Source organism: Diadema antillarum, unplaced genomic scaffold, assembly GCF_040938485.1.
Source record: "Diadema antillarum isolate AM-2024a unplaced genomic scaffold, OU_Dant_1.0 seq00000278_RagTag, whole genome shotgun sequence".
Taxonomy (NCBI): Eukaryota; Metazoa; Echinodermata; class Echinoidea; order Diadematoida; family Diadematidae; genus Diadema; species Diadema antillarum.
The window spans coordinates 12,970-157,148 of NW_027271309.1; the positions used below are offsets into that span (position 1 = coordinate 12,970).

The 144,179-nt window shown below is 38.4% G+C and overlaps 5 protein-coding genes across 5 annotated transcripts; 2 read left to right on the forward strand and 3 right to left on the reverse strand.

Moving 5' to 3' along the window:
* Nucleotides 1-2,992: 2,992 nt before the first annotated feature.
* Nucleotides 2,993-57,867, forward strand: LOC139729971 (neurexin-1-like). The gene is made up of 12 exons (XM_071640886.1): nucleotides 2,993-3,225; nucleotides 30,025-30,264; nucleotides 31,489-31,739; nucleotides 32,808-32,929; nucleotides 39,694-40,020; nucleotides 45,667-46,431; nucleotides 46,932-47,051; nucleotides 48,377-48,555; nucleotides 50,481-50,652; nucleotides 51,519-51,886; nucleotides 52,868-52,991; nucleotides 55,734-57,867. The coding sequence occupies exons 1-12, from the start codon at nucleotides 3,073-3,075 to the stop codon at nucleotides 56,309-56,311; spliced, it is 3,399 nt and encodes a 1,132-aa protein (XP_071496987.1). The 5' UTR covers nucleotides 2,993-3,072; the 3' UTR covers nucleotides 56,312-57,867.
* An 8,161-nt stretch (nucleotides 57,868-66,028) lies between these two features.
* LOC139729969 (transmembrane protein 35B-like) lies at nucleotides 66,029-66,466 on the reverse strand. Its single transcript, XM_071640885.1, has one exon. It carries the CDS (start codon nucleotides 66,464-66,466, stop codon nucleotides 66,029-66,031), a length of 438 nt encoding a protein of 145 aa, XP_071496986.1.
* Nucleotides 66,467-72,984: 6,518 nt separating this feature from the next.
* LOC139729965 (transmembrane protein 35B-like) lies at nucleotides 72,985-74,335 on the reverse strand. Its single transcript, XM_071640881.1, has one exon. It carries the CDS (start codon nucleotides 74,039-74,041, stop codon nucleotides 73,601-73,603), a length of 441 nt encoding a protein of 146 aa, XP_071496982.1. The 5' UTR covers nucleotides 74,042-74,335; the 3' UTR covers nucleotides 72,985-73,600.
* An 11,383-nt stretch (nucleotides 74,336-85,718) lies between these two features.
* On the reverse strand, nucleotides 85,719-93,434 carry LOC139729973 (molecular chaperone MKKS-like). The gene is made up of 6 exons (XM_071640891.1): nucleotides 93,231-93,434; nucleotides 91,589-92,421; nucleotides 90,361-90,569; nucleotides 89,430-89,608; nucleotides 87,736-87,846; nucleotides 85,719-86,483 (listed from the first exon to the last, which is right to left on the reverse strand). The coding sequence occupies exons 2-6, from the start codon at nucleotides 92,419-92,421 to the stop codon at nucleotides 85,836-85,838; spliced, it is 1,980 nt and encodes a 659-aa protein (XP_071496992.1). The 5' UTR covers nucleotides 93,231-93,434; the 3' UTR covers nucleotides 85,719-85,835.
* Nucleotides 93,435-97,241: 3,807 nt separating this feature from the next.
* LOC139729966 (mitochondrial import inner membrane translocase subunit TIM50-like) lies at nucleotides 97,242-108,270 on the forward strand. The gene is made up of 9 exons (XM_071640882.1): nucleotides 97,242-97,641; nucleotides 99,439-99,470; nucleotides 99,610-99,690; nucleotides 100,349-100,468; nucleotides 101,505-101,612; nucleotides 103,367-103,465; nucleotides 105,574-105,730; nucleotides 106,763-106,866; nucleotides 108,169-108,270. The coding sequence occupies exons 1-9, from the start codon at nucleotides 97,242-97,244 to the stop codon at nucleotides 108,268-108,270; spliced, it is 1,203 nt and encodes a 400-aa protein (XP_071496983.1).
* Nucleotides 108,271-144,179: the final 35,909 nt, after the last annotated feature.

Below are 144,179 nucleotides of genomic sequence, written 5' to 3' on the forward strand. Positions count from 1 at the left end.
GTGTAACTCTGCCTAAAGTGATATTTTCCAAACATTTGTTGCTTCCCTCACGTTGTCACTTTACAATTATGTAGCATTATGGTTTCACAATTTCCAGAAGTCATCGCACATCAAGCATTCATATCCAGTCCCATTTACTTCTTTTTGTGTTAGGCAGTGATTTCTCAGGGATGTGTGTGTTTCAGAGTAGCTCATATGCTTGCACTGTACCGGTGAAGTGGGTCCCCTTCCATAGCCAGTGTGAACACAGTGAAGATATGCGCTTACAAGATGCAATGGTACTCCAGTCTCGTGTCTGATGGAGTGTCGGCTGTCACCATACCGTCTCCTCAAGCCCTGGCAATGCATCGAGCCTGTGAAAACACTGTCAACAGCCTGCCATGTCCGACTGGGCCGGCGTAAAGCCAGAAAATTTGATGCGCAGCCCCGGCCAGGGCCCGTGGGGCACACACCTCCAAAATAATATTCACTCTCCCAGCAAACGATGGCGCATTCGTAATCAATACTGTCAACCCTTTCTATTGCGCTAATCTTGCCTTGTCCCTTTTTTTTTTCCTTCTTCTTCTAACGCTCAAAGAAAGAAGAGAAGTGGGGATCTGTTCTAGTAGCTGTTCAATGTGCTCCTTTTTTTCCCCATCTGCTATGTTTTTATTTGAAATAGAACACATCTGATCAATAAAAGTGCGTTTGAGGGGAAGATATGGCAGAGGCAGGCTTGAGAGGGGTACCATAGAAGCAATATTAGCAGCCTCCTCCTCCTCCTCCTAGCAGAGATTGCGTGTTTCAAGGTGTGATGGTGCACTCTCTCCATCTCGCCTCCCTCTCACTCTCCCTCTGTCTCTCTTGTTCCTTCTCCTTGTATTTGAAGGGGTGGATGACACTCCAGTCCTCCATTCATGGTGATGAGTTGCCATGGTGATGAGAGAATGAAAGAAGCGTGTGTTGCAACTGAGATGAAGGGTGATATAGGCATTACACATGTTTGTGTCAAATCTGGCAAGTGTACATAAAGGCATTGAACATTGGAAGGTATATGCTCTACTGCATTGCAATGCCTTTGATGAAGGGGCTTTGAGAACGAACAGCAGTCATGGATCTTCTTGAAAACCATTTTTTTTTACACAGTTCTGTAGGAACATGACTCCAACAATATCCTTTCTCAGTGTACCTTGCTCTTTTTGCATCATCTTCCAAAGATCAATCAGAGGATAGTTTCTTGGAAAATTGTCCAGCAAAGCGCTGACCTCAATCACTGGTGTTAGAAATGGGTGAGCTTTAAATGTTGATGCTACAAACACACTTTGCTTACCATACTGTCTGTCAACAGACTATCGTATTGTGCTTTGGAGATAAATGTTTAGGAAACAGATCTGAGATGGGATCTCCTCCGTGGAAAACAAAATAAGCTTTCTTCCCTTGGAAAATAGAGGGGGAAAATTCAAAAATAAAGCATTACCCCCAGCACACTTTTGCCTGCAGTCTTGTACACCATCCTATCAACAGTGGAATGGTCTATAGTCTAGTATTGCAGAGCTAGTGACAGTTTTGGGGGCACCAGTGTGTTTACTGACACTGTAGTAGACTAAACAATGGATGAATTTTTTTGATGAGGGACTATAAAAGCAGAAAGTCATGGTGACCCAGATTTATGTCAGGTAGTTATTTTTATCATGACGAGATGAGGAACATACGGTGCATACTGGTACATTTATTTCCTTCTACTGTAATCATTTGCTCCTGAAAGAAATAAAAGTCTGCCATCAGCTCTCATTATTAACCACCTGCTTAAGATGGCAGACTCCTGCATTTTTTCCTCTCACTCAAACTGAAAATAATTGTGTTGTAGACTTCTTCAATGTCTTTGTATCTGTTCAAATACTGTAAAAATCATCATGATCATTACACTTTGACTACATGCATTGTTAGTTCATGTGTAATTTTCATGCAGAAATACAGAAATTTAATCCAACCGAAACTGAAAACAACAACAAAAAAGCATCCATACCACTTCAAGGGACACAGCTCTTTGACAGAGTCTTGATTGATGGCATTTTAAGTGAGAATTGTTTGGTCCTGATATATATTTGAGGGGATTCCAAAGAAGATTCCAAAAATTGATGCTAGTGGTATTGCCCAGATACTGATTTAGTGACTGCTTAAGAGTGTCAAGTGCAATGATGGTTTCTGCACCTTTTGTATGTTTGTTGAAAAATGTCAAATTTTCACAATGCCCTCTTGCTTTTTTATCTTTTAAAATGTGTGTGCTTGTTGCTTCATGAGGTTGCATGTACAATTTTCTGGAGGTTCCCTGCAGTATGGAGATGTTAACCAACATTTAGGCCCATACTCTATTTAGAGGCACTTTATGAGAAGAACGAAAGATAAACCTCCACTCTCATGTCATTCCTAAATGGATAAATCCCTACAGCGCTGGTGAATACCCCAATATCATTTCATTAATTTCTTATGTGATTTGTCGCAAGGAATGCATCGTCGCTTGCCCGGAAGAAGGGAACGAGCGCGCGAATACGCGTAAAAATAGATTTCGAGAAAATCGCAATTTAAAGTTTCAATTGACTATATCTTTGATATTTGAACATCAATACTGCTGAAAATTCACAAGTGAACAGATAATATTCCAATTTGGTACTAGCTAAAGTGGCTATAATGAATAATCTACAAATTTTATGATATTGCTTATGATCTTACCTCATGCAGGTCTTTTCTCGAAATCTATTTTTACGCGTATTCGCGCGCTCGTTCCCTTCTTCCGGGCAAGCGACGTGCTGATGTGTGCTGCAGTCCTTCATTTGATAGTTCGTCATCTTCTGCAGATGATTATGTACTTTAATGAAAGCTAAGATGACACAGCCTCCCAGGTTAGACAATGGAAATAGCTGTCTTGCGCGTTTGCAGAACACCAATTTTTGCCTAGTTAGCGTCGTCTTGGCGTTTGCATCACAGATCTAAAGCTCGCTAATAGCCCTCTAAAAAACATTGATTTGATCTTCTTCATCACTTAATATCCCTGTAACTTCTCTCATCCAGGTGATATACAACGGAGAGGATTTCATGTTGGAGCTGCTTGACCTGGCCTGCGACAGGGATCCATTCGTCCAGATAAGTGGCAATGTGATCTTTGCCATTGAAGATGTGGACGCCATAGATCCAATCACGTTTCTCACCGAAGACTCATACCTCCTGCTCCCAAAGTGGAACGCTAAGGTAGGAATTTTCTTCTCTTTCTTCTCCTTTTGGCTTTATATATGCTCCACCGTTGATCTGCATGCTGAGGGGATAAGTAATGTTCGTTTTCAGTGTCCTCCCCCCCCCCCCCCCATAATCTACCGACTTGCATGTGCAACTGTATGTTTGCATGAGGCCTTTTTGCACAAAAGCTCTGCAGCATTGTCAGCATAGATGCAGAAGGTGATAGGTAGCATACAACTCAGTGGCTTTCTGCTTCTTAGCTGACAATATTGGAGGGGGAAAAATGATTTCATTTCTATTAATTGTCTCTCAAACTTGTTCGCTCGTGTTGAAATGCATGTGCAGCTGTCTGGATTAATCGTGCGTCTTGCTGCTGAGGGACTTTTAAAAGTCCATGGAGGAATGTCAGCTTTCGCCATGTTTTTCTGATGATTTAGAGGCATGCTTGTGAGAAGAATGCACCATCTTTTACCCCCTCCTGCTAGAAGGAAGCATTCTGGCCCGACTTTAATGGAAAGGTCCAGAATGCTTTGCCGTCCAAGACAGTGTCAGAGTGTCATGAGGTGAATATCCCTTTAGTCAGCAGCCTCACACGAATCTAAGACGGAATGAGAGAGGGTAGAGAGAGGATGATGGGGAAAAAAAAATCAATCAGGGCATGATGAGGAACGGTGAGAATTGTGGAAGAGCTGGGGGGCATTTCATGAAGCATTTTGTCTGACAACTTTGTCGGACAAATTGGCTGTCACCCAATCAGATGCAAGGATTTCGATAGCTTATAACAGTTTGTCAGACGAAATATCTGACAAGACGCTTCATGAAATGCCCCCCAGAAATGGAAAAAGGAGGAAGAAAAGAACAACATGCCAAGAGTGATATATGGAGAAAGGAATGGAGGAAGGGATGATTGTGAGAAAGAGATAAGGAGATCTAATGTGAAATGGAATGAGAAACAATCTAGAGAGAAAAGAAAGGAAGAACTGACCCCCTTTATAATGATATAATCTTTTTTTTTCTTTCCAACTTTTAAAAGTGAAATGATACAACGCTTGAGAAATCTGTTTTTTCATTCGTTCAGTTTATTTCCTCTTTCTGTTAGAATTCAACAATTTTTCAAAAAGATAGAATTGTTGCAGATTTCCTCTAAATGTCTCCCAAATGATCTTACAAAGAAATACTTCATACCCCGAATATTTTGCGAGGTTTTTATTTTCGCGAATTTCACGAGTCAGGTGCTATTCGTGAAATTAAAGACATGTGAAAATATTGACTCCGAACCCCAATGTGAATGTGACGTACACATGTACAATTCTCTGTTCAGTACAGGACTCCACGATTGCAAATTTAGCTACTCACAAAATTGTCAGGAATTCTCGATTCGCGAAAACTTAAGACTCGCAAAATATATGGCGTATACAGTATATCAATGATATTATGTATGTTATTGAAATTAAAACCTTAATATCCTAATAGATTATCATTGGTACTACCTGATTTTATATATATTTCCCCCTTTTTTCTGAGTTTTTTTTTTATTCAGATGAAACGTTTGTGCATGAAATTCCTTTAAACTCATAGATTTTTGATGCAGACTGTATAAGTTGTCTGTATGAAATATCCTTTCCCTTGTACAATTGCTTTTGATTTGTTTTTGTGCAATTTGGCCAAAGAACTGAAAAATATAGTCATGATTCAGTTTATTTTATTGTGTCTGGAAATAAAAACTAATGGGGGGGGGGGAGTAATTTAAGTATTATGCGTGAATCCTCTTGCATTATTACTATCATCAGGGTGTGATGCAGCAGATTCTACCCCCACAAGATGCCTTAGGGTCAATGGCACTGAACTTTAAACATGCGACTCCAGTGTTAGTGTTTGTAGGAGCGGTGTGGGCTGTTGATTTGGTTAGCAGATCTGGGCAATCTGTTATAGCCGTGTCAAACAGTAGGCCGGCCAGGGAGTGATTACTGTAGCCTTGTCGCGGATTTCGTTACATTCGAGTTGGGGCTGCTCACTTGCACTCCCATCTGTGTGTGTGTGTGTGTGTGTGTGTGTGTGTGTGTGTGTGTGTGTGTGTGTGTGTGTGTCTTAGGCCCAAAAAAAGGGAAGAGAGCAAATGTCTGTTTGATGCACTCTGTCCTACTTTTTACTGAAAGATTGATGGTCTGTGCCCAGATGAAGAAAGACTAGAGGGTTGGGGTAAAGTCTGAGTCCATCTAAGATATTTATACAGGACCCAGTGTTGCCATTCTCATTACCACAAACACTATGGAGAGAGATAGAGAAAAGGGACCAGAATGTGTTTGCAAATGTAATATTCAGCTACTATGGGAGGCTTTGTAATGTCATCCATTCTAAAGGTCAAAGGTTACCCTCAGCCACGAGAGCACACACTCGGCTCTTCTGAAAATGTAAGGTGGGATTTGCTTGATGGAATTCCCTTAGTTGGTGTGTCTACATTGAAATGTAATGCTTACATGCCATTGCCCTATCACTCATCAAGGCATGAAAGATCTAGCATCTTTCAACATGAGAAGCGTGGTTTGTGCAGGTTTTTTTTTCCCTCCCTTCAATTTCTCTTTGTGTTTTTGTCTGTCAAACCACTAATGACAGTAGCCCTTACAGCTGGAATGCAAATTGGCAATGTCACAAGAGTGGCAACCGATGTGAAGAGTTTCTGGAAATGAAGGAATACGTAGTACTGATAGCAGATGAGCCATTAAGCAGGGTGTATGCAAACTATTTTAAGATGAGGCAAAATGCTGGCCTTCGCCGCCGTGCTCTTAGGCCCCCCTCTTACAAGACTCGGATCTCAAGAGCTCATGCAGCTTTCAACAGCACGTCAAACCTCCTCTTTGGGTTTAAGGGCAAGTCGAAAGGGAAAGCGCACAGAGGGGACAAGAAGTGGGAGAGAGTGATCTCAAAATTATGATGACGTACAGACTAATGCAGCAAGGAAAGCATCTCTGCCTCAACAAAATGATTCAGAAAAAGAATGAATTTGTGAGCTGTTCAAGTTTCTCACAAGTGGAATTAAGTAGCAGTTTGATTTCCCCAAAAAATAAAAGACTGCATTTGACAGCAGTAAAGAAAAAGAAAGATAGAGATGGAAAGAAAGAAAGAGTAGATGTATGCATAATGATGGAATATATGAATATATATGAATATAATCAACACCTGTCTCTATTCATAAATCATAATTCAATCCATGTCAACGTCCATTGTACTATTCCAGAGAAAAAGTAATCAACACTTTTTCAATAGAATGATGATGCAATGGTGCACAGATGTTTGCATTGCTATGAAGATACACCAAGTGACAGTAGATATCTGTGAGTTGTTTTCATGGGAACAGCACCCCATAAAGTCTTCCAAGTGCTCAATTCTCACACTCTATCTTTTGAAGGAATGAATGCATGGGTGTATGCAAGGGGGGGGGGGGGGGGGTCGGGAGGGTCGTACGACCCCCCCAAATTTTCAAGAGGTCCATTTTTTGTAAAAGACTTTTTTTTTTAGGGCTTTTTACTCTATATAGGCCTACAACAGGAAAAAAAAGTGACCAGGTGGTGTTCCAGCAAATTGTCAAAAACCTCGTAAATTTCGTAACTTAGTTTTAGTATGCCATAATTTACCTTATTTCTAAGCTGCACTGCCATGCCGAAAAAGTCACTTTTGTATGCACCAAATTGCCCCATTTTAAGATATAGAATTCAAAAACTCCCTACCGTGGAAGGGGGGACACCCCCCTCCCACACCCTCCCCCCGCTCGGTCGCTCCGCTCCCTCGCAAAGGTAAAGGTCCAAAAATTTTGGTTACGACCCCCCCCAGAAAAAATCCTGGATACACCCCTGGAATGAATAGATTAACTCCTTTTCCTGAAGAAGTCCAGTATTTTCTAATTCTCAACAGTCGTATTGTGCATAAATAGAATACAGGTGAAATTTACAATTCTTTGAAAATGAGAGAGAGAGAGAAAGACAGCAGATTTGATACAGAAAGAATTGAAAGTGAATGAATGAGGAAAAAGCAGAGACTGAAACCTAGCAAACAAGAATGTAAGAGCTTTAAGGGAGGAGGTTGAGTAAGCTAATTATTCTGAAAAGATTTTGTTACCCCGGTGTAAGATTCACAGGGTGGTGGGACCTCAACTTTGTGAATTAGAGAAAAAGACAGAGAGAGAGAGAAGGAGAGATAACACCAAGGGTCCTTGTGATGGGAGCTAATGTTATGAATAATTGAAAGGTGATATCAGCAACATTGTGGCCCTGCAAGGCACAGCGAGGGGGGTGTGAAGCGGAGCAACATGGGGGGCTTAGATTTGAGAGGCTGGTGTGGAGAGATTTGGAGCGGGATGGATGAGTGTTCCTTCCAAAGAACAATGACAGGAAAAATGTTACACAGATTGACAGACACGGGCTTATCACGGCCGCCCTCCTTCCCCCAAAACGGAGACGTCCCGAGGAAGCGCAAATTTCAACGGGTATTACGGGGTCCATTTGCCTGATTTCCGTCAATCGCCGCGGCAGCGCTCCCCGAGCTTTCGTTTCCATGGCAACATCATGGCTGAAAGGGTGCTGCGAGTTTGGCTTACCTTGGCGGAGGAGCATGTGCTTTGCATGAGCAACCATCTTGGCTTGTCCATGGCCCTAACCTGTCACTCCGTGTGCCCTCTGATTACTCTCACACACGGTGTGTGCATGAGTCTTTGAGTAACTTTTGTTTGCTAGTATATATATGTTCCAGCGGGCCAGTCGTTTAGTTTATTAGCTAATCCCACTCCTTCCACTGTAGATACGTGTCCATCACAGCCATCATCCTTTGCTTACATGTTGCAAACAATAAAAAAGAGAGTACTCCTCACGTGTTTGCCAGTGCATGCTGTTTACGTACAGTGACCATCCCACATCAATTTTGCGCCCCATATTTTGCAGTGAGATAAATGCTTGAATATGCAAACTAATGATTGTCTTAGACTGTTTGATTGCTTTTCAGTATAGACGCAGTAAATGTAGACGCTTTAGGGTAAGTCTTCAACTGAAGGTTATTCATGTAAATTTTCGTCACCTTCAAATTTTTTGCTCCATATTTTTCTTCAATTTGTTTCTTTATAGCTAACAGTTTTTTTTTCTTTAAGGTTTGATTGGAGCAAGCAACTTGTTTATGACCAGTCACTTATCTCTCTTACAATCTACTCTTTTTTATGCACTTACATTTTTAAGATGCTTTTTATGATAATTACTGCATTTTCTTATTATTCACATCTGAATGAAACAATTTTTTTCAAAGATTTTTCGTATGCACTTATTCTTCAGAATGTCAGCATGCATCTGAACGCAAGTTTCTGAAATTGACTGAAATAAGTCTTATCTCATTTGTTTTTCTTATCTTATGGACTATCTGCCTGAACAAGCCAGTTTGTAATTAACTCAAGTGCATGACCTTTTTCTCAGTTGGTTAGGCACCTCACTCCTTTCCAAAGCGACGTAATGCATAAGTTTGCCTGATGTAGCAAGTTAAGGAATTCATGTTCAAACAAACAATGAGCATGCATATTCCAGGTAACAAGAATGGCCCCTCAATTAACACTCTCGAAAAAAAAAAAATCCATCTAACATTTTGCATTGAATGCATAAAAAACTTCCTCCGTTTTCATTGCCAAATACTAGACTTTAATAGACTCTTTTTGCTGTCATGTGGATGTTCTAGAGAACCATTTAGAAGGATTACATGAACAATCATTACATTACAGTGAATTTAAAAACCAATACACCTCTTATCATAAATGACCCTTTACTACCGATGTGCAAAGTGGAACTACAAATTGGCTTATTCAAAATTTTATTTTTATTTCAAGTTTCCAATCATTTACACAACGCCATTATGACTCTTCTCTGTAAAATGATTATATTGAATATAATCATTCAAATTTCTCGTTTAATGACCTTCTACTTATATTTGCTGGTATGCCAGAAGAATGGAAAACTTCTGTACATCTGTCACCAGATTAGACTCCCAACCCCAGCTGTTGCATTGTTTACAAGTGGGAGGGATCACTGGGAATTAGGAATGCTGTGTGTATACCAGACTGGATTTGAGGTCACTATAATTGTTGGGAGCTTGCTGAATGGGAATAGGGGCATGGGGGAATTAAGAGAAGAGTAAAAATAATGAATGACAGATGGCATTATTCCTGTATGGGAAGGCTTATCATCCAACTCATTACAGCTGTGGCATGATGGCATTTCTCATGTGTGAAGTACGATGGTGTTTTTTCATAATAGACTCGCACCAGTCGTATTTGTATAGTGAGTCAGCACAAAACTTTAAATTCGGAGATTTTAAAGTGAGAAACTACAATTCTGTTGACATTTTGTCATATCATTTGAGATGATTAAGAACATTAAATTCATTATCAAAACAAAATATCTTTATTCTATTGATTTACAAAGGCACGATTGGTTTTACTGAGATCAAATTATAAATGTGGCATTTCTTAACGTGTTACCCAATTACAGGTATAGATTATGAAAACCAAAAACCAACAAGAAACTAGTCTAAGCTTAGCTCCTTCTACATCTACTGCTGAAAGTTGTCATTACCCAGACATCAATCATCAAGCAAAAACACATAAAATGTGTGCAATTGGTAGGAAATTTTAGATCTTGTATGCACTGAAAGTGCAATGTTATAATTGACTGAGATAATGAGAACAAACAAACAAACTGGTAGACGTTTTGTTCAAACTAGATGTAAAATATAAAAGGTGGGAAACTTGAAAATGTGTACAAAATAGTGAAATTTATTTGCAACCACATGAGAGGAAGAAATGAGTCATCAGTTCACAATGTAGTTTAATTTAATTTAGTTTTTGCTAGAAAATGTTATAAATAACATGTTTCAGGTTGATAATAGAGTACCAAAGTGTGATGTCATAGCCATTCATCGCCATGGAATCTGGTTCTAAGCAACCTCACCTGGCCTGAGTGTGTATGTTTGCTCGTAGTTTCAACCCAAGCAAGAACGAAACACTGTAACTTCATCACTTTGGTACTCTATTTGGTAGCTACTACAACCTTTTTTCCATTACAGTTGTTGTGTCTAGATTATTGCAAAACTACAATGATCTTAAGTGGAAGGCTCCGTCCTGTGAAATTATAATTTAAGGTGGTGCTGGAAAATTTACATCAGCAAGTTTTCAATCGGGCATTGAGAGTGGAAAAGCTCATAATTCATAGACTTTCTGATAATAATAATAATAAACTATATAAACTCCAAATTGTATTGTCCAAGACTGGAAATTCATTTTGCCCAATTGATCGTGGGCCCGGCAGCCACTGAGCAGAGCCAGATCGACGTTGCTCTAACCTTTTCAACTGTTGAACGGCAAACAAGGTAGCAGCAACTCCCATCTTTTAACATCTTTTGGTATGACGTGGCAGGGGTTTGAACCCACGACCTCCCGATTGTGAGGGCAGCCGCTCTACTCACTGAGCCAACACATCGATAGATTAAATGATAGATTAAAATGATTCCCATAATACTGTAGGCTTATGCCATCCTGCATGGTGACATAGCCTGTGTTGTAAAGCTAGGGGAACACTCTATTGATTTTGGCTGTCCTCTCCCTTCTTCCACACTTTGATGTGCCGACATCATGAAAGAAATAAACAACGACTTAATGCACCTGACAGTCAATGAATGTGTTGATACCCATTACTGACTAATAAGCCATGGATTGAACGCACACAGAGGATCAATGTATGTGAAGAGGTCGATGACTGGTACCATTCCCTCCCAGTCAGTGCTCTGTGATCTGCAGAATTTTGTGGTGTGGATCTGGTATTGGCACTGGTAATATTTATTTGTCGATAAATAAAGCTATACAGTGCACTCCCGGTCAACGAACATGGTTATACCGAAATTCTGGTTATAGCGAAGTAAAAATTTGGGCTGCAACATTATCCACTGTATGTATTTTTATTGTTTATTTGTTAGGTTATAATGAAATTTCGATATAACGAAAGAAAACTGCTGGTCCCGAGGACTTTGTTATAATGGGAATCCAGTACCCTGTTAATATCTGGAGAAGAATGCAACAAAAATTACAGCAATGAATGGGCAAATTTCTCTTCAACATTTGACAGATGACAAAGATTTGTGATTATGTGATTTTGTTTGAGTTTTTTGTGGTTGGGTAAAAAAATTCTCATTAGTGGGTATTGTGTACCTCAGGTTAACCTCCAAATGACCATATATAATGTAGCTATGCATTGCTGATCTTCTGCAGAATATGCAACCCCTGCATCTTTACACGTGTATGTTTTTCACTGAGTTGCTGTATCTACAGATTCATTATGAATGATAATGGTAACTTTTTATGTTTTCTACTAAACTCCTTCCCTTTGAGCCACTGAGCTTACAGTCCTATTTAAAAGAATGAATCCGTATATTTCCAGGCGTATAAATGCTGCATGACATGATTTTGTTGTCGGAGGCCATCCAATACATCTGCGGACATGAAAGCCTGTCACAATTGAGTCAACAGTGATTTCTAAGGACATATAGACGTGACTATTGAGAAAAAGACTGTGGCATAATGATGCAATATTTGCCTGCCCTCACAAGCAATCAGAACCGATTCTACCCCGAGTCGGCTATTCCCCGGATACCTGTTTGTGTGCACAAAATAGCTCGCCCATGACCGTACCATAACATGCAAACAAGAGGTCATATGTGGACTGATTGTTACAATTAGGTTGGACTCCAATTTATTGCAAGCAACTGTCATGATGTGAACACATGCTATTTGTCTGGAGATGTCATTTAAATGAGGCCCCCGGGAGATAGAGAGATAGAGAGAGATAGAGAGATGAAAATGTGGCAGCATCATATGCTTAGGAAAAGCCTGCATCTAAGATACACATCCATCAGTTTATTCTACATCTTATGATATTTATCAACATCTTTATAGCAAGATACGTTATTATTATATACATTATTATTATTGTTGTTATTATTATTATTATTATTATTATCATCATTATTATTATTATTATTACTATTATTATTATTATTATTATTATTATTATTATTATTATTATTATTATTATTATTATTATTATTATTATTATTATTATTATTATCATTATTATTATTATATAGGCCAAGGTTCAGTTAGAAGGAACTATCTAAATGCATGTGTACTCAAAATTCATATCATTATCTCCAAACTGCCTTTTGTCCAGATTATCACTGCGTAATTTCGTGATGAAGGTATAACATACTTTAACACATGTTTCCCTCTTGTTTCTTGTATCATTTTACTCCTTCCAATAGTTCAGTAAAGGTCTGTCTGGGAAAAAAAAAAGAAATCAGGACATGTTAGGGAAAGCTGTACACTATTTTCTGGGCTCTGAAATCACAAAGACATAGTTTACTTTTCTTAGATGTGTTCTGAAACATGTCTCTTTTTGTTCCCAAGTATATGTACTTTTTCTGCCACAGTTATACCTAATGGACTAATAAGTAGATAGCAGATTGAATAATTTCTATCAAGTAGAATCTCTCCTTTCGATGGATCTCTGCTTGCAAGCATGACATGATACTCTGTACAACACCTAAAAGATTCTTGCTATCTGATTGGTCAATTGCTCATCACATAACATAGTTAAAAGTACCACGTCTGCTGTTATGTCCTGCAATTTTGTTGGAGCAGAAATGGATAGCGCTCAACTGACGTCACCACTTTACATTGAGTCCAGTGTTAAGCTCATGATCAACTTGTAGTTTTTGCACAGTTGCATGCCTGTGCTGTCAAAATAAACATACCCTTTTTTGTGCAAAATCAGTTACAAGCACGTATTCAGTCAACAACTTAAACTGATCATTTTTTTATGACTGGACTGTGCCACCCATTTGCCTTTCATAAAAAAATGGTTGTCATTTTTGTACTAGGTTCAAGAATTAGTGTGGACCACATCTGTTGACATCTGAGGTGTTGTATAAAACAAATAGTGCATGGTCTTTACTCGCACTTGTGACAATTCACTATTTGTATAATGGACAGATTTGTCATCATGTGCAAAGCATTACAATTAATGATGTGATACTCATTATACTGATGCAACATCTCTACTGCTAAAAATGTCCTATCGTCTTGTTTATTTGTCAGATGAATAGTGAGGCGGATGTTGCCCCAGGCCAGGGACAGGTAAAAACCATTTTGATTCAGAGTATGTTCTCCATTTCGTCGTGTGAATGTTCAGCCTGGATTCCCCCTTATCCCCCTTTTCAACAGTTTGTTGCTGTTTGACATATTTGGAAATAGATTAACATGATATTAACCTGTCTGTCTGTTGATGGCATCTTCACACTTTTTTTTGAGAGATGGCCCTTCCATATCTGCTTGGATGGAGCAAGCTAGTGGTATGGTGTCACTGGTAGGGAGTCACATCACTTTCAATGTGTGGGACCATGGATGTATCACCGACTAACACAGCAATGCATGGAATTTGTGGATGGCATGTCACAGTTGGATCCTTGGCTTTAGAGCTCTTCAACAAGATGTTTCGAGATATTTTGTTGTGGATAAGTTCTTTTATACTCTAAATTAGGCAATTTGCAAGATGAAGGAGTATGATTGAATGAAAACATCAAGTAATTGTGCATTTCTGCAAGTGCTGTTACCGTGCCAAGTTGGACATTCTATTGGATGAAATACACTCATTATGCCTTAAGCACTGCAGAAGAAGTATTTGTGCTTCATTATGTGGAATTGAGTTAATGTCTGCTTGTTCAAGCCAAAAATTGGGTCAGTTGATAACGCAAATATACAATGTCTTATACCGTGTAATTGCCAGATGAGCACTGCTCCTATTGAGAAAACAGTAGTGCTACAATCTTCAACCAACTTCTCCACCAGTACTCGGAGGACTCTATCATCCTTTGACATAAATCATATTTCGATTTCAGATGACATGTCTGAATTATTTCAGCAAAGTGCTAATTTTCGCAAACTTGTTATCATAGTAGAGAATAAAATGTTTGAGCATTCTACTGTGGACATCACTTCACCCACGTGTTGTGCTGTATATGATAGTGATTTCCAAACCATTCTTGCTGTGCAGAAATGAAACAGCATGACAATTCGCTCTACCCTGGAGACATTCATTCTGCATCAATTGCTTCCATAGTTGATTAAGGAGAAAGTGTAAAATGTATTTCTGTACTGATATTACACCCTCCATTTCTAATTGATACACGCTCCCCCCTTGGGGTAAGAGTATGAGAATTTCATCTTGTGTGACCACACCCTTTGTTTTTCAAGTGTTTTACCAGTTGGATTTAAAGTAGCATGATGTTCCGGGCATCATTACTGTCATTTTCATCTCTCACAGCTTGATTGTGTCACAATTTGTTTTATGACTACCATTGTTATGAAAAAATATATATATTAAAGGGATCGTATAGTTTCGGTTGAGACCTAATTTCAGGTTTCTAACATTTTTTGGTGAGATAATGAGAAACCTCGTATGAAATATGAAAGAGCATGTTATTCTATGAGGAATTCAATGTTTATTTGATGAATTTTTTTTTTGAAATGGCTGAGATATCCAAAAAAGAGCAATTCTAACAAAGTGTGGGACCCACACTTTATTACGATCGCTTTGTTTTACTTTGTTTTTGGATGTTTCAGTCATTCCAAACCCGATTTTCATCAAATAAACTTTGAATTCCTCTTAAAATGGTATGTTCTGTACTATATCATAAGTGTTTTCTTGGTGTCTCGCAAAAAGTTAAAAGCCCAATTCTCATCTCCACCAATACTGTACTATTCCTTTAATGTGCAACACCTTCTTCTAGACTATCTATCTAAACACCTACATAAGAAATGACACTATTGCATGAGAATGTACTGAATATTAGATTCACAGATTTGACTTTGTGGTATGGACAAAAATGACAGAGCTTAGTGTTCTCACTGATGTTATTAACTTGGCATGCCACATAATAACTATATTTAATCTAACTTTATAGAAATATGATCTTTCAGCTAACCATAATGTTTTGTATAGCATTCTTTTTGAGGGCAATTACCAAGTCATCATTTGGGTGTGAATATCATATAATATCACAAGTCCTAAAATGGAGGGATGAAAAATTCCAAGAGTAAGGCAAGAAATACTGGAAATGTCTTTCCGAATTACGATGTACTAGGTGAGGAATGCTTACTGTTTACATCAAAATATTTATCAGATTTTTTAATTAATCACAGTGTAAGCAGAAGGCAGTAACCATGTCAGAAAACACTACGTGAATCATAATATTATGTCATTACAGGTTGTTTGGGGGTTTTTTATGTCAAGTCCCTGTGAAATTAAATGCCTGTTTAGGAGAAACTTTTACCCACTGTTAATCTTAACAGACAATGTTGTGCATTGATTTTTTTTTTTGTGACTTGGCCTTTGTACAAAGGTTTTGTTGGCAAATCCAAGGGTATGATGCTTTGCCTATCAGGAAGGGAACCATTACACCTTTAAGAACTTTGCTCTTGACATACATCCCCTCCTCCTCCTCCATCCCTACTCCCATGGGCATCCAGTGGTAGATCTCGGTAGGCGGGGTGGTCTCTAAATCCCAGTATGAGCCCTAGCTGCATGCTCCAATACAGAACCCGGGGGCCATGAATGATGGTTTGTAATTTTACACATCGCTGCACAGTGCACTCACGTGGCTGCAGCCCCTACCTCCCCTCAAGTTTTGCCGCGATACGTCATTAATGGTGCAGATGAAGAGGGTAGAAAAGAAAAGCTGAAGACTGATACACTCCGTTCCTTGAGGGGCCATTTTGCCCCTCCTCGAAGGCAAGAGAGTCTTCTAGTGCCAAATCTGCATCCACCACAAAATGTACATAAATACATTCTCTTCTTTTACCTGATCACCCCCTTCTCCCCTTCATCCTCTTCTGCTTTCTGCCACCATCCATGATATACCGATTCATCTTCCACCTCCTCCTCATTATCTTTTATTAGATGGATTTGTTCCATCATATTGAGGCTTATCCCACTCTGTCTCCCCCCCCCCCCCCCCCACCCCCTGTAGCTCATCAGTCAAAAAAAAAAGTTGGGAAAAGTGTAGAGATGGTCTACATTTGCAGGCATATTTGTGTGTTTGTCATTGTTATTATTTGTTGCGAAGATTTTAAGTACATTCCCAATGCAAGGACAATCAACTGACAGCGACTGTCCATGTCTCATCTTACTCTTGGCAAAGTAACCTCATAACTTATTTAAGATTATCTTCATCTCTTTTCCATTGCCATATTTTGTTTGAATAATCATACTGCACATGATGCAGGTTTGTATGACAGCCTGTAGGCCTGTTCATCAGTGTCGGTTGAAGTTCCACACAATCATCTCACACATCTGGCATGCAATAGAATTGTTGTCCTCTCAATCAAAGAAATGAAAAATAAAACATTGAGGACACACACAAATAATAATTTTGCTCATCTAGTTTCTTTCATCTCCCATACCTCTTTATACTGGTATTGGCACCATCCCTTGTATAGTCTGCTGAACTTCTCATTTACAGCCAGACTAGTTCCACTTCCTACCTTGGCAGACATGTGACTTCAACCATGTGGCAGCCAATATCATCCCTCTGCCAAGTGACGAGTGCAATAATGCCACTACATTATTGCTAGTCTGATGTTTAAGATCCCTAAGGAGCTTATTACCTCATGTAAAAATTCTGAGGCAGGATATTTGTCCAGGGCGTGAACCAAGACTCTAAGCTTTTCATCACTGTCAAAATGTGATGATGCAATGCAATTAATGAGATACGCACATCAAAAGATTAAGCCTCCATATCATTGTACTCATCATACTATGTATTGCATCAACACAATTAAAGAATAAAGTAAGGATAGTAAAGAATGCCATAAAGTTCTACATGTTTCTCTCTTCTTTTTTTTCATACTACTCCTTATCTGCCTCCCCTCACAAGTTCAAAATACTTTTGATTTTTTTTTTTTTTTTTTTGTAAAGCTGCTTCACCTCTGGAATCCTGTCTGTGCTTGATCCTCAAATTGGCAACGTATCAAATGTCTTCCGGGGATGAGTGATGACATGTGACAGGAGAGGGTTGGGTGGGAGATTCATTTCACATGGTCATGGTGTGAGTCTTACTGTCCCCCCGTGATTCATGTTTCCATCTAGGTATGAAAGGGAGATTTGATGAATTCAGCGAGCCGCAAACACAAGTTTTATTGGTGTGGGCTTTACCCTGGTTTGAGGATTTTCAAACAGGGGGAGATTGGAGACGAGATCACGTTGCAAAATTCACAGAATATGAAATGAGTGTGATGAAACTTTATTGGAAAGGACAGATACACTAATGCATGAGAAACATATAGTGTAATCAGATTTGAAACAAACTGTAGACTTCTTTGGGGGATATATCAAGTCTATAAACGGCTCACTTCTATTCCAAATCCTAATCAAAGAACTGTCCAAGGAGAGAGAGAGAAAGAAAGACGAATGTAGTAGCATACGATGGAAGAAACATGAAGATAATAGATAGAGTGAGATGATCAGAAAATTGCAGGCAGTTCATGTACTCTGTCCCCTATCATAATTTGTACCACGGGAGATGAGGTCCAGTGGATCTCATTATTCATAGTCCCGCATGTGATGGAAAATGTATGTTCTTTGCTACTCTCCTATGAGGTCAATGCAAGATGTGTGAAAAAATGGACACAATAGTCAATCTTGTCATTTTTTATCTCATTTCATCTATATATTTTTCTCCTTTTTTTCAGGGGGGGGGGGGGGGGGGAGGGGAGAGAAAGGGATTTACGTGTGTACATAAAGAATATATTCCAGAAGAAACATGCTGCCGTAACACCACCAACCACAAAAAAAGGCAGGCTATTGCGGACCGTTTAATACCAACTGATGAAAGTTTGATGGGAGGTATCCATAATTTATAAGTCACGTAAACGACAGTAAAGCTTCCCTCCGCCATCAATTTTTCAAGCTGATGGACTTGCGGGCCAAATCTCTTGCCCCTTTCAGGGATCTCTCTGATTTGTCAAGAAGCGCTATCATCACAGGTGAAGCTATTGACGAGCTCACAAACGCTTTAGTAGAACCACAGAACCTCATAGAAACAAGGCAGATAGGAACCTCTGGACCCCCGATGACTCGCATGGTGTCAACCAAGTTTAATGTGATCGCTATCTTGCATTAGCGCATTTTACAACATGAGAGTTTACCCAATTGAGGTATGATTGGGGAAACCCTGAGAAACCTATGCCTCTTTATTGGCTGATTATATGATTATATGATTTATTCATTATGTAATTTGAGAACTTGCTACAAAAGAAAATGTCGGTCATATTGTACGGGAGCAGTAAGGCCTGAAAGGAGGCAGAGCAGTAAAGCTCTTCAGTGAAATTTGATAGATAATGGCAAATTTATGACTTTTTTATGTCAGAGATTTTATCCCAGTTTTATATCCATTGGGTATTTTACAAGTATTCATCCTGATCAGAGATCATGAAATTACTTGAACATCTCTCCCCATTCTTCAAATTACATCCACTTTACTTTCTTCTAAGTTTATAAAGAAAATGTATCTTTTAAAAATGGCAGTGTTCATGCTTAACCTGTCAGTGTTAATTTCATACCACTTACATGAGCAACTCTAAAAAGGATCATTATACATGTGACGCTGCATCACAAAACCAACAAAAAGTCACCAGATATCGATTTTGAGATGAGGGCAATTTCTGAAAGACCAGACTCTAAGCTTTAAAATGATGTGTAACTCAATACAAATAGACGTTCCTAACCTATCTAAATAATTGACAGGAAATACACACTCTGGAAAAATGTTTACTGACAAAAGAGGCCTTGAAGTTTAAGTTTTATTCAAATGCTTAATCTCATCAAGCTGTGCTGTTCTATAAAAACCATGAAAAACACAGTTTATGATTCATTTCATGATCCAAAATTTGGAATCATGTAGAAGAAGGATTGCTCTTTGAGATGATATAGACAGTGAAGATTGACTTAGTGGACCCATTTCACTTGTTTTTGATCCTCACATAAAAATTGGGGCATGTGACTTTGCGATTGGTTTTGTGATGCACGGTCACATATTGAGTCTCGTGTTCATAGGGGAAAAGAATAATGGCTGTTACAACTTCATGTTTGATTTTCAGATACATTATTTATGTCTGAAAGGAGTCATGTAAAGTTCATAATGGCTAGGTGAAGGGAGTAGACTTGACATTTAAGAGCTCACTTGTCTCTCGGTCAAGTTCAAATTCAGTGCCATACATTCAAAGGTAATCTTTTTCAGGATCAGTGCATTATACACTGAAGGAGATTGTTGTATACATTAAGCACTACCATTACCTGTAACCATCAAAAGAGTGCTTTCTCCAACGTGCGCTATTCTTTCTCAAAGACACAAGAAACCTAAATCATGTTTGATATGACCGGAAAACTCTACTGCTGTGGAATATCAATCTCCATTATTGGCAAAAAAATCCCAATTTTTTTCTAATCAACGACAGATTTGATTATTCACCGCATGTAATGTCTGGTATACCATGACTTGCGACTGAAATTGCTTATTCATCGCAGAACTTCCTGTCAAATTGTTTGGAACATTAATGTTATATGTCACCCTACAAAAAAGAAAAAAAAATACCAATGGCATATTTTGAAAAGGTCAGTGAATTAGATTTACCTAGTGGAGTAGAATATAACTGGACTAAATGGCATAGATATCATGTGCCTAAGGGCTAATCAAGGTATTATGTACCAGTTTGCCGTAATTGTTCGGTGAGCCAAACCTTAATATCGGCCTATCTCGATACAGCCAGGAATCTCTTCTTAGAATTCTCAGCAGGCAGGAAGCTGTTTTTCGTCAGATAAATATAAAAATATGCCTTTCATAATTCAGCTATGGTACAGTAGGTTGGGAAGATAAAGGTGATACATATATTTTCAATTCTCTAAACTTGGAATTGTGTGATTGCCGGTGGACCTGCACAGATTGAAAAAAAAAAATACAGCATTTGTTTAAGTGAAATCATCAATCTATTTTGATTGTTAATCTTATTCTGATTATTGAATAGTTATTACTGATTTATTTTCATCAAATTATTAAAGCATATCACATAATAAGAGATGGTTAGGTTCTTAAATCCACCACGTGACCAAGGTCCGACATGAAACCATACTCCATGCAGAATTGCAATGTTTTTCTTTTGTTTTATTATGTGCATTAATGGTTGTCACCCTCGGAATCTTACTAAATGTGACAGAGTTAGATACTAATACAAGATAATATGACTTCTTAGAGAGACAAACTGATTGCTCTTGAGCTGTTTCTTCTGTAAGTGTGCTATATTCATTGTGATTATCACCAGCCTTAGTAGTAGTGTCTGCAATATTTCTAGTGTAAATGTCATGATCATGTTGATGTTAGATGAATTTTTCATTTTATCATTATCATTATAATTAGTGTATTTCTTATCATTGTTATCATCATTATCATTTTTTGACACTGATATTATCATCATTGATAAATCAAACATAACTCATGTGCTAAAGTCATCAATTACTCATGCAATTTTTATTTTGTAGTGATTAACTTTTAAACTTTCAAAAAAATAGTAGATGAATAATGTTATTTCTGTGCACTCATCTGTTGACAGTCACACCCAAGTCTACCTCATTCTCACATATTATTAGGGCTTGATATTCTTATTACTATAATATTCATAATACCCAACTGACATTTGAAGTTGTGAAATATTTTGTCACAAGAAGAATGAAAAAAAAATTCAATTTCGCCCATGACCTTGTGCCATTGATCCTCGAAAGTTTTCCTAAGCAGATTTAATATCAGTGTCCTGTGTGAAGCTCTGTGGCTCATCCAGAGTAGATATGAAGCTAGCCATGAATGAAACATCGCAGCTTGTCTAGTCGAGCATGATTTATATTTCATAGGGGACTGACCAGTGACACTGCCCATGACATTAAAGATTCAGGCGTTATTCCTTCTGTGACTCTTTGGTTTGGGAGTGGGTGGTTGGTGGTGGGGGGAGGAGGGAGGGGGGGGGGACTTCCACCAAGAGTCCCGTGGTCCCCAATCTTAACCAACAGGTACAGCAGAGGTCAGCTCACCATGTGTGACTCAATCAATCATGAGGATGCTGCCTGAACTGGCTGATGATGTGTAATAGTGGTAAGCAGCTGAGGAAGGATATAGTTTTGGCTACATGTCAGGAGTTTAAAAAAAATGAGGCTTGCCTTGCACAGTGGCTTTTTAGTGCCATCTGTATAAAGTGTATGGCACAGAGTGAAAATTTTGGATTAGACTTCAGTAGCTTCCCAGGAAAGTGCAAATGCAGGCTCATAAGCTATCAATTTCCTTTCTCACAGGATTAATAAAAGCACAGTGAAGGAGTCCATTTAATAGTCACAAAGACAAGAAAAGTATTGGTGGGCTTAGAGAAGCTGATAGAGGAATGTATAGATTGAGCTAGAACAAAAAAAAATGGCCAGAGACTTGGGTAAGAAAAGCCCAATGATGGCAGAGGATGGCTTTTGGTGATTGATTTTAACCTTAAGATTCAGCAGTTTGACAAGGATTGGGAATAGTGTACCCACAAAATTTACATGATCGCTGTTTCACTTTTGTTATTCTTTTTGCAATATTTCTATCGTACAGCTTGACCATGGTAGAGTTCAATGGAGCACATTGAGATGGCCTTACAAGGAGTAAATTTGAAATTTGAGATAAGCTTTGGCATCAAACAGCAGCACAAGAATGGACAAATCATTTTAAAGGGAGGGAAAGGTTTGGTGTAAAAAAATGTGTGAGCAAGGTGAAGTGTTTGTAAAAGAAGATTGCTTTGATGTGAACATATATATAATGTATATGATCATATATATTTATATATTTGTATATGTACATATTCATATACAGTGCTTGAATATTTGTATGTAATGTGTGTTTATGTTTGCCTGTGTCAATTGGGATTGAAAAAAAAAAGTCAGTCTGCATAATAAGTATTTGGTTATAGAGATGAGATGAATTCAGGCTTAGATATATATCTAATCTTAATAATCATTGATGGAAAAATAAGACAGAAGGCAAAGGAAATGGGAGAACAGAACAGAGACAGATAAATCCACTCACCAAAGTTGACTCTTAGGTACAATTTAAACCTGTATCTTGTGTCATTACATTTGAAAAGCGTGCAGTCTGTATGTTGTGAGACATTGCCTGGGACTCCGACAGCCGGAGTGCCTGGAGTCTCTGCAGGAAAATTGATTAACAAATAAGACATGATGGTGCAATATATCAAAATTTAGCCCAGGTGATTCTGCGATGGGTAGAGAAGTAGCGCAGAAGTAGCCAGACACTGCAAACTACGGAGCAGCTCAAAAAGCTTTGTGAGATAGAGAGGGAGAAATCTCCCCCCCCCCCCCCCCACAAGCTTTCTCTTTCTTAATACAGTGGATAGACATTAAGTGGCAATGGAGTTGGAGCTGAAGTTTGAGTGATGCTGTTCTGAATTACACAACCACTTTGCATTAATGATGCCAGACTTGGTTTCCATCCACCCGACTGTGCTTGAAAAGCATGGCTGAGTGTGCCATCGTTTGTCCTCACGGTAGCTGACAAACATCTGTCCAAACCCGGGCTGAAAGTTGTGTTGCCTGGACAGGAAAGGAGAGGGAGATGTGTGTTTCTGCAGAAGCCATGTTTGAGTCAGCTTTCCAATCATGCACCGTCACCAGATGATCTTGGTTTGTTTTTTGGTGATTGTTTTTTTTTTTTTTGGGGGGGGTACTGTTTTATAGTGGCAAACTTTAGCTATTTTTTTTTATCACCATCACCTCAGCATCAACATTTCACATTCTGTCAGAGTTAAATATTTGTTGGTATTGTCTGTTCAACAAATTTTGTGCTTATTTATTTCTTGAAGACATTCCTGCTCAAATTAGCAACAAACTTTGGGTTTGCAAATAGGAATGCCTTACCCAGCAATTACTCATTAATCCAGAGTTGTTGTTGTTGTTTTTTTTCATCTGATGAGTGATCCTTCAGATAAGGCCACAGCAATCCTCTTGTTATCATTTGCATTGCATCTCCAAGTTATCTCTCACAGCATTAGAGAGCTTACTCATTTATGTCTCTGAGGAATATATATGAGTATTAATTATGAGTACTATTAGCTATAAGGAAAACTTTTTACCATCATAAAATTTCATTAAAGACCTAATAGATCAGTCTTGGGCTCATGTATGAATGGAAAAGTTAGGAAATGATCTTTTCTGCAAGTGACTGTCATTTACTGGCACTCGTTGGAGTGTGCTGCCACCTCTTTGCCAGTTATTCATAGTTCTAGGAATTAGACAGCAAAAGAAATACTGCAATGTTGTTAGTCACTTGCAGAGTAAGTTGTTACTGCAACTTACTCTGCAAGTGACTAGCAACATTTTATTGTCATGTTGGCATGATGAATGTACTGCAAGATGATGCAAGAAAAAAATATGGCGATCAAGTATTGATGTCATTGAAACACTGATATTCAGTAGCACCACAGCCTCTTCCTGGTATTAACCCCTTCTGAGCTAATGAGTCCAATGTGCATAAATCTCACATACGTACCTATGGACAAATTATTCAACTGGCAGACAGAGAGTTAAGGTTGTGTCTGTTACAAGGTCTGTCTTTGAAATTTACAAATGAAAGGTCATTGGGTGCAGTAGTCCGTGTTCTCATTCTGTCTCGTGGAACATTTTATTGCATCTGATGTTGATATTTTGCGGTGAAGGGACCTGCCATTCTGTGGACATTATCTGTTCATTCATTTCCCGGGCTCATTTCATTTGTGTGCATTTGTGCATGCATGTGTGCACGTGTGTGTGTCTGTTTGTTTGTCTGTGTGTTAGATGACAGGGCCCTTACAAGCCACAATGTCCATGTCATGACATTATCAGGCCAGTCTCACAATATTTGCCCTGACACTCGCGAGATTAAGGCTTTTTTCCCCAGGAGAATAACGACATCACTGAAATATGCTCTGTGTCTGTTAGCTGCATGACGTTGAGATTTCAGAGTAAAATTTTCTTTAGATAATATTTTAGATTATGTCATCTGGCCCAGGGGCAGCAGATGTTTTTATTGGTGAATTTTGGTATTGGTAAATTCTAAATCAAGCTGGAATTTGCCATGTGAAAATGAGGCCCATTTACACTTGCTTGGAAAAATCGTGATTTTTCTAAAATCGCGACATTTGGGTGTAAGTTGCTAAGCAACTACACCCAAACGCCCTCGAAACATCGCCAGAAAAATCGCCAGCCGGAGTGCAATTTTTTGAAACATCGCGAAGTTGGAGGCGAAGTTAGCGAGTGTAAACCCAAGCTGCAGAAATATCGCGATTTTTCATCATGTGACGTTCGGTATCGGATTGCACCGGGAGTTTACGCGCGCTCCTGATCCCTCTTTGGAACGTGTAGAAAGTACGTCGGTCACTGGCCAGAGTACTAGTACACTGTATAGACAGCTGTGTACAGGTGTAAACGGCAGATCCTCGATCGGCTCGTGGTCTCTCACCTCCCTCTCCCTGATGAAACTAGTACGTGAAAACTACTACTAGTAGCAAACCTGAAGTTCTCCAACCACGTATCATCACCCCAAGACGACTTAACAAAATAATGTTCTCCCAGAAATGCGTTGATTCAGATTGTGGGAGTGCCCGTACTGCTCTCGACATACGCTGTTTGTGGAATACTAGTACAAGAGTATGTAACAAGTGTGAGTTCTTGCTGTCGCCTGATAAAATACCAGTCCTAACTTCCAAGTCCTACTTCTCACTTTCGTCATATCGGCGAAATTTCATGATCCTAATGAATGCTGCTGTAGGTGAAGTTTTACACACCTACTATGTATGTGATCTAATATAGCAAGCTATATAGTTTTACCGTAAGTATAACCATGGACCTAGCCATGGTATAACAGTCTCGAGAAGCACAAATTTATGTGTGCATTGTACTGATAAAAAGCCCTGGCTCAACGTTCCAACCAGCTAGCTGTGATCAAAATATACTGCACTGCAGTGAAAACGAACAGAATATAGCGCGCGCTTCCACTCAGCTACCGTGCGTTGAAAAGAGGTAACTTACGCATGCGCACTACCGACCAAAAATCGCGATGTTTCGTGAAGCTCAAACTTCGCATGCTTTTGCGCAAGTGTAAATGGTGGAACCAAAATATCGCGATTTTAAAAATCGCGATGTTAGTAAGTGTACATGCGGCTATGGATTTTGTTTCATAAGGTAATCAGTGAACAAATGATGAAAGTATTTTGCCTGCACACACAGCCACGCAAGCAAGAAATCATATTTCGGATCTGTCTTGTGCCATTGGACATTCTCACAAGCAGCAGACAGTGTGAACAGAACTAGAAGCTGCCATTGTGGGAGTTGTGAGATGTAGATTGAGCTATGAAAGCAGGCCGATGGGATGGTGGTGTTGGTGGGGGGGGGGGCACAAATGGATCGGCTTTCTCATGAATTGTGATGCCCCTCTCACTTGTGATTGCAACTCTCATCAGGTTTGGTTGGAAGGGATCTGAGATTTGCTGGCAAGTATCAGGAGCCATCAGTAATGCAGAGCTAGGAAGGAGGGACCTTGATTTAAGAGAAATATGCTCATTTGAACAAGAAGTGATGGTTTCTCGGGTTACCGGTACCACTGCATTCAATTCCCGTTGTGAAGTGACATTTGCATCTGAATTTCATGTTTGTTTGTTTGTTTGTTTGTTCATTTCCATCTGAGAAGATGGCTGGATAGCCCATATTCAGCTATGCTAAGCTGGTCTTCCATGGGGTCCAGTTGGATGTGAGGTGGGACCACTTCACCGGGTTAAACACCCTGCTCTTTGCGATGAAAGAATGAAGCGAGATCTTTTACGTGCATGAGTTGTTACTCTCTCATACACAGGACCTTCATTTTATGTCCTATCCGAGGGACAGAGTGTTTTGCCTCTTGCTAGAGGGGACGGTATGATTACACGCAACATTGCTCAGTCCAGACTCGGGTGTCTGTGGTGTGTCTGTGGTGTGGGATATCTTGCCATGTGGCAAAACAGCAACAACAACAACAACAACAACAAAACACACACATGATATATGTTTGTTTTGTTGTTGTTTTCTTTGCTACACAATGTCTCAAGCCAGTCACTGATTCTGAGGTTTAAACTTCAACACTAACTTGGAGTGCACCAATAATATAGTAAGCAGACATGCATTACAAATATAGGTGCAAGCTGTATACAGAAATCACTGCAGATAAGCTTGAAAACTGAAAATGCAACACAAATATGGGTGCAAGCTGAATACAGAACTCACTGGAGATAAACTTGAAACTGAAATATTACAGTTCCAAAGCAAGCATTTGAAATAGTCACCAGACGTACAGGAGATAATATTAATTTCTTCAATAATAATGGTGAACCCCCTCAAAATATGTTTTTGATGAAATCAATGCAGTTGAAGCTTCAGCTGTATGATCTTTATGAATTTGCAAGTATGAACAGTATATTTGTTTCAATATGCCATAAGCACTGCAAAAAATAATGCAGTTGGAAAATGTAGGGTACATTGTAGGGTTAGGGTACAAAACATTAAGGTATCAAAATGACCACCATTTATTGGCTGATTTTCACTGATCTCCTTTAATTAGCAATGAAATCCTGTGCCTGTTTCCCAGTAATACTGTTTTATAGTGTGTCTGGAAGGGTGATTACGTATCTTTATTTCAAAAGGCATTATTTCCCTGAGCTGGAAGAGAGTTGAGGTTATGAAGGGATGGTAGAGCGGGCAAAGAGGCGGGGCAAACCGGGCCAGATTCGCACAAAATGTCTTCACTCAGGCTCAAGATGATGTCACCTGTGGGCATGCAACAATTTTCAGGATCTCATTACTTGCTCTGGGCTTGTTGACTGGTAACCGATGAAGCAGACATTATATACTTCAATCTCTTAGCTCTTCGGTCCCTGTCTCTTTTGCTATGGAGATTAATGGTGATTTGTGGGTGTGCATTCTATTCATCTCTCATTTTTTTCTCCCCCTCCCCCATCTCTCTCTCTCTCTATCTATCTATCTATCTATCTGTTTATCTATCTATCTCTATATAAGAATTAGTGTATATGTGGAAGAAATTAGGCTTGTTACATGCGTATGGTGCACAACATAATTCTGTTTACAAGATAATGTTAGATGATTATAATATTTTTCTGTGTAGAAGTATTATAATTTGTGTAAAGCTAAAATTTCAGAAGAATTATTACTCATTTTTATATCAGTGTAGAATCATATAATATTTTACTGTATGATATAGCAGTTATATCATGGTACATCATGCCATTCAGACCAGGGAGGCGCCACCTTGCTTTTTAGACTCTTGTCGTATGTTCATTTGTTAGATCATGATGATGGCTATGTACAGGTCGAAAGTTTGATGATTAAAGTTAGCATATGAGGGCAGTGTCCATCTCAAACCTAATTTCTTCCATTACATGTATGTATCTTGCAACAGTAACATTTTCCTCACAGCAATAGGAAAATTAATTTGAGAAAATCACACATCATTGTTGTTAGTATTTTCAAGATGATAGTATGGCAGTTTCTTCCAAGCAAACAGATTGTGTTTCATATGTCAGCATTTTTGTCCAAGCCTTGTATTTTAAAGTCGGATGAACTTGAAACCCTCACACACGTGTGCAGGCCACTGCATCAGGTTCAGAGGATCTGAACGGTCTGATGAGAAATACAGAGAGTGTTGCCAATTTAGTGGAGTCTGGGTTAGAGAGCGCATGCTGCTTGCGTGTCGAACATGGAGATCACATGACTTGTTGAGCATGCATGCTCCCGTCAGTAAATTCATTACTTGTCCAGACATCCCATGAAAGCAACCTAGGGACAGAAAAAGACGAAGCAACCCAAAAAAAAAAAGTAGCGATAATGAGAATAAAAGAGGAAAAAATGCTGTGGGAAGATGAGGACCTATCTGTTTTCCCTGCTCCATGTACCACATGGCGTGCCAAAGTTATTGAGCACGTTACGCAGCGATCCCAGATTGCAAAGTCAGATGTTGAAATGGTGCGTAGCAGTGCATGGAAAGCCGCCAGAAGCTTCAAATCTTGAAGACACATTTACCCAGCATGCGTAACTTGCATACATTTTAACACTTCTCAATATCTGACTAACCTATTTTTTCTTTATGACACAGAGAGGTCTTTGCGTGATATAACTCATGTGTACATACGTACATACATGCATCACACATTACACATACATACATACAAACATCATACATACATACATGCATTAATACATACATACACACATATATTCCTCTGTACTAATGTAATACAATTCATTTGAAAAGGTCTTATATGACGTCAAGTGTATCCAAACTGGGAATATAACATCCGTTTATATCACTGTCTCCTATGGAAATGTCGACTTCATTGATGACAATGATTGAACCAGAAAGCAATGCCGTCATCATATTTTCTACCTGTGCAAAAAAATGTTTTTTTTTTTCTTTTGATTGATTTCTTCTAATCATTTCTGTCTCCCACAGAACATTCATCATTTATTTCACAATCTGACGTATCTCTGCCGCAACACAGTCATATTTTCAGAAATATTTGAATATCAACATTTTAGTTTTTATTTGAAATGTGATATATTTTCTCAACAGCATGGCTCATTTGTAATAATTCTCTTGCCACAAAATACTAGCATCTCTGGATGAAACTACTTCTTCATGTTTTCAGAAATTATTCCATAAAACCTTTTGCAATTTGAATATGGCATGTTTTTTCTATGATGCATTCAATTTTTTTTTTTGCTGAGATTTACTCATTTTCACTTCACATTGTTTATCTTCTTTATAGTTGATCAGTTGTTGTTTTTTTAAGATTGCATGATAACTTCATCTTGAATATTAACATTTTGTCTTTATTCCTTCTTATAGTTAAGGAAGAGAAGGGTCTGACTTGCTGTCATAAAGCCCTTTTGGTTCTCAGTTGACAACAATTGTGAATATGTAATCAGTGTATTTATGCTTCGTTGTGTGCACATAAAGTCATCAGCACTTAAATCCGTACTGGGTTGAGTGATGATATGGTAACTCTGCAGCATGGCAGGTGAATTTTAGCAATGGAGTGATTCATCTTTGGGTCTACTGACTTTCATTGCACTAGACACATAGGTCAAGAGGTCAAAGTTCAGAGAAGTCATAGAGAGTTGTCATGCCCAGGGAAGTCTGTAGTGAGGTCACCAACAGCTTCATTTGTTTTCGGCCTTCGTGTAGGTCTGTTTTGCATCATTTTATGTGATTATAGGTATTCCACCAGAAGAACTGTTGACTTTGTCTCCCCTCCCCCAGCATGCTACATTTTTTTTTCAAGAATGTGACACTTTCAACAGTATTTGCCACAGAAATTGTGGAGTGGCATTGTTAATTGCAGCAAGAATCGTATCTGAAATATGTGTGCATGATGTCGTGCATTTAAATCGAATGTCAAGTTTGAATGGAGCATTTTCGTTATCACGCAGAAATGGGGTTGATTTAACTCTCTGCATACACCTTTTTACTGCATTGAACAGTTAATATAGATGTACATATGCTGATGGATGGCCATTTGGTTTTTTTTATCTTTCTTTCCAAATATGGCCCCACCCTTTCCATAATTCCCGTGCACAGACCGAGGGCACCCTCTCCTTCAGCTTCCGAACCAACGAGCCGTCGGGCGTCATCATGTACAACCGAGGGGCGGACCACATCACCGACTTCTTTGCTCTGGAGTTGATGGACGGCTACCTCTACATGGTGCTGGACCTGGGATCGGGGTCCATCCGGTACAAGGCCCCTACCCCACCGCTGAATGACGGTCTCTGGCACTACGTCTTCATTGACAGGCACCACACTCGTGGCACAGTCCAGGTTTGGGTTCTTTTTCTTTTCATGTCGCTGCAGTGAGAGTCTGTCCACATTGGAATTAAAGTGTAATGTTTGTTTTGATGTTTGCAGTGCAGGACTTAAAGGGACGCAGTCCTCATGAAATTAAAAAAAATATGTTGTTGTTGGTACCTCAAATGAACTACTTTCATCAAAAACAAACTTTCAAATCACCAAATAAGCTCGTACATTTCGGTTAAAAAAGTGTGACTCTGCAAATGAGCAAGTCTTGGCGGAGAGTCATACGTCATCGATGCACAACTCTTTCCAGCGGTGTTCTGCTCGTCATGCGTACGCTCCCTAGTTATTTATAAATACATGTTTACTATTTATTTTTATATTAATTGTATATATAAATAAGCTTGAAATATTTTGTTTGAAATTATAAAACCACATATTGTCACATTTTATGAAAAAATCAGATATGATCATTTTGAACACTTAAATTGGTTTTCTGAGGCACGGCTGTCAACTTGAGAGTAGGGCATCAATGACGTTGCACCTTTTGGCAGGCTCTTACATGATCGCTTGCAGGAATTATTTTTTTAAAATCGCGTACGGAGACAATTTTTGATGTCCACGCGTATAAATTGGTGAAAGGTTATATTTTTTACTCTTCTTAATTATCAGTACAGTGAAAATCTCAGGACTGCTTCCCTTTAAGAAGACTGTGTCCTACAAATTGATATCTATTTACTTTTACTTTCCAGGTGCATTTTGTATGCCAGTTTTATCACAGTTTGTGTGCTTGAGTGCAAATTCACAGATAAATTCACTGAGATAATTGAATCCCTGAGCAGAATTCTGCTGGCTATGATGATATCAAACCTATCAAGTGAATGAATGAATTGAAACCTGAAGGTACAGTGACATTGCTTGGCAATGTACTATCAAGCATCTGAAGTTTGTCATTGAATTCTTTCTGAATTCAAGCACCTTTCCTTGGGCATTTGTTACAAAAAGTTATGAGAATTTGAAGTTTGTGATGGAACTGATTCTTCTGCCAATAAACATAATGGAATGCTTACTAAAATATCAGCAATTTCTAGTCACCAGAAATGGTATGTCAATTTTCGCAAGTTCCACCCTTTCTGATCACATGTGCTTGCTCATGAGTTCACTAGGGTGTGTGATCTGAAGTCTATCAGGCAAGTGAGGTAATGTTAGTTTGGTTAAACATAACTCGTCATGATCTCGTATCGCATTCAGGTTGATAACCAGGAGGTGGGCAAATTTGCCGTGGGAGGAACGAGTCGCCACCTCAACCTCCAGGACCACTTGGTGGTGGGCGGCATCGACTTCGAGACGGACGGCGCCTTCCTGCCCATCGACCTGTTCTCGGGAGTGCTGCGTAAAGGTTACGTGGGTTGCCTCAAGAACCTGGTCCTACAGGGAGATACTATTGACCTACCCGAGTTTGCTGTGGAGCAGGACAACAGCGATGTCAGACCTTTCTGCAGGTGAGAATTGATCATGAGTAGGGGGCCCGGTTGCCTCATCATGGCTCAAGTTTCTGTAGATGCCATATATTAATTGAGCCTAATTTTTTGCAAATGAGCACTTCCTGACAATTTCGCAAGTGGTTAAAAGCTGTGATCATGAAGTACAGCAATGGATGGAGAAATGTGTGTTTTCACATTGCATTTATGCCAAGATCTGAATTTATATTTTACGTGTTTTGAAATTGGCAAATAACCACCTGACTCACAAGATTTACAAAAACAAACTCCCCACAAAGTATATGGCATCTACAGTTTCCCTTCAAGTCGCAGAGGAGGAAACACGGTGTAAATCTTAATATTCCACCCCAGCCGTACAAAGTTTGAAGAGGGTATATAGGAGTCAGGATGTGGTCTGACTTTCATGCAGTTGGTATGTTGCCAAAATTTTTGATCAGACTTTACTTCTCCAATTTTCAAGTGATCCAAATGAAATTTCACACTCATGTTGAGCCCAATGTAAAGTTGTGCAAAAGCACATTTGTCACGGCTTTGCAGATTAATCTATATTTTCCAGTTTATCAATGATTCACACAAAAAAAAAATGGCTCATGGGGTTATTGTGATATAAATTTGTGCATATGTTTTGTGAGTAGCAAAAAGTATGTTGCCATGATAACAGCACTCTATAGTTACTGTTACTCCTTCTCGGCAGTGTTCCAGTATAAAAGTGATCGAGGCAGGGGTATTAACCATCCTCAGTGATATTTCTAGTTTGTATTGATCAACTGCGAAGGAAGATGACACTCAATATGAATATTGGTTAGTATTGATCAATTGTTATTAAAGAGGGATCCCAGTGTAAATCTTAATTTGTATCATTAATGATCAAGGAAGATAACAGTCAAGATGAAATTTGACTTGTATTAATCAGTTGTTAGGTAAAACGGACCACGGTGAAAATCTGGATTTGTATTGATTAATGATTAAAGAAGACAGTTATCATGATGAATCTTGATTTCTATCGATAAGTTGTCGGGGGAAGAAGGACCATAGTGTAAATCTTGCTCTGAAATGGTCAATAATCAGGGAAGAGGAACCACAGTGCGCGTCGGAGCCGTGCCAACATGGAGGGCTGTGCATGGAGGGATGGAACAGGTTTGTCTGTGACTGCCGCATCACTGGCTATACGGGAAAGACATGTGAAGAAGGTAACATGCACCAGTCTCAGCAGATACCTATGATACTAACATATTTCTGTTTCGTGTCCTATGTGCACAGAAATTAGTACACGGCTAACTACTATTTAGCATTTTCCATCTCTCGCCATCTATCTCTTTTTTTCTCATCCCATGCCTGATTGACTATTTCCCTGTCAAGTTTGGCATTCTGAGAAAATTATCACGGGGTGCCTTCCAAGAATGAGTTCAATACTCACAAGCAATTCAAAGGCAGAAGAGGCGAGCTGATTTGCTTCTCTTGTGTGTATATATCCAATTCATCTCTGACATGGGATCTCGTAAGAAAGAACATAAAACATGATTCAATTCAATTCAGCTCAATTCAATTCTAGTGTCAGTTTAATCTCATGTAATCAATTCCCAACACTCTTTTCTAATAGTCTACCCGATAGGCAGTTAAAAAGGCTGTTAATCATGTTCATACAAAGCTTTGATAAGATTTTCAAGTATTTGACTTTGTCCATTGAGATCCTTTGGCCATATTTCATTCATTTGAAAGCCTTCAGACTTTGGTATGAGTTTTGTTTTCTTCCTGAGAAATACATTTTCAAAATATGTGTTTACAACAATCTTGGAAGTCATACCTTTCTTCTCAGGATGAAAATGCCACTCTTCTCTTGGTGATATAACAAAACTATCACAAACAAGAATGTCTGTTTGTTTGTTTGTGTGTGTCACTGATTAAAACTCAAAATGTACTTTTTACGCTAACTCTGAATCAAAGCATGGGGAGAAAATGTTGCTGTGTCACAATTTTCTGTGAATGTGAATGCGCTGAAATCCATATCCCACATCTTTGCCTCACCACCTTGCCCGGTATGCGCAGAGGGAAATATTTAGTGCACATTGGACTCTACTTGCTTTCTATGGACATATTGGAACAAGGTGTATTTATTCTTCTTCGTTTTTTGTACATGCCTTTCATTGCATTTTAGTGAGTTTATTTTAGATGACAGATTCTCAATCTCACGAATCAGCAGCCTGATTTTGGGATGGGCAAGTACAATTGCAAATAGCCCTGATGTTATCATTACATTAGTAAAGACAAAATTAACTCACATTTCCATGTGAATTGAACTCTCAGCAACATCATGGAACCTTGTACAGGTTCTTATTCTCATTATTATGCTTTTATTTGTTGTTGTTTTTTTCATCTGAGTTGTTTAAATGAAGTCAGTGTGCACTGAATAATTTTCTCCCTTTTTTATTTCAAGCTGTATGAAGCTATCAATCAGAATTCACTGAGATGCTAGATATTAGCTGGATTTGGCATGCATCAATCCATAGCTAGGAAGATAGAAATCTGCATCAATCTTGCATTCTTTCATCAGATATGCTTTATTGCCAGCACTTTACTTCGTAAGGCACTGTCATATTGCTTAAATACTTATACCTCCTTTCCAGCATATTTGAGCCCTGAATGCTACTGATACAATGGGCAGACCAGGGCTGGTTGGAACTTTGAAGCTTTGCTGCTCCTGTTTTGCTTGTTCTCTCAATCCAACTTTCTCTTTATGAATAACTACTAATAAACCTTTCCCTTAGAAAAATTTATGGAAATGAAGAAGATGATATCAAGGCACAAGATCAACAAAGGTTTCAGTAAAATCTAACACTCATTCAGACATACATTGTATCTACCTGTCTGAATTTTCATCTAATAGTAGTCATCTCACTTTAGTGAAGTGTTAAGACAAGGTAATCCCCATCGTCATTTAACAAGAAGGCATTATCTAGCACTGTCGTGACTGCCAGTCAGTCCTTGATTTTTTTTTAATGAAAATATAAATTTTAAGAATTTTGTTTATCCATATAGAATTTAAGAATTGGCATTTGAAATTGCCACTCTTGTTCTGGACTGTCTCTATTGAATTTTGTCATCAAATATCTAGCAATAGCTTTAGAGTGAGCACTTACACTTGGCACAACCCATTTAACCTTGCAAGAAAGTGGAAAAACAAAACAAAACAGACAAGCAAAAAAGAAATTTCAATTTCTGTCCTTACAAACTTGGCTGGTTGTTCATCACAATGCAATGCTTTCTGGCAGGGATTCACTACAGTAATGTGCCCACTGCAATGGCAAGATTTGCACAGTGCACAGCACACACACGACAGCACCCAGACCTACATGTAGACGTTGTTGCCTGCAGTAGTGATCAAGCTTTATCCCATGAAAATTACTGCACCCGATATCATTCACAAAACAAAAGACTGAAAAATGCATATTCTGCTGATCCCGACGACCTGGGGGCACAATACATCTTGGCTCCGTCGTCGTCGACTGCATGATTTATTTCAAGGGGCAAAGAGAAAAAAGCAATGTAAATTTGCAATATTGCCTTTATTTTCATTTGTGGTGTGTCTCAAGCAACAAATCTGCCACAGAAATTTATGGGCCAAGTGCTGCTGAGTCAAGTTGCTCAATATGCCATTTTGTTACAGTGCCATTAATCTGAAAGGATCGTTGACAATCCAATGTCCACAGGCGGTGTTAAATACATATTTTACGGAGATGCATTGTATTAACTGCGCATTTCTATAGTCTCCGTTTTCCTCTGTGTTTTTAGCCAAAGTGACCAAGTTATTTCAAACCCTTTTTCATAATTGCATTACACATTATTCAGGAAGATGTTGAAAAAAAGAGAAGTGCAGAATATAAGCTGTGAGGATTCAGTTATTGTCTGCTCATTTTTTTTTCTCCAACTGCAATTTGATCCAAGTAGATTAGATTACTCTTCTAACTGCATTGTCACTGTCCCAAAAAGTATATCCCAGCATATACCTGGAGACACGTTTTTTGACAGTTTAAAAAAAAAAAAGAAGAAAAAGAAAAGTCGAGCATTCCAACAATCCAGTGCTTGTTTCTTGTTGTTGGGTTTTTTGGTTTTTTTTTTAATAGTTAAACATCAAAGCCTGCATGGAAATTTATGGCATAATCTTGTTAGGTCTAATGCGATCATTACCTTGTAATCACCAAAAGTGCATATTTTTCCAAAGGCATAAATGCTCAAAGGGCAAGCGATGATAGTGTTATAGAAAATGAAATTCTGAATTTTCCTTTCTCTGGGCAAGGCTGTATGACAAGTTTTCTGTGACACACTTGTCTCTTGTTTGTGTGACTGTGCATAGAATATTAGTCCTCTGTTCTGACTAACAATTATATATCTTCTCATTGACTCTTCTCTTTATACAGTAATCCTTCTATTTTTTTCATGTTATAAAAATATCCAAAACAAAGACACGAATAATCAAAAAGAAACATGCTGATAAAGATCTGGAAAAGATGGATTTTAAGACTGTTCAATGGATTTTTGTGGTTAGAGCTAGTAATTCTTTACATAAACTCTTCTAAATTTGGCCCAGAACTGATATACAACCAAAGTCCGATAAACAGCCAAAATGTGATATACAGCCAATTCATACAGGGGGACATCATCAATACCTTCTGGCGCCCTCTTTAGGGCAGAATCAACTCTCTTTGTAGTTGGGCTTTGGAAAAATAGTGTTAGCATGCTTTGGTGAAGACATAATATCCTTTCTGTGTTCTGAGTACATCCAATGATTCTGATATGTTTGTTGGGTGGTCAACAACATAATGTATGTTGTAATTTGTGCAGCAAATTATTTAATTTGAAGAGTCAATGAAGTGCTTTCCCCTGCCTTTGACTAACATCTTTTGTGCAACAAAATGAATGGTTTGTTCATGTCATTGTTTTCATTTGCCACTGATGTAATTCCCCCTGTTCAGACCCAGCCTTCCAATACTAACATCTGTTTATATTCGGTTGTAGACAGTAACTAGAAGATTTTTCAGTATACTTTCTCTCAGTACCTTTTTCTCTCGCTCTCTTTCTCGTATTTCTCACCATTCATCATGGTTTCTTGGGAAAATCTCAGATAAAACATTGCTATACAAACAACAGGAATGTGTTTCCTTGTTCTCAAAAGATGTTATGTGCTCGAACATTCAATGTTGTCATGCATCTTGAATACTTATGTGTGCAAAAAGCGTTCCGATTACTAATGAGCATTTCAACATGCTTTCGTAGACAATATGTGGTCGTTGTGGCGAGATCACGACTATGAGTTTCTGATCAGTATCAAACTCCTTCACGAGGTCTTTCCCAAGAAACGGTGGTGAAAGTTTAACATATCTCCCACCCATTCTGCCATTACTAACAACAGCTGCTAACACTACTAACAATCTCTGGCTTCCATTGTCGATACCTCTCTCTCTCTAATCCTTCCCATTTTCCTCTGAAAAAAACAAAAAAAACAAACTCAATCCACCTTCTCGCTACCTATCCGCACCCCTCGCTGCATTACTGCCAAACGAAATACCCTTCTTGCTCTAATGCTCTGTCTGCCTAACACGCGCACTCCAGTGTTCACGGAAGAAGGTGAGTTGGTAACCACGGAGACATCATATCACATGACCTTCTCTGCCAAAACAAGCCATGGGGGGTAGTAAATGGAATGGTCAGGATGAGGAAACCTCCGCACTGCTCGAGTTCATTCTGACCAGTGAAAGTGACCAGTAGTAGGTCCATAGAATGTGGTTGTATAGGACATTACTTCTTCACTGACCGGTCAGATCACTCAATATTGGCAGTGAGGCCTCTAAAGCTCATTTTGGCAGGGAAGGGTCTACAAATATGCAGTCCTCTTTTGACAGGTGTTTTTGTTGTATGTGTAAGATGAGAGCATGCAGCCGTAAATGATCTCTTGTTGGCCTTGTTACAAAGTCAAAACTACGTAACAACCCAAAGTTGTGGGAGTAAGTCATATTGTACATTTTACAAAATACCACGAGAGGAAATATTGAGCTGTGCAAATGAATTGTAATGCTGCAAGTGTGTATACTGTATGTACTTGTATGTCTCATGAAAGGAATGGCTGTTCTACAAATGACGTAAAAAGTTTCTATGCAGCATTTCAAATGTGTTATTTTTTATGTTTGTATCGTATCTTGTATATGTTACATAAGTACATATTTACACACCCACATAGATACACAGATGCTTGCATGCATACACATTCACATACAGATGGACATTTGTGCACTGATTCAAAAAATGATATATACATATGTATAAGAATATTCATACATATGTACATATATCCATTGATACATGTATATTAACGTGGTGTATATGTTTTGCTGTTCGTGGAAAGGAAATGAAATATATACTGTCTTTCCAAATAATGACTACATGTTTTCTTTTCATTGATAATGTTCCTTTCTTTACACACAAACTTTCCATAAATTCAGCACAGTAATTGTTGTTTGCATCCTATCACTATTTCTTTTTTGTCTTGCCCCATCTGTTATTAAGCTTCATGGGATTTTGGTGTCATTTTCACTCTTGTTTTACACACATTTCTTTGTATTTTCCATGATCTCTATCATTTTTTTTTTCATTCAAATTAATAAATTTTTTGGGAGAACCTGTTAATAATAATGGTTCAAATCTTTCCGCGCAAAATATTCTCATGTATATATATTTCTTTCACAGTATTTGCGAGCAGTTCATCTTAATATCTTTCTCATAATTGGTAGTGATAACACTATGTCTTCCTCGTTTGTCATCCACAGTAGCTTCATACTATGTTTTTCAAAGTCATTATTTCTTCTCTCTCTCTGTCTATCTTTCTGTCTATCTATCTATCTATCTATCTATCTGTCTGTCTATCTATCTATCTATCTATCTGTCTATCTATCTATCTATCTGTCTATCCATCTATCTATCTATCAGTCTATCTATCTATCTATCTGTCTATATATCTATCTATCTGTCTGTCTATCTATCTATCTATCTATCTATCTATCTATCTAGCTGTCTATCTGTCTATCTATCTGTCTATCTATCTATCTATCTATCTATCTGTCTGTCTGTTTATCTATCTATCTATCTATCTATCTATCTATCTATCTATCAATCTACCTATTCATTCTGTACTCATTATTTTTTTCATTACATTTTTATTTCCTTGGTTAAATATCTCTACCTAATACTACAAAAGAATGACGCCTTTGAACATAGAAAAGTTTGGAAAGCATCACTGAAATAATCTTTTACAAATACCTCGAGTGATCTGTTGACCCAATCATAATCACAACATTTATCCACAAGATCAGAGAGGTCTTAGCTGGGTTATGAATAATCTCATTTAAGTCTGGTTAGTACATGGCTCAAAAGAGTGAGAGATGAGGCCATCGTGGGCAGTTGAAAAAAAAAGGAATGTTATTGGGAATTTCTAGGCTCCAGTGTAGTTAACTGTTCAAAGTTGATGGGCAAGCTGTCAGGAGTTGTTGCAGTGTCATCCTCTCAAGCTATTATCATATACTCAGTTGCTTGCCTCACGAGTTTTATATTTTCAAAGAATAAAGATCTAGAAGCAAGTGAATGTGGAGCACAGGGTTATGATTTGATGTAGAATGATTGCACATACCTCAGTGACTTTTCAATTCAATTTAATTCAATTCAGCTGATTACTTATCAAACAAAAGGAAATACGTAGTGCAAATTATGCAAGCAAAAAGTTAACCCAGCACTGAGAGTATAATGTTCTTTTTCTTTTTCTAGATTTATTAACATGGAAGTCAAACTATTATGTGTTTTCTAGATGCATCATGGCTTCAGGTTTTTGTTCTTTTGCACTCATGATTTTTCTCATCCTTTTTATTTCCCTCTTTCACGTCCCTGAAAAATCTACGACTGGATGATGCAGAAGTTGCACGACTGTCGTTCAATGGTAACCAGTACATGCGCATCACAGTGCCGACCAACTCGCGCAGCAAGGTGGAGGACATTTTCCTGCGCTTCCGCACCCGCTTCCCGGACGGCCTCCTCGTGGCCACGTCCTCCGACAGCGTCATCGACGTGCTCATGGTGGAGCTCTCGCAGGGCGAGATCCGCGTGCTCACCAACTACGGCATGGGCCAGACGACCATTACCGCTGGACACAGCCTGGATGACAACAAGTGGCATGCAGTCCATGTCCAGCGGCAAGACGATCATCTCATGGTGACCGTCGACAACGTTGATAGAGCAGAAGGTAAAGACCTTGTGACATGGCGAGGCGACACGCATTGTATCTCTCTTTCACCAGAGGTCATAACTGACCTTCTGCTTCTGATGGTCTGATATTGTGTGCTCGTTTCACAGACGAGAGTACCATCTACAAGCCTTCTCAAACTATCTTGTCTTTATTACATTGCAACTTTTTCTCTCCTCTCTCAAGAGTTCTTTCCTGTCTGATGTAGACTTGCCTTCCTCACTCAATCACAATTGGATCCGTCTCCAGTTTCTGTGTCATCTGTCCCTTTATTCTTCATAAGTCTATCCAATGTAGATCTGAAAGTCTTTCCAGCTATCGATCTGTTTGCCTATCTTTCAATTAATCTCAGCTCTTGAATAATCTGGTATTCTCCATCACCTTGATCTTTGCCTACAGTTTGTGTCATGTTTCATTATTTCTTCTTTGGAGTCATCAATCAATACTTTGCCATTCCCCCACACCTCTTCCTCTTCCCAAAAGTAATAAAACTTTATTTTTCATACAATCTGATGCCTGGATGTATTTCAACAACTTAATATATATCATGTCTTTACCCCCTTTTTTTTTCTTTCTTTCAGCTTGCCTTGCCCCTTTTTTTGCAGAAAAGGCAAACAACTCAGTCTTTTGTGCAATGCTTGTTGAGTCTAGAATTATGATTTTTGTATTAAAAAGAGTAACATTGAGAATGAACGAAATGAAGATCTCGAAATACTTGAAACCCAACCTTGACTCAAACAAAAATGTTGAAAATGTAGTGACTTTTTGTCCTTATGTAGAGCTATGTTGACTCTTCATCATAAATGATAATATGGGTGTTAGATACACTCCAGTGATTAGTTATACCAGGTATAAGGATATGAAGATTTTTTTTTAAAGAAGTTTCATTACCCTGCTTTTATTCCTTCCAATAAACCCAAAACAAAAAAGAGATTTTGCTTTGACTTTTTATACTTATGCAGAGTTATGTTTACTCTTCATCATAAATGATAAATGGGATCTTAGATACACTTGAGTGATTAGTTGCACCCTGTATATAAGGAAATAAGGAGTATTTTAAGAATTTCATTACCCTGCTTTTATCCCCTCCTATAAACCAAAAACAGCAACAAAAGGATTTTTTTTTTTCATAAGCAATCTCAGTCACTCTCTCTTCATGACTTTTTACTTTGTGTGAATTGTTAACCACTGATTTCTTTCTGTCAGACAAACTCTCTATATACATGCCGTCAACATTCTTGGGACTATGTCGTTTATTTTGTAAATGATGCCATATTACTTCCCGCCCCCTTGTTGGTTTCATTTCTGTATTTCCATGTACTCTCTGTGAACTATGATATTCTCCATCTATTCATTGAATTTATTTCCTGCATCTTGCAAAATGTAGCAATGCGTAGAACCCTGCAGTCTGCCCCCCGTTCATTTTTGCTCTAAACTGTGCCAGTCGTTGGTACTTATCTGTTGACCTCCTCTGAACATCTCTTTTGAAATACATCTGTCCTGATATTTCAGCAAAGTATTGTCAGGAATTCTACTTGTTTGCTGTTACATCATAAATACCAGATGTGATACAATGTATTGGGCAAACATGCCTGTTGTGAACTGTGATAGAATTGCTCTGCAGATCTGCAGTCAGCCTTATGAATAAAAAAAAGAAACAAAACAAAATTGTGTTAATCATCCAGGTCTTGATGATAGAAAAGTCACCAGCACATAAACCCTCTGTTTGGAACCTTCTAAGTGTAGGTTATGGACTACTATTGTGGTAATGAAGTAAATTAATATAAATTGAGATATTTGACATGAGTAGAAGGATTTGGTGAAACCATTTACATGTTGAGACCAAAATCATGTCTTCATACCAGAGGAGCTTTAAAGAAAATGCTATAAATGCTGACTCTTTAAGAATAAGACCACACAAAATGAAAAAAAAAATCCTTAGGGTATTGATAAGTTAATTATATTTTGTAGTGACATCCAGCTCCACAATATTTACAAATATAGTCAGACCTAATTCCAGGTAGAATATTTTTACATGACCCGTTTGTAATCAAGTCATCGACGTACTGCAATGTGTGCTGTTTCTTTGAAGATTTTCATCATGGTTATGTTTTCAGTCTCTTTTAAGAGGTGTGTGTTGTTTATATATATACATTTATATATAGTTTCATATGTATTCATCTACAGTATATGTGTACTAACATTTATTCCATTGAAGAAACAAACTCTGTATGGTCTACTAACACTCTGCTAGTATTAGGAATCCCACTTTGATACCCTGCGAGTAATCACATTTCAAAGCTTCTTGCACTAAAATGAATTTGTCCATTCATGGATCGCAATGTTCAGTCGAACAGCCTCGTCACTAGTGATTTGATTGTTATAATCTATTGAGATATTTTTCGTGGTATGGTGTTGCTCATGGTATCAGAGTGGGAGTTCAAGTATGTTTATTCCATGAATATAAAATAGCTTTCTATGTATGATGTTTATTATTTTTTGTCATTTCTTTTATCACTTTAAATAATCAGTAACAGTGCCTCATGCGACAAATTCAACTCCCCATGATGAGGTGGAAAGGAGAAATTCACAAATAGGTTTCCAATTCCCTTTTTTTCCTCCTGTCTTTGGATACTTATGAATGGAACTTACATTCTTTTGTTATACCTTTACTAATGAGGCATGTCTTCTGACGATTTTTATCAAGTCAGACCTTGCGTTTCTTTCAGTTCGGTTGATTCATGAATGGAGACCTTGTCGGGTCCGAGAAATGCAAATGGCGCGCCTATTTATGTTTTGCCTTGGCGACTATAGTCCGACTTAGCGGTCGGACGTGTGGTACGAATGAAGTGTAGAGATATACACACACACTTTTAACTAGCACTCTTCATCATAACACTGTACATGAGGTAACACCGTTAAGAGCACATTCGGCATGTCACTTGCATGGTGCATGTACGTGAACGGTTCATGCTCTGATTTCAAGCGCCCTATTTTCGATAATTTTGTTTTGCCGAGTTTTGCGCCATATATATCGCTTTGCATGCATCCTCCTCCCACTGCTCTGTTTTTTCTCCTTGACTTCTGATTTTCTGTGTGATTCATTAATCTTATTTTTTGGAAGTGCAAATGGTTTATTCGAGTCGTCCTCATTCCGTATTACGATGACATGGCATGAGGCATGAGACACACGATAAAACTTTGTATGGCTACTAACACTACTAACACTGCTTGGAATTAATATTCAGAGTCATATCTGTGTGGTGTGCATTTATTCAAATTGTCAATCTTACCGGCATGCTGAATCAAATCTCACATTTGTTGTGATATCTCGTCTTTTACAGGCATATTTCCAAAAGTATGCATAGATATTGTTTTGACTGTCAAAAAAAAACAACAAAGCATCAAAGTTGTAGTCAGGATTCTGGCAATAGATATTCAGTTTGATGTGGGCGTTTGGTGGGCTATGTATGATCCAATACCTAGTCTTGATATTATAGTATCATATCACATCACGTGCATTCTATGCTGGCATTGAAATTGGTGTAGACTATCCAAATATTCTGAGCATAATATGATGTCTGACTTTTACAATGTCCTCTTTTTTTTGTAAGAAATGCCAAAGTTCATTGATAGGATGATGCTGGGGAGAAAATAAAAATTGATAAAACCTTCATTTTCTACACATTTCACTTTCCATCAATCATTTCCCATTCTTTTCATTAAACCAAATGGATGCTGCCCTCCTTTCATAAAGAAAAGTTGAATAGATAAAGGAATCAAAAGCTGCTCCTTTCTTTTCTATAACTCCCTCAAACAAAATAGCAAAAGAAGAAAAAAGTTTCGTCACTGTGGCTTGTGCCAATGCTCTGAAGTTTCTCTTTTTTCTCTGATTTAATAATTAGCCAAACAAACCACAAGCTATGCTAGAAGTTCATTATTTCTGATTCATGCAAGAGTTCCTTGTATTAGAAAAGAAAAGAAAAACGAAATCAGTCTCCTTTTTACAGCCGGGTGTGAACATGTTACTTTCTGAATGAAAATTCTGACTGAAATTAAAATTGAATGAATTAAAGGTGGCTCATTTTTCTAATACAAGGAACTCTGTCTTTACACCTACTTTTTCTCTCTCTTTCTCTCTTGTTTTTGCACTCAAATATGTCTTTCTTCCACACCATGCTCCTGCCTGCCATTCATCATGACCTTACTCGACCTCTACTCTCCGGCCATTTTTCCTCTCTCTCTCTTTTCAACAACTCCTTCTCTTCTCTTCTTTCTAATGACAAACTACTATCAAAACACAACCACATAAAAAAAATACACATCTTGCCCTGAAATGGGTATGATGATCCACTCTTCAATTTTCACACTTCTTTTCCGACCTTTGAACTCTGACCTTCTTGTCACTCTTTAACCTCTCTCTCTATCTCTGTCATGTGTGTCACGGGGGCAACCTTCTTCTCTCCCAGCTTTTAACATATCTTATAGAGGTGAGTATGCGTTGCCTGCCTGACTACCATCAAATTTTAGTCTCCACCTTTTCCCCCAAGAGCCTGCCTCTTACTTCATTCTTTTCCAGAGCAAAACATAGATTACAATGTACATTCTGTTCTTCTCTATCTATCTATCTATCTATCCACCTATCTATCTCTCTATGAATGTATCTGTCTCTCAGTCTGTCTATCTATCTACCTAAATACCTGTGTGTAAGTCTATCAATGCGCGTATCTCTCTATCAATCGATGAACATCATCTTTGGAAGTATGTATTGATCTCGTTTTCTATCTATCAATCTTTCTTCAAATATAAGTCTTCTACTTGTCCATCAATCTTTGAACCTGTCTATCTGTCTACCAGTCTTTCAATCTATCTATCTGTTGATCTATCTACCTGTCAACCTGTTTGTCTATCAATCTATTTATCTATTTTTACCCCTTCCGCCTCCGAATGAATTTTCTCTTGTTTTTTTCAATCTATTGATGAAGCAAACTATTAAGACTACAATACTGGATTCAGGTTGTTCTCACATATTTTCCAGCATGGCACATCAGCTTCCTTCTTTGCCCTATTACGTGAACTACAATTTCCTTCATAATTTAAGAAGAAGAAGCACTACATAGTAGTGTTTTGATGCCGAGAGTATTTTAGATCATTTAGTGTCTCTCATCTATTCTGCATTTCAGCTCAAGTGACATCAATCTTATCTTTGCTGTTTCTCATTTCAAACATCTTACTAATTTTTGATAACACGTCTTACACATTTTGATTGTAGTCATATTGCCAATTTGCTATTTACTTGTATGCACCAAACTACACTTTACTTTAATTTCGACAGCACTCTAAAATTGTTTTTTTCTCCTTCTGTGTCATTTTCTCAAACTTACCAAAACATTTTGCATGCTTAACTACATTCCATTAATAGTTCAGCTGGCTAATGTGGCAAGCAAAACAGCAGTTTTGTTTGTGCTTGTTCCATGATATAACAATACTTCCGTCAATACTTTCAATCAAAGCACATTCACTCTCCACAAAAGCACTGCATGATAGGAAACAGAGTGATGATAGTGAATTGAGTTTTTCTATGCCGACACACAGATATGTGTGTCGGAGGTCTCCAGTGAACATCTGACCATTTCATCCTTACAGTGAGAGAAAACTTCCAGAGTGGTGTGCTGGACTACCATTACATTGAGGTGGGTGGCTTAACCAACAGGGACAGCATGTCCAACCCTCCCATCAACTTTGTGGGACACATGGAGCAATTCCTGTACAACAACCAGCCCTATTTCGACATGGCCCGCGCCCGACCGCTGGACAACGTCAGGCTCAACGCCACGTTCGGGGAGCGCATGAGCCAGCGAGAGGTCATCAACCCCTTCACATTCCGGACAAAGGAGGTCTTCTGTCAGCTAGAGACACCCGATTCTTACCCCGCCCTTTCGCTCTTCTTCCACTTCAAGACGACAGAGCCGAATGGCCTCCTGCTCTACAGCGAGGGCGACGACACAGATTTTGTCTCCGTGGGACTTGTTGGCGGCCAGATCCAGTACGCCTTCAACATGGGGGCGGGGTCTGTCAAGATGCACGTGACGACCGCGCACAAGCTGAACGACAACAAGTGGCACGAGGTCTCAATCTCGAGAGACAGCAGGGAGCGGCATGTCCTGCAGGTGGACGACTCGACCAGCATCGCCGGTCCGTCCGCCATCGCAAGGCATCTGGACCTGACTGAGAACCTGTACGTGGGCGGGGTGGAGTCTGAGAACTACGACCTCCTGCCCGAGGGGGTAGAGGCCCGGGTTGGTTACCAGGGGTGTTTTGCATCCCTAGAAATCAACGGCAGGAGGAAGGATCTGTTTGATACAGCCATTAGCATTGAGGACAAGGAGGATCTAGTGAAGGGGTGTGAAGGTAAGACATTTTAAGTGACCCCCATGTGAGTCCATATTCTTGACCATTATTGATGGGAGTCTGCTGGCAGCAGTAGTTTGTGCCTCTGAGTAAGGCACTTTATTTCCAATGCCTAGTCAGTTGGATTGGACTGAAAGCCATTGTCCCATTGTTACTTGCTTTCAAGCCATCATTGATTCCTTTAATAGTGGCAACATTAATCAAACACTAGTTCACTTTTGTTACTTACCTATATACTCACTTTGGGCTTGGTTCATTCTCGCCCACCTTCAAAAAAAAAAAAATTAAAGAAGTTTTACCGAGAATATTTTTCAAAAAAGCTTTCATAACCTATCAAAATGATAGAAAGAAAGTACACACTCTGGAGAATTGAGCAGACAGTCCTACATGGTCACTCACCATTCGTTACAGGATATCTGTGCTGATTGACACTAAATACGTTCCATTCAGGTTAGTGTTTTTCATACCTTGATGTACACACCTTCATTTTCATGTCATAGATAATGGAGACATGTGCCGAACGGACGTGTGTGCCAACGGAGGTCAGTGTATCCCAGGCTGGAATGGCTACAGCTGCGACTGTCGGACGACAAGCTTTACAGGGACCAACTGTTCTGAAGGTTTGTGGATTAAAACTTTGGCAGGATTGTACAAGGAAGGGATGTGTTCTTCACACTTTTCTATCCCACCCCTGATGTGTGACAAAATATTAACTTAAGCAGTGTTTTGATTTGAATGAGTGAATGACTCTATTTTGAATAAGCAAGCAAACCTCAAACCTTTAATTCTGTCATTGCTGTTTTAAGTATGTGGGGTCCAAGGAATGTTATTTGTGACCAGCTACAACAAAAGGATCCGAAAGTCGGGGGAGGACAACTTTCTGAAAATGGCATGACATTATTTCCTTGCTCTTCTACTTTAATTTCGTACATAACACAACTCATAAAAGTACTTGGTTGCGGAGATATCGATGATTTCATTAGAGCATGTCAAGTGGTTGAGGAAGTCAGAGTTTCGAGAAAAACGCCTTCAAAGTTTTCCTTCCGACGCTATCATAAATCAAGGGGAGGCGAGACAGTTTTCACCGCTTGACAATAGAAGGCATGCTCCTAGTGACCTCCACATTGTTCATTCAAGCTTAGCACCAACGGTCTATGCACGGCCAATCAGTGATCAGGATGCCACGTACTGACCAATAAGATTACTTCCTTTGTTGGTAGGAGCGGAGTCTAGCTGCGGCGCTAAATCCAAATCTTCGGATACTTTTCGGTTACGTTGAAAGTCAGAAAATCATGGCCCAGAAAAACGCTGATTGTTTGCCTTTCCTTTAATCACTTAGGTTTGAAATTTCGGCGGATGATAGACAAAACATTAGACTACCAAATTATGCCAAAACAGAAATCTGATTGTTTTGACCAATTTTGATGCTGTGACTTCAAACTTGATTTTCTCGGCTCAGCCGTCAGTGACTTTAGGATCTTTTGTTGTAGCGGGTCACATTTATTAGTATAGGGGAGAACTGACCATCTGGGCAGGGTTCTGCGTGAAGGGTCAAGGATCAAAGCTACACTTGTGGTTTATCCTTTTTTACCAGCAGTGGCAATGGCAAACAGGATCAACCTGGGCACACATCGCCATATAAATAGATTAATGAATAAATGAGTGATATGCCATTGATAATCAAAGACATATAAGTACATAGGCTACTTTCAAACAGAGGTCCCCGAGTTTGATGCCTGCCAAGCTGTCTGACTTTGGACAAGATGATTTTTGTGTAACATGCGATGTTCCTTCTTGACCCAGGTGTACATATGGGGTACCCACTGGTAATGAGATAATCACAGTGTCCTCTGAAACTATAGAGCAGAACTAATACTGAAGAGTCTCTACCGTGGAAGGTAAAAACCATATAATACTGTTATCATTATTACTTTCTTTGCTGCAGTGAGTACTTCATTTATGTTTGGCAGCGGAGGAGGTCTCATCTCTCTTCAGCTCCCAGAGAGCCAGTGGCTGCGGACAGATCACGACGACCTGAGTCTGGGCGTGTCCACGAGGTCAGCCACGGCCATCATCGCTCGCATAGACAGCGCAACATCCGATGACTACATAGAGATGGAACTGGTATGCTGCAGTATTTTTGCATGGCAGTAGCTCAATTGTTGGCTCAGTAGATGGATAGATTCGTAATTCTATCGTAATATGCGCCTATTTTGTGGGAGATAGTTTCTGCTTCAACCTCATAGGATGGAAATTAAATAGAATATATCCAAGTACACTTGGGTTTATTCGATTTGGTCCATGCTAGTACAATGTAACCATCAGTTTATCGATGTGATCGTAATATATTACTGAGCTATGATTGCGATTTGTCTTTAATATGTGTATATCCTTAAATGAATATGGAGAGTAAAGCTCTTAACAATGAAACAACTCACTGCATGCTACATTGGTTTTGTGAATATGTGTCTATCTTTTTACTTTCATGGTCAGAGATGTGTATACATTGATTCATTGTGATAGTTGAACCTCTATGCTCCTTTTCTACACTTTGCCATATTAAGACTGGTGGAGCAAACATCTTAATTTTCAATCAATCAATGAGTAGTGTAGGTTTGTTTTCCATTCATATTTCCCATATTTAGATTGATTTTCATGGTGCAGTTTTCCCTCAGTAGAGCTCCAAATGCATTTTGAAACTAGAGAGGGGCCGTCAAAGGCGGCAGACCCACGCCTTGTACAAAGTCGGGGTAAACATACTGTGCATTCGGTCATCTACCAGAATTCGGTCACTTAATTGCCAGTGTCCTTTATCACCAGCCAGTGCGTTCTACCAAAGATCGTACACTGAAGTGTACGATCTTTGGTTCTACAGTCACATCACACGCAAATCACATCATTTCACATACGGTAACACTCATTCACCACAGGAAAGTCCTTTAGTCTCCTCCAAAAATCCATCGAAAATCCCAAATTCCACCGTCAAAAGTGCAGATTCGGAACTTTTCCAAGCGCGCGCGAATTAAGTCCAGTTTTAAGAGTATTGTCTACGCGACGGGTCGCCGAAAAAGCGCTAAAAATCGAGAAATACGCCGTTTTCTTGCGGGATATTCTGCTTATAGCAAGCCGAGAGTGTGTTGATATCAAAGGTCGTATGAGTGTACGATCTTTGATGGTATCCACAAAAGCGCAAAAGAAAAACAAAATTTACGTACCCCCTAGGCAATTACCCCTATGATTAGTGTCTACGGGAATTATTCAATGCAAGGGTTAAATGCAAATGTCTACTGCACCAGTATTCGGTCACCAACGAGCGCCGCAACGTCCCCGATGCTATTTTGCACCAACAGGGTAGAGCGCGATGCATTTTCAGCGGCCTTGCACACGCATTGACATTGAGCGCGCATATCGTGCAGTGTGACTGCGACCGAGCAAATGCTCCTCCAACGAAAAAACACAATCAATTTTAATTTGAAAAATCATCAAAATACGGGCCAGTTTGTGACGACGGAGAACGAACTTTCATAAATCCAGAAGGACATAGTCCTTCAAATAGGCCTAAACGTAAATTTCGGAATTCTTACGAACATTTGAGCAGCGAAGTCCGATCGTTTGGGAGTTTATGTTTTCGTATGGTAGCGGAAAATCGCAAAGTGAGAAACGGGAAATTTTTGGAGTGGTCACTATACCATGGGGTCAAAACTTAAAGGTCGCACAGAATTTGCAAGGGTCAACCGATTATCACCAAAATCTAATCGATTCTTTCCTGTCATTATCCAGACATCCCCTGAACATTTCGTGCAAATCCGTTTACCCGTTCTCTTGTTATCTTGTACACAAACAAACAAACAAAAAAACAAACAAACAAACAAACACACAAACAAACAAACAAACAAAAACAAACAAACAAACAAACAAACAAACAAACATACGGAACCCTTTACATAACCCCCTGCCGATTTTCATCGGCGTGGGTAATTATGCACTTTGAAAGAAGGTCCATACAGCTGTAAATTGGATGTTGTTGTCGTTTTTCTTTTTCCTATCAGGTTAATGGCTACCTGTGGATAGTATACAACTTTGGCTCTGGAGACCACACCATCAGCGATGGCAGGAATAGGATTAATGATGGCGTTTATCACGTCATCCACTTCTCTCGGACAGGAGCAAACGCCACACTGCAGGTGGATCAGTATGCACAGATCACCAAGATTCCCAGAGGTAAAGATGAGGGGGGTTTCCCCCCCCCCCTCTCTCTCTCTCTCTCCCATCCATCCTACCCTGTGAATAAACTTGCTGATGCTCTAGATACCAGACTTGCACAATGTGTCTTGGGATAGCAACTTTAAAGGGGAGGTTGACCTCTGAGGCATAGGTACTCTGGTGTTTCTTTCTTGGAATTTGGTTTACTGGTTTGAGACTGGTAGGTGGTAGTGTTAGTTGAGTGATCTTTTTTTGTTTGTAATGGGTGAATGGTATTCTTCAGATGTGAAGGTGTTTGTCAGTGTAAAAGGTTTCGTCCATTAGGTGTAAGTTTCTCTTTTTTAAAAATCCTGATATGTTACATGCAATTTATCACCACAAAAGCCTGATCAACTTGTGAAACACTGATTTTTTCTTTGTTATTATTGAATTTCCTAGACTTAATGTTTCCATTGAATTTGTACTACTTAATTTCCAAACCTACAGGAGACACAGTAAATAGGCTGTCCACCAGATAAACACAGTTCAGACAATGGGTTTGAATTTGGGATGTTCTCAAGTGGTCATAAAATAGATATCTAAGGGCAATGAACAAATTCAAAGTGCCACAGGATTATGCTATATGTTGACAAAGTTTTTCAGTCTTCAAAATATGCTTTGATTAAATTCAGTCAGGAGTCAGAATAGTTATCAAATTTTTCTTGAATGAATATCAAACTTCTTATTTTGCAGCCATGTAATCTCATTTTACAAATTCCTGAGCTTTGATGTCTGCAACTAGATCAGGGCAAGAGGGTAAAAGTCACTTGGTATTATCATTCACTGGTAGTAGACTAGAATGCATCACATTTAGGTTGTCTTGTTTCTTTTATTAATATCTCCAGGCAAGCAGTCTACTTTCTTTGATGACCAGGCAGTGGTCAGTCTTGGTGGGCGGAGCGGTAGCGCTAGGCGGAGACGACGGCGGCGATCGGTGCCTTCTCCGCCCTTTGAGGGCATGATGTCCGGCCTCTCCTACAACGACATGCGCATCCTAGACATTGCTGCGTCAGACGACGCCCGCATCCAGATGGACGGGAACGTCATACGGGTGGAAGATCCGGCGAGCATCATCTACAGCACACCCCTTCCAACCACCGGAGGGGGAGGAGGAGGAGCTGTCAGCACCACTACCACCAGGAGAACACCGGTCCTGCCCCCTGTCAGGGAACCAGAGAGTACCCCAAACACTGATCACACCTCACCCACAAAGGTTGGCAGACAGTGGGGTTTATTAAAGACATTCAGATTTGTATTTAGAAAAATTCTTGGCAAATCTATTCTGATGTGCAACTATCATTTAACATGATCTCTGCTTAACTCTAACAGTTTTGTTTCAAAGTATTCCATTTTGAGTTAAGTGGCAACTGCAGATTAAAGTTAACAAACTTTGGGCCACCACCCTTTAAGATACCACTGACTTTCCTCCAGAGAAATTAAAAGTAGAGTACAAAACACCCATTCTCTGGTGTTGCTGGGTTTGTTTGCTTTTTGTTATCACCATGCTGAGACAAGAGTCCTTAAATCAGATGTTCTCGTCTGCCTCACTGACAACTGTGTTATGTTCAAGAGTTCTTAAAGAGTTTCATGATAAAGAAACTAAACATACTCTACCTTTTTCTTTCAGGCTTCAAGGCTGTATATGTTACAACAGATGATAATCAACTGAATGATCAAGCAGCATTAAGATTTCAGCTGTCATAATCATCAGGCTCAAAACTTTTGTCTCTTTGCAGTAATTAGTAGAAACAACCAGGACCTGTCATATTGAAAACCAGCAACATATGGCCATGATAACATTAGACCTTACAAACAGGCAGTGAGACTGAAGTATTCCTTCTTGGAGGGGATCTCAATTGACCTGATACACAGAGGCAAAATTTGATGATGAGTGTTAGGATGGATACAAAAACAAGACTGTAATATTGGTGTTAATTTTCATCAGTTCAGCCATGAGCCATCTTGATATGTAGGATTTGTATTTGATGATCATATGTCTATGTATATGGAAGAGTCGAAGCTGCTCAAATCCACAAATATTTTCATATAAGTTTGTCAAAGAAACACTTCTCGGTGATTTCCTTAAATTGCTTACATGCCTGTGTTTTAGATGTAGGTTTGTCCCATGATTTAGGATTGATAGAGCAACACAAACACAGTCTGTAATCCAAGTTTTATATACCCCACTCACCAGATCACAATGTCTATAGCCCCGACATCCGATGGAGAGTACCAGACTGATAATTCAGACATCATCTTTGTACCTGGGTCAGGATGCCTATCAGAGGATGATGAAGACTGTACAAGTCAGAACAGAGGTGAGTGTTAATGGTTGAGAAAAGAGTTTTTAGGTATATTATATCTTTATGAGATCTTTGTTCTTCTTTATCCTTTTAACTCATACTTGAAAAAATGAAAGTTTTCATGTTCAAGCTTTGTAAAATTTAAAAGAAAGGAATATAAAAAAGTAAACGAGGACTTTCATCAGAAACATCAGTGGCGGATCCAGAGAGGTGCGCACAGGGCGCTCGCCCCCTCTTTATTTTTGGTTAAAACAAAAGAAATAAAAAGACAAAAATGGGGTGTGTGTGTGCCCCCCCCCCCTTTAATTTTGCAAAGGCGCCTATCCTGTACAGAATTCCTGGATCTGCCCCTGAACATAATTCAGTGTGTTGGAAGAGCAGTGAAATGCTTTTTATGAGAAGCAAAAGTTATTAAAATAGGTTTGCATGTCGAATTGTGATACTGGGGTATCATAGTTTACCATGATTTTTGCATATACCATACTCGCCATGCTGGTCTGCATTGAAGGATGTTAAATGCATTTGTGGCTGCAGCTATCAAATGAACATGCATCATGCTCCAAAAGTGTGCACCATAGCATGCGCAACACAAGAACATCAAGAATGTCTTCAGAGTAGACTGAATAAAAAGAGTCTTGGACAGAGAATAATTGGGAAAAGTGGCTACAAGTAGCAAATGCATGTTCACTTGCATCCTCAATCATGATAAAGTAATGATTTCTCAAACGAACAGCTTAGTTTCTCCCCTGAAACTGGTCGTTTTATTGGTAATTCCCATGTTGGCTAGTTCTTATTACTCATATAGATATATGTAGATATTCATATTGATAGAAACTTGGCCCCAAAGACAGTCAGTGGCTTCCCTACAGCCTTCTTCGATAACTTGAGACAGCCATCTTGTTTAAAAGATTGATGTAAAAATGTGTTATTGTTTTTTTCTTTCTTTTGTTGGAGTATGTAGAGCATTTTTAGAAGCCATTGATTTGAAGTATTCCTTTTGCCACAAATGAAATGTTGCAATTGATAGTCATCAAGTTTATGCCATAGTTTTCTCCCTCAAAACCCTATTTCTCCCCCTAGACCCTTTACATCATGTATATTGCTTTGCAATCAATGATATTTACCACTTTGTGTATATGAGTTTTTAGAAAGGTGATTTATGCAAAAAAAAAAAAAAAACTCATGGATATCGGTCCATGCCACTGCATTTTGTGATCAATGTTATCATATGGTTTTAATTCCCCTTTTGTCTGCTGTACCGGTAATCTTATGACTTTTCAGTTACCACTAGAGGTAAAGTTACCTGCCATTCATATTTGAATTTTGTATTTTTGTTTCAATAGATATTGTGGCCAGTGTTTCTGTAAAGTGTTTCTTTAACATGAGTTCTTAGTGCTAACAGCATGGGTGGAGAACAGATTAGGAATCTACTCTTTCTTTGTCTCTGTTGTGAACACAGTGTTGGTGAATCTTTTCCTTCAATACAAAGACCAGTAGTCTGTCTTTCTCTTTAGGGGGGTAGCTGGGAGTTACCCGTAGAGTATTGGAGTAATTCCACTTCTTGGAGATAAAATCAGAGAACTTGTTGTGTAGATCTAGTTACATGATGTTTCAGAAAGAATATGAATAGTAAAAATTGCTGCTGGTATCTGTGTGTCAGTATTCTTTGCCTTCAATTTCATCTTGCTGTGTTACATCAATGTGACTTGCCATGTCTAAAACATTGTAAGTTTAACATGTGAAGAATGTTTCACACATTGTGGTATATTTTCTGAATTCATGGTTTTTGGTTACTGTATATTTTCCATGTATTTTTAGTGAGTGTAATTTTTCCAGATCAGGACTTCCTGATAATTTTTGCGAGTGGCTGAATTTGCAGTCTTGGAGTACTGCATTGAACAGAGGAATGTGCATGTGCACGTCCCATTCAAGGCAGGATCAGAATTAATATTATTGTGTGTTTTAAAATTCATGAAGAGCACCCGACTCACAAAATTTGTAAAAATAAAAAATATATGGCATATACAGTATTTCATTGTATAGGCCATGCCAGTGTCAAGAGACAAAAGAGTGTTGTAAATTCTTGTGCATGCTTCTGAATTGATATGGTGCCACTTCTGTACACTGACTTTTGTACTGACATCACGTATGACCCACTTGTGCTCATTCAAATCTTCTTGTGAATGCTTCATAAATGTGTCATTCATAACATTCATTGCTACGACATCTGTCGCTTGTTTCATTTTACACTAGAGCTTTGACATCACATCCAGGCAGTGTGCATGTCCTTTACTGATGAAGTGGTAGTGGACTATGGGTATATTTTCTTTAGTTCTTAGCCATGATATAATCACATCTGTCCCCAAGATGAGAACTAGACAGATAGATATAGTGAAGTTTGAAAATTTCACTCTAAGAAGAATTGAAGTTAACCAGTAGATATGTGTCAAATATCTTGTTTCAGTTAAGTTCCTTTATTCCACAAGTAGATTATAATATGTCGTAAAAAAATAGGAAAAGTGCAAAAGACAGATATGTGTCAAAATAGTGATATGAGTGTAAATATTTGTCATCCACGATGCTGTTCAGTTCAAAAGGGAGCCAATGGATTGAAAACTGATATAACAAGATGCAGAGTAAGAAGGATGAAGCAAAGAGTTTATCTAAGCCCGGAAATCCAGCAATGTGCCCTTCTTTATTTTCTTACCACTCAGTCACAAAAATATTGATTTACTTCCATTCTTCATCTCACGATAGATGACGACATCTTTGGTCCCGAGATAACAGCCGGCACGTCCTCGCCCGTCAAGCCTTCCCCTACCACGCCCGACTCGGGATCATCCATCTCAGTGAACCCCCTGCCCCCGTCCAGCACCGAGCAGGGATCGGGCGTGGCCAGCTGCAACGACGACGACGAGGACTGTATGACTGCCTCGGGGGCCGACCCAGCCAGCCCCAGACCGACAAAGGAGTTCACTTTCACCACAGTCAAGACCAAGGGTGGAACCACAGGCGACGAAAATTCCATCAGTGTTGGAGTAACGCCAAGGCAAGAGACGACCAAGAACAACAATGGTTTTGACTTTCTTGGCGAGGCTGGACTGGTCGTCGGCTCGGTTGCGGGCGCAGCCATCATCTTTGTCCTAATCATCCTCGCCATTTACAAGTTCAAGAATCAGAACGAGGGCTCTTACCAGATCAATGAGAGCCGCAACTACGACTACGAAGCGACACGCACCGCGCTATTACCACAAACTGCCACGAACGGTACGCTACCCACGAAACCAAAACCTTCATTACCCCCAGAGTATGCAACAAAAGAATGGTATGTCTAGCAGTAGGTGTATGTAGATGGTAATGATATAGATAGATCTCCTATGGTTTAATTGTTTTATTACATTTAGCTGCAGTCTTCTTTTTGTATATTTGATGAGAGAGAGAAAAAAAAAGGACTGAAACACCATAGTTATGATGAGGTATTGAAATCCAAACTACATGTACTCAGCCAGTGTGTGTGTGCGTGTGTGTGTGTGTAAGGGACATCGGCCTCCTAATTTTTATATACTGATATGTAACTTGTGTACCAGGTTATGGCAACGACGCTGTTCCTTGCACGAACAACCAGTATGTGTATAAAATTAATTTTACCAATCTTGCCAGTGTATTTGTGTATTGCAAACATTTCCTATGGTGAGCCTACAGGTAATGAATAAGTTCCCCCAATTGTAATTTCCCTTCAGCTGTGATTTCAATTATGTAATTGGTGAGTGATTTGATGCCTGCAGAAGAATGATGAATGCACCAACGACGTACCTGTATATTCCCTCTGTGAATAGGTTGTGCTTAAGAAGTATGTTATTTCTTATGCTAGTGATTACGAGTTCTAGTTTGATACGATCATGAGTTCCTTTGACCTGATATTGGGCGAGATGGTCCAGAAGACCTTTTGTCTTTAATACCTCGTGTGTGGTACATATTCCAGATTGTTTACGTCCAAGGGACTTCGATAAGGAGGGCTTTCAACCCCAACCCATCAGGGGATAAACCCAGAACACTAGACAACTTTTTTGTTTAAAGTTGATGTGCTGTGATGAGAAGATTCTTCACGCCTGTAGTAGTACAAATAACGTGCTGTGCGAAATCCATTCAAATCACATGACTGTTTTTGTATTGTGTCTGAATGAAACAGAAGGGTGTAGAAATACATGGACGCTTTGACTAGGGGAAGCAGCATGCATATCGTAAGCTACATGCTTGCCTTGCAATGACAATGTTCACAGCTCAAGTACTGTATGCCTGCGCGTGTATTTAATATGTCAAACATGTGAGCATTGTCACTGGTCTGTTAATTACCGTGTGCATCTCATTCTGCACACCAAGCAAAAGACTTACATAGTAGCTGTTGCAAGTTTGACAGAATATCATCAGGTCTGTGTAAAATCTTTGCATGGGCTAATCGTGTCTGATGAGTGTTAGAAGTGTACTCTACTAATCCTGTCTAAGGGGAAAACTTTGAAACTACAGCTATGAGTATTTCTATTCTTTTTCTCTTTTTTTGCAGCATTGTTGCTAGTCCTGGGTCTTGACCAAGAATTCGTATCAGTTTTCTTTGAATTTGTGTTCATCTGAGAAAGAAAAGTAAGAGTCCATGGAATAGACATCACTCTAACAGTTGTAGTTTCATGTAATTCGTGTATTTGAACAAATAGCACAATGATAAGTCGTGTACTCAACAGTTCTTGAAGGTATCAGTGTTTGGCCAATTAATGAAGAATAATAGTGTTTGGTTGTTTGTGTTTGGTTGCAAAGAGTTCTTAAGATGCATGCTGTACACAAAAAAAAGTGTGTGCCCATTTTTTCTGTTTTTAATGTGAATGTGTGTATGTGTATGTGTGTGTGTGCATATGATAGTGTCTTCTTCTGCAGTAAGCAGGTATGTCATTTGTAACATTTGTCTTTAAACAAGCAGTTCATCAGATGATGACATAATGATGTGGACATTGATGACAAATAAAACTGAACACGGATTGGCCCACTGGAATGGGAAATGATGAAAACAGTACAGTAGGCACCCTACACATATTCAGGGGCTCGACTCTAGCAGTGGTCTTACGGCCCGTTAAAAATTGATGTCCGGCCAACAGATATCCAAAAAGGTTTATCTTTTGGTGGCTTGATCAACTTCAGATTTGAAATGGATTGTTTTGGTTCCTTTTTATTTCTGGTCAATTCATTTTCTTCTCCTTTTTATTACAGGCCACCAAAATTTGAAATTTAAAGATATTAATGGCCTGAATGGGCCACCAGAGGGGGAAAAAAAGTTGGTGTCAACCCCTGCATATATGTGTGAGTAATGTACAACCATTTGTATCTACTATCATTTGTGAGACTATTTCTGGAATATTAATAAGTCTCAAGTGTTTGTCAATCCCTACGTACTGTCTCAAGAGAAAGACGCTGTGCGTTTGGGGACGTACAGTAGGTCCAAGGAGACTTGGTCATGTGACCAGAGTCCTGTTGCACTTCAAAAGCTCCGTGTGGGCGTGACCGACTAGTACATCCACTGTCTACTTGTTCTGTTCAGGGTTTCCCGCAATTAAATTAGAAAATTATTACGGCAGATTGTGTACATAGAATAGCTATATATGTCTTGTTGATGGCTTTCTCTGGTGCTACAAGATGTTTGACTTCAATTCTCCTTCACGCTCTTTTGCTCCTATGTAATGTGAGCTTAAGTGATTAATGTGAGCTTAAGTATCACCTCCCATTCAACAACAACAACAAAAGTCACTTATGAAGCACCATTTGTAGATAGTAGGTTAAAATCATGTGCATCTCTGAGTGTATTGTCCCAATTTTCAATTCCAATTTTCTGTTAGGTCATTACTATCCTCTGATCTGACATCGACTGGTGAAAATGGTGTATTTGCATTTACCTTAAGCCATTGGATGTTTTTCCTTCTGCCACTTGTGGAAAGAATCCAGATAGTTTGCAAGATGTACCAGAATTTATTCTAAATTATCAAATTTGATAAGTGGACAATGATATAACCATTTAGTTAATCAATTGACAGGAAGAAAGGCACAAACATCAAGGCACACTCTTTTCTTTTTCTTTTTTAAGACAATGCTATAATAACTTCAGAATGCATGTGAAATAGAGCTCCATTGTCTAGTATATCTGACTTCCAAAAACCAAATTATTCAGAAAGTTAAATTCTGGATGTGTTTTGTTTTTTATTGGTTTCCTAGGCTACAATATTACTAGTGGGCACAGCTAGGCATGAACTGACATTTTTTCCAGATGTAACAACTTTTGTAGACTGTGCATTTTCTACTTTTCAGCCATTTATGACAAGTTCCCTGACTTTACCTTTTGTGCTTTGCTGTTATCCAATATTCATGTCTACTTTGTAAATGCATAGTATATGCATGATAAAAAAAAGAAGAAAAAAGAAACGAGTATCTTTCACAGCTTATGAATTTGTTAAAGTGTATGATAGAATATGCAGTATTTTGTTCATTACTTTCAGTCGTCTGTTTGTGTCCAATTCTCTCAGCATGCTTATCAAAAGTAACTAATTAGTTCAAGGCTCAGACAATCTAAATTGCCGGGTGCAATTTAAAAAAAATGAAATTGAATTTGCTGTTGTTCCAGCTGTTTATTACAAGACGCGATTATTCAAGATTATGTTGTTCTATTTTGTAAAGAAAAAAAATACTTATTGTGTAAATTGGACCTCTAAAGCATTCCGTTATAAATATCAGTTATATGACATGTTCCGTAGAGATAGAAGACTTAGCTTGAGTATTAGAAGCAGCAGGATTTATATTGGATCTGCTATGAAAAATAAACCGACTTATGTAATGTACATACAGATATGTATTTAGTATTGTGAAATATATTAGCCGAAGAATATATCACCGGACAGGGAGACAGAGGTATCTATATTTGACAGAAAGTGTAAAGTATTGTTTTGTGGGATTGACTGTGACTTATTTTGTGTTCCAACTTTCATACTTTAACTTTTTTCTTTTGTTATAAATTAAACTCTGTTTCATGAATGCAAAAAGACTAAGACAGTTTAGGGCCTCCTTTTCTTAAAGGTACTGATCAAAGTATGTTTCTTCTATAAAGGTGTCTTTCCTCCATGGGACTGAACAGAGAAGATTTATATTATCACAAAAGCATTCATTTTTGTTTGAATTGAAAGACTTGTGAAAGTAGGACTAGGACATATAGACGCATGTATGTCATGATAAAAGAATGGCAATTTCTCCTCATTTGTAATTACAGTGTGCATGTCCCATCTTATGTGTAGGCATGAATCCAAATCAGATGGCAACAGATAGTCATCATATTTATCAAGAAAAAGGTTGGTTAATGTTCTTATACAACTGTAATATATTTCAGGTTCTATTAACTGCATATAACAAAAAATATGACATTCGTATTGTCTGTCCACCATGGGACATAAAAACTTCATGAAGGATGGCACTTTCAAATTACTTTGGAGAAGATTCTATCAGGTTGCAATGAAGCATAATGATAAACGAAAACGAAGGGAAACTGACGAGAAATTAATATAATTTATTAGTGAAAAATTGAGCAAAAAATGGGATTCTATCATTAAATATGATGATACCAAAAAGTTCCGTCAAATTCAAACATTAAATCTTTTGACTGCAGTTCCTATGATATGCAGATTCTTCCTGATCTTTCTGAATGTAGATACAAACAGAAGCTTTTAGTGCAATCCCTTTTAAAACTTCTTGCAAAGATACAAAATTACATACTATTAGAATAAATCTTTCCCCCGGCCACATTACCTGTGGCTATAGCGAGTAGATCCAAAAGAGGGGTGTCAGAATTTAAAGCTTTCCAACTTTACACTTTGCCTTTGGTAAGTCTACTTGACTTAGAATGTTTCTGTAATGTAGAAGATGTCACCACATAGAATGAAGCACCAATTTTGCGGCATGTTTCGATGGAATACTGGCAAAACGTCACAAATGCTTTTCACGTGTGAACCATATACACTGCTGTACTGTTCAGTTCGTGTACTTTGAGTGTGTGTTAAAGACATCCTTTTTGTAGTATCTCGTGGAAGTACAGCTGTAGGAACGAAAAGTACCGAATGTCTGCAGTTTTTGACACGAAAAATGTTATGTTGTCTTTCATGTACCAAATATGATATTTGTGTTTCAAAATTTGATTAATCACTGGAAGACGTGGAAAGCAAAAACTGTGATAAAATATTTGTGTGTACATGAATACAAGTTTGCTTCCACAGACTATGTTAAGTGATTTCTTATTGCAATTTGAAAAGAGGTTAAATTTGGATAGCATATTTCCGTCGAAGGTGAAATAGTTTTACCGAAGTTTGTATCATGTATTGTTTGAAGAGTTTTATTTACTTTTTTTTTTTCGTTTGTAGAATCTTATTTTGATATCATCTTTATTCGGCCTCCCAACATTTTCATTATGCAAGTGTAGCAATAAATGTGAATTTGAAAGGAAATGCAAAATCATGTGTCAGACTCTTGCCATTTTTTTTTTCCTGAGTACATTATTCATTGCATGGAGAAACAAGTTACAACCTTCTATTTCCATTCAGCACTTTCCTACACTACATTAACTTAGTCTATCAGTGATCAAAGTTGATGCTTTTTATGCACATATTACTTATTGTATGCATAAGTATATATATTATACATACATATATAATATATATATATATATATATATATGCATATTATATTTCATTGTTTTCATTTGAGTAATTCACACACACACATACACACACGCATACACACACACACACACACGCACGCACACACGCACACACGCACACACACACACACACACACACACAAATCTTAAGATGGTTTTTCCCGTGATCTCCAAGCTCAGACAGACGATACGGGACATTCTGTAAATTGTGTAGTTTTGACTCTACTTTGACTTTGTCAGTTTCTCCAATTGAAAATATAAGACATAGGCCCGTACAATGTAGGAGAAATGTGGCAATATCAAATCACTAGTTACCATTACTTTGAATTACACACTCTTTTCAATAAAGAATTATTCCCTGATGTATGTATAGGTAAGGTCTGCTACATGAAAGCAAGATTGAGCTCCATAACTTGTAAATAGAGTGAGTCTGCTTGTCACTGGAGAGCCGCAGTTATTCACGAGTCTCTCTAATTAATAGACCGTTTACTGACATATTTAAATTTATGGACATTTCTTGTGTTCTGACGTAGTAAGGAGCCATTCCATTAATCTATACTAGTATACTAGTTTTTGAGATATATATACGTCAAAAACACTTTTCAGTACTTGGAATCCAGTTTGCATACATTCACAAACACTACCTTGGGCAGACATCGGGGAAGCTTTTAGGTTGTTGAGAAGAGACATTGTCTGGAAGGCAAGCATAAAATTTGAATCTGTTAGTAAACCGGTCTATTACGACATAGTTACATAGATATTACATCTAGACAATAATAGCATTGAACCCCGGGATTGAACCACCGTATAGGAATTTCTACCACGCACCATATACCAATTTGTTTTGGTCATATCAGTACATCAGTTTACCATTTTTTTACGATATAAATTCAGTCACAATATTCGTGTGATTAAAAAGTCTGAATAAAATCATACTTGTAATACGTTACTGCAGAGAAGTAGAAATCGACAAACTCGTACTCTCTATTTTAAACTGCCTTCAAATAAACTTTCATTTAAACCAAGGAGGTTCAAGAGATGAGTGATTATTAAAACAGCTGTCAGTTTTCTATGGATGGACGAAAGAATTCCACAGATGTAGTTGTGCCTTTAATGACCGAAGTTCGATGTCGCCGTCTTTCTGAGCAATCTGAAGATTCATTTTAAACGCGAACATAATATCGGCTACATTTTGCTAGTTTATATATTAAATGAAATGAAATGAAATTTCATTTAATGATAAAGCACATGAAATAAAATTAATCCCGTCCAGAAATATGTGCAAAAGTATAGATATTAGCTGCATGTTGTGAAATTATTTGAAACTGTGTAATACCTTCACTGGAAAGCCGATTTGATAATTTTTTCCGATCACTTCCGACAAATGAAACTGATATGGGATAATCCATAAATATAGTTCTTTATTCATCTATGTGTCAGATTAGTGTAAAGAATGCAAAGCCAATTGATTAAACCGCCAATTAAACTTTCCATTAAATTGTGACGCAATGTCAATGTCTACTCAACTGGTGTTATCAAATGATGTAATGTTTTCCGTCTCCCTTCACTTTTCATATCAAATGCACCACCACATTGATTGATGACAAACGACAGAATATAAGTGACGTGAAACAAACAAACAAAAAACAAACGTCATGACACGTCGCGAAAGAACATGACACGACACGACACGACATGACACGACACACTCCACGGCGTTGAATTGGCCCGCTGTTTGGTTTGATCTGATCAAGAAAGTTAGATAGAGTTACAACGCATCAGCCACACATTCAACAGCATTGGTGATTTGGCTCAGTCGGTAGCGCTTCTGCTTGCCAAATGATGACCCGGGTTCGATTCCCGGGTCTAAAATTTACTGAGCAATGTTGAGTGTAATACAGTTCCATGTGGTTAGAGGCAAAACACTCAGCATTGCTCAGTCCTTCGAATAGGACATAAAATGGACGTCCCATGCAAGTGAAAGATTATTTATATAATTTATTGATTTATCGCAAAGAGCAGGCTGCATAACCAGGTGAAGTGGTCCGCCTCACATCCGAATGGATCCCATGGAAGACCAGATAGTGCAGCTGAATATGGGTTATCCAGACATCTTCTCAGATGGAAAATGAAACAAACAAACACAATTGAAGATTCTTATACATGTACCTGAAATTTGATATTTGAAATTTTTATTAACAATTTTGCAAAATATTCCACTTTCATAAACTTTGTACACAATGAAGACATACACGCAGATCAAGAGGTGACAGATACCACGATCTAGTTCCTGAATATCAATTCTTCCTACTTGAATGATTGAGAAATTTGCAAACATCCCACCCCAAATGTGCACTAGATCGTTAAATTTCAGTGTTAGAATGAAAAATTCCCTATAGCGTGGCAGTTGGATTTTATACCTCGTCCCACACGCCCTCTCCTAGTTCGGTCGCTGCACTCCCTCGCTTGCATGCCCCCTGCCCCCCCCCCCCCCCTTTCCCGGGGAAAAGAAATTCTCGTTTATACTAAGAATGTACATGTAATACATCTTAGGGTGTTATCTTCCCGCGCGAGGGTGTAATTATTTCACCTTCGGTGTTTCCGTCCCCCACTCGTTACATGAAATCGCAGCCACTGCCCCCCCCCCCCCCCCCCCAAAAAAAAAAAGCGGTTATTACTCTGGCATATCCATGATCTGAAACACAACATTTCATACTGAAAAAAAAAATTACACACATTAAAGTGGGACACAGATTTTTATCACACATCAGCAACCCTCATATATACGATTCGCCATCATGGCCCTGATATCAACAAAAAAGCGCTGTGTATATCTCAAAGATTGTAAAAGTCAGTGCCCATGCATAGCTATACAATGTATATTCTCTCAATCTCTGCAATAAAGGTTCGGCACACATGTATCATTCTCCCTATTCAAAATAAGAGTTCCGTGTGTACCCTTTGGTCATCCCAACATTCATTTACAAATTACTGCACACGAGTACATTTCACAAAATTGCGTTTCTAATGATGACAAGGTGTGCTTATTTAGTGCTGGTCTTAGCAGGGTTGATGTTATATACAATCATTCTTACTATGGGAATAGGATTTTGGCGTTCGCGAGGAATTTGTAAGACCTGTGCTTGCTACTTTAGATAGTTCAAGTGGCGGAAACGTGTGGAAAATGAAGTCTTGCCCACACAGTCTATCAATACAGTAAATTCGTTGATGCTTGGTAGGAATACACTACGAAGAAACAAACGAAGTATTCACAGATATGTTGTCAAAGTAGGCCTATACAATTGAAATAGTTTTCGATTTTTTTTCTTTCATAACAAAATCAATGTCTTTATCAAATTCAAATAAGCCTAATTACCAATCAGTTAATGCAATGTTTGTCTGTGCATATTCTGTTGCACGGCATAGGAAACTATGACTACGAAATGCGGTCTCTGATAATGTACGGATATGTCAATTATCAATTACTGGATCATTTAAATTGTACCGTCCTACGTGTGAAACTGAGAGTTGATTCAACTATAAAACCCGATCTTTGTACCGACGGATTGTAAACATCCGGGCCTGTTTACCACATCACTGTTTATCTGAGTTCAAATTTACATCACACTTCATGACATCTGTAACAAAACGTGTTTAGCGGGCAGAAGCCACGGCAGTTGCATATTCAATCTCTCCTGAAGAATCTTTCAGCGTATACGAGTAAATCTGAGATTGATATGGATGAAGCATTCTTTCATAGCTTTTCTATTTCGACTATGAATGTAACAATGTTAATCATTAATCGGCGTTTGTAAGTCTATAGTAATCAGACGAAATCCCTGAACGAAATCTAAAAAAAAAAAAAAAAAAAGTGTAAAATCAACAGCACTTAAAATCGAGGCATACAAGGATGGTTTATTTCTCCCACCTATAGATATAAACCACGTCGGTCCCCATCAGGTTTTTTTTTGTTTGTTTTTATAAAAAAAAAACAGATAATGTGTAAAATGACATCAAGTGGAAGCTCATGAAACGACTTGAGGAGTTTAGCTATCAGTATTTTGCATAAATCGTGACTATTTCATGTTTTGACCGTAATTATATGTCGGTACATATGAATCGTGATTTATCATGAGCCTGTTCTAATATTTTTCCGTGGATTATATCAAGTGCCGTCTTGCTGGAGCCTGTTAAAGTTATGAAAACTTAATTTTCATGAATGACTGGACAATCTTTTTGTAATTTTTTACTCGCACTCGTGGTGATTATACTTATGATCTTATAGGATACTCAGTACGAGTTGGCTATAACGTTTGAATCAGCTACTCTTGGATTTTACGTAAGCAGTGCTTCCAAGACTTCGTCGATTTAGCAAGATGTAGACCATCGCTGTTCCAAAAACGACCGAAGGTATGCATAGTGGCAGTGGCTCGCCTATCATTCGCAGGGTGTAGAAGGCGCCGATCATGATGCCCAAGAGAGGAACGGCGGCGGCAACCCGGGCTCCAGGGCGCCCAAAAGCCAGAAGGGTGCCCAGAGTAAGTTCCGCTACTCCCACGAGAGATATATACATCGCTGGAGTCTTAATGCCCAAAGCATCTCTGAGCGGTAGAACGGTGATGAACTGTTGAAACTGCTTGCTCATCTCCGGGTGGCCATGCCCCTGCTGGCTAGGGTCAAGGGGAAGCAGCTTGACCAGTCCAGCGAGCATAAAGAGGACGCCAAAAATGAGCGCGACGTAGTGACTTGCTGCCATGGCTGGTTGGTCCGACCACAGTTCCGTATGAAAAAGTCAGTTCCAAAGATCTGTAATTTGAAGTGAGTGTATCAGTGGAATTAAAACAGACTGATGGCATGCAAAACAATGGTAATCGAAATATGGTAATTTGTGCACTTTTGAAACATAATACGGTTATTAAATGTGCAAGTTCCCTCGCGAATCTAAGGACGTCCCTTAATTGGAGCGTGATTGTAGCGTTATCCTAGAGCTGCAGTCTGCCAACATGCCTGTACAGAACAAATAGAGACAAGAGAGTCACATCGATAAGATCACCTCGTCGGTGTAACAGGCCCTTAGATTTGGCACTCTTTGGAAAGCACGTAAAGCACAGAGTCATGTAAATAATTCTCCATTGCGCTTATATAGTTTGCAGGTACTCACGTTCAAAATAAAGATCAAAGAAATTATGTAAAATACAGAAGTTGCATGTACGGCGGGTTTTTGTTTTTGTTTTTGTTTTTGTTTTCTTTTTTCGTGATTCATCTTGTTAGAACATGAATGCAATTCAGTTCTGACATTTGCAAGGGGTTGGGTTTACACTCAATATCGTGTTCAGAGGTCCTCCTAAAGACAAATAGGGTGTCATCACTTAAAAACAACAACCTCAACAACACATGTTTTTGTTTTCACGATGGAGGAGGGGCAAAACTTGAAAAATAATATGCGAGCGGGTGGAGGGTGTTGGAGGGGGTATCCCCCCCCCACACACACACACAACACAACACACGCACACACACACACACATACACGAGAGATTATGCAGTTTCACACCTGAAATTCAGCAATCTGGTGAAATTTTGTTTTTTGTTTTCCTGTCAAGAAAATTAAGAAAAATAATTTTTCACAGCAATGTGAATGACTAAATTACGGTATCTGCGCTCTTTTTGCACGTGTTTGTCCACTGTACATGTTTATATAAGTGTATGGGAGTTTACGAGTATATAGGGTTGGTTGGTTGGAAGGGGTATCCCCCTCCAACGCGACTGAGCTTTTTGCACTTTTAGAATGGAAATAGAACGATCTGCATGATGCACACTTTTTGTGGGAGACAAGGTATTTGGAAAATTGTCAATCCCAAAAGTGAATACCGAGTCTATATGGAGGGGGACTGAGCAAGGGTTGGGTCGGAGGGGGTGGAAAGCTTTTGCGTTTTTAAAATTGAAATTTAACGATCTGGCACACGCTTTTGGTGGAATACGTATCAGAAAAAGGAAGTAAGTATGTCATCTAAGGAGGGATACCAAGCGGGGGAAGGATGTTGGAGGAAGTATCCCTCTCCCACATAAGGGAGGTTTTGCAGTTTTAAGTTTGCAATGCAACGATGGTGCACATATTTGGTGGAATATTTGGAAAATTGTAGATCCCAAAGCGTATATAGCCAAAATCAAACCACATGGAGGGAGGCTATGTAGCAGGGGGTGGTGTGTAAGGGGGTATCCCCCAACACCTCCCATACGAGGGCGCTTTTACATTTGAAAAAAAAAAAAACTGAAATGAAACTATCTCGCATACACAATCATGAAGAATATTTGGGAAATTGTCAATCAAAGAAGCGTACTAATTCACTTATATGGACATAGGAACAGAACGGGGGAAGGGTCAATTGACAGAGCATATGCCCTCCCACATGAGAGACTTTTTGAATATGATGGAATTGAGGTAACGGATCTGGTGCACATTTTTAATAAAATATTCGGAAAATTTCAAAAATTTCAAAAATTTCAAAAGTGTACTTAGGGCCTACGTGTATGGAAGGGGACCTAATTGGGCCCCCGCGAGTGAGATTTTGCATTTTTGGAACACTACAATACCTTGTTAAAGATGACTTTTGTAAACAGAGCAAGATCAATGTTCAAAATGGCAGAATATTTGTAAAATCAAACATTTTCACAAAGCTAAGGAATATCAGTTTTCTACTCAAGTTTTATTGGTCTCCAGAGGCCTACATGCTTGTTATTGATTAAGCAATATAACTGGCTCCCTATACGCTAATCTTCCATTGAATTAAATTAAATACTCTGAAATCACTATTTCATTTCTTCTTCCATTTTGCAACAGCAGCAGCAACAACAAACATCTTCCTATCACCAAAGCCAATTATTGCTATTTTCACGTTTGACTAATCTCCGATTAAATGCGAAGGAAACCATTAATCCATTTGATTTTATTTTTTTAAATGCCATGATAAAGTTGATTAAAACGCATGTTTAGACAGAGGCGACATTACCACCTCCCTTAGTGCCATTATGTGTGAGTTTCATCAACATAAACGTTTGGTGAAAACACGCTATAGACTTCATCTTTCAAATTCAAAAGCTCCTCCTATTCTTATGAACACCGAATTTTGCTGAAATGTCCACAATTTCTTTGATTTCACTCGAACAATCGAAAGTCAACTGAAACAGAGTTCATTTGACTTTGAACACCTACGATTTTAGACGATCATTATACCAAATTATAAATGTAGTAAGTCTAAAGTCATTGTTCTTGATACACTCTCATACAAAATGTATACACATGCATGCAATAGTGGTATATACAATAAAATCATACCTGCTTGTTCGACGCATAAATGGATACAATATATAGGTACATGTAACTGCGTTGTGCGAAGCTATGACGTAGACATCAATTCCCGCAAAATTGAGAGTGGATCTTGCTCACTTTAAAATCTACTGCGTTTTTTCCAACTAAGACAAGTTTTCATGCGCTGGAATGATAAATTATCTTGAAAGAAGGTACGTGATCATGGGTTGCAAACTAGTAATGTTTACCTAACCAAAGACACCTTTCTGCATGGCGGAGAGCTTGAGCTCTAACTTTAGCTTCAAAATAGTTGTGGTTCGAACCTGTTCACCATTACTAATATACTCTCGGTCAAACCTACAGTCTGATATATTTAGTTCAGGACTTTTCAATAAAGAGAAAATCGCAAACAAAAGACCCAAACCATCCCCAGGTAACAACTGACCCTGAATACCGACAGGCATTGTGATCTGCGTATTGTCAAAAGACCTCTCTTTTATAAAATAACTACCAAATCCTGAAATGGCCTCTTCATACTATTTTCCCCATTTGTATGATGAAGTGCGGGGGGACTTGTGTGTTTCACTCTTTCGTTTGTGCATCCATATGCGTCAATGCGTAATACAGGTTTTGCCGTAGTGTATACTAGACTATCTGGGAGATCAACAGTAACTTACCTGTCGGAAAAGAATTTCTCGTCAACGCAGTTCGGCAGAGATACATGTAAATGAATTGTTGGAGACTTGGTAATACAGTGTATTGTGGAGAAGTCTCGTCACTAAAGTAAGATATGTATAATACAGGCCTACAAGCCATGCATCTCGTTTGGCAAAACACATTGTGTCCTTTTAAGCTTGAGGATGGACCTTGGGCATTGGAAGGAGCATTCATGCAGATTTAAAGGCAAGTCCACCTTCATAATATTATACATGTGGATTGAGTAAACGCAGCAATATTAGTAGAGCACATCAGTGAAAGTTTTGGAAAAATTGTAAAATCCGTTCAAAAGTTATGATTTTTTTTTTTAATTATCTGCGCAGTCACTTCTGGATGAGAAGACTACTATAGTGTACGATGTCACATGCGAAGAACAGTATAAGGGAAATATAAAGAGAATTTCACAAAATGTTATTTTTTGAAAAAAGTGCACATTTCGTCGACTTGTCACTGACATACGTTAAGGGTAATATTATTCCCCCCTGCCTTCTGAAAAAGGCAAGTCAGGTGTTATTTTATTCTGCCAAAAAAGTGAAGAAATGTTGATTGTTCTGTTTATTTTCTTTATATCGTTGTACACATATGACATCATACACTGTAGTAGTCTTCTCATCCAGCAGTGACTGAGCAGAAACTTAAAAATTCATAACTTTTGAACGCATTGCCCGATTTTTCTCAAACTCTCATTGATGTGTTCTACTAATACTGTTGCATTAACTCAAACCACATGATTGTGAAGGTGGACTTGTCCTTAAAACACTAATAGTCCATGAAATAACTGGAACACACAAGCACGGAAGGCACACTAATACAATCCAGGAGCAATCCACACGTATTTAATAATCAAGAGTAAGTTGGTATTCGTTTTTGTCGAAAAGCAGTGTCTTCAGACTTTTTATTTATTTTCTAACACACAAACATGAATATATCAAGCATTATATCTGAATATATACCACTAATTAATGTATGTGTTCCCTTCCCGTTTTCTATCCACCATTAAGAGCAAGAACTAATCAAGACATAATATTTGGAAAACTTTCTTATTTTGTAAGGATTTACCAACTATTTGTCATCTAATGCAAAGAAAGTAATGTACTCTTGTTATCAGTGCTTCCTTATTTGAATGTATGAAACAGGGGCGAAAATCGTAGTCGCGCAGTGAGCTTTTCGCATTCCTGCAAACTAGTGTAGCAATCGTAATCTCACCAAGAAAATATCATGTCATTACATTTTATATCACACTAAGGATACATGTACAGTAGGGGAGAGCGGGGTGAGTTGGGACGCGGGTCAAGTGGGACACGTTCTCTGAATTAAAAACTATTCAACCAATCAGCGATTGGCTTATATCTACAATAAGCCCCCAACAACCATACATCACACTAAGAAAGCCATGCAGTTCGGCAAATTCTAAGTATGTATAAAATGCTATTGAAAATTTTCCCCAAAATATGATATTTTTTTGAAATCAGGTTAATTAACCTGTTGTCTTTGTATTCATGATTTCAAGGGCACAATTGAAGCTGGTGGTGAGCCTTATTGATATGCAACTAATATAACTTGTTTTTGACAAATGCCTGCATGGTTACTGAGCAGTCGTACATATTTATGTATATGCCACGTGAGGGACAATTGGGACAACGTGTCCCATTTGTCCCTCATAATAGCATTACATGTAAAAAAAAAGTTGAGATTTTCAAACATGTCGTTCAACTTGTTTTGTTAAAACAGAGATAATTTGAAAGCATGTTTGACTGTTTTCATTACCAATGTTTCATTACGCCTTCCAACTTTGACATTTCCGACATTTCTATAGGATGTCACACTTTACCAACACCGTCCCATTTCTCCCTTGCCGTTGTCCCAATTTACCCACGGGTGGGTCAACTTCTCCCCCAAAATAAGGTTTTTTCTTTTCATTAACTGCAGAAAATTGAGAACAGTGCCACCCCCAGTTTATAGCTCTTTATGTAACCTACCATATGAACCTTCATGCAAGCCCAAAAGGAAATGTAATCATCTCTTCTATAAAAAGATATAAGAAGAAAATTGGCGAACTTGAAATAATGTCCCACTTCTCCCCGCTCTCCCCTATATAGAAAATAGGATGACCTGATTTTGTACAAAGCACCACCGCACCACATACATTCGATACAAAGGAACTGCCCGGTGATATGAAAACTGTACAAAATATATTATATCTGCGTCAGAATCGAGTGAAGTTTAAACTCATCGACCATTGTATAGAGTATGACAGTGAATATATGTGAAATGCCACGTAGGCCTACATGCAAGTCATCAAATAACAATATGTTTGAATGCAAAAAGTTTCACTACTTTTAACATCAAAATTTGTTGTTGTTTTTTTTTTCTTCGACAAATCAGTGGATAATGACATGTCGGTTCTGACAGCATCTCGACAGAGCCAAAGAGACGGGAGAGAATCAGTGTCGACACCACGCAACTGATACTATCAAGACCGTTTCCATAACTACATCTAAAGTCCACGTAGCGGGACAATAAAGAATATTGTAAGTGGTCGGGCAAGTATTGGTTCACTCTTCCAAACTGATGTTCTGTCTCAATTGTGGAGATATGAAGAAGAGGATAATTCTGAAGTCTACTTTGATAATAACATTCTTTGATGACAGCTCTTGGAGCGAGTTGCGGCAAACTTGACGACGCTGTCATGACCTTATAGGTATAAACAATAGACCTGTTGTTGACAGTACTGGAGGTGTTTTGAATTGAATGTAACCTGTCTATGATCACCAGGATCATGTCTGAAATCATCAGATTGCCATGCACACCATTTAAATGACGATTTGCTGTATAGTCTGAAATCCCACACAAGCATCTTTCACGTTTCAACACTATGTATACTCATCGACAAACATACTGTATCGTAAAATAGAATATATTATACTTCATACATTCAAGTCATCCAAAGCAGCATCTTCGTATTGTCTTGCCTTAATAATTGGCTGGCAATCATAATACAGGTATACAGGAGTAGTATAGGCTACGTGACACGTCGTCCAATGCACCACTGTAAAAATAGATATTTTCGCGTGAGTAATTTTTTGCACTCGGCTGGGTAAGATGAGTATCGCGTGTTTATAATTCTGCGGAATCAAGACACCAACTACATAGATACTGGAACATAGTTGCAAGCAAAAGTATTCGCGTGCTTTTATTTTCGCGCTAGTTTTCTGGTTGCGCGAAATGAGCGAAAATTTCAACACCGCGAATATTTCCACTTTTACAGCACCTTCGTAGATCTCGCCTGGCAATCACATACACATCATCCAATGCACCATCTTCGTTAGATCTCACCTAACAGTAATCACGGGGTAAAAGATACATGTATTTAAAAGAAAAAATAACACGAGAAAGACAGCTTTTCGGTCAATTCCCGACATACCCAAAACAAATCCTTAGTGTATACACACACACACATAATGGAGCAATACATTACAGTGTTTACAGTGTAGGCACCTACAAGCAGTATACGCCGAGTACAAACTACTACAGTAGTACATTGTACATGTATTATCATCACTCAGAACGACGTGCATTTTGTTACGTGTGGGGAATACCCTTTATATCTTGCTTGGTGACCCATATACCATCGTGCTCATAAGCATTCGTCGCGTCCTGTTAAGACGCATCTGAAATTGGATGTTTAAAACATGCCTGAAATCCTGCACTAAAATATCAATGTTCCAAGACGCAGTGATACCCTTTCTAAACGGTGTCACCTTTCCACAAACCGTCATTCGATCTGTTGATGGAACGTTGTGTCCATTAGTGTAAAAATTCTCTCTTTATGTTCTTGCACTGCACTATACTTTTTATGACGTAAGCTCAGTCCACCTTTGTCTTCGAGCTACTGTAGTTTGTGCTCAGTCCGCGTCGGTTAACGAGGATGAAGAGGAGGAATATGGCGAGAATGAGAGGCGGAGACGCCATGGCCATTGGGTCCCCGACTTTCACGTGTGTAGCAACAGCCCCGATCATGATGACGAGAAGGTAGAAAGCTCCGAACACCCGCCAAAACGTCCGCCCAAAAGCCAGCATGCTGCCCAAGATGGTCTCTGCCAGGCCGACGGCGGAGCGGTAGAGCGTCGTTGTGATCGTGACACCGAATATGTGGGTGATGGGCAGGACGGACACATACTTCCTAAACATGGCTTTCATTTCTGCCTGTGTAAAGCCTGGACCTAGGTCCACGGGCATTAACTTCAGGAATCCAGTGAAGATGAAGATGAATCCAAGGAGAACTGCTACGTAGTGTACGAGTCCCATTTCGACAGGATGATCCCGTATCAAGATTAACAGCAAGAATCCTTCAGTAGAAGTAGTAGGTACTAGGCGAATGTTCACTAATGAGACAGTGACGCCACAACATTAATGTGTTCATTCCGAAATGATAGGCACTCTTGCTATACCAATACGGCGAGTATGGTTTTTTGAAATTTGATTAGAAACAGACAGATCGATTATTAGCACTCCTGCTCACCACACTTAATGGGAAGATGCAGGCTTCAATTTCGAAGGGCAGCGGCAGACACCATAGCCTGATGTATTCACGTTTGCTGTTCGTTGATGTGGGACGTGCAATGCTCCATATCATAATTATACGCTGTCTACACACATAGGCACGGGAACGTCGTGTCTCTCGCGCTCGCTACGAGACGAGTTGAAAGGTCGCAATCGAGGTATAACGAAATACGGAACAAAGAGCGATCGCACAAAGGACCCATCGCGATAATTTAGCATCTGGCCAGAGCTGAAAAGCTGTCTGTGGTAACGGCCTGTAGGCCTATTACAGACGCTATTAAAAGTGCTATATTCCAAGCTTTAAGCTTCAGCTACACTCTGATAAGGTGACGTTGTAAGTTAAATTTTGTAAACTTGCTTGCGTGATGAATCTTTCAAACGGTTATCTATCAATACTTGTTTGAAAATCATAACTGCTGTGCTGAGCCTTTAAAACTCACGTAGAATTGAGGGATGGAGTATATAGGATATACATGTAGTTATCTTTTCGGTATTTTTACAATTCTAATGTAAATTGTTTTGATATATCAATACACCTGAATATCTTGGTTATCAAAACAAATACACAAAATATAAAATATCAGGTCAAAGAATGCAAAATTGAAAACTGAAAAAAGATGATCTCTTATAAAACTCCGACCTCAAGTCTATATTGTGTGACCCGAATGAATCATCAGATGAATGAAATACAGTATTCCTTTTCGAAGATGATGGAGAGCAATGAACATACTAGAATATACAAGGCAACTGTTCATAAAAACAAAAAAGAAAATGTATATCTCCTTTCCATTAATGTGTCATTAAATTCCTTTTTCTGTGAAAGGCCGCCTCTGCAACCTTCCTTCTCTTCTTACCCCCCCCCCCCTTTTTTTAAATAATCATTTCCTACTCCCTTGAACTGGTCTAATCTTTTGATTAAGTGATCGGAAGTGCAAAAGGACGCAGAATCACAATCACACACACACACACACACACACACACACACACACACACACATGCCCTGTGTAAGTAACCAACAAGAGAATAGGCGAACGATGAAAATGCATTTCATAATCGCGTTTATAGATACCTCTATACCGGAAGTGCGCTTTAACCGGGCTCTGTATAATACATTACTTCTCCCATTACATGTACATACCATGTGCGTGTGTGTGTGTATTTGCTTGCGTTGTGTTATGCATTATTATAAGGGATGTACTTGAAACAAGCAGCTTTTTTAATCGTTATTTTTATACATTAAACGTACATGTCACAGAATAGTATAGTTGCTTATACGTATATATACATAATCAATGCTGCGTATAGAAACCCTATTTAAGATACTATCGCCAACCCGCAAGTGACTGAGAAAGTATTACTAATCTTTCATAAGACATTGTTGCTCTTTTAAACGCGGGTCAGTCGGGAACCTACGACTGCAAGTAGAATCTCTAACTTCATGAAAGATTTTACGAAAAGCTATACATTTCACTTTGACATGACAATGTCTTTCTCCTAATTTGACGAGATAGATATTCAGATCTTTTTTCTTACACCTGTATGCCTACTCGTGTATAATAGATCTGAACACGAGGGCACACTATTAACCCGTCTTTTGTTAAGGATTGAACATAATATTCACGGAAAATTCAAATGTCTCTCTTCCCCAGTTTATGATCATCTCCTTACTGGAAGGTTTACACGCATGCAAAATTTTGAATGCATTATACTTGGTCTAAAATCTAAGAGGGAACTTACCCCAAGTAGGCTACGTGTAATAATATGGCTCACTGACGAAAGCAGAATACCAATTAGCAGAACACATCCAAGTGAAGTTTGGTAAAACTCGGGAAATCCATTCAGAAGTCATATATTGTTAAACCATGTGACTTCATCGTCGGATAAGAAGGCTACACAAATATATGAGTTTCCAGTAGAGGAACAATAAAAGAAAATATGAAAACAAAAATGCCACACGTTTTCATTTTTCTAGGTTCATGAAAGACTCAATCTCCGCACATGCACCCTAGATATAATTATAACAAGTTGAGACAATGCATAGGTCTACTTTTCAGACGAAATACAATTTAGTGGAATTCTTTCAATTTTCTTTACCCATCTTTCCCTCTGATATCACGGTCTGTTGTGGCCTTCTTACATCCAGCGATGATGGTATATATACACGGATTCAAGCAAAACGTTAAACATTATCATCTTTTTAATAACGGATTTCCCGATTTTCCTCAAACTGTATTGGAGTGTCCTAATATTTCTACATTCACTGAAACCATGATTTATAATGTTTAGGGTGAGTAACCTGGTTTTCTTGCTATATTATGTGGGTGAAACGTTCACTTTTTCCAAAAATGACCGTATATATACCTCTTTTGGAAACTGATGAAATACAAACGGCTCACGCTCATGAGATGTCCCCACAATTCCCGCGCGCACAGTCGAGTCTTGCACGACGTTTTCCCCGCTTCTTCCCAGGACATCGATTGATCGTTCACATTGTATATCGTATATTTCAATATGTTAGTATTCGGCACACTGTCGTCTGTAGACGAAGGAGGGATCTACACAGAACCAGACGGTATGATTTGGGGCTATTTATAGATAATATATGCGACGATCTATCGCACAAAACCATCATTACTCAAGGGAATATGCAAAAGAAAATGACAAGAAATGCAATTATATATACTGTACCTGTTGAAGATGGCTTTCCCGGTGCCCGAGCTGACGTATAGTATCTATGGACATGTACGAAATATGTGTGAGATATCCCTGGACTCGGGAATTTAAGGTCGTTGTTATCTGTATTGATGCGTGCGCTTATCTTCAAACGGCATGCAGGCTTACACATAGGTGCCGGCAGCATTATATAGGCCTACTCACTAATCTCTATAGAACCTGTAGGGATCAGTGAGGGCGAAACTGTATGGCAGAGCTTTTATTACTCACTGCTCAATGACACACGTGAGTGCGTTGTTCGATTTTTTTTTCCTTAGGGGTCCTACGTGCATAATATCATAATGAATACAGATACCTGTAACAGCTCTGCAGCCCCCTGGGAGCCGGGGGTGCTGGGGGTGCTGCAACACCCCTGACTTTTTGAGCAGGGGGGCATAGCACCCCTGTGAAAAAGTTGTGAAAAAGTTGGGGGTGCTTCTGCACCCCCAACTTTTATCTTTTTACAGGGAAAATTGCTTGTTTTTTTGAAAGAAAATTGTCTACATATCCCACCCAAAGTGTGCATCAGATTACTGAGTTTCGCTTCTGAAAATGCGAAATCTCCATAGCGTATGGGAGGGGTATCCCCCTCCCACACAGAACAAGCTTATAAGTGCAGACAGCACTAGTAAAGCATTCCCATTGTCCCTGGATATTTTACTTTTCCTACTGTTCTATTGATTTCTTTAAAAATATGCTACCGGAAGGGCTCACTAGATTGCTGAATTTCAATTCTCAAAATGCAGAAGTTACCTCATTTAGGGGGAGGGAACCCCCTTCAGGAGATCAGAGCGTCGATGGAGGGGGCAGCATATCATTTTGGCCCCCCCCCCCCCGTAATTTCCAAGATGTTGATTTTTTTTTTATTCAACACTTTCCCTCTTTCACACAAAGTGTGCACCAGTCAATTCTGAAATGCGAAATCTCCCTCGTATTGGAGGGAAATACCCCCTCTCATGATATTTTCCTTTCTAGAGTAATGCAAAAGCTTCCTCATATGCAGGGGTGCGGGGCAGTTGCCATGATATTACCCCCCCCCCCCCCTCCCCCGATGATTTTTAGGATGTCGGAGATTTTCTTGCTTTTTTTATGGAAAGGCTGTTCAAATATTTTACTTACACTGTTCAAGGCATATTGTTGCAGTTCAATTCTGAAAATATGATGGGTTTATACCCCTTCCACATCCGCCCCCTTTGGTCCTTTCCCATGATATTGACATATCTCCGAATGATTCTTTCATCTAAAAATCTGTCATTTCAGTTCGAAAAATGCAAAAGTTCCCTCTTGTGGGAATAATATCCTCCTTTAATTCAGGCCCTAACCATTTCCACTGCTTATGCTTAGTTCCCCTCCATAGACGTACGTGTAGTATATATAGTAGTACACTTCGTGGATTGATAATTTCCCAAATTCCACCAAAATGTGTTTGCGAGATAATGACAATTGGATTCTAAAAATGCCACAGTTTTTACCTCTGCCATTTTTACCCCTGCCATTTTTACCTCTGCCATTTTTACCTCTGCCATTTTTACCCCTGCCATTTTTACCCCTGCCATATTTACCTCTGCCATTTTTACCTCTGCCATTTTTACCTGTGCCATTTTTACCTCTGTAATTTTTACCCCTGCCATTTTTACCCCTGCCACTTTTACCTCTGCCATTTTTACATCGAACCTCCCCATCCCCCCCCAAAAAAAAAAAAAATCCCCACGATGCAGAACATTTTCTTGCTTTTTTTTTAAATAGAACCTGTCCAGATATTTCACAAAAAGTGCACAAGATCGTTTAATTTCAATTCTGAGAATGGAAAATGCCCCTAGTGTGGGAGGGATACACCCTCCCCCATTAGTAGACTTTTGAGATCGACACTTTCTGAATATTTCATTAAAGAGTGCGCACCAGATCTGTCACTTCAACTAAACAAATCCAAAAGTTCCATAATGTGGGAAGGGGATACTCTTTCAGTTTACCTTTACTCCCCCACTACATTTAGTAGGCTTATGCTTCTTTGTTTGACAGTTGGTTTTTTTTTTCAAATACTCCCATCATAAGTGACTATAATTGTGTAGAAACAATATATTTTCATTCCTGTATTAGCTGTATTAGACTCCACCCCTTGCATTGATTATGGCTACATTACATTACATTTAAATCAAAAGTGTGCGCCAGAAATTCCACATTTTTTAATCAAAACCATAAAGATGCAAAAGCTCTCTCATGCAGGAGGGGGATACATCCTCCCACATCCTTCCCCCGCTTGGTCTCCCTCCATAGATCACTTACTACACTTGTCTGATACAGATACCAAGATATTCCACCTAGATGTTGTATCAGATCGTTGTACATTGTATTTCAATTCTAAAAATGCAAAAGCTCTGTCGTGTGGGAGGGGGCTACCCCTCAAAACCCCGCCTCCTCAACTTCCGTGCATTTATCACACAGTGATGATGCACATGCAGAACAAGAGCTGATTATATCCCGACTTAATGGTCATTAACATTTTTGTGAATATTTGTTTTTCATACTTGTTTAAAAATTTCACCAAAAGAGTGCACCAGATCACTGAATTTCAGGTATGAAAATTCAAAATCTCTCCAGTGTGGGAGAGGGGATACCCCCTCACAGTGATGACGCACGCACGGAACAAAAGTTGATTGTAACCCGATTTAATGGTAAGTTACATTTCTGTGAATATTTCTTTTTAATACTTTTTAAGAAATTTCACTAAAAGTGTGCACCAGATCACTAAATTTCAGGTATGAAAATTCAAAATTTCTCCAGTGTGGGAGGGGAATACCCCTCCCACACCCTCCCCCCGTAGGTCCCCTTCCATGGACTTATACAAAGTGAAGATCCACACACGCATGAAGAGATAACAGATGCATCGTTCAACAACATTTCATCCATGAACATAGTCCACGAGCATTCACTTTTTTTTTTTTTTGATTGAAGAATTTCAAAATCTACCACATAAAGTGTGTTGAATTTCACTAAAAATGCAAAAGTTTCCTTGTGTGGTAGAGGGCTTTCTCACCCTCGTTTCGATGTCCCCATCCCCTCCCTTCACTTCCCCCTGTCCCACCCCCCCCCCCCCCCCCATAGATACTGAAACGCTGCTAATATGGATGGTCCGGCAATCGAACGAGTGGGTCGGAGGTGCAGCACCCCTGTGAAAAAAAAGTTGCTCACAGGGGCCTGCAGCTCTGGGGCCGCAGAACGTCGAACGTGATTAACCTCTTTCAGAAAGCAGGGGGAATGACATTACCCTTTACATACATGTCAGTAACAAGTTGATGGAATGTGTTTCATGAAAAATTAAATTTTGTAGAATTCTTCTTTCATTTTCTTTATATCGTTGTCCACACATGACGTCATCAAACTCAAGTAGTCTCCTTATCCAGCCATTCTTGTGCATCGATTGTCCAATTTTCCTCAAACTTTCACTGATGTGTTCTACTTATTTTGCTGCTTTCACTCAATCCACATAGCTCTTTGGGTTTTGGTTTCCTTTAACCCTAATCCCGCCGGGTTTTTTGAGGGACTTGAAACCACCGGGGGGGGGGGGGGGGGGGGGGGGCCTTTTTGCCCCCCCCCCCCCCCCCCTTCAGATCTCGGTCGTGGATCGCGCGATCCTTGCGAAAATTTGCAGTAAGGTAGAGGCCAATGTAATCTGTAAACCGTATAGTTAGATTTTTCAAATTTTAATTTATGTATTTTATATTAATTAATTATGCTAATTCATGTATTTTTTTTTGCCTATAAATAAAAAAAATGAAGCTCCAAGACTTCTAATTTTTGGTGAACATATTCTTTTCAATATCCTCAACAATAATATTGAAGCAAAAATTCGGCTTCATAGTTATTTCATATGTATTTTCTTGTTTATTGAATTTCTTATGTATTTCTGTTTTTTACTTTTTGTTTTTGTTTTTCTTTTCATCAAAATTTGTCGCAGAAACATTTTAAAGCATAATCAGGCTAAACAAATCATTATCAGCCATTGAAAGTAGAAATATTTATTTTTATATGAATTAATTGCAAAAACACAATTTACATTGGATTTGTACACAAAATCATGTTTTTGAGCAATTTTTGGGTCGACAAATTTTTTTCAAAGGGGCGTGGCTTCAAAATGGTATGCCCGGGAGTGACAAATTTAGTCTCAAAAGTTGCGTGATACTTGAAAGAAAAAAGTCATAAAATGTCGCGGCAAGAGCATTACGGGTTGCAGAATAATCACGCGAAACGTCAAGAAGGGGGGGGGGGGGCAAAATGCCCCCCCCCCCCCCCCCCGGTGGGAATAGGGTTAAAGTGTTGCGGTGTGTTGGTAATGGTGGTGGCGGTGGTGGTGGTGGTGTGTGTGTGTGGGGGGGGGGCATGGTTGCATGCCAGTGGGTGTTGGGGTTGGGTGGCTGGAGAAGTCAACCCCCCCCCCCCATGTAATCTCCAGTGGAGACATGGGTTTTGCTGTGATTTTTTTTTTCAAAGGGCAAAACAACAAACAAACAAACAAAAACCAATCAAATTTAAAATATGGGAAGGGACTGATGCTTTCCAATTCCATCAACACTCCCCCCCCCCCCCCCCCCCCCCCCCCCCGTGTTTCCCCTGCATAGGTCCTACAATCTGTATAATGTGCAAGCAATCTCATGCTAACAGAAGAATATGGTACACTGTAGCATAATTTCATTGGTGCATACACTGGGCACCTTGACAAACTTAGGGGGGGGGGGGGCACATGTACCCTCTCCAATTTTTTCTTCATTTTCTCTTCATTTCTTTTGTTTAAACAAAAAATAAAGGGGGTGCCCCCGTGCACCCCGTCTAGATCCGCCACTGCATAGTGTATTAGTTCTCCTCTCTCTCTCTCTCTCTCTCTCTCTTGGTGCTCAAAGAGGGTTTTTGCACTGTGAATGGATTTTTGCATAACTTGAAACATATCCCACACCATGTTGAAATGGGTTTCACGAATCAAGTAAAATCAGATGAACAAAATGGGAGAGGTTTCTTAAGAGTTGGACCTAAAATTTACCAAAAAAATGAAGAGTCCTGTAATTTACAGAAATTTTCCTAATTTTTTTAATTTAGTGATTATAACAAAATAGATGAAGGGCATGCTAATGTTGGAGTCTAATGAAGATGGTCTGGATAATTCTTCTTCTTCTTCCATGAGAGTGACCACAATCAACTTACTGATTATTCTGTCATTTTCCAAGATGTCTAAGTTGCATAAATCTTTAAAGGGTTCAAGTAGTTGCAGAAATAATCATTATTCGAATAAGCGATTTGTTTCTTCCTTCTTGCAAATTAGCTTCTTTGATATGTCACAATGTAAAGGAAACAATCAGAGCAATTAGAGAAGCACAATTTCTTTCCTTCATTTTCAATTAGCTCCCACTTTTTTTCTTCATCAACATCATCATGATGATCATGAGATTAAGAAGTACATGTGTATAACGATAGTAGTAGCAGTGGTAAGTAATGTAATGATAGGTCCAAGTGCATTCTGTCAGAATAATCAAACACCAGTAATAGTAAAGCACAAGTACGGTTCAAAAATTTAATGTCATGTAGCTTATCACATTTCATCTGTTACGTTGAAGGGGCTTTCACATTCCTCCAAATGCATGTTTCACTACTATCATTGCATATCTTAATTTTTTTTTCATTCACAGTGAAAACTCCTCTAAACAGCATATGCATCACACAGAATTCATTTTCGGGAAAACTTAATGTCACAAGAGTCAATTGCATCAATATTTGAGATTATTCAAAACAAACTAAACTCCCTAAATAAATGTTCTTACATCATCAATGTAGATTACACAGGCTCGTAACTTGGTGTGTGTGTGTGTGTGTGTGTGTGTGTGTGTGTGTGTGTGTGTGTGTGTGTTTGTGTGTGTTTGTGTTTGTGTTTGTTGGGGGGGGGGGGTCTGGCTGGCAGGTAGGGTTTGCCCCCTCTGCAGAATTTTCCCTCTCTCCCCCCTCCCCCCCTTTTTTTTAGACTCAGATATTAGATTTTCACACAATTTGACCAGTTACTGATAACTTGCACAGCCATAACAGCATTTAGTTTGTGTATGTTTTGTGCAACTGAATGAGACAAATAATGAACGTATTGGTACACTGCCAAGAATAACAAACAATAACTTATATGATGTTATTATGGCAACATACTTTACTATTGAAAACACTGTCAAGCACAACTTTACATCACATTTGCCACATTCTATGCCAAATTTCTTCTGAATCGCTTACAAACTGAAGACACTCAATCTGCAAAAAACCTTTCTCCAATTTTTTTTTTTCAGGAGTCTGATAAATCAGAGAAGTAATGTAATCTGCAAGGTTTTATCTAATATTGGGGCCATAGTGTGCACTGAAATGGCAACACACAAGCATCCTACCTGATTTCCAGCCCTTAACATAATATATTATCATGCCATAGTACCATATTATGTTACCAAGATAAGAAACTTTCAGCTACTGCTGAAGAAATGTGTCTTGCACAACTCTGCACTGAGCTCAACCAGCTACTGCTGAAGAAATGTGTCTTGCACAACTCTGCACTGAGCTCAACATGTTTGTCAAATTTTGTTTGAAAACTTGAGAAAAAGTTTGATATGATTATGAAACATTTCAAACAGATCAATTGCCAGATTGCCCACCCAACCACAAGCTGAATCCTATACATATACCCTTTTCAAACTTTATTTGGCTATGTATAATGAGAATGACAGAGCCAATGTTGCACTTATATTCCAGCTTTTTTCCTCTTTTACTCTTTTCCTCAAAATGTTACTTCTGTTAAATTATCAATGTGAAAGATGTCAGAGACGTATGTCATTATTCACTGATATTGTATCAAATGTAGAAAATTAGTGAAGAATTTTGTATGGTTTTAAGGGAGAGAACTTGCAAGGAGATAACATCAACTTTTCCACTTTGATGAGACTGAATTCCATAATTTTATCTTCAAGACCAAATTTTCATGAAACCTCTGCTTGTACAGTGCACTCATGTTATAACGAACACGGTTATAACAAAATTTCCGACACAATGAAGTAAACGTCAGGGCCCAAAATTAGCATCTAGATATCTTTATACAGTGCTCTCCCATTTTAATGAATATAGTTATACAAAATTCCAGTTACAACAAAGTAAAAATTCAGGTCGCAACATTATCCGCTCTATGTTTTTTAATAGTTAATTTGTTTGGTAAAAAATAATATAACGAAAGAAAAATGCCAGTCCCGAGGACTTCACTATAAGGAGAGTCCACAGTACACTCCATTTGTTGGAATATAACAAAATTTTGATATAATGAAAGAAAACTGCCAGTCCAAAGGACTTCATTATAACAGGAGTTTTGTGGGTTTTTTAATCAAGAAAAATTTGAACAAGGCGTTGAATTGCACTTTTTTCACAATTGCACAATTTTCACTGAAAAGGGATATTGAATTAAATATAGGGTGCTGGGTTAGATGGGTTTTCCTTACTTCATTGTATATTCAATTTCATGCTTCATCCTGGTTCTCCTCAAAGATATCATGACAAAAATGTGTAAGATACAATTGCATATTGCTGTTGACATTTTCCTAGATATGAAATTTGAATCGTAAATACATATTAAGTGATTTGATAGAATAGAGAAATTATACTAAAATAGTGTTGTTTGTTAATTTGTTGTTAACATTTTATTCAACACTACAAAAATGGCTGGGCAAAGGAAAGAAATATATTAATAATGCAGCTTACATCACACACTCACTTCACAACTACAGTGTACCGCAGTATTGACAGAACTCATACATCATGATCTTACATCCAAAGAAAATTGTGACCACGGGATATGAACTCTTGTACATTACACAGCAATAAATCACTCCACAGGCTACATAGTAGCGCATAATCTTTAAATGTGATACGCTTTCAAGAAGCGTGTTGAGTGTGTGGATGTTTCTGGTCTTGGCAACATCTTAGAGCTAACTTATTTGCAAATATGGTTTGAATTGTATGTGGAAGAACACTCATGCCACTCCCTTGAGCTACAGTCAACCTTGTTCAAGTCAACCTTGCATAAGTGGAATAATCGCCCAAGTCGAAGGTCTTTTAAAGTCCTCTTCTCTTTATATTCAATTGATTTAATCCCAAATAAGTCAAATTTTCCCTTAAGTCGAAGTTATTTCTTCAGTCCAAATAGATTCGACTTAGGCAAGGTTGACTGTATATCAAAGTCTTTCAACCGACAAAGCAAACATTGTGACAACATACTGTAGCAATTGACTTATCTCATCTTGGGAGTTGGACCTGGGATATACCATCTAATCAGATCTCAATTACATGTAGCAACACATCGTGGTCCACAGCAGAGTACTCAATACTGATGGCTTGCGATTCATTCTGCATTCAAGGATAGAATGCTGAATAGAGAAACATATCAAACACAAAGTACACTTCCATGTGTGCTCAGTGCATGCACAAAGTCCGATCAAAGTCAAATCACACCATCCATACAATCTCCTGTTTAATTGAGCTAGCATTAGCATTATCAAAAATCTGTTCATATGTCATCGCACTATCTAAATAACAAGATCTTGATTGCCTACATAGATGTAACGGGAGCCTGACTAAACAAATCGTCAGGTACACTTTGGACAACAGTACAGAAAGAAGAAAAATTACGCAAATTAAAGTCAATGGCCCCTTTCAGATGAAAAGTCTGCAAACGAAGAAAACACAAGTCAAGATAAAGCCACACCTGAGAGACTTGAAGAAATGTCTTACGATCTCAGCTCTCATAAGAATAAAGAAACATCAAATGCACTCAGTTTATGTCTTCTATTGTATGTCCAATCCTCAGCACCATGTTTGCTGTCTCCACGGCAACACGGAATGCATTGCACTTCACTGCAAAAGAGTCTAGGATGAGGTTTCTCCCGCACAGGGATGCAGTACTGTTTCCACCGTCTGTATTCATGGTACCACAGGTGTCACCGTCACTACCAGGCATCCATATCTCTGTGCACTTGTCTGATTTGGAGTTGGGCTTCAGCTTTGCCTTCTTGTTGACAGTTTTCTTACGAGAGTTTGAAACAGGGCTACTGTGATCATATCTATCCCCTTCAGTTTTGCTTTGTTTCAAATGTGTACCATCTTCCTTGATACCACTCCTGTGAGCCCCACCCTGCAAACCACCAACGAGGCTCCACTCTCTCCCCTCCGCATGCTCCTCAGCTGTCTTTAAACCACAGGCACAACTCACTTTCCCTTGAAGCCAGGCGGTGTCTTCTCCTCCATCTGATGGGAGGAGCCACCTGTGATGTGAAGCAACGTCTGTGATGTGCTGCTCCCCTCTTTTGTTGATTGCCATGGCAACCGCTTCCAGACAAGTCGCAAAAGTTTCCGCAAGCCGGAGGAACTGGGCTTTGGTGCAGCCAATGTCTTGCCATAGACTGTCACCTAATTCTTTAACCTATTCCAAAAAGAGAGTAAGATGAGGATAATAAAACTAAATTTCATGGTGTCAGATCTCTTCATGTTGAAGAGCATTAAGCAGAATCTAACTTCTTTGCAAGTTTATTTACAAAATATGAGATTTAGTACAGAGCATCTCCTCAGCAAGTCAGTTGGCTTTTGTGGCTGACTCATATAGTGTCTGTAAGCACTTCACTTCTTTCTGAAATTTTTCATCTTTGTGATCCACGCTGCAGATCTTTCAAAGTTGATACTACTACTGTAAAAGTGGTTTCCTTCGCGTACAGATACTTTCGCGGTTTCCATTGGTGCCGACTTTTTCGCGTGTGATTAAATTCGTGGTTGGCAAAATCTGTGAATTCACAGTCGGCAAAAACTGCTTCATTTTGCACATGAAAACTCAAACTATAATTCAATTATTCTTTTATTTATTCAATAGAAATCAAAATTAAATCTGGGCTTTTCTAAAATTCTGACTCTTGAGTACTTTATGACATGCTTGTACCTACATTGCGCGGTATCGCTGTGTGTATGTTGACCATCAATACACTCAATGCGCAGAATCTTCGTGTGTGCATGTGAGCAATAGCGTTGTAACAAGCGGCGAGTTCAAAACATTTTCGCATGATGTTAAATTCGCGGTCCAACCTCAAAGCGCGAAAAGCGCGAAAATAAACCACCGTGAAAGAAACCACTTTTACAGTAACCCCATGAATATCTCTTTAAATTTTGATTTTCAGCATAAATTGCTAGGGAATGGGACAATTATTTCAAAATAAAGAAATATGAAAAGAAGAGGAAATGAGAAGAAGAAGAAGAAAGAAGAAAAGCATTATCTGATGACTAACTTACAGTTTGATCAAATCGCTTGTAAGAGCTGGGAGCCTTGATGAAAGCTAAATTGGCCCTCCTTACAAAGCTCATAAACAGTTTATAAACAGATATTTGTAAAACAAAACATCTTGCTACAATACCATTTCCTTTTGATATTGAACAAAAAGAGAGAGGGCTTGCTGAAAGAGGCTACTAGCTTTACAAATACTGAATGAGTATAGGAGGAAAGTAGTATTAAATTGGCAAAATGTATATTAAAAGGGTGTGATTATGAGTAATTTATCTAGATGTCAATTATGTACAATATTAAATGATTTATGTATATCAATACCTAAAGTAAAAGATGAAATCAATTAAAAGTGAGGTCCTCTCATTAGCATGCACAGAAGAGCTGATGACAAGATACCGGACCCTACCTGCCTCCTGATATGATGAGCAAGGATGAATTCCAGGCATCCCGCCCCAGGGAGGGCCCACGGGTCCTTCAGGGCCAGGGTCAGGGTGTGGAGGGCTACTTGGCAGACATGCTGTAAGATGAGAAATTGTGGGAACACAGTTATATCAAGTTATCAGTACATGTATTCAAATACAATCAACCTTGCCTAAGTCGAATCTTTTTGGACTGAAGTACTTGCTTTGACTTAAGAGAAAATTTGATTTATGAGAGGTTAAAATTAACAGAATATAAAAGAGACAAGACAAGGACTTAAAAAGACCTTACTCTTAGGCAATTATTCGACTTATGCGAGGTCAACTTAACGGTTGACTGTACTAATCATGTTACTGTCTGTAGTAAACAGACATGTGCTATGCACGATGTCATGCACACTTTAACCTGATGAAGACGAGTCCTGAGTATCCTCGGGCAAGTGTCTATGGGAAATGCGTGTTGTAGCAAAATCAGCTCCTTCTCAATGGGTTAATAAACTGCCATATTGTGTTGATTTTCAAGTGAGCTAGATACTCAGTTCTAAAAAGTTTTTACTCTGAAGCAGTCAAGCAGTTTTTTTACATTGACCATCATCTCCATCCAATCTTGTATGTATGCAAGTTAATCAGGAGCTGAACATCATCCTAGACATTTACAAGGCATTTATTGAAAACCAAGCTTTGCTTTTTCAAGGAAACGATTGGGTGAACAAAACATAATAAGAATAGAAAATTCAGAACTTGCTTCTGAGTTTGTTGTTCATGTTTTTATTTATCTATTTATTCATTTATGTATTATGTACATTTTTACATATCTATATATCAATAAATTGATTAACTGATCATTTATTTATTCATTTATTTTTAACTGATCATCTATTTATTCATTTATTACATCTACTACATCATAAACACTTCTTGTCTTTCTTTCTCTCTCAGGACAAATTATGCATTTTATCTGTGTGCCAAGTGATATTGTTAATAAATCTACAGAAGATTGAGCAAAGGTGAAAATTCATCTCATATTCTATTGTTGTAATTCTCCAGACAATGATAGGATCACTAGTATGTAGGCATCATGGGGTTTCAAGTAGAAAGGGAACAGAGTGTACTCTATAAGCAGTAGAAATGATACGTAAATATGACAACACATAAGTCCTGGCATTTTAGGGACCCCGGGGATAACAAATATTTTGGTTCATCTGTTATGCTTTCAAAACAATATGCAAATAAAATATCCATAACATGGCCATGATTTCTGTGAAGTTGAAACTAGAAATAACTCGTGGCATTTACGCACATTATCAAGTATGTAAATTCTGCGTGCAACGGCAGCCTTTCCCCCTACAATTTTGCATAACTTTGGCTCTAGAAAAGTCCCTGTGTAAAAACTATCTGCAGATGCTAAAGCACTATCACAGGAAACGTTTCATTCTCTGATGCAAATGAGGAGTCAGATTGATTGTAGCCATGTCTCTCGCTGTTCTGACACGAATTGACAGCAACAGGTGCAAACTGGGGAAATTTGAAAGGCTCACAAAGGAGTTATACATTCTTTTAGCAAATTTCATATGAGTACACTATTCTACAGCTTTAAAAAAGAAAGAAAGAAAGAAAGAAAGACTAAAAAAACATGTCCAGATAAGAGATTAAAAAAAAAAAAAAAAAAAATTAACCTTACCTTTAGTTCTTCCAGTGCTTGTTCTGTGTAATGGCACAATACAAGGCAACACTGTGGTGATGCTGTATTGATGAGATGGAGGTAACTCTTCTTGAACATCACATGGTGTCTGATATCTGTCAGGTGACCAAGTGAAGATGCTGGCACATTGGTATCCAGAGAGCTTAGGATCTCTGCATCTGTAGAATTCATTTGGTCAGAGCTCAGCTTATAGAAACATTGTGGAAATAGCATTACATGATGCACTTTTGCTTAAGTGAAGTATTTGAAATTATATAAATACAGCAACAAGACTTCATCAAGGTGAATTGTGATTTGCTAAGTCACATAAATAGCCACTATTTTCACAGTATATTCAAATCCACTGCATTATGTCAGTATGTCAAAACAAAAGTTGCACCACAATTAATCCTTTTTCTCTCTCATTGACCTTTCTTTATCTTCTGCTGGACTAAAATGTTTCAAAATGTTGTATTATCTTCTTCTTTTTTTCTATTTCACACATGACATATTTTCCACATCTCATCACTCCATTCTCAAAAACATTCCTACAGACACTTATGAGATACAGGCCTCTTTGTACATTATATAAGTCGGTACGACCATTCTTAAATACAGTTGTTGTATCACCCCACTGGCTACATTCTTCAATCTATTTCTAACTACTATAAATGTCTAGATACTCGAAATGACACCATGCTATTGATAAACTGAGCATTAAATTAAAAGCCTTTGATTGTCTCCCACATTTGATATTATTGTTTTCTCTTTCATTATCTTTTTCAACATTTTTTCCACCTTTGTCTCTTGTAAATGATTCCTCATCTAATAATTTTGTATCTTTGTCTGTTTTTATCCAACGTAAAGTAAATGAAGTGTAGTTGAATTGGATGAATTGAGTGATTGGAATTAGAAAAGAGTGATTTCATACCAGTGATCCGTTGCACCTCCCTGATGTGAAGCAGAGAGAGGCGATCCAAAGCCTGCACTCCCCTCGCCCTGAGGTACCCCTTCACCGAGGGGTGAATGACCCTCTGACATGCGACCAGCCCCACCCCATGAGCCACAAGGTGATCAACCAGGTCCTTCATGGCAGCCAGGGTGGCATCCTCAGCATGCAGTCCAGGGGACAGCTCATACCTGTTTAAATGACAAAGAGATCCACCATGGCAGACATGAATACATATAAAGGCATGTGGATTTGTAGGAACAATTTCTTTGCATATTTGCATGGGACAAAATAAATATGAAACTACAGGAAAATATGATCCATGAACCGGACTACTGTATACTGTAAAAGTGGCTATTTTCGCGCAAGTAATTTTTCGTGCTCCACCAGGTAAGATGACTTTCACATTTTTAATTCCGCGGAATGAGGACATTAACTTCTGGAACATATGGCATGCAAAAATATTCATGTGCTTTCATTTTTGCGCTAGCTCCTGGTTGCACCAAATGTGCAAATAATTACACTCTGCGAAAATTTCTGCTTTTACCATAAGTTGAAATTTTTGCACAATTAACATTTTGCTCTCGGTCAGGTAAGATGAATTTTTTATTTTTTATTTCATGGACGGTCAGAAAAATTGAGCAAACACTTCAAACAGCTCACCACTGCAATGGTGGACAAGGGCAAATTGCTCAAGTAAATGGTAACTGGCCTGCATTACGACAGCAAATTTGTTCATGCTACAGGACTGGAGAATATGAATATACAGTATTATATATATGATTATATATTATGAATATGAAAGTATAAATAACATGAAGCCAAACAAATGGCAAGAACATTTGTGTGCTTTAACTCATGTACCAGTTTCATGTCACACAAAAGGCACACAAATGTTCACTTTTATAGTACATTACAGCTACCAAACACATATCCATAATGTTTTTGCAGTCACTGATGTAGATTTTCTTAATTACAAGCATGATGTAGTGAAGCAAATGTCTACCAGGTATTCCCTGTACAAGAAACACTGGTACCTTACTGGACATTGTACTACAGCCCACTTCACTAACAATACTTGACAATTGAATACACGGCAAAAATCATACATCTACACTGCAGTTCCAAAACGAGTCATGAATGATAGCTCTTGTCTGGTTACATACAGTACTGGGAAAGCACCATATGAACAGAAGATGTATCGATTTACCTGACATCAATGAACTCTTCACTGTCGCCAGCCAGAGATATGTCATACAGTGCCACTCTGATACCACCTCCTTCTGGTCCTGTGTGGACACCAGGTGTTCCCAGGTCTCTCTTGAAAGAGGTTGGAATATCTGGAGCGGCCATCAAGACTCCCTGCACGAAGTGTGACCCCGAGATTGGCCAAGACTCGACGCCTACGATTTGGACTTGTGGCAAGGTGAGCACCTGCTGGCTGTTTGGACTGGGGATAGATGAGACAAAAGCCTGCATCACAAGGCTAGAGATGAAGGTCACTTGACCCGTGTCCATGCCACACCCAGGCTTGCTCCCGATGACTGGCCTCACCAATGACAACATGGCGTCCATTGATGCTAGGTCAATTGGTATGCGCAAGCCATCTTGTTGATTCAATGTTTGCAGACAAAGGTCTTGCAGAATCTCATTGACACTCACACACAACACCGGGTGGAGTCCACTCTCCCAACATTCTTCAATCAAGGCACAAGTCAGTAGAGCCGTGTACAACCCTCCGTCTGACCAAATTTTCAGGTGCCCCTCCACAGCTGCGGCAATGAGCTTCAGGATCGGCTTAGTGAGTGACATGGACTGCAGCAGCCGCTGGCTGGACGAGGTCAGAGTGAGGTGACCGCCAGACTGATTTTGAATCATCTTGAGAAATCCCGAGGGACCAAAGCTGGAGCTAAGAATGGAGCGGAAGACACGGAGAGCTCTTACATTAGCTGGATGTTGCTGTTGGTAGGATGAGATATGAGACTGTTCCCTAGGTGTGGCAGACACTTGGGAATTACATGATCCTGGTGAAAAGGCACTCATCTAAAAGGAGAGCATAAAGGAAGAGAGAAAAGATATTACTGATATGAAGTGACTTTATCCAAACAAATGACGAAGTAGCAACAGTAAGATAAATGATTCACTGCTTAGCGTTTATATAGTAATGGTTTCAAAGGAAAGTTGTCTCTCAATGAAAGGGTAAAATTACTTTGTTTGGTATACAGTGCACTCCCGATATAACGAACACGGTTATAGCGAAATTCTGGTTACAACAAAGTGAAAATTCAGGCCGCAACATTATCCACTCTTTTTATTTTTATTGTTTATTTGTTCGGTTATAACGAAATTTCGATATAACGGAAGAAAACAGCCGGTCCCGAGGACTTCATTATATCAGGTGTCCACTGTATTACTTTAAGGGCAGTCATTAAGACATTTATTACAGCACATCTCATTCCAGCCTGCATAGCATGAGTTCATCGAGTGCCTGTGTTTTCCCTGGTTGGGCAGCCATGTCATAGTGTACATAAAGTTACCTCATATCCAAGCCAGTAATCCACAAAGCCAACTAGACCAAGCTTTGTGATATGTTTGGGTTTCTCACTTCAAGATATCATATTGACGGTATTCTATATTCAAGTCTCAGAAGTGAGATAAATTTCATAGATGGTGACCTGACATAAATGTTTGGTGGTCTTGAAACTTGCTTCCTAGTTACCTCAAACAAAATGGTCGAAGAATCCAGTGCATGAAATAAAAGGTGTTTCTTCTTCTTCTTTTTTTTTATAAGTTTCCCTTTTTTGGAAGAAAGGCCTGCCTGCACAATTTCTCACATGGAACATTTCACTCACTTTGCTTGCCTCTGGAGCTTTCACTTATTTGTCATCTGCACGTATAACCAGAGATGCATCTATCTTTTCTTCTGGTTCAGTCACAGAAGCTTTGGCCAGTTTCTGGATATTGTAGATGGTCAAGTGAATAGCAACCAGAGTGACCCCCACAGTCAGTATCTTGTGCTCCATTATTAGCTTCCGAAGACCCATTGTTGGAGATAAGTGAATGTCCAACCAACTACACACTGCAGATCACTCCTCAGTCCAGGCGATGATTGAAAAATGAGTTAACTGATAAAAACCTGAAACATGAAGAACATTTTTTTTTTCATTATAATATTAGCTTCTTATTTTCAGTGCGCATGTCTCATATATTTTATATGATCTCTGTTAAGTTACATGGTACTGTATTTATCTCAGGCATTCAGTAAAAAAAAAGGTCACAATACTGCTCCGAACTTGAATAATCTTTTCACACAAGTTCAGGTCAAATTAAACAAACTAAAATTAGGGAGAGTGCACACTTCATTATCACCATCTACGAAATCCCCTGACAAATGTTTTTTTCTCAGATTGTAATGACATCACTCAGTGTAACTTTTTGGCTAATACCTCACATTTTCATCATTGCCCAATTGATATGACATCACAGCATTATTTCACACATTTCTTATGCACACAATGTATGCCTGTGTGTCGATTCTAGAGCAAAAATCGACAGCTTCTGCAACCATAAGGAAACTATGTGTTACCTTTAACAAGTGACTAAAAGTCAACAGATAGAGGGAGAAAGAGAGGTGAGAGGTACTCACAAGCTAGTTGGACTTCTCAGCAGATGCTTTGGTGGCCTGTGATTTGATGTAAGCAGGTATTCGATCCAATTTCTTCTTCCCAGCTGATTCCGTGTTAAAGACGGGATCATTGGCTATGTAGAACCACCCCAAATGGACAAATGTGAGACCGATCACGCCGACAAACAGAACTTTATTGCGTACAAAGAAGTTTTTCCTCGGAACATGCGGGTTCATGATGACTTTGATTCCAGTGAAATATCTTGAGATGAAGGATCATTGGTGGCAGGAAAATCTAAAAGAAGAAAGAACAATTTCATTGGCTTAATCTCACCATGTTTTATCAGCTTTGGAACTGACTGATAACATCAGCTTGTAACAATGCAAAGACAAAGTTAGAATAGATCTCAGTATTGCAAGCTGCTAGCTGCACTGCACACTTTTTGAAGTAATCATTCAGGAGGATGTAAATTTATAGAGTGTGTCGGTGTGTTTAGCGGAATACAGTTGTATTACCAAATATGTTGTACCTGCTGTGAACTGGCTCACCGCCGCATACTGCCGCAATTACTCTATTTTCCAAATTGCCATTTTGCCTACTTGAAATAGATTAATCATTTCATATGTCACATTAGAGCTTAGAGGATTGAACAGCAGCCTGAATTATCTGAATTAATTTACCTACGATCATTCGATTACTGAAAGTTGAAAACTTGGGTACTTGCGAGGCGAGGGCCATTCAAAGCCAAAGGATTCAATCCTGAGCCTGAGGAGATAATAAAACATAACTAGTAGAATCTAATCTAGTGAGATATCAGTTCGAAATGTCACGCACAAAAGGCCTACACTAGTCACTAGACTCTAATCTAGGACTTAGGAGTTGGCCTAGACCTAGTAGAATTTGCATTAGCAGGCTGGGACAACTGTGCTCTGGAAATTGATCCCAGCGGGAGTCACACATATCGCAATAGGTGGGACTGTACTTACCAACAAACATCTCGTCAGAAGTAGGTTTTACTACACAAATTATATCTTCATTATGCTTGCATTCTACATCAGTGAGATATTACATATTGTACCGTCACTCTATACTGTCACTCCCAAGCATATGACTGAAAGAAATTGCTAATGTACGTAAAGAATGGCAAATCTGACTTACCGAAATATCGACGGCCAGTGTAGACACGTGAAACACCTGTGATGTAATCAAATTCTATACAACGCAATATCTTGACGTAACTTTGTAGCTACTGTATGTAATCGAACGACTGACGCCAGTGTACAGATGGGGAACAGACTTAAAAACGAACAAACAAACAAACAAACAAACAAACAAAAACTGAGTTGGATCATGCAAAAAGCCCATTTGCCTGAATATATGTATATATAAATATATATATGATATATATATATATATATATATATATATATATATATATATGTATATATTCCCCCATATCTATTATTCTACATCAGACATTCATCTGTGCACGAAATACATTGTAATATTTCAAATAACATCGTAATATTTCAAATGCAATACTTTGAAAACAAAACAACCAATAAAAATATCGTGACTCATGCCATCATATAATACATATCAAGAAAACTGGTGTCTTAACAGACACCATTTTTCTGAAACACTTTTGCAACTTATGATTATTTCTTGCAATTAATTTTTCTTTATCATGATAATATTATGATATTATTATGACATGTTATCGAAGATAGTATAAGGGAATATTATTCCCTTATACTATCTTTACATAAATCAAAACGAGGTATTATTTTTTTCTATTTTACAAACATAAATTTCATATCTCACAAGCATAGTAATACAATTCATTGCCGTATTGTTAATACCCAAAAAACCAAATAATTTATTTTCCATCATAAATGTTATTTCTAACCATGCGTTAACATTAATCCATTCTCTTACTTCAACCGACAATCTACCAACATATTGACACTCACTCAAAAAATTTATTAAAATCTCAACATACACATTACAAAAGGAACTCTTTTTTTTTTTGGTATATAACGAACTGTTTTATATATATAACGAACATTTGAATAAATACTTATGGGAACTAAATCGAAATAGAATGAAGTACTATAGTAAAAAAAAAAAAAAAAAAAACAGGCACGCTGATCCATTAGGGGGGCATTTCCAATCAAAAGAGACCCCCCCCCCCCCTGCGAAGATCTAACTGTTACAGGTGGTGGGTCGGATCCTTGTGAAAGGTTCACTTGTATAAACATTTCAAAATTTCCATAGAATGAAAATCAGGAGGGACATTGTGAAGTTAAAATTCAGAATTCGCTTTCATTTCTTTCTTTTCCTTGTTCATTTCTGTTGACGGATTGTTGTAGACTTTTCTTATGAAATAAAAGACAGATGACAAGACAGTGATTGTAATTTCCTGCTAGATTTCAAGAACCAGAGTCCGCACAAAATGGACATAGAAATAGGGCCTAATAAAGAAAATGCAGATAAATAGATGGATAAACATATACCCTGATTATAAAGAAAGAAAGAAAAAAAGAAAGAAAAAGAAGGAGTTTAATTGATACTTGATGAGATGATAACCTTTGTCGCTTATAGCCTAGTAGTATTATATTGGGGTGCCATAGGTCAATACGGGAGTGCCACGAGTTGGTATGGTACAATCAAGCAAAAAAATACAGTAAAATTTACCCCTTTGGTGGGATTATAGCAACAATTTGAGTTCGGTACTATGTTGGGCCCATGGAAATTATACATGAGGCAGAACAACCTCCTGAAGGACTAACCTTGATTCCTGTAGTGTATATTCAGGAAAGTGGTTAAAGATCATCACTGTTCTTACAAAGTACGAGAATTTGTATGCATTTTAGTGTTGCAGTCTTGCAGAGAAAGTGTCCTTGGTGGTATGTTGCTGGAGTGATGGTGAGAAAACTATCTGATGATAATAGATTCCGTGGAAGCAAGTGGTCGAGTTTAATTTACCATGTGCAAAATGTGTTTATGAATGAATCATTAGACAAGTTTACAAGAATAAGTGAAACAAAAGTAAATGATATTAGCTTGTTAATGTTATTTATAAATAACCTTTACAAGTATAGACGCGCATTCTGTACGATGAAAATTACTACAAGTATTTCATCATCTTGACGACATGATCTACCGGACTCATTTCGGAAATGTCGCCCTCTCCCGTTTCATCTCAGGCACACACATCCACATTGGGCAAACAACATGGCAGCGCTCTGTGGTACATGTGTAGTGAGGCACGGCCTGCGAGTCCTTGGATCGAACGCTTGCAGGACGACGAGGAGATCAAATCATGTTTTCTCAAGAACTATACCAGGATCTTACGTAAACAGAGTAAATAGAACCAGTCTTGGCTTCTCCGTCTCAGCATCGCTAAGGAATGAAGATAAATTGTCTGCTTCGAGTCGGGATGGCGAAACTGCATCAACCTTGCCTCTTGCTGCAATGTTACGTGAGGCTGAGGAGAAGGCGAGAAACGAAACGGAGGATGACAAGAAGCGAAAAGAGGAGAGGAAAAAACGGACGGCACGGATACAAAAATGGGCAATGCGTATCACGGGAGGGATGCTTGCCGGAGCTTCTCTACTAAGCATTTATGAATTAGGTAGAGTTTCTGTAGATTCTATGTAATATTATCCAAGGCCTCTCAAGCATTGCCGGAATTGCCATTAGTCTATCATTTTGGTTAGGGCCTAAATCTGAGCCATTCTGTTGGCGTTGCTTTAAAGTAAACTACACAGAAGCACTCTGGGCTGAGACGAGACCGCAGACCTCTGCTAGGCATGCAGCTCATTTCCACCACTGATCTTGTTCTTCCATAGTCATAGAGATCAGTGATTTCCACCCATACCATATGTCTGCGTGCTGAAAGTTGTCAGATTTCCCGAAGCCTTTTGTTACGTCATGAACTTCCAGCTGCGCAACATGGCTTTAGCCTTAGCAGAAACTAGATACTACTAGAGCATGCACTCAAGTGCTCGCATGCAAACCTCAAATATGCGCAGCCTGAACTCCCAAGTTCGTGGACCCTACCTGCCAAAATATAAAAAATCCTTCATAAATTCCAATATCACAACCAAACTTCAATCATCTGTTACTTGTGTCATTCTCGACCTCTTCTATAAGTTTCATCCAAATTTAGTTATTTTGCACATAGACAAACAAACAATCCGACAAACCAGCGGTAATGAAAACATAACCTCCTCCCTTGGAGGTAATAAAAGGCTGCAATCAAACTGGAGTAAACTTAAACCTATCATGATTGAGTAATCAAAGACTATAATGTTTGATTTTCTGACTTCTACTTGATCACAACTTATGTTATGTGTGTGCCTCAACAAGTACCAGTAGAATCTATTTCAAGTTGACTTTGCTAATGCACATATCACACTCATCATTACTGTCCTGCAATTGAGCGAAGGTGGACACATGATGAAGAAGGAAAAAATTGAAATTCAGCTCTGATTGTATCATTCAAACTATAAACACCTCATTGGGTCATCAGTGAGGTTCAGCCTTGTTGAGCAGCCACTTCATGAGTGGTGGCAATATTTAGCAAGCAAAACAGACAACAAAAGACAATAAAACAAAACAAACTAAAACAATAATAGAATATCTGATAATTGACATTTTAATACTACTAGATTGTACTGTAGAATCCTCTTAAAGAGTTTAGGATACTTGAAGAGCAACAACAACAAAAACATAAAAACAAGAGTCACAGTTTGTAGACTGACAAAGAAGTGTAGGACAATTGCAGTTTGCCCTTAGAAGAACGAGGAAGTACGACTATTGTCTTAACCCGTTGAGGACGAGTCCCGCGTATACTCGGGCAAGTGTCTATGGGAAATGCATGTTGTAGCAAAATCAGCCCGTTCTAAACGGGTTAATTGAGTATTACTTGGCTGTAGTTGTGCAACCATATAGTCTAGTATGATCTAGGATTTCTACTTTTCATACCACAATTACTACCAATTTCTAACTGCAGATGCTACTGAGTTACAGGTGAACCAAGATATTGCTAATATTCTTACTATGTCACTGTGTGTAAGAGCAGGCACATCGTGTTTGTTTATTTTCCTGATGTGTTAGTGCTATGCTGGATGCCTATTATTATGATTTAGTGCATGAATCACAACATAAATCTTTTTATGGAAAGGTTGATCACTTACAAGCCCGTTTAGCAGCTTTCCCAGCTTTAATGTGTAGAAGCATGTAACAGCCTTCATTTCTGTATTGTGCTCTGCTCTTTGATTAGCTTGTCATTACACATCCTGGTGCAACAAATGTTTGAATCTGTTTTGATCTGAACCTCAGAATAAAAGATGAATGTAGTGTGCATATTAGAATAAAATGTCTACATTTCTTTGATTGGTTTTTAATGTGTTTTTCAATTTTTCAGGTCAACCTCAACTCGATGAACATGGCAAAGAAGTGAGTATACTTATGTTGACTGTTCATGTTTTGAAGACTGTGTTAAAGATAATGGTTATTGTGTCAACAGGTGTGAACATTATTATCTATTTGATACTGTGTATATCAACTAACTTCATACTTTCTTTTCATATTCTAGATAGAAGACGAATTTCATAAAGACTTCATAGTGTGGGCATATCTTCAGAGAGCATACACAGAAGTGAAGAATTACAGGACGGTACGTTGCACACACATAATATATATGTATTTATTTTCTTCTTTCTTGACGGTCTAACTTTGATGCTCACACTTAATCCAATTCATGTGGCATTGTGATGATATGCCTCTGATATAGATTCTCACAGGAATATGGATTATCATTTCAGATCATCTGATATAAACCTTATAATGCATCTCCCTTGTGTCATGTTGTGAGATGTCTAAAGTTCTTGCACCTTTCAAACTTGTTAGAAAACTTCAACTTTATATATGAGGGAATTGATATATCATCCTTATGAATTAACAAGAAGGTTCACTCCATTGTCATAATAATGTCAGTTTTGCTTGTACATCTTTATTCAGTAAACAGTTCATTGTAGGATAAAGAAATAAATGTCACATATAATATATCATGTGGAATTCCACTCTGTGATGAGAGAAGTAACCAAGCTCCAGTGCAAATATGTGACTACATGACAACTAGCAAGTACACTTGGAATAGCAAATGAAATACAGTTGTATGATCTTGTAAAAGTTTGTTTTGCTCCAGCATAAGTGTGACTGTGAAGCTTATACTAGTGTTCTCATTCCAAGGTGTGAAATTGGTACTATGTGTAGATGTGTTGTGCTAACTCAATCACTAACTTATTCTCACTTCCTTGATGTGCTTGTATCAGATGATAGTTGAACCGTCGGCTGAGAAACTTCTACCAGACCCTCTGACGGAACCGTACTACCAGCCTCCCTACACTCTGGTCCTTGAGATGAAGGATGTCTTGGTCCATCCAGAGTGGACAGTGAGTGTTTCAGTTCTTTTCTTGACATCTTAGAACCTTTGAGTAGTATGACCCACTAGAGTTGATCACTCATTCTGATTAAAGGGATCATATAGTTTTGGTTGAAACCTAATTTCAGATTTCTAACATTTTTTTTTTTTTTTTTTGGGTGAGATAATGAGAAACCTCTTATGAAATAAATGAAAGAGCATGTAATTTTATGAGGAATTCAACATTTATTTGCTGAAAATTGGTTTTGAAATGGCTGAGATATCCAAAATAAGAGCGATTCTAATAAAGTGTGGGACCCACACTTTATTACGATCGCTTTGTTTTACTTTGTTTTTGGATGTTTCACTCATTCCAAACCCGATTTTCATCAAATAAACTTTGAATTCCTCTTAAAATGGTATGCTCTGTACTATATCATAAGTGTTTTCTTGGTATCTAGCAAAAAGTTAAAAGCCCAATTCTCATCTCCACCAATACCTTACCATCCCTTTAACCCTTTGTGTGTCAATGAGACAAATGTCCACAAGTTTCACACAAATACCTATGTGCAAGAAATTAATGCAGCACACCGAGGATTAATTAGAATCGTCCTTTTGTTCCTTGATATTCAGTGGTGGGGTTTTATTCTTATGGCTTCAGCCAGAGGTTATTATATTTGCCATCACCCATGTGCCTATTTCACCCAGTTTGAACTAGGACAAAGAGTCCCAGTTCTATTTCACTGTTAACATTCATTTGGATATTCAAGCCGCAATGAACTGAGACTGCACAAAAAATCATGATTAATGTATTACTCAATACAAAATTTTGTGTTAGGTGATTAAAACTTTATTCTGTCTCTTCTGAATATATGTGAAAAACATTTATTTCCCGGGAAGAAACTAAGCCCACCAACATTATTCTGTTTATTTGTTTTCACTTTGATTTTCTAACATTCCATAATACGGTTGTTGTGCTTTTGACATGCCTTGTAGTAGTTTCTTGTAAATAGAGATTAAGCTTGTTTATCATAATCTGTGATGTATTTCTCAAATTTTCTCTGCAGTACGCCAATGGCTGGCGATTCAAGAAACGCCCGGGTGTAGAATACTTCCTACAGCAAGTTGGGCCACCACTTTTTGAAATCGTTATTTACACCTCAGAGCAAGGATTTGTGAGTTTTCATTTTCACTATACCTTTCTGTTCTTTTGCAAGCAAGAAATTGGGTCTGATGTAGTGAGCACATATATAAAGTGTATGTCTGTGCAAGGCAAATTCACCATCAGTGTGTAGGAGTGGTTGGAATATGCAGAAAAGAACTGTGAACATTGAAATGAGTTGTCCACATTGAAGCTACCGACTTCAAACTTAAAAAAATTGTTCGTGAATGCATGATTTGTAATCTTTCCGGGCAGGAAGTTTAAAGGGGCAACAGCATCTTTGATGTAAATCATGTTTTGTTTTTATGTCACATCGAACTTTCAGGACAAGGACTAATCAGAAGAGTTTTTTAGATCAACATTGCAAAATTTTGATTTCATATATGAAAGCAACCCTTTGATGACATAGAGGTGATTCCATGTCTCCCATAAGAACAAAGTCCTGGGACCTGCAGTTTTCTTTCATTTCAAAATTTTGTAATAACAGAACAAATAAAGTATGTAAAAGATAAATAATAGTTTGGGGGACCTGAATTTTACTTTGTTGTAATGAAATTTTGCTCTAACTCGTTTCGTTTTAACGGAAGTGAACTAAGATATTTTATATGATGTACTTATTTATAAATCCATTTGCTTTATGTACATGTAGAATGCAAAATGATAGTTACGAACTGCATTATTTCCCAGTGCAGTTGTTTGAATGCATGTACATTGGGACTGAGTTTGTTTAATCTAATATGTAGAATGCTGAAGTTATTACCACAAAGAAACATTGTTGTAGCTGGTAGAGCTACACTATCCACAATGGATACTATAGTGTAGCGCTACCATTTGCTTTCCAGTGATCAAAAACATTTTTTCAAGTATCTCTGTGAGAAAAGCCTGATGTGAAATCATGTATGGTTTGATGGTCTTGCTTTTGATACTTGAAGAGGTGAGAGGTTCATGTCTTCTTTCACCTGTACCTGCTGTGCTTTCTGTATTGCTGTGAGGCATACATATAAGCCCTGAATCAATTTCCACCTTCGGTGATGTCACCCAGTGAATTTCAGCTGCCGAATAAACATCTTTATTGGGGCTCACTTTAAAGGGGTCTAGGGCAATTACCCCCTGGGCAATTACCCCGCACCCTTCCCCTGGCCCTAATCCTAATCCTAATCCTGAACCTAATCCTATCCCTAACACAAACTCCTAACCCTAACCCTAACCCTAACCCTAATCGTTACTCTAAGCTTACCACTAACCAGTATTTAGCCGGGGGGTAATTGCCCTCTCGGGGTAATTGCCCGGATACGCTTTAAAGAGATAGTATAGTATTGGTTGAGGTGAGGAAAAGCTTTTAACGTTTTGCAAGATGTTTAGAAACCACTTTATAAAATGTTAAAGAGCATACAATTATAAGAGGAACTGAAAGTTTATTTGATGAAAATCAGTTTTGAAATGACTGAGATATTCAAAAACATGGTAAAACAAAGAGATTCTGATAAAAGTTGTGGCTTTTTGCGTTTTATTAGGATCGCATTTTTATATATCTCAGCCATTTCAAGACCAATTTTCATCAAACAAACTGTGAATTCTTCTAAGCATTACATGTTCTTTCATATTCAGTGAGAGGTTTCTCATTATCTCACAAACCCACACTCAAAGTTGGAAACCTGCAGCCTCATCTAAACCAAAACTGTACCATCCCTTTAAATGTCGAAAGAGAGAGAAAGAGAACGATACTACATGTAGCTGACATTTGAGTCTTGTGTCCTCTTTTCTCAGACTGCCTTCCCTCTGCTTGATAGTCTTGACCCCAAGGGATACATCATGTACAGACTTTTCAGGGATGCCACCAAGTACGTCAATGGACACCATGTCAAGGTCAGCTGAAATGGACCGAAGCCACTCTGTTCGTTTAGAGCCAAAACATAGTTCTCATATGCCTGCAAAACTGTCAATTTTGCTCTAGAATGTATACCTGTGCATTAAGAAATGTGTCGAATAACGCTGTAGTAACAAGATTTCAGTTAGGTAGTGGCAAAAATGCAAAATATTAGCCAAAAAGGCTCGCCTGAAGTACAACAGTCTCAGAGCATACCAAGTCATGGTTGCTACTTATTTTCTTTTAATCGATTATTGATAATTGACTCATCAGCCCACAGCAGTGTCCACCGATCTTCTGCGCTGGCCAGAGTGAATTGTGTGAATTGCTTGTATTGCTTGTTTGAAATTGTGATTGCTAAGGCACTACTGAACATCATGTGACATGCTCCTACCCACGGGTACTACTGAATGGGGAGGGCATTTCAGGTATAAAAGCCATATGCATATGATCAAAATTATTCCACAATTTTGATCTCAAAATACTGCAAGACAGCCCATTATCCTAGCAAACACCGTCAGCCAGACAAGTTTTGTGGTAGACCCTTTTGATGTATACCAAGTAAATTTGGTGGGAGTTGAAATTTAAGCCCTGCAGAGAACTATGTTTTGGCTTTGATATGGTTTTAGATGTCTATTAGGAAGAAAGGGATGTCATTTGGGAATTGAAAGTGATAATTTGTGTATCATGATGCATAGATATGATGAAAGAGTTCCTCATATTCCTAAATTGTAATTTGTTATACCCCAAGATGAGCACATTCTATGCAATTTCTAACCACACAGTAAAATGAATACTTGTAGTACAGGTGAGTCTTGGCTGGCTGAACAAAATCATTGTAACTGTAGTGCAATTTTTCATTGGGCAGGGGTTGTTTACGAGAAAAATGAACTCTGCTGGTATCTTGTTTGTGACGAGGTAAAGGTCTTTACTCACAGCCATACAACACACAAGCATCCTAGAAGAGCATATGGTAGAGTACTATGTTAGCAATGCAGCCACAGAACAGGCAATGTATGGCTTTATGAAGTAATTCTGTTTGTGTCCATGTGCCGTACCGCCAATTACTTGGCACAGGAGAACATGCATACCTTGAAGTTGGCACTGACTCTTGGAATAATCATACAAACAAATGATGCCATTTGACTGCATGTTTAAAAGTGTTACTTGTATATGTGCTGTTCTATGCAAAATTATTCAGGGTTTCCTCAAAACTAATTCCCAAAGAAGCTCTAGGTTATAGTGTGCATGTAAAATCTTCAGTTGTTAAACTGTTTTTCAGTGCTAAGGTACAATTTTATCTTATAAACATGATTCAACCAGCATGCTAATTGTTGGTATAAATGTAATTAATCTCACTAAATTTGTACTGTAAGACAGTGATAGTATATTTCCATTAAAACAGTCACTACCATTGGGTAGCTGCACATTACGCTGCTTCAAAGGCAATGTGAATAGTTTCCATCACATAAGCATTATCCTTTTCAGTTTTATACTCGTACTTGCTGTTTTAATGTTTGCAATGTGTTTGTGCTGTACTGGGCCCCGTTTCACAAAGCTGTTAGTAAAGTTACGAACAACTTACGAACGACTGGTGATCAGTTCTGATGTGCTACACTTATCAGAATTTCAGTAATTCAGCTTAAGAACTGATCACCAGTTGTTCGTAACTTTACGAACAGCTTTATGAAACACCCCCCTGGTCCTCTAACTTTTAGGGAAGCCTGATGTGAGATGGCTGTGTCCATACATTGTTCCTAAACTGCACAGGAACAGCCCTGGAAATTGCAGCAAAAATAATGGCATAGTGCCTTCACATGGTTGATTCACACATCTGCCTCATTCACTTACCTTTTCTAGTTTCTGTAGGTATCTTAACAAGAACATAAAAATTTTTATTCATTTTAACCCGTTGAGGACGAGTTCCGAGTATACTCGGGCAAGTGTCTATGGGAAATGCGTGTTGTAGCAAAATCAGCCCATCTTCAACAGGTTATTGTGATTGAATTGTTGCATGTTAAGCAAATGTTATGGCCATTACTTTAGGCCATTTGTATTTTACTTGTGAAATTACTTTTTTTTTTCATTATATATTTCATGTTTTTAGGATCTATCTAGCCTCAACCGTGATCTGTCCAAAGTAATCATCGTTGACTGCAATGCCAAGTCTTACCAGCTGCAGCCCAAGAATGCCGTGGGCCTCAAGAAGTGGGAGGGGAATGACGATGACAGGACCCTCTTTGAATTGGCAGCCTTCCTCAGAAGTGAGTCTCCTTGTTACATGTCCTACCACATTATGGCTGATTAGTAGCATTGCCATGGAATCATTACTTTTCCAAAAGCCTTTGCCATGCAATCAGATGTATAGAAAGTTTCCGTCTGTTAATTTCTCTCCGCTGGATAGTGTGGAGCATTTATTTTAGAATGCATGTTTTGGGTCCGAACATGGAATTCAGATGACATGAATTTTAGAAGCGGATATGTGACGGTAGCCCAATCCCTCACTGTATTTTTGTCTTCATGAAGGAAATGGCTTTGAAGATACCTTTTCTTGGTAATTTCCTTCTCTAATTCCGTGACAGTTTATGTTATCGCGAACATTGAATTGGTTAGTGGCTGCACCAGATCTAGCAGTCTGAGCAGAAAATTTGATTGTTTTTTCCCCAAGCTGTATAAATTTTGATAAGGTTTGAAGTGATGAGGCAAAGAAAAAGCAAGGCAAAGAGGATATTCTAGATAAAGCAAACTAGGATTTGTTAACCATGCTTTCTTCACATTTTAGGTCTTGTAATGATTGCATGTCAGTGTAATTATGTAAATTACTGTGAAGTGTTTCGAGATACGTGTGGATTATCAATGCTTGATGACAAATATTTACCTGAAAGTGAATATCATATGAAAGTCATGAAACCATAGAATATAGTGCTTGTTTGTAAGATTGGATATTGCATAATGTTTTCAGTCATTTTGTAGGTTATCAGCTGCAGCTGTAGTCACCAGCATCTTTGCAACAAACAGATTAGGAGCGTAGGATTATAATATCTAGTGCTTTACAGCAGTGTGCAGGCATTATGACAGTGCTTTGTAAAATGATGATTGTCAAGACATAATGATTACTAGCCTAATTCATCTCATCTGAATTCCATGTTCAGGTCAAAGATAAAATGCGTACACTTGTACAAATCAGAATATCACCAGCATCATTCAGAAGATTTTGGAGTAGCATTGCTTTCTAGCATGTTTTGCCCATCAATTAAACAGTGATGCTTTGTCCTGCATTCTTACCTTCCAACCAGCTATTGCCGTGAGCAACGTGGATGATGTGAGGACGGTTTTGGAGTTCTACCAACAGTACGACGACCCCATGGAAGCCTTCAGACTCAATCAGGCCAGGTTACAGGTGAAAACTGAGGAGCATTTCATCAAGTGTTTTGTCAGTAATTTTCACTGACAGATTTTTCTCTCAGCCAATCAGATGCAAGGATTTCGGTAGCTTAAAACACTTGTCAGTCATTAAAGGGTGTGTACAGTTCTGGTCGAGGTGTAGATTTAGCTTTTAACATTTTGCAAGATATTCAGAAACCACTCTATGAGATGTCAAAGAGCATGCAGTTCTAAGGGGTATCAAAAGTTTATTCGATGAAAATCGGTTTTGAAATGGCTGAGATATCCAAAAACAAGGTGAAACAAAGAGATCCTAATAAAGTTGGGGCATGTCGCCTTTTATTATTAGCACTTTTTTGGATATCTCAGCCATTTGAAAACCAATTTTCATCAAATAAACGTTGAATCCTTCTTAAAATTACATGCTCTTTCATATTTCATAAGAGGCTTTTCATTATCTCACTTAGGAATGTTCAAAACGTGAATCCCTACCTCAACCAGTACTGTACAGTCCCTTTAACTGACAAGTTTCATGAAATGCTGTCCTGAACCAACTTGGATGTCCAAAGCCAATTACCCTGTTCCTAAAGCTCTCTCTACTCAGCTGGGTGACACTATGCACTCAGAAGAGCTTAAAAAGATGGAAGCATTCTGTCCAGTGTTCTGTAATCTAATACCAGCCACTCATTCGTAAAAACAGTTGAACAACATTTGTTGCTTGGCAACACTTACATAATATATGAATTCTTTTTAGGGGGTGGTATTCCAACAACAACACTGATGATAAAATCTAGTAATCTTTTGGTTGTTTACGGAAGATTTTTGTGGATATCAGATCATGAAGGCTTGTAATTTCTTGAACATTTCTTCAGCCTGACTGAGGGAGGAAAAGAAACTTACTCTTGGCCATTAGGTTTGTGTTTCATTCCCAGTTAGCAATTATACAGCCGGCTGCTCTCCCCCAAACATAATACACTGACAGCCGTGTTGGAATGGTGTCAGAAGAAGAGCTCTGAATGTGCAATTCATCGCTGTTTGGAGGGACGAGAGGGAACTTCTAGAAGAAAGTGGACATTGCTTGCCTTTGAAATTTAGTTATCGCAACCATAGATAAGTACTAATAACTTGAAAAGAAAAAATGGTGGCTGCAAATTGATCCTTTCTCAGTTGTTACAGTGTATGTGTCATGCTGCACTTGGTAGATTTCTACTCATGCTTCCTCTTATACAGTTTGTGAATGTTGCATGAAATATCAACTACTCAGCTCTTAGTTCTAAGCTATGTCATTCAGTGAAATTCTGGGCAATTTTCTCTGCAGAAAGAACAGGAGGAGGAGTTACAAAGACAGGCCGCAGCCAAGGAGAAGAAGGGATCCTCCCTCGTCGGAAACTGGTCCCGCGGAATGATGGGAAGGAGATGAAACACACCCTACCTACAGCTCAGAGGTTGGAGGTCGGAGGTCAGAGCTCCGGGAGGAGACTCTGGTACAATTTCTTGTTTCTCGGTCAGACGCTTTGAAGGCCATCACCTCGTTCTTGAGGTCAAGAACCAAACTCACATGATGGACTTTCCTGGTTCTCCCTTCAAAATGGTGGACGTGAGCTAATCTCTCTATCAGCATTGGATTATTCAGTTCTTCCTGGTATCAGGTTCTATTATACCCTCTCTGCTCTTATCGTATGTGTCCAAATATTTTTATTAGCTCTTGTTTATGAATTATACCCACAGTAGTATTTCCCTTGGTTTAGAGAGAACTGTAATTCCAAGATTGATATCAAATTCTTATCAAATTTTAGCCGCCTGCAAGAGCACATATCAAACAGACTGTGATCTGAGAGATATATAAGTGTGGACTTCAAGTCATACTTTTTTATTTCTGCGAGGTGATGTTGAAAAGAAATGGCAGATGAAATGTAAAATGAGTTTACTCCTGTATTACAGAATGTTCAATGAAATGATGTAATAGAATGTAACATTGTCACACTGTATGCACGCCACATGCATATTTCCATCGCAAAGATTACCCTCACAACCCAAAAGCTTTTCAAAGGCCTGCCCAGTCTAGAATTGATGAATGAGTTCCTTATACGTCCTGATATATTTATGTGAGAGTCACCTGGCATATTACCCAAGATTTCGTCCGCAAGATCTTCAAATGCACCTGGATGAAATGTGCAAAGCTTGAAAGGGGCAATAGATTGTTCCCTTTAGGCAGGATGTTGAAGGGGAAGCAGTATTTGGAGTGGAGAGATGGGGTGGACTGGATGTACCTCTTTGGCGCAGATATCAGATATTCTGGCCTGTTGTTCCATGCATGCAAATGTAGGATAACTTTAAGATTTGGGAAAGACTTTGCAACTCAAAAGTAGTCTCACTATTGCAGGTTCGCTTCAATGCTTTTTTTCAATACTTCTGAGAGAGCAGGTGAAGTCTTGGGCCTTATGTGAGAGCAATCTACATTTGTATGAGTTAAGCAGTTATTTGTTGAAAGACACCGTGCAAGGCTATATGATTGAAGAGGCAGGCTGTACTTCATTCAAAACAATGGAGAGAAATATGCCTTTGTGAAATTGCCATCACCAGCACTTGACATTCTAAAAACATCCTTCAAACCTGCACAGTGACCCTGCGCTTGTTTGCATCAGCACTTGTAAACTGTAGCCTGTGCCAGTTACCATGCCTTATTACTTTGTTCAGTTTTCCAGCTAATATTTGCAAGTGGCTAATATTTATTCCTGCAAGTGGCACCAGGTGACTAGTATTTCTCTTTGCTGAACTTCATTACAATTCTACATGGCATTCTGTGTACTTTTGGTGCTGTCTTATCTGGGTTGCTACTCTCACTTCTCAGTGATGGAAAAGTGATGGGTATTCTAAGAACACCCAACATGTTTAATGCTTGTGACGAGACATGAAAAGTCAAGAGGTTGAGCAAAAAGAACACATTACCTCCTTCAACGTCTTGTCTTATATATCTTATCAAAGTCTTCTCATTAGTCCCATTCAGACACATAAAATTCTTGGTGTTTTGAGGCCAGTTTTGCAACATGATACACAAACCATTAATTTGAATAAGAAAAAAAAAAAATCATTAAGTATTTTGCTCCGCATTGCACTGCCAAGATCAGTCCTTATTTTTTTTTCCTTTTTTGAAACACTCGTAAAAACCTTTATAATAGAGCTGCACACTACGGTGTCAGGTGGGTCATTTCTTAGCAAGCAAACTTTGGACATTTAAAATGGTTCACTTTATATCCACATGAGTTTTTTGAAGGTGACATGTAATACACAAGTTGTCTTCTGAAGGAAAGGCACTCAGCAGGAATGCATCACAGAGCTCTCTGCAAGAGTCATGTCAATTGAAACACTGCATCACGGTGGTATGAATGTGAGATGTCAGAAGTTGTGTTATGACACAAGTTGCGTCTATACACTGTGAGAATGTTTTTTGAAGGAGAGAATGTAATGCTGTAATATTATACAAATATTGACTGCTCATGAGGATGATGGTGGAAATTATCATTCCCGAGGTGCTTTTCATACCGACCCTTCTATCACCCCGAGGCGTTAGCCGAGGGGTGATGGAAGGGTCGGTATGAAAAGCACCGAGGGAGTGATAATTTCCTCCACCATCCGAATACAGACCAGTTAATATTTGTTTTATATACCTCATCGTTTAAGACTTAACCAAGATCTAGGGCTAGACAAATGCGAAGTACATTCTAACTGTTGGGCCTATTAAAACGTTAGCCCTAAAATCAGGCCACAGCCTGCGCTTGCTTGCATGGTTTTCGTGCATTTCGTAGACTACCCAGTACGCACGGTACATTGTACTCACTCACACGGCCTTCGGCGAGCTCCTGCATAAAATCGTGGCAGAAGATTACAGTATACATCCAGTTTCCCGTCGCTCGGGTTTTAATTTGATATTTCCAACATGCTGAGATTTGTCTCTGCTTCGGGATCCTAAGAAATCGTAATTGCAAAGTGTACGATCTTTGATCCAGCTCACTTCAAATCACGGAGGAGCGCTCGATCACCATGCCACGTTGAAACATGCTTGCTGTATGTGCGCTATGTGCGATGATTTTGCATGTGTTTATACGATGCGCGTAGTGAACGTCTTAGGGTGGAGGGGTTGCGGACACCGCGCGCGAAGTCTAGTGTACTTAAATGTGCACAAAAGTCGCGGAGGGTTTACGAATTCTATCACGAGGGTTTTGCCTTTCTATCACGAGGGTTTTGCCTTTCTATCACTTACATGAAAGCCCTAAGGCAAGATAGACGGGACTACACCTTGTCACGTGATATACTTTTGACCAATCAGTGATACGAATCTCACTTATGAGGTATATAACACCGTCTATCTTTTTTGTTTAAATCTCGGGTTGACATTCATGCTTTGGTGCCTTTGTGTCTTCCTTCCTATTAACCCATTGAGGACAGGCTGATATTGCTACAACATGCATTTCCCATTGACACCTGCCCGAGTATACTTGGGACTCATCTTCAATGGGTTAAGTAACAGTGTACATAAAGACCCGGTAGCTTGTGGATGCCATGGAGTGGGAAGGCATGCCCGGCTCGAATATATTCGAGAATCCCCGGACCGAATTGTGTACAGCTTTATCACTGATCTCTATGTAACTACACACAGAGAAGAACCTCAACTTGAGCCAACCGCTACCAATGAGTATACGCTTTCATGCACATATTCGCTGACCGGATCAATTCATGGTTTTAAAATCTACCCTGGTGGGCAGCGAATGAATCAAGCCACCCAAGATTCATGCTACTGTGTCTTTTAAACGCTGCCATGTTGCACTAAATGCAGAGTTTTTGTGTAGAATGAGTGAAAGTGGAATGACCCCTCGTCTGTACTCTTGATGGTGTCTTTGCCAAACAATCCCACAATGTTGTACAACTTGGTTGAAATGGAAGTGGCGGTGGTTGTTTTTGTTTTTGTTTTTGTTTTTAATCTGCTAGACTATCGTGGGAATTAACAGAGTAGTCTCCAAAGCTGTTCAGGCTTACTCTTGTGAGCATGTGGATCTTATGTGGACATAGACCAGGTTCATTTCCCATGAACAGTGATCAGACATATAATGTTTTATACAGTCCCCTTATTTCTGGCTTTTGTAACAGAAAAAATAATAAACAATGAGGATACATGCTGTTGCACTGGCACCCATTGATAGGGGTCATTTTAACTCACACCTACCAGTACTAAGTATTGAGTTTTTACTCCCATTTTCCACTAATGAATTTGTAAGATGTGCTGACACAGCATCTGGGGGGTGTTTCATAAAGCTGTTCGTAAAGTTACGAATAACATACGAGCGACTGGTGATCAGTTCTTTTGCTGAATTATGGAAATTCTGATACGTATAGCACATCAGAACTGATCACCAGTCGCTCGTAAGTTGTTTGTAACTTTACGAACAGCTTTGTGTAATGAGAGTGGCAGTGGTTTCCTCATGTAGAGCATCATGCATTTCAGCTCTGTGCCATTCACAGCCACTACATTTCTCAGACTTTCAAAGAAATAACAACAACAACAAAATATGCTGATAGGTACAAAAATGCACAAAGAGATAGACATTTGTAGACGTAAAAAGAGCTTTGGCAATATGTGGTATATGAGGTATGAGGAATATGTTTGTGGCACTACGTGAGAATCCTGATGGATACGCCAGTGAATATACAAGTGAATCTTGTAATGAGGTAGTTGAGACCATGCAAGTTTTCTTGTTATTCTACATATTGTTAAAACAGACACCAAATACACACACACATAAAGGACTACAGACTGCCGTGACTTCATGTGAGAAAGTCGTCTTTTCCTCATATCTATGTCAAATACAGAGTATTTTGAAAGGTAGATTTGTAAACATGCATTCATAAACTAATGGTGAAATCATCTTGACTGTTCAGTATGAATATTCAGTTTATTTGTGGGTCTGCGAGTATGGATGTCATATCAGGGCGGGTGGGAAGGACTTTCCACTTTTTTCATGGACTTCTACCTTCCATATGGGAGTGGCAGCATTCGTTAAATCAGCCCAAGAATAAGTTGCACCCTTTCCTAATACCATGTGCATAGATTGGTATATAATACTTTAAAACATGATATATTCGCGGCATGAATTTTTCACGAATTGGAGCCGATGGCCTTTTTTGCGGCATGAAATTTTCGCGAACTGCCACTGGTATTCAATGCACATAGTGTAGACAAGAACTTTCTCGTGCATTCTAATTTCGCGAATCTTGGCGCTCGCGAAATTGAAATGCATGCGAACATTCCTCGTTTTACAAGTATGTTGTAGTGTTCTGCTTGCTACAAACACAAACCTTTCGTACACTGCAGTACATGCTGCGCCTCTTGCACACTGCACCCCTCTGTGTTGAGTGTGACCAGATGTGCTACACGTTTGTGTGCGTGTGATATAAAATGCACAAGATGTGTGCATAGTTGTTAATCTTAGAAGCATGTATTGGGAGTCCACCATTTTCCTTGGATTTGTCAATCGTTTAGAGAGCAAAAAAGATTGAGGAAAATAATGACCGTTTTACTGCTTTAATCATCTTACACTAATGAAATCATTTTATGAGTTTTCAATATTGGCCCACAGAATTGAGTGAGTTCTACCATATGTACATGCTTGTTGAAAAAGCTGTACCGTGAAAACCTTCTCAAAGTATTACAATCTTGTTCAACCCATGTTTGTTAAAGCGGGGTTCCCCTGTAGATTGCAAATCCTATATAGCCTTTTACCACTTTAGTCCAAGCGAAGTCCAACCTCCCACTTCAACCTCCCAGGTCAGTCTGTGTAACTTATATGTAATAACTTCATATATATTTTTTTGTTTTGTGTTTTGTTCGAAGTTTGGTTAAAGTGGAACATTTTCTGTCAAATTCTTTATTTCATGCTTGTATTGAATTTTTCAAACCGCTGGAGTATCTCTAGTTAATACATATCATTACATTCACCAGGAACCATCACCTCACTTCTTCTCTTCTTATTAGGGCAGAGTTGTTGAGTGCAAATTGATATTCATGGTAATGGCAATTATACTACTAAAATGCAGCTATGTACTTGAACCTCATCTTGCGTGCATTTACAAAAAAGTAAGCAATTTTTAGACCATTCTGCTAACATTGATACCGAAGATAACCATGGGGTGATATGATATGCATTATTTTGTATATATTATTTTTTGATAATTTGTATTGGTCAAGATGACTGCACTCTTGTTATGTTTAAGAAATGTACTAAAACCACTATTAACATGTACATACATCAGATCAGTGACGTCTGTGAAATAAATGTGAAGAGTTCATCATACTTATCCCTGAAGTAGGATAATTGTTTAGTTTTCTGAGTGAATATGGCTGTTAGTAGTTAATAATGACAAATATTGTGTCATGAGGGTTGGACTTTTCATCAGGATGCAAGGAAATTATGGTCATAATTCAGCAACTCCACAGACCTACCATGGTTTCAATTTGCAAAATTAGTCATACAGAGTGAACATGATGACATCTCGTTTACATTCTACTACACACACACACACACATTATCTTGATTCTTCTGAAACAATAGGCTGCTTGTTGTTTTTGAAGTTCCTCAAACTGCCAAAGCAAATGAAAGATTAATGCTCCACTGTCATACTGCCTGCCTCACTGGCTGCAATATCACAACTAAATGCAATTTAATGCACTGGCACTGGCACAATATGCCTTACAGTGTATGCAATGTGCCAAATACACATCAACACTGTATCCTTCCAACTAACTCTCTAATTGCTATCTATCTGCCAGATTCATAAAATGTTCACATTCTGCCCCAAAAATCTGCTGGGGCACCTCTACAATGTAGTGAAGAATGAAGGTAGAGGACACATCCTGCCAAACCCTTATGAAAAGATGGACATCATCATTTGTAAACTGAACAACTTGTACTCCCAGAGACAAATGTCATTATCTGCACTTCTAGCTTGTATCACATTGTTTTTATAGAATTCACTTTTTGCAGAAGTTCAAATGAATATGATCAAATTTTAGCCGTGGTCACACACTGTGTAAAACTATGCATACTTTACTTCCTTCCAGAAGTTTGAGCACACCATCACATCACAGACAAAATTACCCATAGTTTTTGTGATGCATGCTCTACACAGGGAAAAACTGTGCACCCTCCTTGCTTGAATATATACATGTGTGTGTATATATATACAGTTGAACCTCTCGTATCCGGACAAGTCGGGACCGGGGCTCATCCGGATAAGGGATTTGGCCAGATACGGGAGACTCAATGCTTTATACATGTACATATACATACACATGTACTGATGTAGCCCATTGTAGTACCACATGTAGTAATGTGTATACTGCAACCTTTTCATTGTTACATTTGGGGATGTTTGGGGATGTTAAAATGTCTGAAGGTAAGCAATTAATGGAAGGAAATTTGATGTAATGTATGTTAATCATGTTGGAAGTAATATGTAATTCATGTGTGTTTGTGTAGGAGTTCTCATGGAGTTGGGAATCCCTTTTTCCTCCCGTAATTATTAAAAAAAATCACGGCGAGATTGCGTCCGTATAATAGAGAGATCCGGATAAAGGGAGGCCGGATAATAGAGGTTCAACTGTATATATATATATATATATATAACGTAAACACGTAACAAAGGAATGCGTGATGTGCATAAACGATATGAATGGATCTATGATCACATCACAAACTTCTCAAAGTTTCAGCCCTGTGTGGTCAAACTCCAACAAAACTACGCATAGTTTCGCAAGAAGTGAGAAACCTCCAGAGTGTATGCAGGAAGTTTTGTGGGAAATTTCGCTGGCAACTTCTCCAGAAGTTTGCGGTCACACTGCCCAAACTATGTGAAACAAAATACCAGGTAGTGAAACTATGCGTATGTTAGTGTGACCACGTCTTTTGTCATGTTTGCTTGCTTTTCTGTAAAATGGATGTGGCCTTCCAGGTAATGGGACATCAAAAGTGAGATTTGGGGGTTCTCATTATCTGCATGGAATTATGACCCTGATAGCAGAAGTCCTTCTCTAGGGGTTGCACTCTCGATGAAAGTGTCATCCCTAAAGGATTTTTCACTCAATGTTTTCAGGTGTATCTATTGCTTCTTCTTTTTTCTAGGTCAGTTCTCGACTCACAACACAAAACCTCACCATTTCATATTATGTAAAATCCTTAAACAAGCTCACTAGAGTGAGTTGCACAAACCAGCACTTTCCAACTCCACGATTCACCTACATTCACTCTCTTGGGGGTGACCATCCCACCTCATTTCTCTCTTCATCTTCTCAATATCTGCTTCTATCTACTTCTCTCTCCTCTCTCTCTCATCCTTCTGGCTGTGATGAACTCGGTAACATTAACATATTTTCATTTTCCTGCAAAAATGAACTTTATTAGAATCATCATCAGGTATTAATATTTGGCATGAGAAAACCTGGCAGTGAACATTATGATGAGTGATACTTTCCCCTTTGCACACACACTACATACCGTGTTGGTAGATTCTACGCATAAAACTTTGAAATGTGCCCTGGCTACCGGAAGATCAGATTAATTCATTAGAAATGGAATAGATAACATCTTTATGTGTACTAAGAATAGGATTGACATACAAACTCAACAATTTGCAGGAAATGTTTCAACAAATTAACATTCACAATTAAGCATAAAGATTAAAATTAAGCATAATAATATTCATAGAACTTTGGAAAAGAGCACACAAAGCATAATTATTACTGTTCAGTTGGATCAGGGTAAGTATGTTTTCAATATATATAAACAGAAGGAGACCATACACTGAGTTGTCAGAAGTTCTTCATGACCGTCTTGATAAAAGAAAAAAAGAAATGTGAAGTAGACCCTGTTGTACACATGGTGTCAAATTTAACATTGCAAACTGTGCATAATTCCTGCAAATCAGAGTAGCTTGGGTTTGATTGCATCTACTCATACTATAAATTTTGTTCCAGGATATAATGAATTGCACACCACATTTGATGTTTCATATTAACATAGCAGTTTTTTATCACAAGCTGAATGTATACAGCAGGTCCCTGAATGTAGTTTTCCTCGGCATCTGAAAACAACCAGTTTCTTGCTTCACCTTTAAAAATGGCTACCAATGTACCTTTGACCTCTGACATTTAATACACCAAGACTAGAATCTTATTTTGCTGTCCTGCCTTTGTAACACCAATTATGAGATAACTACTGTAAAAGTGGAAATTTTTGCGGTGTTGAATTTTTCGCGCAACCAGAAACAAGTGCGAAATAAAAGCACGCGAATATTTTTGCATGCCGTATGTTCCAGTGGTTGATGTCTTGAATTAAAGGGATAGTACAGTATTGGTGGAGATGAGAATTGGGCTTTTAACTTCTTGCGAGATACCAAGAAAACACTTATGAAATAATACAGAGCATACCATTTTAAGAGGAATTCAAAGTTTATTTGATGAAAATCGGGTTTGGCATGACTGAAACATCCCAAAACAAAGTTAAAAAAGCGATCGTAAAAAAGTGTGGGTCCCACACTTATTAGAATCGCTCTGTTTTGGATATCTCAGCCATTTCAAAACCAATTGTCATCAAATAAACGTTGAATTCCTCATGGAATTACATGCTCTTTCATATTTCATAAGAGGTTTCTCATTATCTTGGCAAAAAATGTTAGAAACCTGAAATTAGGTCTCAACCAAAATTAAACGATCCCTTTAAAAACACGCGAAACTCTTTTCGTCTGGCCAAGCGTGAAAAATTAGTTGCGCGAAAATATCCAATTTTACAGTACTGCATTTTGTTTACAGCATGATCTCATATGACTGGATTCTGTGGGCATAGTAGACGCAGAGGATGAAAGTGACCTGATCTATTGATCTCTCATGAATGTAAAACTGACTTTTGACCAGTTTCTTTAATAAGAAATGCATAAGCTATGATGGTGAAGCCAGTGAATTTTAAGCACGATATCCTTCAATGAACCTGCGAGTCTGTAAAAATTTCAAATCTCTCAAATTCTCCATAATTTATGGCAGAAATGGCAAAAAGTTTTGCATACTTGACCTGTGACCTGTAACCTCTAAGTCATGACCCTAAAATCTAACCTGACTATCTTGACAGGATCATGCAGGATTTATCATTACAGTACACTTCTTTATCCAAAGATGTTGCATTTGACCTCTAATTTGTTCAAATCTCACCTCATAGTCAATGTACATGTATGGGTTAAAATGTTTGCATTATTACCAGTAGTAGATATTCTACTGCTTCTACTACTGCTATTACTACTACTACTACTACTACTACTACTACTACAAGAACAGCTTTTCTTCATTTTGATGAAAATCTAATCTTAATCAACATGTCATCAAGAAGCAACAACATGTATTGTCATGTGAGTAAAAGTAATCATTGTTGCAATACTGTAAAGTCTTGTGTTCAATCAAGTTAATGCCTATATTCAAAATTGGCAGAGATAACACTAATTTAGCCAATGTCCAATAAAATTGCAATGACAGATACTATGCATATGCTACAGATATATATATATACATATATATATATATATATATATTCATTTATTTATTTATTTATTCATATGGCAGTTGTAGAATTGCATTGCAATTAAGCCATTATCTAACAAACATACAACTGATGAAAATATCTTTCAACTTTTTACCACAACAGCAAGCACAGACACTTTTCCTCCATTTTGAATGGAATGGACTGACAATTTTTCCATGCCATCCAAGAAGCAATATTTTGTGCAGCTTCGATCGAAACATCTCTTCCACTAAAGACTCCTTGAAAGTCTCGTGAGCCCTGGGCAAAGCTACGACATATTAATGAGCACTAATTGAAAACAGAAGACTGGTGTAATGAAGGGAAAACTCTTGTAACAAATCAAGAGTGCTTTGAACCATACATGCCATTCATCCCCAGGGTATCATTAGCAAAGAAAACACACCGCAAGAAGGTAAACAAAGACCAAGAGGAGGGGACAATTTGACTGTCAAGAATTGCGACAACATGTAACAATTCCCACAATACAAAAGGAACACATCACTGCTCTTATCATATCCGTGTGACAGTTGGTATCGAAGTGATGACATTTGGTACATACCACATACAAACATCTTTGCCATGGAAACATAAAAAACCTCCTTCAGTTTATACTGAGTATAAATTGTGCATCATTCATTCCATGCAATGAAAAAAAAAAGGAGTAAAAAATGGAGATTAAAGATGTTCTTCCTATCTCATTCATTCCATGCAATAAAAAGAGAAGAAAATAGAGATGAAAGATAGAGGTAATTTTTTTCCCCCTTCGGTAAGCAAGCAAGCTCCTCCATCAATCCCTCAACTTCCTCTCATGTGTGGGACTGAGAGAAATGTTGGCAAAAGTTTCTTCAAAATAAAGACATTCATCTCTGACACAACGCATAGCTACCAATGTTGATATTTCAGCTATCACAATATGGTTACACTTTCATTGAGGGTTTTTTCTTCTTCTTTCTGGTAACAGCATTTAGTCCTTCCCAGCGACACGGGGCCACTATTATATAAATTAGATTCTTCTTCCCAAGACCAAACTGTGGAGTGATCAATTACACTGTAACAACAATAATCACAAAGAAATGAAACCGGGAGATAGAACAAGGTAATAATGCCAAGGGGAACAAAAGAAAGTACTCTGAACTGGTCTCCATACCAGGAATCATTAAAATGACTTCATTAGCACTTCTGAGCTAAAATCTCCTAGGGCACACTACCAACACAGTAACTTTGGATTCGTGCCAAAATCCTCACCAGTACATTGTTTTCTGGATGTGTTGTTGTGCAATATAAGCTCATTCATTTGATTGTCCAGCTGAATGGTCAATCTGCTTGACCAGGAGGATATGAAATTACATAATGACTGTACAAAAATATCCAGTGGGGAAGCTCTATGTGACTAACTATTTTTGATTACTCATCATCAAATGATACATGTTTTTCTTCATGGACATGGTTTAAAAAACGAAGCTCATATCCCTTTGTATGAGTCCAAGATTTGTGGACTATGCTTCTCTCATTTTAGAAGAAAACACACATATTTTAGGCCTGAAATATGCTCAAAGCGATATCTGCGCAAAAGAATTTCTACATCTGTTTGATTTGCTGCCACATCTTCACTTTATACATTTTTCCTATGACTGTGCTACAAATAATATAGATTATATTGATGCATATAATACAGATTATTACACTGAAATTTTGTTATATTGTATTGACAATGGAATGCAGAAATAAAACTGACTGACCTAACAGAGTGGTGAAATAAATTGTTGTGTTAGGGTTTTTTTTCTCAAAATTTCATGTTTATTTTGCAGAGGCTTCACAGATAAAAATTTGTGAAAATCTATCCTTCAGGCTGGGTTCACATAGAAGTATACTATTCGGGTATACGGTGCACGTTTTCGAGGGCTAGCGAATAGCTTGAATCGAACAATAGGATTTCCTAATACCGGGTCACATAAGAGGGCACTATTCGAAAATGTCGTATAGCTGCGTATGGTATAGTATAGTGGGAATTGTGCTTGTTCGGATTTTCGTGCAGCGTATACCATCCTGTTTGGGTATGGCAACTGGTGTTCTGAATGTGTGCTTTGATTAAATAAGGTAAGTTACAAATTATAGGATTTCTTGGTACTCATTTTATTGGATTATTTGATTAATTACTGAATTATTCTTATAATAAGTTGAAAATAATGTGGAAATAGATTTAATCCAAGAAAATATTGTTTATAAAATGATTTCATTATTATTCACTTTTGCTGCAAGTTCACAGAGCTGGGATGGGGCAGTAGAATTAAGCTACCCCCCCCCCCCACACACACACACACACACACCATAAAAAATGATGTCATCAAACCAAAAATAGGAATAATTGATAAAATCAATTAGGGTGATACATGTTTGAAATGTTAAAATAAATATTTGGAAACATAACTACAGTATTTCCAATCACATTCCCCCTTCCCCCACCCCCACCCCCCCCCCAAAAAAAAGTTTTTAGTGTGTAAAATCATATGGCTCAAATAAACCCATCTCGAACGACTGGCTGAACTAACCCCATTAAAAAAAAAAATCATTAAAAGTTGTATTTAGAAGTTCAATAATTTGCAGAGGTGATTTCTCTGCTTTAAGTGAGTCCAAAACAAGTTTATTTTCGAATATCAATAAGATATTTTTTTAAAAAAAATATTTCTTTTCTTTTTTTTACAGAAATTAACTTCAGGTAGGCGCCAAAAGAATATTGAAGTAGGACACGCGCGCTACCTTATGTGACCCACCATGCCCGTATAGCGTATAGCAAACAGCGAATAGTGAATAGCGAATACCGTATACTTCTATGTGAACCCAGCCTCACAGGATCATATCTCACTATACGTCTGCATACATTACCTTTACACTTTACTTGGGTTAAGCAATTAATTTAGCACTGCATACTTCCCTAATCAGTATGATGCCTTCATTGATCTACACTGAAATCCTCCCCTTTCCCGTACAATTTAAGTGCAATTTGGCACCATCAACACCAAAATCCAGCAGGACTAGCACTCCCGAGTCAGAATTATTTGAAAAATGATTTCAGTTATGCTGTATAATGTCTCACACTGTAATTTCTGTTTATTGTATATTAATGTAAGTTTATCATGACTGATATTGAGTGATATATCATTATTCATGCATAAAGTGCTTTGTCGCCTTTGAAAAAGGTACTGCGCAAATGTCACAATGTCATATAAAATCATAGTTGAGAATATACAGATACATTTTCTAAAGTCCACCCTTGTTAGGTGATTGCTTCATATTCATTTCACCATGAATCTACTACACACATAGACTATGAACGGAGGTCTTTCTTTGATCCCATCATCACTGCCGCCACCTGATTATGTGCATCTTAATTAGAGTACATTCAGACGTTTGGACAATGACAATTGTGTAATCACGCATCGTCACTGACAAAAGAACCGTTTCCCTCATTATTTGGCTGAGGTGCCTTTTCAGACTCTACTGCCTTTGAACAAACACCAATGATGGGGAGCAGCAAAGGTCATAATATGTCAAATTTAGTGTCACAAAATGAGTAATTACGGAAGTGGACACTTGTAGACACGCATTTAACATTACTTAATGGTGAGACATAGATGTTATCTACCGTTACTGTCCATGTTTTCTTTGAAACAATGTGCGAAAAATAGGAAAAATTAGATTACAAATCACAATGAACTTGCCAAAATATTTGCTTTCTCTCATAAAGTATGTGCACTTCGCAAATGAAATTGGCTGAGCGATGATTTCCAAATCCACACTACAACTGTACTTGCATTTTTCTTGATATTTATAGAGTAATTATCTTCTGCGCATACAGTTTTTAGATTTCTCAAAGCGCCATTTTGTTTTCATCCAGGCTGACAGTCGGCGGTCGTGATGAGATCAAAGCACGAAAGCATGTATAAAATGTTATTGTGACGCTTTTGATAGAAACAGGTGTTTGAATTAATTAACGAGCAATGTATGCCCATGTGTAGTAGGTCCATGATTTCACATTGCAGTATCAGACACCTACCAACATCAAACAGTTCCAACATAATCAACGGAGACTCGGAACCCTTGTATCCGGAATCACTTTGCCGTCTTCTCATCACAGAGTATCTAAACTGCTACTGTCCTCTGTTCACTTCAGATGAAACCTGAAAACAAGCAGAAAAAAAAATACTCCTACAGATACCAGTGTGAGACACATATGGCACATATCCAAGAAACAATGACAACAACAACAACAACAACAACACCAACAACAGTAGTAAGATAAAACAATGCTATATTGAGGTACCACCCACACGGCAATGGGAAAATGAGTAATATACATTATGCTTTGGCATAACATGAATACATTGAAATGATGACACAATGACAGTGATCCACTCATTTGTGTGGATTTACTGTCTAGTCAGGAGGGTCAGTGTCCCTCATAACATAAAATGATGCACTTAAATGACCCGCAATGACCCCCAACCATCCTAATCACATTTAAGTCCACTTTTTGGCACCTACACACATTCACTGCATCATGCATAATGTATACTGTTCGACATGTATGTACATTAGCTTCAGTGAAGTAATAGGTGTAGTACTGGTAGTAATAGTTTACTGTATAAGTGGACACTTTCATGCATTTCCAGTGACATAATTCCAGCATTAAAAATAAAGGTGTATAGAATGTTTTGCTTGTTATATGATATATCATCTTATTGAAACCTGATCTGAATCAACTGATATATGCTCAGAGATAAATGAAACATATTGGGAATGTGCAAAAATCTCCTCTATTAAAAAAAGGAAGTTCTGAACCTTATTTCAAATTAATTGACGTTGCCATTGCACAATTCAATAGACTTTTATTTCCTTAATTGGTTTCTAGGTGTATAAGTAAGTTAATCTTTTTGTTCCTCTTCTGCTTTCTGTGAGTATATTTTCATGGGGAAAACTGACACACCCTTGTATAATCACTAACATATATAGGCAGACTTCTCCCAATTAGCTCACAAAACCGAAACCTTGGTAGTATCATCTCTTTCTGCTGGTAATAAAGACTTTATCACATTAAATCTTCATCCTGAGCAGATGCAATCAACTTCCTTCTGAACTCTCCCAAAGGCATTTGAAAAGTTTTCATGGTTTGCAAAAATCTGACTAACTGTATTTTACAAGGAAGTTTGTTTTGTTCCCCCCCCCCCCCCCCCCCCCCCCCTTTAAAAATCGGTCAGAAGGAAGATGTTAAAACAAAGGCTTGTGAGTTTGGAAAGAAAATTACACAAGGATACATAAACACTATGTCTGGCCATAACTAGATTTGTGAAGGAAGCAGTCGAAACCAGCCAATAAAAACTGGATCCTCTGTGATGCAGTTGGCATTCCATAGCTGATTGTTGCAATGACATGCATTATTCTTTATGAGTTACGGTTAATCATCACAACCCATGAGAATGTTGGAAGCATGGTGCCACAGTCCTTAAAGGTACAAGGGCATATTAAGTATAACACAAGAGAAAAGAAGGAGAGATAGAGATAGATAGATAGATAGATAGATAGATAGATAGATAGACAGACAGACAGACAGACAGACAGGCAGATAGATATAGATAGATAGATGGATAGATAGATAGAGATATAGAGATAGATAGATAGAGATATAGAGATAGATAGATAGATAGATAGATAGATAGATAGAGATAGAGATAGATAGAGATAGATAGAGATAGACAGATAGATAGGTAGAGATAGATAGATAGATAGACAGACAGACAGACAGACAGACAGACAGATAGATAGATAGAGAAGGAGAGAGTGATTTATTATTGAGGACTATTAAACTCTAGAATATCAGATCCCAAGTTCAAATCCCATCTGGTGCCTGATATCCTCAGACAAGATGTTTCACCTACAAATTCCCCAACTAATCAGCTTTTACAAATGAGTAATGGCCGATGAAATGATAATAAAAAGGGTCTTAACTGAACAGTTCTCACAATCTCTCGGCTACTGAGGGTAAGAGGGGTCATTGCAAACTCATTACAAACTCAGTTTATAAACTCACTTTTGGGGTAGAACTAAGGTTTCCAAACAACTCTCAAGAGATATTTGAGCAGTTAATAATGTAAAGCTGTTTAGATTATGCGATTAGAAATGATTTTCTGAAGCGGTCAAAGAAGTGCAATCGCAAATGCTTTTGAGCCAGAAACATGTTCCTGTAGAGTTGACAAAGCAAAGTCATTTTGAAATGTGTTTATAGCTTGGACCTGCCAACGCCAACCACTGCTAACTACAAATCTCAGCTCCTCAGGTCAAACTGCGCAATAGAGCTTGTGCAGCGACAAGGCCTCCCTCTCGACTCACGATAAAGATGATAAAGATAACAACTTGCGAAATGCAATCCAAAAGGCTTTTGGGAAAGCGTTTTGATAGTGGATATTGAAACATGTTTCAGACATGGGAGAGATGATAAACGCAGCCAAAAATGATTAGAAATCACTAATGAAATATCAAAGAGCATACAATTCTAAGAGGAATTCATAGTTTCTTTGATGCAAATCATTTTTGAAATGGCTGAGATATCCAAAAACAAAGTAAAACAGAGTGGTCCTGATAAAGTTGGGTCCCACCATTTATTATGACTGCTATGTTTTGGATATCTCAGATACTCAGAACCAATTTCCATCAAATAAACTATGAATTCTGCTTAGAAGTGTATGCTCTTTCATATTTCATAAAAGGTTTCTCGTTATCTCACGAAGAAAGCTGGAGACTAGAAGCCCCACCCAAACCAAAACTATACCATCTCTTTAAAGTTTCCCTAGATGATGCACCAATGTGAAGTCTTCATACACATTGTACAAGATCCACCAATTTCCCTCAGATGGGGTAATGGTGGAGGTCAGAGAGACATAGGAAACACATGAATGCCTAGTATCTCATTTGTAGCCACAACAGAGTGAATGCTGAAACTCACAGGCCAAGTAAGTCTCGACTATTACCATCAGAGGCAACAGCCATGTGCCACTAGCGAATGCAAAAGAGCGCCATCTGTGTTAGGAATGTGTCAACACCACACAACCGGAGTTACTTGTTTCATTATTTGTGATGGAAAAAAAAAACCCCAAACAAACCAATGTGCAACCCTCTAATTCCATGGGACTGGGTCATACTTAAGCACGTTCAGGTAGGTGTGTGTTCATTTGTATGAGGAATGTTGATAGTTGATCTATTGCTCTGTAAGTATCATTCTCATTAGCCCCTCTGATATTGTGTATGGCTATGCACATCTGCCATTTAATTTCTGTTGTTCCTTTTCATACTGTGGTTACATCATATTTGTAAACGTGTCAGATAATGGTTCTAGCTTTAGAAGTTATATTACTTGTAGTTCCACAGTAACCAACAGCCCCCTTGACAAGACATCTCCCCCCCCCCAAAAAAAAAAAAATAAGACAAAAAATATATATATACATACATTTACACACATACATTGGTGTGCAGACACACAAAGATATACATATACATATATACATACACAAAACACACACACACACACACACATACAAACATATAAATATATATATATGTACTTTATCTATTACTACATACACATATGATTATGATACATTTTAGTTAGTCCAGAAAAGATACACAGAAAATAAAGAGTCAACAAGCCAAGTATATGGCTTTGTTTACTGTTGATATCATTGGGTTTCCTCCATTTTCCCTGCATGAGGACCCTGCCATTTCTCTTAGACCAACATTGCCCGCTACCCATTTGTACTACCGGGATGTACGCCTTTATAGTGCTCTCCCAGTTAGTTATGTACATTGATAGACAGGACGTATTCCACACAGAAAGGCATGCATACACATTATCAAGGAGCTTCAACAAGCTCCTTGACATTATAAGCCACTCTAACCACTTGCTAATGATGTGGTTTGTTAGGTAATCCAACCCTTTTCTCTATGACTGACATCAGTACAGCAAATTTCTTTTAGTTTGCAACATAAAATATCATGAATTTAGATTTAAGCACGCACACACACACACACACACAAAGAAAACAAATTCCCACCAGATTAAGATATTCACATACAAAAAGCTACTAACTGTATGCAGGCATTTCTTGATAAATAATGGCTACAGAAGAGGACTTGTGGTAGTAGAATAGTTGGTAAGCTGTCAGTGAATGCTTGGTTTTCTTTCTTCTCCTTTTTTTTCTACCATAAAAGCAAAGGCAAATAAACATAACTATTTGGAACTTAGCTGTAAAAACCAAAACAGGAAGCACTGACGTAAAAGAAGAAAAAAAAAAAGTAGAGATAGAATGTAATTAGAGAATGGTGAGAACCAATTGATTGTCTTTGCTCAAAACCGATTGTTGATTTACTGCAGTCACATCCTGTTTCATTATACCAGTGGTAATCTTTCTTATACACATAACTTATTTATGCATATAAATACATGAGTCAGAATTTCACAGAAGTAGTTTGAGTATAGTTGATGGATTATAAATGCAAAGTCTGATGACAATGACTGTCTGTACGGCACATTACAATAGGTCATTGCCAAGAAACATCCAATAATGAATGAATGTATGCTGTCACATCACATGCAAGGTATACATATTTTGGTTACAGTTCGTTATTCCGACGGTTCATTATTCTGAAGGTTTGTAATTCCAAAAATGAAATAAGGTTCACTTTTGGATTAACACACTTTTGGAAAAGCATTTTTTTTTTTTTCATATCAACGAACCTTCAGAATAACAAACCGTATTTTATTGTCATATCAACAAATGTTCATAATAATGAGCCTTATTTCAATTTTGAAGTAATGGACCTTCAGAACAACAAGCCTTCGGGAAAAAACACCACAAATGTTTGGATTAGCAAAATCTTGTCCATTTTCAGATTAACATACATCTGGGTACAGGGAATTTGTGTGTTTTGGAATAATGAACTGTTGGAATAACGATTCGTATTTCATTTTTGGATTAACAAATTTTCAGAAAAATGACCATCACCCCATATTTGATGCCTGTTCAGTCCATGGACTAACTTTAAACCACTGATTTAATTTAACTACCTTTATGAATTCAGGTCAGAGACAGTCAAATTTGGAGGGACATTTTGGTGAAACAGATGAATTTACGACAGGAGTCATTAAAGGCAATTTGCATTACTGCAAAGCAAGATATTTTCACAGCATGAAATTTTCACGAATTGGAGCCGATTGCCTTTTTCATGGCACAAAATTTACACGAATTGCCACTGGCATTCATCGCATAAAGTGAAGTGTAGACAAGAACTTCCGTGTGCATTCTAATTTGCTAATCCTTGCTCTCGCAAAATTTGAAATGCACATGAACATTTCCGGTTTTACAGTAAACACAGAAGAAAAAACATCTCACTTTAGTGCATTCAAAACTTCTGCAAAGGGAGTCTTCTCTAATCTAATTAATCAATTTGTCTTTTGTTAGTGGAAGAGATGCTTTACTGGTTGATTGATAACAGTACATGTACTTCATAAAAACTTAATGAGCAAGGCCATCATATTTGTTTTTGAGGGTTTTTTGAATTTATGAATATTTATGAATGAGTGGGTGGGATTTTGTATGGCTCTGTGTGGGAGCAATCATTATAAATGAGGAGATGGGACATGTATGACTGGGTGTGTGCAATTTTCATGAATGGGTGTAGGGGAATACATAACTGATGACAATGTGTGGGAGTTCTCATGAAAATTAATATCCTTATTGCCTGATTGTAGAATATGAGAAAAAAAAAAACCTTTTCAACATTTTACATTAACAACAATTGACATGTCTTGGTACTTCTGGCTATTTGAGACAATCCATGTACATTTTGCAGCATCCTGCTACATCCAGAAACTCAAATAATATTTTATCTTAAGAACACCATAGAAAAATGATAATTAAAGATTCAAAATCATGGCTCATTGTCTGCCTTTATTTGCAATCTGAATATAAATGGAAAATGTTTTCATCATTCAGAGAAAATGGCAGAGTATCAAGGAAGAACTTTGTTTTTCCTCACCAAACTAGCAGAAAGTTTTGTTTAATATCTGATAGACTACATTTTCAATGTAATTTTCCACTTCTAATTATGAAGGTGAAGATGAAGATAAATAAGTGGAGATAATATGTGGATATGTAGCCTTAAAAAATTATATCAAAAAAAAAAGTAATATCTGTCTGACAGCTGGCATAAAGATGTAGATAGTCAATTTCACAGAATCTCTGCTGTGGTTATGAATGATTCAGTGGTTCTGTGATAAATATACCCTGCAGGCACGACAGTTGTTTGTAGGTATTTCTCGGAATGTGATGATCATGCTACTGCCCCCTTTCCAGCTGTGTTAGCAACAGTAACAGCATTCACATTGCAAAAAAAAAAAAACTGAATTTTTTGATGTACCATTTACACTGCCAAAACAAACTGAAACTTTCAAATGTTTTGACAAAACATGCGCATGCTCAAGAAAAACCTGAATATATTCAGGTTTTTGGGGGTAGGCAGTGCCATGCCCAACTTGCAACTGTCTTTGAATGCAGCAACTGAGGGCAGGAGATTCCCCGCGCTGAGGACAGATGTCACGTGACCCAAAAAATTGGTGAGCCAGGAGCGAGCATTTGCACTGACAAAAAACAAACAAACCAAAAACAAAAACAGAATGACAGCTTGTAGTTTCGAAAGATTATGCTTTTGAAAAAGGTTGTTTTTAATTCCATTTTTCTTTCATTCACATACTAGTTTCCTAAAAATTAAAAACAAACAAATGTTAACAAGATGTTAAAATGTAAACCACAGCACTCTAGCGCCTCTCAGCACCTCAAAATTTCTTCAGAATATTTTGACACATTTGAAAGATTTTCTGTGGGAACAATGAGAATAGATGAGGCTTAATTGTCTGGAAAATTTCTACCCATTTAATTGAAATGTCTACCCGATTATCCAGTAAATATAACACGCAGCGGAACTGTCTGTTCACTTTGTATATCGATTAAGTAGAGTAGGTACCCAATTTACCGGTACCCAATTATGTGAAGACTACTGTATTGATAGCTTATCCTGCTGTGCCTCGAGCAGTGCGCACACTTAGTGCAAAAATGCAAACCTCACATACAGTATGTGCAGCTTGAACTCTCACGTTCGTTGACCCTTTTTGCCAAAGGTAAAGAATCCTTCAAAAATTTCAACGACAAAAATCCCGCATCACTACCAAAATGTAACCATCTGTTTCTTGGGTCATCATCGACTTTCCCTGTAAGTTTCATCCAAATCCGTTTACAACTTTTTGAGTTATTTTGCAAACAGACAGACAGACAGACAGACCAACACTGACAAAAACATAAACCTCCTTAGAAGAGGCAATAATGAATGCCAGCATGCCATTTTTTAATCCACAGAATCAGCTTTATTATACTGCAAACATGTCAGTGCATTCCTAGATGCCGCCCCAGCACATCGATTAATTTCTTCCATGGATGAGACGGGTCTGACGTCATTTCAAGGAAACATTTCTAATCATGCCACAAAAACAATTGGGGCATGATGCATTTAACATTTCAAGAACAGCTATTCTTTTTTTTTTTTGCCTCTTTAAATCTTCTTCTGACCTTATCTGCTCTCTATTATTTCTCTTTCTTTTTCATCAGAAACGATAGAGAACCAATCAATAGGCAAACTAGATAAAAAACGGAAATGTAATTCGTCATTCCTCTTTCGCAGTACAACAATTGACATCAAAGTTTGGTCCTTGCTTAAATTTGATGGCATTTGTGGATAAAAAACATTCCTCATCTGCTCTCTGATCATCCACTCCTGCACAGATCTTTGGTGCTAGGGATGTTAAAGGGATAGTACAGTATTGGTGGAGATGAAAATTTGGCTTTTAAATTTTGGCAAGATACCAAAAAAACACTTATGATATAATTCAGAGCATACCATTTTAAGAGGAATTCAAAGTTTATTTGATGAAAATCGGGTTTGGAATGACTGAAACATCCCAAAACAAAGTTAAAAAAGGTGATCGTGATAAAGTGTGGGTCCCACACTTTATTAGAATTACTCTATTTTGGATATCTCAGCCATTTCAAAACCAATTTTCATCAAATAAACGCTGAATTCCTCGTAGAATTACATGCTCTTTCATATTTTTATAAGAGGTTTCTCATTATCTCACCAAAAAATGTTAGAAACCCGAAATTAGGTCTCAACCAAAACTATACAATCCCTTTAACAGTCTAGAGTCTTGTGTGTTAATCTGGGCTCATAAGCAGCTTTCCTTCTTCCTGCATTCATTTCTGTATTGTCTGAATTATTCACACTATCAAATGTTGAGTGGTCTATTATCATAAGTATTACGCCCTTCCCATTCTTTACTCATCTAATTGGAAATGTATGTACTGTAAAAGTGGAAATTTTCGCAGTGTTGAAATTTTCATGCATTTCACGCAATCAGAAACTGGCGCAAAAATAAAAGCACACAAATATTCTTGCACGCCATATGTTTCTGTAGTTTGTGTCTTAATTTCGTGGAATTAAAAACAAGCAAAACTGATCATACCCGGCCGAGCGCTAAAAATCACTCACACGAAAATACCCTCATTTACAGTATGTATTATGCATGCAAGTATGTGTTCATGTATGTGAGTATGTATGAATAATAATTGAATTATAAATACTGTCTTCCTTTGTTTTTTAAGGAAAGATGGGTAAGAAGATGCAACCAACTCACATCATATACCTTGCACAATGTCAAGGAGAACATTGATCCTTTCTGATTAAGTCAAATCAGAAATACTTCATGTGCACATACAAACCCCTTTCAGTAACTCTCCTGGCTCAGGCCAGGCCCAAGCTAAGTCGTAGCATTTTGAGTTTATGAATGGGTCAGGCCAAAGTGGCCCACACCAGGCTCGGGCTATTTCGGCACTGCCGTAAGCTAGCACCAGGCACAGACCTGGCTCGGGCCTGGCGCTGATCAGAGAGTTTATGAACAGTAGCAGTGCCAGGCTCAGGCCAAAATTCCTTGCACAGTCAAAGGTCACAATTACCTGGCCATGCTTCCGGCAGAGCGCGCATTCAGTTACCATGGTAGTTATCCCTTACGTGGCCGAGTTCATGAATGGGTCATTGTAAAAGTAGCGTGGCTTCACTATAGCTACTGAACGCAATCTTTACTGCTTGGTGCAGGCCAATTTAGCTCGGGCCAGGAGCTGGCCAAAAATGCATGAGTTACTGAAAGGGGTATAAGATTGAAAACTGTGCAAATGGTGTTACACTTCTATAGCTGTGGAGGCTGTTCTGGGCTGACCTACTGACCACTTGAGTGGTGCAGTACCCTCCTTAAAAGTCCATTCTCCTTTTCGATACATCACATTTGTGATGTACTGAAGTCTTCAATTTCATGAAATTCTTCCACCGTGTTGTTTTCATTGCAACTGATTGACAACTTTATATCGATGTAGGGCAATTTGTCCATCAGTTGCAATGGATAAGTCTTTTCACTCTGAAACACTGAATGGGTGGCTGGTCATTATAATGTACACCTATGATGCTTCTATCTGTATGGAAGAAGACCAAAACACGACAGAGTGCAGCTTTAAGTCAATTACGCAAGGCGTCCAAGCAACAGCAGGTATGAGGAGCAATTCAATTTTTAGTGCAAACAATTCAGGCCCGAATGGACCAGCTGCTAACGCAGGCGTGATTCACCTTCCCCAGCAGGGTTTGGGAAAATTAAGACTGATGTACACACTAAAACCAAAATGAACTATACCAACCCATCCTCTGAGATTCAATTAAGACCCAGGCTTTTACGCCACATTACAGACCCATTTTAGAGCCCTCTCTTTCAACAAGGACCGAGACAAGAGAGGAAAAAAAAATGAGTCCCCCTTAATTATGCTGGCCATTTGCACAAACGAAACTGTTGATCCCTCTTTTAAAAAGAAATCGCTATGGCTGGGTCGAGCTTGATGGTAACCTCTGATTAAATCTCCGTCAGCCAGTAATTGGTATAAACCAGCATCGGTCACGGTAATGACATTAATGACACGGGCAACTAATTAGCCAGAGGCATAGTGCCGCACTTGGAACTTGAGCACTTGGACTCTGGGGGTGGGGGGAGGGGCAATTTTCCTTAAATTGACTCCTTTTCTAATGGTTTAGATGCAGCTTAGAACCTCTTTAGGGGCATTAGCTGTCCATACCATTTAGTTTTAGCACCAAGCAACTAATTTAATGGCGAGGATGGTAGTTGCTGGTAATTTGGGGCAGGGACTCCACAGTTACAGCTTCCACTTATTAGCTATGATCATGAAAGGGTGATAGAGAGAGATGCATTACATGGACTTCTGATACACCCTGTAGATTTCAAATTATTTCAAAGACTTAACAACAACAACAACAACAACAACAACAACAACAATATCTTAAAGACCTGATCAATGAATTGATCTCACAATAAGAATGATTTAGGGGAGACTGGGGTAATTGTGGCCCCCTTTTTGCATTTTCTATTACTACTATTATATGGAAAGATCAATGATATTCTAATTCTGTGAATATACAGTCAATGTATATACCTATGATATACAATTGAAAGTATAAACCTGTAACTTCTCATTTGCATATCAATTGCCATTATGTTAACGACTTTGAGGGGCCATAATATCCCCGTGCATTGGGGTATTTGTGGCCCCCTTTTATATTAAGATATAATAAATAAAATAAATCATAAAGTAATAGTGATACATGATGAACTGTACAAGAGCACGTAAAGGAATGATTTCCTAATCATAACAATCCTCATTTATCTATTCCAATTAATGTACAGAGTCAAGTTCATCCCAGTTCAGCTAATTGTCATTTTGTCCTGACACACTAAACATATGAAATCAATGACCGAAACATGATACATAAAAAACAATAATATAAGAGTAAATTCTACAATATATTTCATGATTTATAAAACCAATGGATCCAAGGGTTTACAGGTTGCTTTCAGCCCCATTTCCTTTCTTTTGAAGCCTTAATTACATCTGTCATATTTCAGTTTTGTGACATACAAAAACTGTAAGTCAGAGTCTATCATATGCCTTTGATTTTGTAGCATGATGACCTTGAAAGATGGAGTCCTTCACCTGGAAATATCCAAAACAAAGTTGCAATGATGTTATAATTACACTGTATGTTGATTTGATAAATCCCAGTAATGAAACAGGTGTATTGTAATTTTAAACTAAATCATGATCCTTCTTGCACATATCCATAGATGTTCATAGCAATATAATGCTTTTCTATAGGGGGCCATAATTACCCCAAAGTACATGTCTCAAACCATGACCTTCTGTCTTAAGAAGAGATAATAATTTGTACAATTTGTTTCATAATCACTTCAGACAAGATGTATCATTACCAAGTAACATTATGAACTAGAAATGTCGCTATGGCGACTGGTATGCCTCCGCCATAATGCATGATTCTCCTAATAGGTCTAGATAGTACATGTGGACAATGTGTGATTACATTTTCACAAAACTGGCAAAATAATGAAATGACAAGTTTGTCACAAATGTGTTGAATGTTCACCTTCCTTGACCTTGGTTTAATTGGATGAATAGGAGAGCATGTATTTGGGGATTTAAGGACTTTAACTTGACTTTGACCTATTCATACATTTATGCATTCAGTAATTTTCATGGTACCGGTATGGAGAAAAAGTGTAATTTCTGTACTGAATAGTAAATTGTTACCATGTTCATCTGGCCTTTGACCCTAAAATTCATAAGATAATCACGTTCAGGTAGAACATGCATAAATATGCAGTAAGTTTCACGATAAATTGAGCCACTTCCGAGATATGGAGGAAAAAGTTAGTTCAGCACTTTCACTTGATCTTTGACCTTTTGACCTTTGAGGCAAAAAAAAAAAGAAAAAGAAAAAAAAAACTCTCCAGAGAATTTCTATGAGGTTACACATGCATACACCAAGTGTTAAAAAAAAATAATAATCCTGCTGGCATTGCATGAACATGAGGGAAATTAGTAAAATTTTGAAGTGTTGCACTTGACCTTTGACCCCTGACCTTTGACCCCATGAACCCTACATTCTCTAGATAATCACTGCCAGTCAGTACATGTATATACTATGTTCCATGAAGATACCTTGAATAATTTTCCAATTTACAGAGAAAAAAAAGAAGTTTTAATACTTTTACTCGACCTTTTGACCTTTGACCTTTGACCTCATGACCCAAACTTTCACCAGAGAATCTAAATTGGGTAATACATGTATACACTAAGTTTCAAGAAAATACCATCAGGCATTGCATAGATATGGTGGAAATAGTGAAATTTTATGTATTTGACCTTGACCTTTTGACCTTTGACCTTGAGCACGTGCACCCAAAAGTTGATAGGCACAACTTCACCCCCTAATACACATACATGCCAAGTTTCATTAGGATACCTCCACAGGTTTTGATAGTTACCTTGTCCACAAAATTCATTACGGATGGACGGAAAGACGGACGGACGGACGGACGGAAGGACGGACGGACGGACAACCCGAAAACATAATGCCTCCGGCACCACTTCGTGGCGGAGGCATAAAAAGGATTTGGAAGTGAATTGGAGATGTGACATTGACCTCTCTAAAGTGAAGAGTGCGCTTTTTACTCGGTGATTTTGACATGCACTGATAAAACAGGTCATCGTTTCAAGATGCTAATTGCTAAATGAATGGATGTTGGAACATAGTAGTGGTAAGAATTGACCTTCCACATACTACAGCTACTGTAAACGTCAATATTTTCGCGCGATTAATTTTTCGCGCTGAGCGGCTCGAAAACGTATTCGCGGGTTCTTAAATTCGCGCTCTGCAGCAGGTTACTTTACTGTAGTACACATTCACTGCTTTCATCCAAAGCCTCTGCTACATAGCTTGCTATGCCAGCGTACGACAAGCGACGTAGCGAGCGGCTCGACTGCGAGTACAAGCACTCAAATACGTAGTACAGCTGTGACTGTAGTACCGTAGTCACGGGGGAATGTAGCATCGGTGCGCGTGGTGCACACTGCATGCTACAGTACACAGCAATCTATCCTCTCTTCGCACATTACTAGTAGCGTTACATGCCTGTACATTGTACTACGTAGCAGTATCATCGATGAAGCGCACACAATTCATCCCGTTCAAAATGTGCATAGAAAATTGTGAAGATATATTCGCGCGTTTTTGAATTCGCGCTAGCCGAACGTAGCGCGAAATCCGCGAAAATTAATGTACCGCGAAAATTTCCACGTTTACAGTATAAGCTTTTTCAACAGATAGAAGATGGTTTAATTATACATTTTATGTGGAGGGGCCATAATTACCCCGGGGCCACAATTACCCCAGTCTCCCTACCTACTACATGTTCCACATCAGAATCATGGTGTTGATCTGCAGGGCCATACCACTTTTTCTGAAAGTTTTACAAATATAAACTATAAATCATACTAAAAATGGCAGGTTTGATTGTGAGAATCTCATGTGCATGATTTTAGCCTACCTTACCCTATCACTCTGTACTGGGATTTGGGAGTAACTGTTGAATTTTCCTTTATTTTTTGCTGAATGCTGACGGGGTTTAACTGTAACCTTGGAGAGGGTCTACTTTTTCCAAGTGATTGTATCGTTGACATGATAGTCAAATAATATATAACAGTGAATTTAATTATGTGTGTAGGTTTATTGGTGTTTTCATGTAATTGTTTCTAATAGGGCCTCATCCACGTCAAGCTCTGCTTATGACGACGGTCCCCTGTATTGCTTTCTCTTTTTTGGGTTTTAGGGCAATTACCCCCTGGGCAATTACCCCAGACCCTTCTCCTGACCCTAATCCTAATCCTGAACCTAATCCTAACCATAACCCAATCTCTATACCCTAACCCTAATCTTCACTCTTACCTCATCACTAACCAGTATTTAGCTGCGGGTGGGGGGGGGGGGGGGGGGGGGGGGAAACAATTGCCCTCGGGGGGGGGGGGGGGGGTAATTGCCCTGATACGATATTGCATACGACTACAGTATGCATTATGTAAGGTTGCATTAAATTTATATGTATTAGGGAACAGTGCTGTTATAAAATTGACAATTTCTGTATTGATTTGTATGTTTTACCTTTTTTTTTTGCATACTCTGTATCAACTTGTATTGATTTGTCATTATACGTGGAGAAAGACAATGCAGAAATAAACCAAACCAAAGTAAACCAAATGTTGTGATACATGCAATACGACATGCAAGTCTGTCCCAGCTTCCATCATCCCAATGGATTTCCCTACTTGACACTCGTAATTATGGACCAACAACTGAACTGATCTTGCTCTTGTTTGTGCCGGCAAAGTATACCTACGAAAAAGTTCTCCTGTGTAGATCACGAGGGTGAGAATTTAAGTATTCTACAGCATGAGTTGGTACCACTCACGTGAATGTTTTCTCCACCAAGGGAATAAATAAAACCAAATGAGAAACTACTGGTTCTTCTAAATATCATGCATGTTCTATGACTCTTATCTATGACACTCCTACAATAATTATCCTTTGATGATAAAGGAGTGTTTGGAAACCCTTACTATAGTTTGGCAAATTAAAGGAAAAAACATTACTGAATGCTCGTATATGGAGATGAAAAAAACAACTGCTACATAATGTAAATAATTCTTCTCTTGATGTCTGTGCATTACATCCTCTGAACAAACTAAATGCCAATCAAACAAACAAACCAACATTTGAAGGCAACATACAGTAAACCACCTTACACGATCTTTGGAAGCCTTGCATGGCACTGATGAACAACACTAACATGCATGATGTAGTCATTTTCATTCAGCATTTTAAAAAATTGATTCTTTTAATTTGCTGCAATTCCAGTTTCTCTGAAATTACAAGAGAGCAGCAGCGATAAAACCACCTCTGCAAACCCATCTTCATTAATTAATAATGAAAGTGGGTGATGGGGTGTCGTGGCACGTCGACTTCCGAGTACGCTGCAATCCAGATGTGAGTTAAAAGAATGAAAAAGGGCAAAGCCTGCCCACGTACTGGCGACCTCGTTACTGGTTATGTAATGCTGAATTTCTCTGAAGTGTATCCTCAAATATTGACAGTTGCACTGCATATCTGGAAATGTTCATTTCCTAGGAAACCATGAGCATGGGATTAATATGGGTGGCAGTGACGTATGAAGATTCATACCAGGGAGTGGACGAAAACTTTCTTCCACCTCCCTGTTCATACATGTCATCCCATGATGACAGCGATGAGTCACATGGTGAGAAATTGATCGAATGCTTAATGCAAAGACATGTGGAGTCTCTTTGCTCCTTCTTCTTCTTCTTTTTTTAAAGGCAAATTACTTAAATTCTATCTCCATTGTATGGAAAGATCGTCAGAGACCAGTTTTGAGTCTGTAGTCACATGGAAGAACACAAGCACACACACACACACACACACACACACACACACACATACACACACACACACACACACACACACAATGGAAATCACACTGGGTCATCAAATGTATCAAAAGCTCAAGTCAATATAAGGTTGATTGAAATTTATGCTTTATTTAAAGATGTAATATGAGATGTGATATGTTTGCCAAAGTCAACACATTGGGCCAGAGACTCAAGTGGCAAGTTCTAGAGTCAAATCCTGCCTAAGTGGTGCTCAACTGTATGTCCTGGGATGAGACTTTTTACCCACGTTGTCCCATGTGGCCAAAGTGTATAAATGAGCACTTGATATTGGTCTATAGTGAAAATGTCAAGGCCCTCAGGAAGAAGAGCAGTGATGATGCTCCAGAGGCTACCTCCAGTAAATACAACCACACCATCATTATCATCATTAAACCTCCTGGAAACCTCAGAAGAATAGGGCAAACTCTGGGTGGTGCTTGAGTAATGCTGTATACGCCATATATTTGGCGAGTCTAAATTTTTGCATATCGGGACTTCAGGACAATTTCGTCAGTGGTGTAATTTGCGATTGTGGAGTACTGTGCTGAACGGAAAAATGTATACGTCTGCGTCACATTCACATGGGATCATAGTCATTATTTTCACATGTCTTTAATTTTGCGAATAGCACCTGACTCGCGAAATCCGTGAAAATAAAATCCTCACAAAATATTTGGCGTATACAGCACCCGGTAATGCCCCTTTCAGACTAGTCACTCGAGTGATCACCCAGAAGATTCAACAGAGAAATCTAATAGGAAAAAATGTATTTCATACTAGCGAATAAGCTCCTGCTTGGATTTCTCTACACCCGCTCTCCGGCGGTGCAAGTACGCATTATGGCGCATGTGCAAAATGGCCCGCAAGACACTGTTGTTGCTCTGACCTTCACTTCCACCCAAGAGTTTCATCGTGATGCCTTTCACGCTACACTTTTACCTGAGAGTTCTCGGGAACATCCGCAAGTTTACCAGGGACTGTTCAAGGGTGAGATTTCTCTTCTGAAAAGTCAGCCAGCATTTTACCAGAGAGTTTACCCATAAAGCCTTTCATGCTACAGATTCACCTAAGAGTTCTTGGGTATCTCTTGGGTAACCTCGGGTGAATTTTACCAAGCATGAAAGGGGTATAAGCTTGCCAAAAAAATAAATTAATAAATAGATTAAAAATGTGAAATTTCCCTCATGATCATGAATGGGTAAGTGAGGGATAAGTACTGGGTGACCTCTGAAAGGCATCTACTCTCCCCTTCCTGCCCAAAAATGCCTTTGCAGAGTAAGTTTCGGCGACAAAACGCCATCCACTGGGATTCAGAAGCAGACATATCCTGTGGGCATGCACCGACGGAAAATTTAGATAACAACATCCACCCACGTGGGGTTGTCATGCAGCCCCCATTTCAGATTTTGTTGCAATAAACCACCATAAAGCTCGATGTGTGCTGAGTTAAAAGACTTCAAACGACAGTCCGGGCTTCGTAGAAGCGACACACCTAACGTGGCTTCTCCGAAAATTAAGCAAAAGGCCTGAAATTTGTTGGTTTTCTCCGTCCACCGGATTTACTTCCAAACGTAATCATGATTCATTGATAGGGATTCCTCCTTGATAACTGGTTGAATCGCAAGTTTGGCAGTGCGCCAACAGCTGTAAAAAGCCTTTGTACGATGCACAGGTCGTTGACATTACATTGTGTGAGATTTAATGATGGAATATTAATTATGGCTACAAGAAGAGTATAAAGCCACACCCTTCAGTGTTCTCTCCCTTTCCTCTCTCACTCTCTCTCTCTCTTTCTTAATATTCTCTGCTCAGTTCTTGTTATGTTAATGCTTGCTGTTTCTATCTGGCTTCACTAATTGTGTAGCATGCAGCTGTGTGTGTGTATGGATTTTTCACATTTGTGGCACAGTCTATCCTTTTGAATTTCTTCATGCAAACATGCTTCAAAGGAATTAATGATCGGTGCAGCATGTGATTATTAGGATGAACACAATTACCTGTTCATGAGGGCTAGGATGCCATACAGTTGATGTATCTCACTCCCTTTTGCTATGACTTTTTGCCATCCTCTTTGATGGAGTTCTGTGTATGTGCCGAATATTTCGTGATGTTTTTATTTTCATGAATTTTGTGAGACTGGTGCTATTTGCGAAATTAAAGACATGCAAAAATAATGACTCTGATCCCAATATGAATGTGACGCACACAAATACATTTCTCCATTCAGTACAGTACTCCATGATCGTGAATTTAACCACTCGTGAAATCGTCAGGAAGTCCCGATTCGCGAAAATTTAGACTCGCTAAATATATGGCATATACAGTATTCTCTTGCTACTATAAAACATGTCCCCTGCATTTGACAGGCTTCAAATTCAAAGAGTACGTGATACATTAAACCACATTAAGCCTCATTTGACATGCAAAAACTCACGATGCATTTCTTTATTGTACCACAAGTGGGTAAATTGGCCTTAAATTGTTACTGTCAACTTTGCATAGTCTTTAATTGCATACCTGGTACAAAATTGCATTTGTGTCTATTTCAGAGCAAAAAATCGACAGTTTCTGCAGTCATATGGGGTACTACGTCTTACTTTTTTAGTTTTTTCGTTATAACTCATAATGCATATCACAACTATTTTGATCTCAAAAATTCCTATCAACTTTTGTGCAAGATTTTACACAAATAATGACACTCTGTAACGATGCATTACCTGATGCATATGATGAATTGCTTGCCCCTGCACACACCAAGTCACAACCACCGCACTGTGCATACGTGACGGTATAGACAGCATAGCACAGTCTATACCTAATGTAGTGTTTGTACTTGTGTGCATGCAGCGGTTGCTTTACTATTATTGATATGGTGGACATGATAATTTTAATGCAGTAAGTACTGAATGTATGGGTATGCACAAAATGCACAAAAAAGACAAAATCGCTAAGGGAATTTACACGCTCGATACATTCTATAAATGCTGTTATCATTTCACGGTTTTTCTTCACAGAAATCATAACCATGCTATGGATATTCCATTGGCATGTGTTTTGAAATCAAAACAGATGAATAAAATTATTTTGCTAGTTCCTCTAATTGAGTAAAATGAGTCCAACATAAAGGTAAAGAATTCATTAAAATAAGACCTAAAATAATACTTATAGAATTTCAAGTTTGATATGTTTTTAACAAATAACCATATTTGTTACATTCTTTCTCATTTCATTTCCAAAAGAAGAAATTCAAGAACACAAATTTGTTAGCTGATCAACTGGATACTTGTGAGGCTAGAATATCATCACCTTATCTGATTGACATATACTGTAAAAGTGGATGATTTCACACAAGTAATTTTTTCGTGCTTGGCCAATCAAGTCATTATTTGATATTAGTTGAACATATAACAAGCAAAAATATTTGTGTGCTTTTATTTTCACACTAGTTTCTGGTAGAAAATTTCCACACTGCAAAAATTTCTGTTTTTTTACAGTATGTTGTTGCTGATATGCCTGTCTTGTGAAGATATGGATAGCTTAAGATTTCATCACTTTTCTATTTTAGCTCTAACTCTGATGGAACCTTCTACCATTTTGTTAGCCTTTTTTCACTCCCTGCGTTGAAGTCAATAGGTGAAACAATCTATTTCTAAAAAAGTTGAATAGAAAAAAGTGTCCATAACAATAACAATAACAGCAGCAGCAAAAACAACAACAACACAATCTTTTTCTTTTACCTGAACAACACTGAGCTTGGCCAACCACATCTAAACCCTCTCCTCATGGGTTTGTATTGTCTGATTACTTTAAAACCTTGAACTAGCTTTCAGGATGTGGTCAATGTTTGACAAAATAAAGCACTGCATTTGGACCCTGTTGCAAAATGAGATGCAATCAAACATAAGTCAGAAAATCAAACATATGTCAGGTATCAGCCAATCAGAATTGAGTATAAAGAGACTTATGTTTGATCGCAACTTTTTATGCAACAGGGCCCTGATCAAACACTGTCATGATTCAGATGGGAATACTACGGAAAGTCAGTTCACAAGTTTATCAGTGATCGCTAAAAAAAGAAAAGAAAAGAAAGACATTGCTGACAAAACAGAAACACACTTTACCCTGTTATATTTCTCTTTCTACTTCATCATTCAATTGTGCATGGAAAGTTTAGATTGCCAATAATTCTCAGGCCCAATGAGCAGAACTAATCATCTTTAATACAGGAGACTGCATTTTACGAGTGCGTACTGGAGGCACTGTTCTGTCGTCTTCTTGGCACGAGACAAGATGTACTCCCATTACTGGATTCAATCATCATCAGCATTAATTATCTAAATTGTGTGCCATCAACTCAAGCAGCCCTGGTTGCCATGGTAACTACAGAAGCGGCTTCTTTTAAAGTCAAGTAAGACAAGACTGCCTGTTGATCGAGGAAGATAGAGTGAGCACCACTTATGTTCTGGAATATTTTATTTTTTTTAATCTCGACTTCATCTGCTACAAATGAGTGTTGTAGGTTTGTCTTGTGTAAGACCTGAAGTAGACAATTTAGTGAAACAAAATAATGAGATCTCCCCCCCCCCCACAATACACAAACAGGTAATCATAGTAAAAGAAACGTCGCTATGGCGACTGATGCCTCCGCCATAATGCATGATTCTCCCGATAGGTGTATGGTACAATGTCTTCACAATGTGTTTTTCACAAAACTGACAAAATATCGAAATGACAGGTTTGTCAGAAATATCTTGAATGTTCACTTTCCTTGAACTAGGTTTGCTATAACTGTCTAAGAGTGCAGGTACCTGTATTTGGGGAATTGAGAATTTTTACTTGACTTCTGACCGACCCTTTTATAAGTTTATGCATAGAGTAATTTTCAAGGTATGAAGAAAGAGTGTAATTACAGTATAAAATATATCTTTTTTTGCATTTAAACCTGGCCTTTGACCCTTAAGCTTTGACCTTTGACCTTCTGGCTGGAAATTTCCCAGAGATTCTCCATTAGGGAATACATGTATATATCAAGTTTTAGTTTGAAAAATAATAATGCAAGCATTGCATATAATAGTATATGAGGGAAATAGTAACGTTTTGAAGAGTTGACCTTGACATTTGACCCCCTGACTATTAACCCATGACCCCTACATTCCCTAGAAAATCCCTGCCAGTCAGTACATGCGTATGTACCAAGTTCCATGAAGATATATTGAACCATTTGCGAGAAAAGTAAAATTGTGACATATTCACCTAACCTTTGACCTTTTGATCTTTGACCTTATGACATGAAACTCTCTCTGGAGAATCTTTATGCAGTAGTACATGTCTACACTAAGTTTCAAGAAAATACCTTCGAGCATTGCATGGATATGGGGGAAATAGCAACGTTTTTAGCATTTGACCTTGACCTTTTGACCTTTGACCTCTATGTGGCTCCTATTCCCGCAAAGAGTATGACATACAAATGCAGTACCTATGCATTGTATTAGTCTTCCTCCAGTCCCATATGTTCCTCCACTGTCAAAAAAAAACCCCAAAAAGAAACCAACAAAAAGGTGTCTGTTTACACTAATTCTGTCGTCTCTCTTCATTATCAAAGAATTTTATTCTATGTGGCTACAATTCCTGCAAGGAGTATGACATAGTACCTATGCAGTGTATTAGTGTCCCTTCAGCCCCATAAGTTCCTTAACTGTCAGAACAAAAAAGGAAACAAACAAAAATATGTATGTTTAATACATATCAACTCTGTCGCCTCTCTGCATTATTATAGGATGTTCCAGGAGCAGAAGACTGGTTCACTTCTGTTGAAAGGACATTTGAAGTGGACACTGTCAGATGTCTTTCTGATGAATCATCATGTCCAGAGTACAATGACCCCTGTCTCTTTCTTTCCCCTCTCTCAAACAATGCCATGCTAATGGTGGTCACTAACTTTTAACTACTGATCGATGTCATACAATATTAGACAATAAGCCTGTTTGCAATGTCACAACGACAGTACGTGTAGTTTCATGAGAAAACGTAAATGGAGGTTTGGGAGTCAGCTCCTGAAGAAAGCCAAAATGGTGACGAGTTAATGAAATTCCTCATTAAAAAAAAAAAAGAGGTAATCAACACACTTAAATGGGAGATGATGACCTTAG

What these genes read in the sequence shown, in the direction of transcription:
- LOC139729965 (XM_071640881.1), bottom strand. Translation starts at nt 74,041, where the DNA reads ATGGGACTCGTACACTACGTAGCAGTTCTCCTTGGATTCATCTTCATC.
- LOC139729973 (XM_071640891.1), bottom strand. Translation starts at nt 92,421, where the DNA reads ATGAGTGCCTTTTCACCAGGATCATGTAATTCCCAAGTGTCTGCCACA. An exon ending in GAAGAGTTCATTGATGTCAG is followed by an intron (nt 90,570 to 91,588) that starts GTAAATCGATAC and finishes TCATTTAAACAG; the next exon opens with GTATGAGCTGTCCCCTGGAC. An exon ending in GGAGGTGCAACGGATCACTG is followed by an intron (nt 89,609 to 90,360) that starts GTATGAAATCAC and finishes TGAATTCTACAG; the next exon opens with ATGCAGAGATCCTAAGCTCT.
- LOC139729971 (XM_071640886.1), top strand. Translation starts at nt 3,073, where the DNA reads ATGTTGGAGCTGCTTGACCTGGCCTGCGACAGGGATCCATTCGTCCAG. An exon ending in ACACTCGTGGCACAGTCCAG is followed by an intron (nt 30,265 to 31,488) that starts GTTTGGGTTCTT and finishes TATCGCATTCAG; the next exon opens with GTTGATAACCAGGAGGTGGG. An exon ending in GATGTCAGACCTTTCTGCAG is followed by an intron (nt 31,740 to 32,807) that starts GTGAGAATTGAT and finishes GTCAATAATCAG; the next exon opens with GGAAGAGGAACCACAGTGCG.
- LOC139729969 (XM_071640885.1), bottom strand. Translation starts at nt 66,466, where the DNA reads ATGGCAGCAAGTCACTACGTCGCGCTCATTTTTGGCGTCCTCTTTATG.
- LOC139729966 (XM_071640882.1), top strand. Translation starts at nt 97,242, where the DNA reads ATGGCAGCGCTCTGTGGTACATGTGTAGTGAGGCACGGCCTGCGAGTC. An exon ending in TCGATGAACATGGCAAAGAA is followed by an intron (nt 99,471 to 99,609) that starts GTGAGTATACTT and finishes TTCATATTCTAG; the next exon opens with ATAGAAGACGAATTTCATAA. An exon ending in ACACCTCAGAGCAAGGATTT is followed by an intron (nt 101,613 to 103,366) that starts GTGAGTTTTCAT and finishes CTCTTTTCTCAG; the next exon opens with ACTGCCTTCCCTCTGCTTGA.